The sequence below is a fragment of the Cervus canadensis genome, chromosome 5, assembly GCF_019320065.1.
Source record: "Cervus canadensis isolate Bull #8, Minnesota chromosome 5, ASM1932006v1, whole genome shotgun sequence".
In the NCBI taxonomy this organism is placed as follows: domain Eukaryota; kingdom Metazoa; phylum Chordata; class Mammalia; order Artiodactyla; family Cervidae; genus Cervus; species Cervus canadensis.
The window spans coordinates 2,607,572-2,748,411 of record NC_057390.1 but is presented as its reverse complement, the minus strand read 5'-3'; the positions used below and the strand labels follow the sequence as shown (position 1 = coordinate 2,748,411).

General features: G+C 50.3%; 4 protein-coding genes and 1 non-coding gene across 17 annotated transcripts in view; 1 reads left to right on the top strand and 4 right to left on the bottom strand.

Moving 5' to 3' along the window:
- Nucleotides 1-4,563, bottom strand: part of CNNM3 (cyclin and CBS domain divalent metal cation transport mediator 3) — a 43,083-nt gene extending 38,520 nt beyond the window's left edge. For all 5 annotated transcript variants that reach the window (XM_043467816.1, XM_043467814.1, XM_043467815.1 and 2 more), the window contains exon 1: nt 1,700-4,563. In XM_043467816.1, coding sequence (XP_043323751.1) covers nt 1,700-3,062 — 1,363 coding nt within the window. In that variant the 5' untranslated portion in view covers nt 3,063-4,563. The remainder of the gene's footprint in view (nt 1-1,699) is intronic.
- Nucleotides 4,564-6,203: 1,640 nt separating this feature from the next.
- Nucleotides 6,204-42,584, bottom strand: CNNM4 (cyclin and CBS domain divalent metal cation transport mediator 4). Of its 2 annotated transcripts, XM_043467820.1 has the most exons (7): nt 41,063-42,577; nt 16,194-16,337; nt 15,820-15,954; nt 14,664-14,833; nt 14,373-14,469; nt 9,259-9,440; nt 6,204-8,754 (listed from the first exon to the last, which is right to left on the bottom strand). In XM_043467820.1, the coding sequence occupies exons 1-7, from the start codon at nt 42,462-42,464 to the stop codon at nt 8,557-8,559; spliced, it is 2,328 nt and encodes a 775-aa protein (XP_043323755.1). In that variant the 5' UTR covers nt 42,465-42,577; the 3' UTR covers nt 6,204-8,556. The 2 variants fall into 2 exon arrangements, with proteins under 2 accessions (XP_043323755.1, XP_043323756.1); XM_043467821.1 differs by lacking the exons at nt 6,204-8,754; nt 9,259-9,440 and adding an exon at nt 9,452-12,853 and having other exon boundaries at nt 41,063-42,584.
- Nucleotides 42,585-61,748: 19,164 nt separating this feature from the next.
- Nucleotides 61,749-80,924, top strand: LMAN2L (lectin, mannose binding 2 like). Of its 8 annotated transcripts, none has more exons than XM_043467806.1 (9): nt 61,773-61,981; nt 63,173-63,291; nt 66,176-66,293; nt 67,104-67,186; nt 74,156-74,188; nt 75,566-75,727; nt 75,827-75,941; nt 79,055-79,174; nt 79,494-80,924. In XM_043467806.1, the coding sequence occupies exons 1-9, from the start codon at nt 61,795-61,797 to the stop codon at nt 79,634-79,636; spliced, it is 1,080 nt and encodes a 359-aa protein (XP_043323741.1). In that variant the 5' UTR covers nt 61,773-61,794; the 3' UTR covers nt 79,637-80,924. The 8 variants fall into 8 exon arrangements, with proteins under 8 accessions (XP_043323742.1, XP_043323741.1, XP_043323744.1 ...); XM_043467809.1 differs by having other exon boundaries at nt 61,781-61,981; nt 79,610-80,924; XM_043467808.1 differs by having other exon boundaries at nt 61,781-61,981; nt 79,055-79,220; nt 79,610-80,924.
- Nucleotides 80,925-82,056: 1,132 nt separating this feature from the next.
- On the bottom strand, nt 82,057-136,183 carry FER1L5 (fer-1 like family member 5). The gene is made up of 53 exons (XM_043467694.1): nt 136,099-136,183; nt 135,001-135,053; nt 134,328-134,419; nt 133,559-133,667; nt 131,137-131,191; nt 130,611-130,720; nt 129,202-129,330; nt 127,351-127,413; nt 126,562-126,612; nt 123,739-123,769; nt 123,081-123,196; nt 122,726-122,849; nt 122,284-122,336; nt 120,771-120,839; nt 116,275-116,318; nt 116,099-116,181; nt 115,926-116,020; nt 114,589-114,717; nt 111,450-111,627; nt 104,382-104,506; nt 103,181-103,281; nt 102,205-102,382; nt 101,971-102,126; nt 100,825-100,956; nt 99,355-99,518; nt 98,937-99,051; nt 96,538-96,640; nt 95,633-95,796; nt 95,340-95,513; nt 94,962-95,106; nt 94,758-94,835; nt 93,515-93,696; nt 92,748-92,924; nt 92,339-92,428; nt 90,950-91,096; nt 90,707-90,869; nt 90,552-90,577; nt 89,628-89,678; nt 89,410-89,514; nt 88,982-89,101; nt 88,276-88,437; nt 87,980-88,071; nt 87,206-87,376; nt 86,855-87,003; nt 86,272-86,411; nt 84,791-84,879; nt 84,470-84,559; nt 84,168-84,309; nt 83,628-83,727; nt 83,357-83,550; nt 82,848-82,957; nt 82,393-82,540; nt 82,057-82,284 (listed from the first exon to the last, which is right to left on the bottom strand). Exons 1-53 carry the CDS (start codon nt 136,181-136,183, stop codon nt 82,057-82,059), a joined length of 6,180 nt encoding a protein of 2,059 aa, XP_043323629.1.
- Nucleotides 87,660-87,732, bottom strand: TRNAG-CCC. Its single transcript has one exon. It is a non-coding gene; the product is annotated as a tRNA-Gly (tRNA).
- Nucleotides 136,184-140,840: the final 4,657 nt, after the last annotated feature.

The following is a 140,840-nucleotide window of genomic DNA, read 5'->3' as shown; positions in this document are numbered from 1 at the left end:
CCTAGCAGCCCATGTCTCAGGCCACTGCACACACAAATTCCAGTGTTCACAACAAACTCATCTGCCTGCCCCAGCCCCCAAGTCCTCTCTTCCTGCGTGTGCTCGGCCTCAGGGAAAGGCAAGGCCACCACCAAGCCAAAACCCACATTCATCCTCAGCTCCTTCTCCTGCCCCACAGCCCCTCAGCAAACCACAAAATCCTAAGCCCACCTTCCAATGCTCTCTTGGGTCTTCCTTTCTATGCTTGCTGAGCACCCTTGTTCAGGCTACCATCACCTCTCACTGGGCCCTCCCAACCACGGGGACCCCCCTACTCTGGTCTCCACACCAGTCAGTGATCTGTGGAAACCACTTAAAGAGGCTGCCACGCTCTGCCTGTAGCCACCGCCCTGGTGGTCAAGCCTGGCCTCAAGCGGAAAGATGGCAGCGGCAGGATGGTACCGTCCCCTGCTGACTCCAAGGCAGCCTGGCAGCCACACAGCCACGAGAACCACCACTGCCTCAGAAAATACCGTAATACTTGGAGATGGGCACTTGCTCCCAGGAGGCTCCTCTCCCCAGAGCAGGGCTGCAGGGCTACATTCTGAGGAAACTAGTAGAAGCACCCAGAGATTCTCCAGTGGAGCAGCCAGAGCTGCCCATCAAAGTCTCCCACCCAATCCTGAGAAACAGTAGTAACAGTAACTGCCTAATTCTTCAAAACCCAAGCCTCTTGCAAGGATTAAAGGAGACGGTGCGTGAGGGTGGCCACTAGTGGCTGACATACAGCAGTGCTAATGGTCATTAAGGCAGAGCTTTGCCTCCCTGCCCTGACAGTCCAGGGGCTCACAGGGAACCTCCTATGGGATCCTGGGACCTGCAGACTTCACAGCTGTCAGGAAGTCATTATGAGGGGCCTTGCTCACTTCTCGGCCTCAATTATGCAGTTTTTGTGGTCAAGCTCATTCTAAGTCCAAAAGTGTCCCCACAGAAGTTCAAGCATGATCAAGCCAAATTACCGAGAGGGAGACTGCAGGGGAACCCAAACCTTCACAATGGGAGGGTCTCAGTTTTCACCTGAACCGGGGTGAAAGGAGAGGACAAAATGTGGAGTTAAGAAAACTTGAGCCCTTACTTGGGTTTTAGTTTTTTGTTGTGTTTTTTTTTAAGGAAAGGGAGACTAACTGGTCTCCATGATCAAGTAGCTTCCGGTGAAATCAAAGTGGAAGCTTCTTTCACACTGCAGGAAGTATTGATCAATCATTCCCTTTTCACTGACCTTAACAATGATGCCCTGGAAACATCACAGGTTCAGCTAATTTGGTATTATACATGTGCAAACAACAGCGTCCAGGTATCTAGACCCTGTACTCTATGTTCTTTCAGTCTGGACCTGCCACAAAGCCCAAACCCACAAAAATGACCCGGTAAAGAGCTGGAAAGTTAGAGTTAAGTACACATACCTCCCCAAACTGGGTGCCTGCCCAGAAAAGATTTTTATTGTCTATAGTTCTGTCATTTTCGGAACGAAAGACTTTAAATGATATTTTTCAAGATCATTCGGAGCTACAAAACCATCATCTTCATTAAAAGGGTGCTCAGAGGCCTCCCTGTCGTCCACCGCGTTGGGACCTTTCCCCAAGGCTTCCCTAAACCCCACTCCTTCTCTGGGGGGAGAACGCTGACATTCGCGTCCCCTCCGCGATTCCCCAGCACTTACCTCGCTTGAACTCCTCCAGGACGGCGTCCAGCTTGGTGTCGTTGAAGACGAAGTGGAGTGGGTGATTGTAGAAGCGGGTGATGGTGCTGAGCGGCGTGCAGTCTTCGGGGTCCACGAAAGCCAAGTCCTTGAGATAGAGCATGTCCACGATGTTGGAGCGCTCGTCCTCGTACACGGGGATGCGCGTGTGGCCGCTCTGCATGATGCTGGCCAGGACGCCGAAGTCCAGCACGGTGCTGGCATCCAGCATGAAGCAGTCCTCGAGGGGCGTGAGCACGTCCTCCACTGTCCGGCAGGGCAACACGCCCTTGCTGAGATCGCTGTAGGGGTCGCCGCCGCCGCGCGCCAGCTCCAGCACGCGCTCGCGCAGCCTCCCTGGCCGCGTCGCCAGCTCCAGCAGCTGGCCCACCGGCAGCGCCACGGGCAGGGTGAGCAGCACCGCCAGGCGGCTGAGGATCAGCGCGCGCGGCGCCAGTGCCAACGTCCAGCGCCCGCTCACGGCAGCCGGCACCACCTCGCCCACCAGGAACACGAGCCCCGCGCTGCCTAGCACGGCGGGGACTGCGCGCTGGCCAGCCGCGCGGTACAGCAGAACCGCCAGCGCCGCCTGCGCCAGGCTGGCCAGCAGCAGCAGCGCGCCCAGGGCGCAGCCCGCCCAGCGCCGTGCAGGCTCCAGGCGCCGCGCCGCCGCACGCTCCGCCTCCGAGCCGCTCTCGCGCAGCACCTGCACCTCGGCGGGCGCCAGCGCCAGTGCGCTCAGCTGCAGGCCCCGCGCCAGAGCCGCCAGCGCCAACAGCCCCGCCGCCCCCAGGCCCAGAGCCCAGGGCGGCGCCTCCTCCTCGGCTGCCGAGCCGCCCGGCTCCACACGCACGGCCAGCAGCGCCGAGTGCGGGCGTGCGGCCTCGGCGCGCAGGCGCAGCAGTGCGCGCCACTCGCCCGTGAGGGCTGCCGCCTCTTCGGCCGCCGAACCGCCAGGCTCCCCGCGCACCGCCAGCCGCACAGAGTGCGGGTGCGCGTCCTCGGCGCGCAGGCGCAGCAACGCACGCCACTCGCCCGTGGGGGCCGCCGCTTCGTCGGGCGCCGCGGCCGGCCCGCCCTCGGGGCAACCCGCCCCCTCAGGAGCCACCCAGGACCAGGAGCTGTTGGAGAAGCCCGAGCCGAAGAGGCGCAAGCGGAAGGTGGCCTCCGGCGCTGCCCGCACCTCCCCTTCGTGCGCCCACCCCGCGCCCGCCGCTCCGTCCTCCTCTAGACAGACGCCCAGCACTCGCGGGTCCGGCGCCGCCTCGCCGGCGGCGTTGCCCAGGCAGAGCGCGGCGAGCAACCAGCCTAGCCGACCCGCCGCCGCCGCCGCCGCCGCCGCCATCGCCTGCTGCCCCCTCTCGGCCTCCCGCGCAGCCTACCTCTCCGCCTCCGCCGGGCCAATCGTCGCCAGCCCTGGAGTCTCCTCAGCCAATAGGCGGCGGGCGGGGGCGGGCCCCAGGGTCGGACTAGGCTGCGCCGGGGAGTAAACAAGCGGCGGCGAGATCCCGGGGCGGGCCGGGGGCGTGGGACTCTCGGCCCTGTGGGCCTGGGCCGCGGCAACCGGAGGACGCTGGGCGGCGAGCTGGCCCGCTGTCCGCGGGCGTCTGGTTCCCTCCGGCCGTCCCCAGCGCCGGGAGGCCAGGCCCGTACTCTGGGAAGTCCCTGGCTCGGGACTCGGGCCGCCGAGAGGAGTGGCGCTCCTGAAACAGCAGCTAGAGTATTCAACGAAGGGAGATGGTCCGTTTTCTCAGAAACCAACGACCCAAACCTCGAAGAGGGCTAAAAGAACCGGCGACTGGGCGTCGGAAGCTAAAGCTTATTTTAAGTATTCCTTGATCGCGCGCCACTCTGCTGTGGGTCTGGGACGTAAACACACAGTCCCTCCTTAGCTGAACTTGCACCCTGCCAGAGAGAACGAAGAACGTAAACACACGAAATCACTGCCTCATTGGAGCCTTGCAGTTACTTCGTTATTAAGACACTTTACCAGAGAAAAGTGAACACTACTCGTGCACGGATGATGGATTCCAAAGCGACCAGCCTAATATCCTGTAGCCATCCCAGTCACACTAGGAGTTGGCATCTCTGTCAGGAATTACTGTATCTGGGTCACTTCAATTCTAGCAGAGGATCCTTGGGAAAATAATTCCTAACGACGAACAGGAACTATTGAAGAGGATCCTCCCCGGATTGTTGTTTTAGAAGACTGTATGGTCCTTGACAGTATGGAATGTTCCTCAACCTGTTATATGTGAACTTTACCTGGTTGGAAGGAAATGGACAAGCTAACAAGACTTCTCTATAAGTGTGCCAACAAAATGGTTTTTTTGTATTTTCTACATTTTAATGTATTTTCAACCTTCCTAACATAAGTAGACTGATAAGACGATCCATATGTGTTATTCAAAATGGGCTTTGCATGGACTGTATAGAAACACATATATTGTCATGAAAATACTATTAAAAAGCTTAGGCACTGTGGTCACAATTAAGTGAAATATACTTGTGTGGAAGGTAATGTGCAAAAATGAGTAAACCTGTGGTGAGTGACCAACATAAGTATTGTGTGAAAAATTCCAGAATAAGCTGCCAACAGAAGCAATTATGACCTTTGACCCTTTCCACCGGACTGGCATGCCTCTTTTGAAAAAATAATAATAGACTCAGTCCCTTTGGTTCACACTTGTCTCCAAGTCCAAATAAAAATGCTGACAGAGATAGAATGGACAACATAATTGAAATGAGCTACATGCCTGAAAAGTTAACCGGCAAAGAACAGTTCCAGAGACAAGGTGGGAAAAACACCCAGTACCTCTACACAGGGCTCTGACCTGTGACTTTTCCTCTGGGCTCAGGCTCCCTTGGAAAACAACCTTGTAACTTATTTTGGCAGGGAAACCTTTAGATAGAACAATCAGATCACACTTGGAAAACACGAATGATGATTTAAACCATGAGACCCAAGGATCCAGCGCAGGGCAAACAAAGTTGCCCATGAATGACCTTCTATGAGCAACATAGGTCCCACACCACTTTCCCAGCTTCTCTCTTCCTTGGCTCTGCACCATTCCTTGGTCCATTATTGCAGCATCGGTGGAGACACTTGTCACCAGACTTCCAGGTCCCTCATGGGCGATTTTCCTTTCTGGCCATTCAGCTCAAGACATTTCCATGTTTTATCGAAATATTTATTCTTGAGTTTTAAACCCATAACTATTGTGTGTGACCCCTGACTGACTCCTGCTTCTCTCTCACGTCTGTATACATCACTTCCTCCAGCCAGCTTTCGTCAACCATCTTTACTAGGTTCAGTCAAGGTTATAGGAGCAGCACGCTCCCCTCCAATAAAATCTGGTACTTACCTTCTGGTAAGGCCCATTCATTCGTTCATTCAACAAGTATTTCCTGCATCTGGTGCCTGCAGTGCACCAGATACTGCTCTAGCATTGGGACTGCTGTTGAAATAACAAATACCCTGACCTACTGGAGCTTAAGCTCTAGTGTAAGGACAACAAAAAATAAACAAATCCTTATTTTAATACCTGACAGTTAAGTTCGACAGAGAAAAAAACAAGGCAAGATGAGGAGACAGACAGAGGGATGGGGGCCAAGCTCTTTTGGGTGGTCTGATGGGGGAAGACTTCTTCAAGGAGGTAGCATTTGAACAGAGGCTTAGATGAAGTGAGGGGTGAGCCTCACAAAGACCTGGGAGAATAATCCAGGTGGAGAAGACAGCCTGAGGGGTTGGTGGCATGCAGCAGAGGCTGAAATGTGTGTAGGACAGATGGATGAATGAAATTTATTCTTGCCCACCTATACACAAGACTCTGCATTTGTTATTCCTTTTATCTGAAATGTCCTCTTTCTGCCTATCCAATGCCTAACATTCCCCCCAGTTCCCCTCTTAAGCCAGGCTTCCTTGAGCCCCTGGCCTCGGCGCACTCGATTGTACCCACCGGCTGAGGCACCTGGGGGCACTGTGGGAGTCTGCCCGACTGAAGCCTCCGGAGTGGATATGCAGTGAGGTCCCTTCCAGGTGGGCTCTCCAGGGGTGGGCACTCCAACTTGGAGACCACAACCAGCCCCCAAGTCTGGACCGAGAGGCAACTGCTGTTCTTAAGACAATGCAATCATAGTTTCAGATCAAGCACCTTTCTCCTTCAGCCCCTAGAGGACAGAGGAGGGGCAATTTGCCCATTCCAGCTGTCCCTGACCCTCTGGTTTCCATTTTACTGGATTCCTAACGGTGGCAGTTGAGCACACTTGCTGTATCGGTCTAGCAGCAGCTGGCACTCTCTAGCTCCTGTGACAACAGCCTTGATTATGTTTTTGTAAGTTACATGTCCGTTTCTTTTTTTTTTTTTTTTTTAGCGCTAAACAGTCCCAGGATGCTTGTCTCTTGCCCTGTCATAGCCAAGCACAGCCACTTCAAGCTCTGTGACAGGACCTGAGCTCAGACAGGCCAACTGCAGGCTCGCCAAGATTTATCCATATTTCATTTTTTTATTACCAATCAAAAATAAATTCCATATATCGTTTAGCAAATATTATCATTGTTTTGTGACAAAAGACACAAGAGTCATAACAACAAAACTCCCCGAGAGTCAAAACTCATAACAATGCCAAAATAAATCACAAAAATATACAAATTAAAATCTTATGCAAAATAAATACGAGTTACTTGCTACGGTGGCTGTGACTCGCCTACCCACATGGAGGCCTGCTGTTTGCGGAGGTCCCCCTTCCATGGGAAGACACGCAGGGCTGGGCCAGGTCCAGGGTACGGCTCAGCCCAGGAACCAGAGGCTGGAATAGGAAATGAGAAATTGCACTGGGAAGAGGAAGTCATCGGACCAGTAATATTGGAAATAACCATGACCCTCTGCAAAAAGTGATTATAAATGGGGACAGGGAGAGGTGGGGAGGAGGGACCATCTCTTGAGAGCATCTGTGTGTGCAGAGAGGTAGCCGTGGAAGTGTGTGTACCTGCTCCATGGACTTCACACACAAACACTAGGTTCGGGCAGTGGGTGGGCTCAGGCAGCACTCAGACCCCAGGAAAACCGTACTGCAAGCCCCCATGTGGATGCGGAGAGCAAGCTGCTCCTGGAGAAAACTAAGGGGTTTCCCTGGACAGGGCACGAAGGTCTGGTGTCTTCCTTGTGGCCGAGAACCCACAGGTGTCACCACCTTCTCCCCAGACTTGTGGGAATCACTTCTGTCACTGGTGAGGCCTGTTACACTGACCAGGGCCCAGCGTGCTTGGTGCAAGGCGTTTCCCGGTCACTGCCAGCAGAGCACTTCGGGTACCAGGTCTCACGGGTTGAGGAAAGACGTGAATAAACATGCGGGAAGGCCTGCGAGGCTCCCTCCTCTGTTCCAGGCCCCCCAGCAACCGTTCCACCCAACCAAAGGGTCAAAGCGGACCTCGGTCCCACAGCCTCCCCGACAGTGGGAAGCCTGCTGCTCAGGGAGAAGGTGCAGGACGGCAGATGGGGCTGGGGCACCCAGGGTCCAGCACCACGGGCTTCAGCAAAGACCAGGATGACAGCTCACATTAGGATCACACACGTGGGTAGGACGGGGCTGCTGGCTGGGTGCCTTCTAGGTGGAAACCTCCTTTCCCGGGTTCTGTAAGTGCGTGAACAAGGTCAGGTGAGCCTTGGCCACAGAGGAAAGGGCATGAAGAACCGACTTGTGTTGGCTTCCTACACGTCCTCCTGATCTCAATCCCCAAGAGACACTGGGGTTTGGGATTAGAAGCAGGGAATCTGGAGAGAAGGGCTTTGTGGGTCAGTAATGAGACTTGACTTTGGCTATGGGGTGGGAGGGGGATGAACTGACTGCTAACAATGTAGATGCTCATGACCAAGTTCCCTCCTGGCCCCGAAAAGAGCATCACAGGTAAACCCCATAACACAGACACTCTCCCCACCGGGGGAAAACCTTTGGTGAAACTGAGGGCAGGGCCTGGGGAGCAGTCTGGTTAGCAGTCTTAATGGTGTGAGACCCCGCCTAATACTTCGGAGTCAGTCCCACGACAAGGGGAGAGCTGTCCAAAGGGGTGGACGTGAGGCAGACCGTGGGGACAGGGCTGAGAGGCCTCGGCCCAGCCCAACTCACCAGGAGACCCCATCAGCAGAGTTCTAGGAGGTTCCTGGGTCCAGCGATTGACAGGAGGAGGCGTGCTCCTCTCCACAGTTGGGACTGTCACCTCCCTGACCAGGGTTCCCAGAAAAATCCCTTGGCCTCGGTGACGACAGGTGAGCCTCAGTGTGCGTCCAGGCAGTTGTTCTCAGCGCTATTTGGTTCTTTGCTTCCTGGGAAGAACTGTCTTCTCTCCCAAGAAGAAATCTTCCTCCAGGAGGCTGCAGTGGTGCCATCTCTGGAGGACGTGGAAGAGGAGTAGGGAGAGTTGGCTCCCTGAGTCAGGGATGCAGCCAGAAGGTCACGACTGGGAGCACATTATGGCTATTGCTTCCCGGGGTGAGAAACCCTACCCCTTTTAAAGTTTCTGTGGAAAAAAAAATTGCTTTTAAAGTTCCTTAACCCTGTCTTCCCTTCCCCCTGACATTTAAAAAGAGGTGCAACGAGCTGAGTTTAGGCGCGCTCCTGGTCGCCGGTATACTGCCCCGCGGTCCGGGGCCGCGCAGCTGCCACCTCCGAGCTGTTCAGAGGACCCTGTCAGAGACCAGGTCCCCCTCAGGCAGGGGGCCCTCTGGCTGCTCAGTCAGACAGGGTAACTGTGCCCCTTCCGGCCTAACAGGCCCCCTGTCCTCTTGTGGGCCCACTGGGGAGGCCCCCGCGGGGCTGGCGGGGGACCCCGGGCCCTCCTGTCAGATGGCGCTCTCGTGAGACGTCCGGTGCAGCAAGGAGTTGCGCTCATTCAGCAGGTTCGTGGTCTCGTCCGCCGGCGGCGGCTCGGCCTTGTCAGCTGAGTTCTCGGTGCAGAGGGTGCACCCGTCCAGGGGGAACTGGGGGCAGTTCTCCATGCGTGAGGCCAGCAGCCCGTTCTGGTACTGTTGCCGGGTGATCTGCAGGGGGGTGGGCAGGGGTGGGGTGGTCACTGAGAGCAGGGTTGGGGGGCCAGGGAAACGTGGCCGGGATGGAAGCTGAGTCCAGGAAAGAAGGCATGACCCAGGGCAGAGGGTCTCAGAAGCACCCCCACCAAAGAGTGAGAAGCCAGAGTAGGAAGGACACACATCCCAGGTCCGGGCCCGCCGTGCTGGACCTGCGTGTGCCGTGTGCTCAGCTTCAGTCATGTCCGACTCTTTGCAACCCCATGGACTGTAGCCCACCAGCCTCCTCTGTCCTTGGGATTCTCCAGGCAAGAATGCTGGAGTGGGTTGCCATGCCCTCCTCCAGAGGATCTTCCCAACTCAGGGATCTTGTGTTTCCTGCATTGGCAGGTGGGTTCTTTACCACTAGCAACACCTGGGAAGCCTATCCATGCTGGGTGCGGTGGATCAAAGAAGCTGCCGATGGACTGGAGGCAGAGGATGGGGCTGCCCCAGGCAGAGGGCTGTGGGAGTGCTCACCTTAATGTATTGGAGGTCCATGAGTGCCCGCACGCTGAAGTCAGAGATGTACTGGCCCAGGATCGAGCTGCCAAACTGGTTGCTGCTGCCTGCCAAGGGCACGGTGCTTGCCGTTTCTGAGCGGTCTGGGTAGCTGAGGGAGGCCGAGCGGCTGAGGGCCGTGGGGTGGGATGGGGAGCGGTCTGTGGTGGGGAGAGAGACCGTGAGGTCAGGGGCCGGCCTGGTGCCCCTCACAGCCTCCTGTCCAACCTTGTCCCTCAGACGCCTGGGCAGTGGTGCCCTCACTGGAAACGGGAAGGAGTTCTTGGGTGCAAACAAAGCCCTTACTCAAGGTCTGACTTCATCAGAGCAAACGAGTTAGTGTGTTTAGAAGTGTTGTGCAGTAAGTATTCAAAAGTCTACCCGAACAGAGAACAAAACAGAAAACAAAAACCTGAGACACAGAAAGTTTATGTCTACAAAAGCTCTCATTTCCCCCGACAAGTAATGAGGCAGGGGCAACACAGAGATGGCCCGAGTGTGGTAGACAGCATCTCAATGCCCGCTTCTGTCAAGGGATGTAAACTGCACACTTTTAAACTATATGAAGAGGAAAACCTACAGTTTGTACTCTCTCACCATACATACAGACACCCCCAACGTGACACCCTGCTCGTATCTCAAAATGCTTCTAAGAGCTCAAAACCGTGTTCCATGAGACTTGTGTGTGGAACAGTCCTGCCTGTGTCTGCTGAGCCCAGCCAGTCTGGCAGGGGGATGGAGGCAGCAGACTCTTCTCACAGGAACCTGGAGGCCCCAGAGCTCCAGCTTCCCACGCTGAGGTGCCTGGAGACTGATTCCAGTCTCCATCCCATGAGGCAGAGCCCTGGGGTAGCTATGGCAGTGCCTCTTCCCATCACTAGGGGCAGAACAGGCTTCATTCAGCTGATAGTAACCAGGAAAAGGGAATGACTCAACCTCCAATGAGGAAGGAACCAGCTCCTTATTTTGCAAAAGCAAGGGCACACACATGATTGTACCTCATTAGCTCGTATTTTGGGGGAACATTAGGAGAACAATGAAATGCACCAAGAAGTTAATTGTGAAGGCATGCTGGCTTGTTTTAAACAAACAGATAGTGGCCTAAGCTGATTTGCTTAGTTAACTACTAACTTACTAATGACTCAGTTAACTATTCTAACAAACAGCCCAGTGAAAAAAGCAACCACTGAGTCTAGGTGACTGACTGAACCAACTGAGACTGAATTCAGTAATACTCCCCATCTGAATTTCATTCATAAAACTAGGAACACACAGTCTGGATATTCCAAGATGGGTAGCATACAACAGCAATCCCCAACCTTTCTAACACCAGGGTCCAGTTCCATGCAAAACAATTCTTCCATGGACCAGGGTGAGGGGGGATGGTTTTGGGACAATTCGAGGACACTACATTTACTGTGCACTTTATTTCTATTATTATTACATCAGCTCCACCTCGGATTATCAGGCATTAGATTCCGGAGGTTGGGGACCCCTGGTATACAACCACTAGAGGACCATGTGCATCTATCACTCATTCAAACTTAAGTAACACCTTGAAGGTCAATATTTCTTACTGTTTAACATTAATTATTTTGATGACATAATGCTTTTAATTAATGCTTATTAACACTCCAGAGATAGGAAGTGAATTTAAACCAACATACATTAGTCACATGGTCTGTTAAAACAGAGGTCCTAGGAATTTAAAAAATACGAAGTTTTGTTTCTGAATAATGAAATTATGATACTTAATTTTCTTAGGATTTTTCCTAATTTTCTAAATAAGCTATGTTACTATTAAAACAAACCCAAAAAAGTAACAAAAAAAACCCAGGCGATTTTGACTTGGTAATTCCATCTCTGGAAATAATATTCTAAGGACATAATCTTAAACACAGAAGAAGTTTTTCCATAAAGAGGTCTACATCACGCCATTATTTAGAATACAGACCCCCATGAACATGCATAAGGGGGAAGTAACAAACGAAGGCACTTCTGCATGGTGAGACCCTGCATAGCTCTAACTAGAAAGCTTATGGAAAAGTGTCTCTGGTCCCATATCAGGTAAAGACATGAGGATTCAAGCCATACGTGTGTCAACCCCGCCATCTATGAGACAGGAGCAAGTGCGGGAGAGGAGAGTGAGGCTGAGGGGCTGGCCAGTGAAGACCGACGCCGTCCACTCCGTTCTCACCAGGCAGCCTCCCGCTCAAAGGCCACTCATCACAGCCAAAAGTTGGCTCTGTCTGAATGGGACCAGTGACTGCTAAGTCACCTTTTTACTTTTTTAAGAGAATCAGTTTTTTTTTAAAGTGTGCTTTCGTATATTTAAGAAGGAAAATAGCCCAACTGTATGAACATCAATGGGAAACAGGTGCCTGAAATGATAGGTTTCTAGGACGGCCAGGGCCGCGGGCGCTACTTTAAGCTATGCAGGGAAACTGGAGCTCAGAGACACTCGCTGTGCTCCTCTCCCCCGGGCGCAGCAGCCCAGGCCACGGGTCTGACATCAGGACCTCTGCTGCCCCAGTGTACACGGGATACGGGAATCCCATGAACTGAAAGATGCTGGGGCCAACATGGTTCCCAGCGACCCTGGTTCAGCGCTCAGGAGTGTGACCTGAGGAAGGCCAGAAACAGCACAGGGCCTTTGGCCTTTTCCCAAATGCTTCCTGGTTTCACTATAATAGAGAAAGTACAAGTAGTAATTGAGCTCTAGCTAAACATTTTATATCAATTCTCTTGCCTACTGCGGCCAACAATTCTTAAGAAGTGGGTACATGTCTTGTTCCCATTTCACAGGAGGAAATCAAGACTCAGAGAAGGTCAGTCAGCTCCCAGACCCATTCAGCTGGTCTTGGCGGAGACGCCACTCAACCAGGGCAGTCTGACTGTGGCCGCACTTCTGACTCCAAGAGGCTGCCTCCCCCTGGCCAGTGGACACCATTTCAGCCACAGAATAAAAAAAGCAAAGCTTGTGAGGAAAGGTGGGAAGGGAAGCTTCTTTTAGAGAAAGTTGCATGTGTGTGTGCTCAGTCACTTCGGTCGTGCCCGACTCTTTGCAACCCTGTGGACTGCAGTCCCCCAGGCGCCTTGGTCCTTGGGACTCTCCAGGCAAGAATACTGAGAGGCGACAAGTCGTCCTGCTGGAGTCTGTGTGGCCCTGAGCAGCAGGGCTCACCTGGCCTGGCCGGGAACGGCCCTTCACTCCCAGCCTGTCACGTGCGGGTGTATGTGTGTGTGCACGAGTCTTCTCAAAGACTGAAGGACCCTCAGGGAAACCCTTCCAGGACCTGGGCAAAGGGACACAGTAACACAGAAGCCCAGGTCAAGCAGAACCAACACCTGTCAGGCTGGCCCACACATGTGACCGGGCGGGGCGGGGGGGGGGGCACAGGTGCCGGGAGGAGGGGCGGAGGTGGCCCCAGTGCCTGCTGGGAGAGGTTAATGCAGCGGCAGGATGCAGGCAACAGGTGGCAGTGCGCATCGTCTAGCCGTGCCTCGTTACCTGAGAGCCAGGAGAGCAGGGAGTTCCGCTTGCCAGGCGGACACCCAACCAGGGTGGAAGGTACTGGAGCAAAAGAGGAGAAGGTCAGTGGTGGGAGGGTGGACACTGAGCCACAGGAACAGCAGGGAGAAGCAGACCTGCTGGGGGCCAGGCTGCCTTGAGCAGAGACGGGGTGCCATGGGAAAGGGGACCCGGCTCTGACGGGGAGGGTGCCCAGAGCCCACAAATGAGCCCTGACCAGAGAAGGGCGGAGCTGGCGGCGTGGGGCCAGAGCTTTCACAGTGAACACAGAGCCCCCAGAAATCACCTCCCCTCCCTTCCAGCCACTGACGTGGGAAGCAGGGGCCTCCAGGTCAAGACAGGGCCCAGGCCCCCAACCTGGCTCTGAGGCATCACTGCAGAGAAACAGCACTTAGAGCAATGTCCTGTGATGGTGTGCCCTGCTTTAGAAGGCTTCCCGAAGCTGGATGGTAAGAGGTCCTCCGAGGAGGGGCAGAGACGTCCTCCCCAGGCCTGGGGCACCTGGGCAGGGGCCGCCTGTTCCCAAACCCGGCTCTGGAGCCTTGTTTCCCATCCCCCTCCCTGCAGGTGCCTGCTCGTGCTGCTAGATGAGCTGAACTGTCAATACGCATGTGTGCCGGGCCGCCCACAGGGAGGTCTTCTTTGTCAAAGGATAGCAGCAGGCACAGCGTGGAGGCGCCCCCTCCCCCTACCATGCGCCTGTGCTCAGCACCAAAGCAGACTTGCCCCCTCCAGCCTGCAGAACCTGTGGCTGCTCTCAAGGCTTGGCAGCGTCACACCACTAGCGAGATGCCGAGCTGGGTGACACTGGGCCTTGTCTGCAGGGCGCCCACTCCAGCCACAAGGCCCCTCTGGTAACAGGAGCCTGAGCCACCTAACAGTGGAGAAGCAGAGGGCCCTGGAGTGGCAAGAGAGGCCTTCTCAGAGGCTGCCCAGTCCTTTCTCTGTCCCCGAGCTCCTTTATTCCATTAGAACTGACTCTTAACCAAAAGGCGGAGGCTCAGCCCCTTTACTGCATGGCCAACAGGCCCTGGCCTGGCCCCCGACCATGGGCGCCTCGGATTCCTTACCCCATCGACTCCCCTGGCCCGGTCTTCTCTAGTGAGGCCACACAGCTTCCTCCACCTGCCTCTCTCTCAACTGTTCTCCGCCGTCATGGCCACGGTGGCCTGCTTGCCCAGCTTGCCCACTCTGCTGCTATAGGTCCCCCTGCTCACGGGCCACTAATGGCCTCCTGCTTCGTATCATGAGCAAACGCCATTGACTTCCTGGGCCTCCCTGACACACACCCACCAGCTCCCTTGTCTTCTCCAGGCTGGTCTCACCATCTCAGAACACACTCTCAGCTCCCCTCCAGGCTCTGCTCAGAATCCCCTTCCCGTCTCCTCCCTCCACCCTCGGACCCCTGTCCCCACGGGCGAGTCATTTCTCCAGCCTACCTCCTCAAAGTCCAGGCCCTCACTGGCCACCCCTCCCCGAAGGCCCCAGGTTCTGGTGAGGGGGCAGCCCGCCCATGTCCCGACCCCCTCCAGACGTGCTGGGGGGCGGTCCAACGACTCACCAGAAGGGGCCGAGGACAGGGCCATGGTCCCATAGTAGGAGAAGGCACCCGTCTCAAACTTCATGTTCTCCTTCCCAGCCTCCACCTCCACCTTCCCCTGAAAGGACACAGGTCATGGTCAGAGAGAGAGAGAACACCACCAGGGAGAAGAGCTGGAGGAGTGAGGCGTGAGTGGGGCTTCGGGCCCTGTGGAGGCGCTGAGACCCCGAGACCGCGAGGAGGCCAAGGGGGGCCTCCGGAGGAGGATGGGCAATGGGGGGTGGGCAGAGGGCACGGAGGGGGCAGGCCCACCTGCAGGATGAGGACGAAGTAGTCGGCTGGCTTGTTGCGCGTGTACAGGTAATGACGGACGTAGTGCTTGTTGTGCTCGTCAAACTTGAGCTCCTGGATGACGTCTGGGTACTTGAGCAGCCGCAGCAGGATCTTCTCTGATATCAGAGAAGGGCTGAACTGGGGGACCTCTGAGGGAGGAGAGAGGAGGGTTTCGCAGGAGGCCAGGCGGCACCTGGGGTCGGTCACACCTGTGATGGACAGCTCCTCATCGCCTGGCCCTGCCTCCCCGGGGTGGGCAGGGGGTGCGCCCTTGGCTCTGGCCTCAGTAGACATGAAGCTGTCTGCCTGCTGGAACCATGGCTCCTGCACTAATAGAACATGACCTCGGGCACATTCCTTCACCTGAGTCTCAGTTTCCTCATCTGTAAAATGGGGATTTAAAACTTCATGGGGTCACTGCTTGCTGAAATGGGATAACAGACGTAAGACACTGAGACACGTGCTTGCCATGTGGGAAGTGCCTGGTACACATGACTAGTGCTGTTGTCAGATTCCACAGCATCCATATCCTGGCAGAAATGTCACAGGATCACAGCTTCAGCAAGTGAGGGCGGGAAGGAAGTCAAGAGTGAGGGGAGAGGATGGGGCAGGCAGGCATTTTCCTATTTAATCACCCAGGTCTCCAAGGGAGCTATGAATCAGGGGTGAGAAGAGAGAAAAATGATTGACTGGGAGGTCAGGTCCCGTGGGACCCGGCAGATGCAGGCGGAGGGAGGTGGAGAGATGAGAACAGAGCAGGATCCAGGGGCTTGGAGAGGATGAGTGCGCAGGGCTGCAGGTACACCCACCGGGAGGCGGCATGTGGAAGGGTCTTCTTCTCCCTCCTCAATGGGGAACCTGGTGCCCACCTCCCATCCTCCCAGCATCAAACCTCCATAACAAACCCAGACGCTTCCTGGAAGTTTGCAGCAGCAACTCATTAACAGGGAAAATAAACTGCAGGGATGGTCAGGAGTGGGGGCGAATGAAGGGACAACGCCTCGCCCCCTTCCAGAGGCAGCCAAGCTTGCCCTGGGCCCTTCATCTGCCAGAGCCCTCTGGGGAGGAGAAGCCAGAACGGCTCCCTCCACGGCTACATTCTGCCCCTACCCGAAGGGCCCCCTCTTGCTCTTACCCGTGGACAAGAAGCGATGAGCAGCCAGAAGTAGCTGAGGTGAAATTTTCACCTTGAGTTCATTGTCAGCATCTTTGAAGGCTGAGAAGTCGCGCTTGTTCTTCTCAGAGACCCGTTTCCGGCTTCGGTTGTCAGCTGCAAGAGAGAATCTGGAACTGAGGCCAGCGTCCTGCAAGGACTCAGGAACAGACTAGAGTCCACCCGCCGGCTCCCAGCTTAGCGGGCCCTCCTTCCACCAGAAGCAGCAGCAGCAGCAGCATCTGGACTGAGACACAAAGGCCGGGAGGAAGGACGGCCCTGGCCTCACACTCAGCCTTCCCGTCCCAGGACAGCAGATGTCCGTCCGAGCGAGGCAGGTGGGGCGGGGAACTCACTGTACATATCAGACTCGTCCAGGATCTCGGACTTAATGATCTCCTCGATGACGTCCTCCAGGGTGACCAGGCCCAGCACTTCGTAGAAGGGGTCACCTTCGCCCTCGTTGTTCACCTTCTGCACGATGGCCAGGTGGGACTTCCCTGAGGAGAAAATGTAATAAGTTGGAGGAGCAGAGAGACCAGTCCTGAGACTCCTTGAACAAAATATTAACACATTTGGGGTCACGAGTCCTGAAGTTGTTGCTGAAAATGGATATTGCTTGTACAGAAAGGAAAACCAAAAGTATCTTTTAATTTAGGACCATGTGTTTAAATAGAATGAAGATGGCAAGTCCCAGCTTGGTGTGGTGTATCAGGGGCTCCTGGGAGGGGGAGAGCCCCACCCTGACAACCTGCAGACACAGACAGCCTCCGTCAGAGCCCCGAGTGTGCCGGGTGGACACGGGGCTCCCAGGGGGGCCTCAAGGGCCAGCCACGTTCCTTCAGCAAGTGCCCCTTGGCATAACTCCCCTGCGTGTACCCAGGAGCCATGATCCTGCCCAAGGCAAGGCTCTCAGTTCCCAAAGCCATTAACAAATTAGCCCAGGCTATAATTAGGCCAGGCAGGCACTATAATTAGAGGAGGGCCACCCTTGAACCCAAAACAAGAGAAAGTTAGGAGGTAGAGGGTGGGGAGGAAGGACCCTCCACAAAGCTGAGTGGAGTGGCAGCGCTTCCCAGGCCTTCTGGGGTCCCACGCTTCTCACAGGTCCCGAACCCCAGCAAGTGACAATGACAGGGCCCAGCCCCCACTCTGGGTTGAAAGGGACTGTGTGCCCCCCACACAGGGACATGGGTCTGGAGGGGCCTAAGGGGAAAAGAGCCGGAGGGCCGTGAAGGTCAAGTCAGGTCTCCTGCTCAGCTTCCCTTCCATGACCCAATCCTAGCCGTGACTCTGCACCGTGTCCCTGGAGGAGGTTCTCCAGGTCTCCAGGGTCCCAGGGAAGCCCAGCCCCAGGACGCATCTTCACAACTCCCACGGGCCTTGGAGAAGGAACAGAGAAATGCCACTTCCCATGACCAGCATTTTAAAAAATAAAGTGAAGAATCACAGAGTACACTACATGTGATGGGGGAAGTACTGCCCCTTTATGAAACCTTTCCACAATGTGCCAGTCACCGTGGTACATGGATTTCCAGTTGTGGTCAAACAAGGACTTCCCAGGTGGCACTAGGAGTAAGGAACCCACCTGCCAATGCAGGAGACATAAGAGATGCAGGTTCGATCCCTGGGTTGGGAAGATCCCCTGTAATAGGGAATGGCAACCCACTCCAGTACTCTTGCCTACGATATCCCATGGACAGAGGAGCCTGGCGGGCTACAGGTCATAGGGTCACAAAGGGTCAGACACGACTGAAGTGACTTAGCACGCACGCACATGGTCAAATAACTCTCAGCACCTTGCCAGGCAGAACCATGGCTAGACTAGATTAAAATTTCCCGAGGGTCTTGAGAGATGAGCCAGCAAGAGCTTGGCCAAGGTCCTCTGTAGGCAGCAGCCAGTCAGGGACTCGACCCTAGGGTCCAGCCCCCAGCCTCTTCACCTGCTGGGTGTAGCCCATACAGAAGTGCCCTCTGGAGTCAGAAACAATGTCCCCAGGGGCCTGGGGCAGCCAGTCAAACTATGTCATGGGGCGGCGCGGGGAACCAGGATTAAAGCAAGGTAGCTCTTGCCACTTTCGGACCTACATGCCCTAATTAAGCCTGGCAGTACCCAGTGCTGGGGAGACACACAGGTCCTCACAGGCACTCTGTTTGTTGGGCAGGTCTCTCGCTCATTTCAGCAGGCCAGACTGGCAGTGTGTCTCAAAATTCAGGGTTCCCAACCTTGGATCTGGAAATTTCAGGGGTAGGAACTTTTTCTATGGGTGTAATTTTCAAAATGCAGAGAAAGCAAAAGGGTTCATCAGAACATCCAACAATCTCAAACCTCAAGGGCAATGGATGGGGAGGGAGGTGGGAGCGAGGGTCAGAATGGGGAACACATGTACATCCGTGGCTGATTTATGTGAATGTATGGCAAAAACCACCACAATACTGTAAAGTAATTAGCATCCAATTAAAATAAAAAATAAAGAAATAATTTTTCTTAAAAAGGCCATGGATCAGGGGCCACTGCCGCTCTGGGAAGAATGCAGCAGAGCGGGGTGGACCAGGCGTGGGAGGAAGCCCTGCAGAGACTGTAAGGGGACGGGACGCATGGTGCCATCCGCAGACCTGCGGGGTGGCAGTGCTAAACCGCCGTCTCACTGTCGGGAGGCGGTAACGATGGTCACCTCTGGGGCTATCTGGAGTTTGAGGGAGGGCCTCAGTACCCTTCTATGTTGTTCTACTTGCTGGGCATGTTTTACGTCTACAGCTTTTTTTTTTTTAATTGAGAAAAAAAAACGAAGGGGAGAAACAAGTTAAAGGGAACAAAGGGAAAGTGGTGAGAGAGGGTAGACAAGGACCCTCCGTGCCGAACCCCTACCGCAGACTGAGCCCCGGGGACCAGGTGGGTGTCTGGATATGGCTCAGTTAGGGGGTCCCTGCTCACAGCCTAGAAGTTGGAGCCCCTGGAGAGAAAGGACAGTTCCAGTAATCTGAGGAAAAGTCCTCCCCCACTGCTGCGACTGACGGTGACTGCAGCCATGAAATTAAAAGACGCTTGCTCCCTGGAAGAAAAGCTATGACAAACCTAGACAGCATATTAAAAACCAGACACCTCACTTTGCCGACAAAGGTCCATACAGTCAAAGCTATGGTTTTTCCAGTAGTCATGTACGGATGTGAGAATTGGACCATAAAGAAGGCTGAGCGCTGAAGAATTGATGCTTTTGAACTGTGTTCTTGGAGAAGACTCTTGAGAGTCCCTTGGACTGCAAGGAGATCAAACCAGTCTATCCTAAAGGAGATCAGTCCTGAATATTCATCGGAAGGACTGATGCTGAAGCTCCAATACTTTGGCCACCTGATGGGAAAAGCTGACTCATTGGATAAGACTCTGATGCTGGGAAAGATTGAGGGCAAAAGGAATACGGGGCGACAAAGAATGAGATGTTGGATGGCATCACTGACTCAATGGACATGAGTTTGAGCAAACTCTGGGAGACAGTGAAGGACAGGGTGCTACAGTCCCTGGGGTTGTAGAGTCAGACACGACTTAATGACTGGACAACGACTGAACCCTCTAATTAACCCACAGGCTCAGAACAAGTCCTGCCGCACAAATGGTCACGGGTCACCCTGGGCCTCACCGGGAAAAGCAAGCAGCTTCTCTGAAGGACCAAAATGCCCCTCCGTGGATGAAACGAGCAGGTTCCTCAGTTCCCGCTCAGCCCTCTCGCCTCCTCTCTGGGGCGCCTGGGTTTGGGGGCTCCACTGGTGGGTGAGGGTGCCCTCTAAGGGCAGCACTTTCCAGTCAGGTAGGTACCCTGTAGGTGAGCGGACCTGGGGCACCGTCCTCGGCCAGCCCTGCCCTGCAGGCTAAGAGCCTGGAGCCCTGGCGCCAACTGCGGCTGGCCAGTTGGGGCCCCGACACAGAGGTCACCCTCTGCTGACCCGAGTATGGACCCTGGGCTGTGTTTGCCTTTTTCCTAACTTATCTGTCTTCAGAAAGGCCATTCTTTGGTCTTAGCAGAAACTTCTCCCCGCCTGGCCAGAGAACCTCTCTTGCCCAGGTCACCAATGACCTCCAATGGTGGGGTCTCATTCTCAGGAGACCTGCCCAGGCTACAGTTTCTGAGCAACTCTCTCTCTCCTCCTGGAAGTCCTCCCTCCCCTCCGCTTCCAGGCACAGCTCTCCTGGTGTTCCTCTGACCCCAGGGCTGCTTCTCCTTCCTGAGAAGAGTCCCAGGGCTCAGTCCTTGCACCTGGCCCTTGCCTCACGACTTTAAATACAAACTATACATCAAGGTATCTCCAATAACTGTTTGCAGCCCTCTCCTGTGCCCTCTAGACTCACATCCAGCTGCTGGCTCACAGCTAGCTCCACATGGATGTCTAATATTGGGGTTTTCCTGTAAGATGTTACAGAAAAAAACCTGAATCAACTTTTTGGCCAACCCATTATCTTGACCTTGACTCGGTCAACCCCCTGCCCCAGACCTGTGAAGTGGATGGGGGCCTGGGGGAATAAAGTGCCTCCACTACTTCTCTACCCTCTACATCCAGCCAGTACAGCAGACCCCATCAGCTCTGCCTGCAACGGACACCCAGAATCCAGCCACTTCCGGGAGCCTCCGCTGCTACTGGCAGAGGCTGCCGTTGTTGTTTAGTCGCCGAGTTAAGTCTGACTCTCTTGCAACCCCATGGACTGTAGCCCGCCAGGCTCCTCTGTCCATGGGATTCTCCAGGCAAGAATACTGGAGCGGGTCGCCATGCCCTCCTCCAGGGGATCTTGGAGGATCTTCCCGACCAGGGATGGAACCAAGGTCTCCCGCATGGCAGGCGAATTCTTTACCGTCTGAGTATGCTGAGCCACAGGCATCTCCTCTCACCCAAAGAGCGAGATCCTAAGTCTTCATCCTGGACCTGAGTCTACTCTCCACACAGCAGCAAGGGGGAGCCCCGCTGCACCCGAAACCCTCCAGTGGCTCTCCCACTCCACAGAGACGCCGTGCTCCTCACGGGGCCTGGGCCCCAAAGGCCTTCGTGCTGCCCTCCTCTCCAGCGCAGGCGACTCTCAGCCCCCTGGCTCTTCCTCCAACACCTGAGGCCGCTCCCCAGGCCTGACCTGCTCCTCCCCCAACAGCCGCCAGCTCAGCCCTGCTTCAGGCCTGCGTTCAACGTTCAAACATCCCCTTTCGGTGAGGCCTACCCAGAGGGCCTCACTGAAGACTGCAACCCTTCCTCCAGCCCCGCAACCCGGGTCTTTATCACCGACAATAAACAACAGAAAGTGCTTGTTCATTGCGATTATCGTCTTATGGCCCATCTTCTCCCACTAGATTGAGAGCTCCATCAGAGCAAGGCTTTCGTCTGTGTTCCCAAAACTTAGAACAGCAAGCGGCACATATCGGTGTTCGGTAACACCTGTGGAATGGATGCCACAGTTCACGTGGTTGTGCCTTAGGAACCAACAGTGGAGGGGGAGAGGGACAGAGACTGGGCAAAGAATTATTCTGAATTTCAGTCTTCAAGAAGCTTTTGGGATTTCCCAGGTGGCCCAGCATGCTAGGACTCTGTGCTCCCAATGGAGGGGGCCAAGATTCGATCCCTGGTCAGGGAACTAGATCCCATATGCTGTAACTGAGACCCAGTGCAACCAAATAAAATAAATAAAATATATATTTTTTAAAAAAAGAAGCTTCTGTAATTCAGAAATTACTGTTAGCTGATTTACCATTTAGAATAAGAGGATCAAATTAGGACTCAGACTTGTGACTCTCATTGTATGATATTTATTAAATCTAATGTAGAATTCTATTTTAATGAGTCACCTCATTTGATTATGAGTGTCCATTCAACTGGATAACTGGGTTTTGGGGGACGGTAGGAATGAGAAATGAAACATAATGTGTTTACTCCAAAAACTGATAATCCCACATTTTCCAAAGCAGTCCTAATTTAAAAAAACGGCTGAGAAAATGTAGCAAAAAGATTATATTTGGCTGAGTCATATGAAATTACTGATGTTTGAGTATTTCCAACCAATTTCAATTCAAGCAGTTTAACCAGTCTAGGGGGATTCAGCATGACTTCTGTTTTCTTTTTTATACTTTCCTAAATAGAAATTCTAACATTTCCATTTCCATAGTCAATAGTACAATCAGAAAGAAACTCTTACGAACGTCCTCACGTTGCTTCTTGGGGCTTAGGGCTTCCCGCGCCTTCTACACTCAAGCGCTGCAAGGACCGGGAGAGTCCTGTGGGGCCGGAGGCACCTTGAAGCTGCTGTCCCCAGCTCACCTCTGGGCTCTATCTGGCTGCAAGCTTGCCCGCTCCGCCCTGGGCAGCCTTGGCCCAGGTCAGAAACCTGCACGTGAGACCTCGAGAAACCCTGGCAGGATTGGCAGGTACAGACTGCCAAGTGGCCCAAGCAAGCCTGGACCTCTTTCACTGCCCTCTCCCATGGGGAAGAGGAGGTGAGCAGAGGGAGGACGCAGAACCTGCCTGAGTTCCTCAACAACCCTCCCCCACCTCTCCACCCTTCCACCTGCCCAGGCTCAGCCCGGGGTGCCCTGTGAGCACTCACTGCCCCCGAAGCGCCCCAGGTCTTCCTTTCAGTACTCGCAGGGCTTGTCGCATCAGCCGCCTGGCATCCAGCCAGGTTAGGATGCAGCGCGGCACAGTAACACCCTCCTCTCCAAGCATCCTCCCATCGTCTCTCACCCAATGCCGGCACACAGCAGACACTCCAAAGTCTTTGCTAGAAACACACAGGGAGGTCTCCAGGGGCACCGGAAAGCCCATTCCTCAACCCGCCACAATGCCCATTTTAGCAAGCGCCTGTGTCCCCTTCTCCCCCATAAAAAACCTTTATAGTCTCTCAAAGACCATAAGAAAAACACATTCCTAGGTGCTGGATTTCAAAGTACACAAGGGCTCCAAGAGGCCCTGCTCACCTGCTCTAGCCACCTTTGCTCACGGAAAGATCCAGGGGCCCCAGGTCAGACACGGGCATCCCACAACCCAAAATGGTGTCCTCGGCATCTCTTTCTGGCCTCCCGGCAGGTCTCATCTCCTGCCAACCCAGGTTCCAGGGCTGGCCCTGAATTCTCAGCAACCCCCACCAGGAGAGGAGCTGGCCAGGCTGCCAGAGGACAGAGCCCTGGGCCACAGGTTGGCACTCACAGACAGTAGGCACCCCGATTTCCTGGGAATCCCCCTCCTCTGCCTCCCTCCATCAGGCCAGGGCAGGATTAAGCTGACTATTAATAGTGCTGACCTCAGCCAGCAGGAGGAGCCTGGCCCAGCCCAGCAGGAAGGCAGGACTGGGCAGAAGAGGAACCAGAGAGGCAAAGCACAGCCCTCCCAACCCCCAGTGGCATCAGTTCCAAGGGGGTGGGAGAGTTACACACAAAAGGAATATCGCAGAATATCTACAGCAGGGAAGGCCTGACTGGGGAGGGCCGGGAGGGAGCTGTTTAATCAATGAGCAATTTAAAAGAACAGAGGGACTTTCCTGGTGGCTCAGTGGATAAGAATCCACCTGCTAATGCAGGAGACACGGGTTCAATCCTGGCTCCTGGAAGATCCACATGCCATAGTGCAACTAAGCCCCTGTGTCACAAGTATTGAAACCCACATGCTTTAGGCCCCCCACAATGCAACTACCGAGTTCAAGGGCTGCAATTACTAAGGCTCTTGTGCCTGGAACCTGTGCTCGGCAACATGAGAAGTCACAGCAAAGAGAAGCCCCAGCACCGCAATTAGAGAGTATTCCCCAACTTGCTGCAACTAGAGAAAGCCCACACACAGCAACAAAGTCCCAGGGCAACCAAAAATAAAATTAAATAAATAAAATTTTTAAAATATTTTTTAAGTGAAAAATTTTTATAGTTAATCTAAAAAAAACACTGAGGAGGTCCTTAATTCTAATATAAATTAAAACATGAGGCTATGGTGACTAAAAGAGAGCAGTACTGGAAAGAACAATGAAATTTTTCCATCATGATCTGACAGTATGCATCAAGATGTAAAATGTGTAAGACCTTGGATTAGTCAGTTTTCTTTCACTTCTAAGAAAGACCTTAACACAAAAGAAGTGCCCAGGCCATGAGCAAGGTATGCCCAGGAGGGTCTACCCAGTGTGGTTTATGAAACAATTCGACAGCCATTATAAAGGCTATGTAGATACAGATTTATTTTAAAGGACGGCGGTTCACCATTTGTGTAAAGCAGACAGCTCCAAACCAGGGCAGTAAGAGTGACAGTGGTTTCTTTTGCTTTGGCTTAATGCATTTTAAGGGCTTCCCTGGTGGCTCAGATGGTGAAGAATCTGCCTGCAATGCAGGGCACCCTGGTTTGATCCCTGGGTCTGGAGGATTCCCTGGAGAAAGGAATGGCAACCCACTCAAGTTAGTATTCTTGCCAGGAGAAATCCACGGACAGAGGCTATAGTTCATGGGTTTGAATTTTAAATGGACTTTAAAGTCAACCTGTATTACTTTTTAATGTTTCCATTTATAATCAGAAAAGAAAAGAAGGCTATCTCGTTTTGAAGGGGAGAAGCAATCTAGTTCACCGCTGACTCACTGGAAGAAAACCCAACAGAAACATTTACTGTGGCAGGATGAGAGTGACTCTGACTTTTAATTCTTAATCATTTTCCACTTTTCTGAAAGTTTCTATGATAAAATCCACTACTTCTATTTTTATTTTAACTGAAAACATAAGACACACCTTTCTGCACCTGGCATGTTGCACTCGGCAATGTCGCTGCAGCACAGGGCTCCTCAACTGCCCCGTGGAGAAATCCGCTGGTAGGGGCCAGGATGGAGCTTTGCTGATGGACACATGATCATTTCCAGGTTTCTTCCTACTGCAGACAACCCCGCAAGGACAATCCCTCATTTGACACATGTGAGATAACATTTATAGATGTGGAGTCACTAAGTCAAAGGGCAAGTTCAATAGAAACCTCCAAACTGCCTTCTCCAGGATGTGTCCGCGTTTACACTCTCACCTATAGAAATTGTATTTGGCGGTTCTTGACTCATTCCTCCATGTCTAGATATACAGCAGGTACTCGATAAGTAAGCTATTCAATAAATATCACCAATGAAAATACTGCCTTTTGGTGGGCTATGTTTTTAAAAGAAAAGACATGAAAATGAATGGCAAGAAAAAGGGTTAAACAGAGTAAAGCAGAAAAAAAAAAGTCATATGGGGACAGTCTCATAGAAAAGAGAAATGGAAATGGAGGCACGGGTGGGTGCTCACTTGCACAGGACTGCACAGGCAAAAGGGGTTCCATAGACTGACCAGGAAACCAACCAGCCCAGCCACCCTGAGCAAGACAACAACGCAGGGACTTCCCTGGTGGCCCAGCAGTTAAGCATCCACCTTCCAATGCAGGGGACTGGGGTTCGATCCCTGATCCAGGAACTAAGACCCCACAACCTGCAGGGCCACTAAGCCCGAGCACAACTAGAGAGTCTGTGCACCACAACAGAAGACCCCACATGATGCAGAGAAGATTCCACATGCCACAGCTAACACCCGACGCAGCCAGATAAAGATTAAAAAAAGACAGCAACGCTGACATGGCTTGTCAGGACAGGATCTCCCAAGGGGGTACCTATCCCTGACACTGTTTCCACTGATTTTCAATCCAAGATATATAAGCAACTTTAGCTTTTGTTACTACACAGACTGACCATGGGTGGACCCAGACTAGGTTTGCAAGCCAGCAGGTCACCAGCCATCACGGTTGACCAAGGGGCTCTGGGGACCCTGCACACACAAACATACTCATTCACTCACTCACTCACTCATATTCTAGCAAATCGAGAGCAAGTGCAGACAGGGATTTACACATGATGTGAAAAACATAACCGGAGCACAGCTCACAAGATAGAGAGCTGCTTAACAAGGAGATCCCGGAGTGAAGACAGAGGCCCCTACAAAGGCCCCCTTGCCACCCACCACCCCAACCAGCACTGGGGGGAAATCGGTAAAGATGGAGTCAGGGCTGAGTGACTGGCCAAAATAATTCAAAACAAAGAAAACTATGTGAAACGTAGACATACAGCCACTGTCAGTATTGAGGGACAGCACAAGGGTATTTTGTGCCTTGAGAAAATATATAAAGTATGTGCTAGAGATGATAGGAAGTGATAACTATTAGCAAAAGGTTTTAAAAGAATGGTTATTCTATTTTTACTTCTTTAACAATTTTTTCCTTTGTTTTATAATATTTGTATTAGTAAAACATACATGTATACAGTGTTTGAATGGAGATAGAAATTATAAAAATTTAGAGGAAGACTTCTCTGGCAGTCCAGTGGTTAAGACTCTGAGCTTCTTAGGCAAGTGGCAACGGTTTGATCCCTGGTCAGGGAACTAAGATCCCACATGCTGTGTGGCATGGCCAAAACAATTAAAAAAAAATTTTTTTTTCCTAATAAGGTCCATAATCCAAGAAGTTTAAAGAGCTGTTTACAGCCTCCCTGTAAAGAGCCACACTTTCACTGTCCCTTCACTTAGTAGACACTTGGGTGCCCCTCCCAGGGTCCACATCCCCCCCACCCCCACCCCGGCACCGAGCAGTCAGGGCGAGTGAGTCTGCGGGAGGGGGCAGAGAACTGTCCCCCTCTCCTCTCCCCCAGCCCTGAGGAGCATCTATGATGGACCCCACCCTTCACAGGAGGGAAGCCCTGCTCAGAGAGGTCCCTGCCCAGGATCTCACTGTGAGTGAGTGAGCGAGCTGGGATTCAGAAATGGGACTTCCCCAAAGAGCCTTCTTTAACCCAAGTGCCCTAGGGGTGAAGCTGTTGACAAGGAGATGCTGGGGGACCCTAAGCCTGGTCTCTCACGCTGGGGACAGGTCTTCATGCCTTTGATTTTTCAGTTAACCAGTAGTCTCTAATTTCTAACCTTTTATGATGGAAAATAAAAGCATATACAAAAGTAGAGGAAATAATATAATTACATCCTTCACATACCTCAAACAATTAACGACTCCTCTGGCCAATCTTGTTTCCTCTCTCCTCCCACCCACTCCACTGGTTTATTATGAAGGAAATCCCAGATCTTATCTGTAAACATCTGCTACTTTTACCCAAGCACTTCAGTGGTGGTGATTTAGTCGCTCAGCCGTGTTCAACTCATACGCAACCCCATGGACTGCATCCCTCCAGACTCCTCTGCCCATCGGATTCTCCAGGAAAGAATACTGGAGTGGGTTGCCATTTCCTTCTCCAGGGGATCTTCCCGACCCAGGGATCAAACCCAGGTCTCCTGCATTGCAGATTCTTTACCAACTGAGCCACCATGGAAGGAAGCCCAAAGCACTTCACTCAGCATCTCTAAAAGTTAAGGACCCTTAAAAAAAGCAAAACCACAACAGTATCATCACACCCAAACATGTAATTCCTTAAGATCCTCAACAGTCAGTGCTCTAACTTCCCCAATTTTCTTGTAATTTTTTCTCACATTTAACTAATTTTTACATGATTTTTTTTTTATAGCAGTAACAACAGTAGAAGAAGAAAATTAATGTAACTTTTAATCTTACCTTTCATCAGAGGTAACTACTGGTAACTGCATATATTCTTTGGCCTTCTAAAATTAATATACATAGATAAAATAGTACCATATATCAGGGGCCAAAAAGTTCATTCGTGTTTTTCCATGTATTCAAAAACTTGAACTTTCTGGCCAACCCAATATATTTTCCCCACACACCGGATCATCGGGTAAATACTTTTGTACCCTGCTCTTTAAATATTTCATATTCTCTGTATTTGCCCATGTCATAGAAATATCTGTAGAAACTGAATGGCCTCATAATATTTCATTGTACACATATACACATGTACACATATACATACACATATGTACACATATACATTGTACATATACATGTACAGCCCGGCTGACACGCTGTGATGGAAGGAAGGAGCCACCGGCCTCTTGACTCCAGACACTTTCAGCAAACTGACTGTCTCTCCGCCCAGTCCTCTGGTCTCAGGAGCCCCTCTGGCCTTTCCCCCTAGCACCCCAGCTCCTGGCTGCCTGGCCTCCCACCCCAGAGCCCCCAGCCCAGGAGGCGCCCCTTCCCCATCACCCCTCCCGTGATGGCTCACAGACTCACAGTGTCCTTACTGCCTTGAGAGGCATCCACTCTTTGGACCTGTTTGTGCAACCAGCTAATAATCTACAGGCAAATCAATCTAAAAACTGGACCACCGTCCAGGAATAGAGATGCAGACGTAGAGAACAGTCTTGTGGACACAGTGCGGGGAGGAGAGAGTGAGACGAACTGAGAGAGAAGCACTTAAATACGTATATTACCGTGTGAAGAACAGATAGCTAGTGGGAAGTTGATGTACGGCACCGGGCACTCAGCTCAGCGCTCTGTGATGACCGAGAGGGTGGGATTCGGGGGCTACACAGGGCGAGGATATATGTATACGTATGGATGATTCACCTTGTTGTGAGGCAGAAACCAACACAACATTGTAAAGCAATTATCCTCCAATTAAAAATAAATTTTAAAAAATTAAATGGGACATTCATGGCCCACGTGTCTCGTGTTAGCCATGAAGATATAACAGGAAATCCTCTTAAATGCTGACATCAAGATACCTTAAGTCTAGGGCTGGCTTTCTCTTGAACTAAACTAGTAATCCTACCCCTTTCACAAAAAAAAGGGGGGGTTCCCTCGGTGAACCCCAGTTGGTTCCTGGTAGTCACACATGTTCCCAAATAACTTGTAAACTATTAAAGTAATTCTAGACCTTGATATAAAAACCTGAAGGAGAAAAAAACTAAAAAATGGAAAAAAAAAAAACCCTGCAGCAACATTTGCTGTAAGAGGCTTGCTGTCAGAAGGAGAAGCAGGTGAGGGGGAAGGAGAAGGTGAGAATGTTACTTGCTATGTTCAAATTTGCTTGCCTAAATTGGGATATTTTGAAAGAAGGGAAAAGACGCAATAATTAAGCAATTATTTTTCCTATCACAACAAACAAAAACCTAGCAGGGACACCTGTAACAATATCTTTCTCAATTGTTTTTTATTTTTTTAATGGCAGAACAAATAATTATAGACCTATCTCACTCATGAATGTAGACACCAAAATTCTAAAAAAGGTACTGGCAAATCCAGTGAGGTGCAAAAAGAATACATCGTGACTGTTACGTTTATTCCAGTTATGCAACAAATGTTTAAGGATTAACACTCAAAAATCAATCAGTATAATTCAGAAAAAAGGAGATTTATCATTCCATCTTCTCAATAGATAGTTAAACAAGGATGCCCACTGTCACCAGGTCAACATGATCCCAAAGGTCCTAACCAGTGAAATAAGGCAAGAACAAGATATAAAATGCTTGAAGTTTATCAGTAATGTTGCCATTATTCATAGGCAACATAATCATATGTGTAGAAAAGCCAAAAGAATCTAAAATAAACTATTAGAATAGTCAATTTGGTAAAGTCAATAAATTCAGAGTCACTATACAAAAATTAACTACATTTCACTATACTTGTGTAATGTAATAAAGAATACATCTGAGACTTCCCTGGTGGTCCAGGGGTTAAGAACTTCCACTTCTACCAAAGAAGGCATGGGTTCAGTCCCTGATCAGGGAACTAAGATCCCACATGCTGCACAGTGCAGCCATATATATATATATATGTATATTTTTTAAAATTTTTAATGAAAAGAATATACCTGGTCTCTGATCCTGCTTCCTGTCAAAGAGCTTGGAAAACACTTGGACTTGCTGAGTGACAGAAGTGTCTCTGTGCTGTTAATAAGATGACTCTAGGTGGGACCCAGACTGGAGATGGTCACCAGTTAAATACAAGAAGCTACACAAGGCCCTGCCTCCAGGGAAGGCCGATGACTGCACCAATCATGCTAAGGAAGTTCTGATGATAAAAACTCCAGATCTCAAAACTCAGGGGAGCGTCCCGGTTGGTGAAGCCACTGACGGACTGGGAGCGTGACACACCCCTGCTCGGGGGGAGAAGGCCTGGACCACTCTGCCCCTCAGACAGACCCCATCCTAGGTACAGCCCTTAAAATAAAGCTGCAATCCTGAGTGGAACACTTTTCTGAGTTCTGTGAGCCATTCTAGCAAATTCTCAAACCTGAGAGGAGTCATGAGAACCCCTGAATTTATAGCCAGTTGGCCAGACGTACACAGGTGTAGGGAACCCCACTTGAGGCTGGCATCTGAGGTGAAGGCACTGTGTGGAGGACTGCGCCCTCACACGTGAGGGGACGGAGTCTACTAACTCGTGGCTAGCACCTGAACTGACATGCAGAACACCCTGGTTGAGAAAATCTGCAACAAACATTTGGAAAAAGAATTTTTTTAAATCACTGAATATCTAGCAACAAATCTAAGAAAAGCGTGAGACTTATACACAGAAAATGACTATTATCATTGAAAGAAATTAAGAGAGTACAAACTAGGAACTTGCCTGGTGTTACAGTGGCTAAGACTCTGAGCTCCCAATGCAAGGCGTCTAAATTCAATCTCTGGTCAGGGAACTTGAGCCCACATGCTACAACTAAGATCCGGTGCGGCAAATAAATAAATTTTTAAGTATAGATTTGAAAAAGCAGAGAGAGAGAGCATGTACTAATACAGGGGTAACCATGTTTGGAGACTGGAAGATTCTTTACTATAAAGATGTCAATTCTTCAAGTTATGTATTAAAAAAAGAAAGATAGCGCTAAAATAAGCGCTAAGAGTCTGACTCTTGTGACCCCACAGACTGCAGTCCGCCAGGCTCCTCTGTCCATGGGATTCTCCAGGCAAGAATACTGGAGTGGGTTGCCATTTCCACCTCCAGGAGAATCTTCCCAACCCAGGGATTGAACCCAGGTCTCCTGCATAGCAGGCAGATGCTTTACCGACTGAACTATGCAGGAAGTCAATGCAATTCCATACAATTCCCAGGCAAGAGGTTAAATCTTGAAGAACAACAAAGAACAAAGTGTTTAACATTAACAGATTCCAAAGTTCACTATAAAACTACTGCAATTGTGGCAATGCAGTACTGGAACAAGAAAACAATAAACAGACCAATGGAAGAGGATCCAGAGACAGACCCCCACAGATACCATGTTTAGTGGAGAAACAAGAGGCTTTTCAATGAGTTCTACTGGAGTAGTTGGACATACATAGGAATTAAAAAAAAAAAATCTTAACCTGTGACACATAAAAAACAAATTCCAGAAGGATTAGAGATCTCTAAGGTAAACAACACCGCTTCCAGAATACAACACAGGATTCCTCCTGGTTTTCATACAGGCAAAGAATCTTAATGCATTCATGTGTGCATGCTCAATCGTGTCTGACTCTTTGTGACCTCATGGATTGTAGCCTGCCAGGCTCCTCTGTCCAAGGGATTTCCCAGGCAAGAATACTGGAGTGGGTTGCCATTTCCACTCCAGGGGATCTTCCCGACCCAGGAATTGAACCTCTGAGTCTCCTGCTTTGGCAGGTGGATTCTTCACGGCTGCATAACCTGGGAAGCCCCAAAGAATCTTAAACAGGGAATCAAAAGCATTAGTCACCAAAATGGATGATAAGCAGCTGAAAATGTGATCAACATTAGTCACTAGGGAACTCTATATTAAAATCATGAAGAAAAGAAAATTACAGTGATATACCACCGCCCACCTACCTGACTGGTTAAATAACTTTTTTTTTTTTTTAATGTAGAACAGACAGTATATTTTTTAGCCTGGGGTTATTGGGATATCCCAATCTTCTGGCCTCATTTTCAGAATCTACAATCTCACTAAGTAACACAGAACAGCAGTTGAGGGCTTGGCCCTGGGGAGGGGAGCAGTCTGGGGCAGCCACTTAGCTGTCACGTGGCTGAGAAAGAAAGATTTTTGTCCTCTCTGAGCCTCGGCTCCCAGTCTACAGCGCTTGGAGGGTTAACCCAAGATTCATGAAGGTACTTCCTTCTTCATGATCCCTGCTCCACCCTCTTCCAGACCTTGGGTCCCCTTCTTGTTCCTACTTTTCTATCACAGCCTCTTGCTTCCCTAACCGGGGTACCAAGGAGGATAGGCAACTGGCAGGTCCTGAGATGAACGAACCCACATGGGGTGCAGCCACGTTGTTTCCCTGGCCATCTCCCAAGGGCAGTGACCCCCACTCTCTCCTCCTGCAGTGAAGGTGCTGGCAATCACGATAGTGGCAGGAATTTGCAGGGAAAAAAAAATATAAGTAAATGAGGCGCATTTCCCCAGTTTTAAATTACTCTTCCGGACTTTTCTTTGCCTTAAGCTCTGGCTTCTGTTACCCCTAACATAACCGCTAGGGTCCAGATAAGATGCCATCTGAATTAAAAAGAGCCTGTAATTATATAACAGGCTCTTTTTGACCTCAATGTCTTCATAATTCCAAGAAAGGCACCACGCCCAGACGGTGGGGCAGCTGCCAGCCAAGTTGGTACGTGAGAACCACCATGGCCCAAATGAGGGGCATCTTTTGGACAGCAATAACAGTAATGTTTAAGATAGCTGACCCGGCAGGATGACACGGTGCCAGGCCCTGAGCTAAGCCCCGTGCGTGCCTCACCTCATTCCATCCTCCCCACAAGCCTCTGGCTAGATGCTGTCATTAATGTGGGTGACCAAGTCACCAGCCACCACAGAGCCCAAAAGCCTGTCACTGTTTTGAGCCTTTAACAAAATAAACTCCACTACATAAGCTTTTGCTCCTTTTTAAACTCACTCTTGGGAAAGTTTGATGAGAGACGGATGTACATTAAAAGCAGGACTCCAGGTGACTTTGCGTATATATGTACAGGCCTATGTGTGAGAGAGAGAGAGAGAGAGAAGAGCGCCTGCCTGGAGGGGAGGATAAATGTGCATGCCTGTCTGCCTGTGTAAAAGCAGTCTGTGTGTGTGTGTGCAAGTGAGCCTGCCTGTGTGGGGGGGTGTGTGACAACTGGGTAGGGGGATGTGCACATGTATGTGTATGTGTGTGGGTATGGGGTTGAGTGTGTCAGTGTGTGGGTGACGGTATGGGGTTGTGTGTGTGAGTGTGCGGGTGTGGCTGTGGGAGGGGGGTTGTGAGTGGGTGGATGCGGATGTGTGCCATGTTGTGTGTGAGTGTGTGGGTATGGATGTGTCTGGGTGTGGAGTGGGTAGGCGGGCGTTGTGTGTGTGTGTGTGTGTGTGGGTATGGGGTTGTGTGTGTGAGTGTGTGGGTATGGATATCGGAGGGGGGTTGTGAGTGGGTGGATGCAGATGTGTGGCATGTTGTGTGTGAGTGGGTGGGTGTGGGTGTGTCTGGGTGTGGAGAGGGTGGGTGTGGGTATGGGGTTGTGTGTGTGAGTGTTCGGGTATGGGTGTGTCTGGGTGTGGAGTGGGTATGGGGTTGTGCGTGTGAGTGTGCGGGTGTGGCTGTGGGAGGGTTGTTGAGTATGTGGGTATGGACGTGTGGGGGAGTGTGTGTGTGTTGTGGGGGTATGGATGTGTCTGGGTGTGTGAGTGAGCCTGCCCGGGGTGGTGACAATGTGGAGGGGGGGACCTTCCAACCAAGGCTCCTGGCTGCCTGCTGACCAGAGACCAGGCGTTCCAGAGAGCCCGGGAAACCAGTCTTTCGAGCACCCTGCCCAGGTCACAGTAAATGGGCCCTGCAGCAGGGGAGGGCCTCTGGCTGTAAGCTCTGGAGAATGCTCCAGCAATCACAGCTTTAACCCCCAACACAACAGGCTGGAGGCTGCACACCCCAGCCCTCTGGGCTCCCGTCAGCCACAGGGCACAGCCCAGCCCTCAGCCTTTGGAAATCCTCCTAGAGGCTCCTCCTAAGAAACCCAGGGATAGAAAGGGATTTAATTTCTTATCAAAGGAGAAATCTGAAGAAGGGATCTAAACTCTGGTCCAAAGAGCAGAGCAGAAAACTATACACAGTGATTTCAATGTGGAAACACATAAGGACAGCTAATGGGAGAGGGTAGTGTTAGTCACTCAGTTGTGTCCGTCTCTTTGCAACCCCATGGACTGTAGACCGCCAGGCTCTTCTGTCCATGGGGTTCCCTAGGCAAGAATACTGGAGTGGGTTGCCATTCCCCTCTTCAGGGGATCTTCCCTCCCCAGGGATCAAACCCAGGTCTCCTGCATTACAGACATATTCTTTACCACTGTGCCACATGGGGAGCCCAATGGAGAGAGCATGACAGCAAAAATGAAAATGATTTTGACCCTGTTGTTTTGTCATAAGACTTTTTAAACTTAGAAGAAAAAAACATTTAAGGGACTTCCCTGGTGGTCCAGCGGCTAAGACTTCACCTTCCAGTGCAGGGGGTGCAGGTTCAACCCCTTGTGGGGGAGCAAAGATCCCGCACGCCTCGAGGCCAAAAAACCAAAACATAAAACAGAAGTGATATTGTTACAAATAAAGACTTTAAGAATGGCCCACATCCAAAAAAAAAAGTCAACAATCATTAAAAAAAATTTCTCATTTCTTAAAAATTTATCACAATAGATCAAAATATCAAAAGTGGTTCCTTCTATCTACAGGATCACAGGCTTATAGATATTCTGTTATGATTTCTGTGTGTTTTCAAAGGTTCTGATAATGATATACAGGTCTTTTTACTTAACATCAGTGAAAAGAAAATCACATAATCAATGGAACAGGAATAGACTATGTAGTCTAGAAGCTACGTAATCTAGAATCTAGAAATGAGCCAGGAGTCTGTGCTGTAGCCACAAAGCTTTGCACAACTGGACGTCCGTCCCGAATCCTCAAGTGTGATGAGAGGACAAGTCGTCCCTCCCCACAGGGAGGGGCTGCAGTAACCAGGGGCTCTGCCAGAATCAGTCACCAAGTCAGCGACAGAAGGGCCGGTCCATCCTTCCGTCCCGGCACACTCCCCTGTTACAGAGTGTTTGATAAACAGGCTTGCAGTCCCCGCCATCACCATCGAGGAGACGAGGCAAACGTCACCAGGCACCATTCCTTTCCCTCAAGGATGTCCCTGCTGTCCAGGTACCCGGCTCGTCAGCCTGACAGCGCTACCGTGGGGGATATGGGCACACGACGCTGGAACCTCCCTGCCCCTCTGGGAAGGCCGGAGAGCCAGCCACAACACACAGAAGCAGCTTTCTCCCAGGATGACACCCAGAGCTGAGAAGCTCATTTCTCACCCCGTGATCTCATCCAAGTGCTCCCAGCACGTGAAAAGAGCCGTGTCTACTCTGCTTTGAAAAGCCAGCTGAAACGTCAGACTTCTACTGACAAGCCTCACTTCCTGAGAGTCTCCTGCCTCTTATCCACTTCTGCGGACACAGGTCTGCGGCTTGGAGTTTGATGTCTGTGCACTGTCCGAGACCCCCTGTGCTGACCAGAGTGGTCCAGGAAAACTCTGGAGCTGGTCTTTTGAATTAGAAATACAAGACTTTTGACAAGTAAGGCTCTAAGCAGCTCTTACTAGGGCCTGGCTGTAAGGCAGCACCTTCCAGGTGTAGGAAGAGGTCTGTAAACAGAAGATGGCTCAAAGTGCTCTCAGCTCCAGCACCTCTGTGGAGGCTGTCCATGGGCTGCACGATGCCAGCGAGGGGCAGAGGTGCCCACAAGCCTCACAGTGAAGAGAAGCAAGTGGCAGCCTGGCCAACGTCCTTTCAGCTGCCTGCTGGCATCTCCCTCACTTGCCCAGATACACTGGCCCCCGGAGAGGCTTCTGGAGGTCAAATCACCAGCTCGGATGGAGACTGCTTCTAGGTGGCGCCATCCGAGTCTAGGTGCGGGACTGCCTGATCTCCACTCTGGAAGCTGCCCCATCCCACAGCTGGGCTCGCTTCAGCCAGGCGCCTCCATGCCTCACGCACGCTGCTCCATCTCAGCTGACTCCCAAACCGTTCAGCCTCATTCCAGCCTCACTCCCAAGCCCACGTGGCACCTGAGCTGCACACCCACGCGGGTGGACTGTGCCCTCCTGCTGCTCAGGGTGGTCTAGGACCAGCGAGCACGGCATCGCCTGAGAGCCCGTCAGAAGGGCGGCCTCCCGGGCCGCACCCCAGCCCCACTGAGTTCTGTTCGTGCCCCATCTGCACACGAACAGGAAGCCCAGGCGGGCATGGCACTCACTGACCCACCGGAGTCCTGGAGTCCCAGAAAGGGTCACCCCGCTATTCTTTACTGCCGCCCCTCCCCGACCCTCACCACCCCAGCTCTGCTCCCTCCTCCGCCCGCTCCCCTTAAATGACAACAGCTTCAACCTGAATCCCAGGCAAAAACCTCACATGTTCACAAACACTTCCCAGTCAGACTTCAATGTTTCTGAAATAATCACTGGGTCCTGTCCTAACTTCAGAAGTTTCTGGAAGCCTAGGCCTTCCTGGGAGCCCCACAGTGCCTGCTTAAGTTTTGTTCACACGTCTGTCTCCCTAGTAGACCACGACTTCTGTGAACAGGGCTGTGTTAGTTCTCTGCTTCCCAACAGCCAGCACACCGTCTGACACACAGGATTCCAAAAATTAGATGTTTGTTGAGCAAATGAAAGAACAAGCAGGCGCAGGGAAACAAGATACTTTCAAGGTGTGCCAGATGGTAGGAACCAAAAGCAAAAATTATGCGGTGTTCTTTCCGGCCTTTATAAAGTTGTTTCAGGAATAAAATTAAGCCACTGGGGAAAATGTGATGTGGCATAGGAAATACCGGAGGAGTTTTTAATGAAATCATTTCTAGGTTTTTCCCTCCAATATATACCCCACTATCTATAAGGAGCAGTTTAGGTCTAAGGTTACCTCAGGGGTCAGTGACCAAGCCTTAGAGTTTAAACCCAGCTCTTTCCTGGGGACTAGGTGGTTATAAAGTGGGTGGGAAAAGATAAGATGACTAAAGAAGAGCTGAATGTCTGGGAGGGGGAGGAATGAACCGGAGGGAGGGGCAGAGCAGAAGCTGGAGGGTAGGTTTCAATGAGGGGCGGGGCTTCCAAACCCTCTAGTGAAGAGTTCCTTCATTACTGTGCTTCCAGGGTCTTCAGAGGCATCTGTGGTGAAGGAAAGACATGGCCAGCCAGGAGTAGCCCAGGGAGGCTTTGTTTTCAGATTTCCAGCTGTGGCCAAACTCAACCACAACACCCGGTACTGCCAACATTCTAGGTGAGGTTCAAGTGGAAGGAGGACCAGGGTTCAAACAGCAGGAGCCTCCCAGTGGCCTGACAGCTCCCACCAGCTAGCGGGTCTTACCGGGGCCCACAGCACCGGGCATCATGTCTCACACATTGTGCAGGGCTCAGCAGGCGCCTGGCAACAGCTGCCTTCTGTTGGGAGGCAGAAACAGCTGGGAAGCAGTCAGGCGGGCACGCTCAACCACTCAGTCGTGTTCAGCTCTTCACGACCCCATGGGCTATAGGCTCCTCTGTCCCAGTAAAAACACTGCAGCAGGAATACTGCCTTTTCCTCCTTCAGAGGATCTTCCCTACCCAGAAATCGGACCTGTGTCTCCTATGTCTCCTGAACTGGCAGGTGTATTCTTTACTGCTGAGCCACCTGGGAAGCCCGGCAAGCTGTCACCTCCCTGCTTCAGTCTCCAGGCAAAGCTCAGAGCCACAGGCTTGCAATGACTTTCTGCGTCTGTCTCTTAAGTGTGCAGAGCATATTCATGATTCTCGCTGGTGAGTGAAGTCATGTCAGCTCCTGATGCTCAAAGACCGCTTATTCACTGAGAAACTGAGGCACAGGGAAGGGGAACCAGGACCCCAAACTCTGCTTCTGAGGCCGTGACCCAAACCTCCAACACATGTGTCTCTGCAGGAGCTCCTCCTGGCTTTCCTGGCACAGCTGGAAACAGTCAAGTCCCTGGATAACAGCACCGCACACAGATTTGTCTTTATCCCTTATCAGCTCCTCAAAATTCTAACACTTCTGGAATGGGGATAATTTTCAAATCTGGCAGGTCATTCGTTCCTTCAGGGACTTTTCAATCAGTCTTACTACGTACCAAGAACCACTTTAGGGCTTCCCTGGTGGCTCAGCGATAAAGACTGCCTATAATGCAGGGCACATGGGTTCAATCCCTGGGTTGGGAAGATCCCCTGGAGGAGGAAATAGCAAACCACTCCAATATTCTTGCCTAGGAAATCCCGTGGACAGAGGAGCCTGGTGGGCTACAGTCCGTGGAGTCGCAAGAGTTCAACGTGACTGAGAGACTAAACAACAAGAACCATTCTAGGGGCAGGGATATATGGATGAACAAAACTTAGACCGTGCCCTTTGGAACAGTGGGAGGAGACAGACAATAAAAATGTAAACTCATAAATCACTTAGAAAGTGATAGAAGAAAAAGAAAAATGAGCACAGGGTGGGTCAGGTTAGATCAGGAAGGTCAGGGAGGGACCAGGAGTTACAGTTTTAAATAAGGGGGACAGGAAGGCCTCACGGAGAAGATGAAGCAGACACAAGGGAGGGGAGAGTGAGCCACAAAGTCTGGGGGAGAACATTCCAGCCTGCGGGAGCAGCCACCGCAAAGGCTCTGGGCTGGGAGTGTCCTCAAGGCCAGCAAGGCCGGCCTGGCTAGTGACAGAGCCACTCACTTGTTGCTCACTCATTGTTTAACAAACGTTTACTGTTCGTTTCTTCGCCAGGCAAATGAGTGGAGAAAATGCTAACAAGGCATGATGCCAACCCTCAAGGAACTCACAATGCTGGTGAGAAATGACCTTAAAAGAGGATCACACCCACAGCAGAAAGACTCTGGAGAGATTCAGGACCCTCATCCAACCTGTAGGTGATGAAGGGTCCCCCAGAACACAGAAAAGCCCCTTGGCTCAACTAGGTAGGCACCCTGGCTTAAATATCTGTGCTGCTGACAATGCTGGCTGTGTTAACCCAGCTTATGGGTTTTTCTTAGCTAAAAAAAAAAGAAGCCTGGGACCTCCCTGGCAGTTCAGTGGCTAAGACTTCACGCTCCCAATGCAGGGACCTGGGTTCGATCCCTGGTCAGGGAACTAGATCCCACATGCTGCAATTAAAGATTTCACAGGCCGAAACTAGAAAGATCCCATGTGCCACAACTGATACCCAGAGCAACCAAATACATAAATATTTTTAAAATGAAATAAAAAAGAAGGCTTCTATATACAGGATTTGTAAAGAAAAGGCAGTAAGTTGCAGGTGTACACTGAGCATTTGCCATGTCCAAGAGGGCCCTGGACTGAAAAGGAAGATGCCAGAGGGGAAGATGTGGGAGAGATCACACTCTGGATGTGGGAGAGAGCACAGCCACGAGTTAAAACTAGGAACCAAGAAGTGATGGTGTAATGCCCAGGGCCTCACAATGCAGGGAGCAAACTGTGCCTGTGCGCCCACGGAATTACCAGCAGCCCCTCCAGGCGTCAGCCTCAGGCTACAGGCTTGATAAGGAGGAGGGTCCAGGGGACTCAAGTGTGTATCTGCAGAGCCCCACTCAGCACAGCTCTGCCCTCAGAGATGCTAGCTCTGTTTTCCCAGCTTCAGGAAGTGGTGGTACTTTTTTTTTTTTAAAAGATGAGCCCAAAGATGGCCCTGCTGATCAGGGGCTGGGAAGCCTGACCATACCAATCCATACGGGTTGGATCCAGATCCGGGCTGGACGATGCAAACGTGCTTGTCGGGTGTGTCACCAGCAAGTCCCAAAGACCATAGAGGTGGTTAAGGAGAAAGCCGCCCTGGTGAGTCTTAACCCTGCTCCTGACCAAGCAACATAGGAAAAGTCCTCCAGGCCTAGAGGCTGCAGGGTGGGGGTGGGGCTCAAATCCCCCCTGCTCTTCTGTTTGGACTTGATACCTGGGGGCAACAGATTCCTGGGTCTGCCCACACTGAAGCTCCCCCGGGGCTGTGCAATTACCACCAGCCCCTTCACTTCTGGTCCTTACAGGCTGTCTCCCACTCAGGCTTATATAACTGGAGTTCTCCTCAGCTCTGATGCTGAGATTCAGTCTGTCAAACTGAAAAAGGGAAGGTACCCAGTCCCCACCCCGGCTCTAACCCCAGCATCCCTGCCAGGCCAGCTCCTCCTTATCCTACTCTGTCACCCACTGATCCAGCCAGTTGAGGCTTTCCAGAAATGAGCAACAACGGGCTGAGGTCTTGCCTCAGCCAGCAGGAGTCCCACCTGTGGGGAGTGAAGCAGAGTTCTGGGGTTTAGGTGACCCCCCCATTCCTTTATAAAGAGCTCCCCTTCTAGTCTCCTCACTGCCTTTGGCCGAGGAGGGTTTTGCTCCCTAACTTGGCTTGTTTACTGTCACTCGGAGCGGGAGAGGCAGGAGGAAAGTTTTGCTAGAAGTAAAGAAAGGGGTGTGTGCTCTGAGCACCGAGGCTGCTGAGTAAACCCTCCAAGTATCTAACTACCAACAGCACGTGTGAGGAAAAAACCAGGCCGACTGAAGATACCCAGCAGACCTCAGGAGGGAAGCTTATGTGCGGCGCCTGGGAAAGATAGAATAACCAAAACTTAATCTGCTCGCTTCTACTGAACAGTCAAAAGCATTACTTCGCATTGCTCTTGGCAGAGAGCCAGTGACTGCCCTCCCAACTTGGCTTCCGTGGGCCAGGCGCTCCAGTGACACCATTCTCGCTTGGCTCCAAAACCTTCCAGAGCTCCGAGCGCCCAGCAGACTGACTGCCCTGACTTTCAGGCTCTTCCCAAGGCCCTGGATGACTCAGTCTCTCCCCTACTGACCACTCATCAGCAGAGCCTGTACCCACAGGAATGGAACCACCTGCTGAACCAGAAGCACATCCCCTGCTCCCCAACTCAGCTTCTCTGCTCAAGGAATTCCCTCTGCCTCAAGTACCAAGTCTCCCCAGCTTTTAAGGATCTCCCCAAATGTTCCCTCCACTGTGAAGGTTTTCTGGGTCCCCCAGCCCTTTGCCCACCCGACCCCAGTAGGACATGCTGGCTCCAGGACCATGCCCTAATCTCCAAGCCCCAGTGCTGGCCTCCCTGAGGGATGGCCTCACTCCATCCCGATCCCACGCGGGCAAGACTGTCTTGCCCTGCTTGGATCCACCTGGGGCACAAGCACAGTTCCTGGCACATGCCTAAGAACTGTTTCTGCTGGCCTGAGTGCCCATCTCTGCAGAGGCATAGGACGTGCTGGGCAAATGGACAGGGTCACATGAATGGAGCGCTAAGATCAGTAGACACAGAACAGGTCCGGATACGCGAGGCACCGCACAGAGGGATGCGGGAGCCGCTCCGGGCGCCTTACCCTTCTTGAACTCCTCCAGCATGGCATCCAGCTTGGTGTCATGGAAGACGAAGTGCACCGGGTGGTTGTAGAAGCGGGTGATGGTCTTGAGCGGGGTGCAGTCATCGGGATCCACGAAGGCCAAGTCCTTGACGTAGAGGATATCGACGATGTTGGACTGCTCGTCTTCAAACACGGGGATGCGGGTGTAGCCGCTCTCCATAATCTCCGACATGGTGTTAAAGTCCAGGATGGCATCGCTGCGGATCATGAAGCAGTCCTGCAGCTGGGTCATGATATCCTCCACCGTCTTGGTCCGAAGTTCCAGGGCCCCCTGGATCATGTTCAGCTCCTCTTTCACGAGGTCATTGTAGGGCTCGGTCACCTTCAACATCTCCATCAGCTTCTCCCGATTGTAAACGGTGCGGATCTCCTGACCCAGGAAGAAATCCAGGAGTTTGCTGATGGGGTAACTGAGGGGGAAGGTGATCAGCATAAAGAATTTGGTGAGGATGATCGTGTTGGCACCCACGGCCAGCCCGTGTCGGGAGCACAGGGCCTGAGGCACGATCTCCCCGAAGATGACAATGCCGATGGTGGAGGAGGCCACGGCCACCAGGCCGGACCCGATGAGGTTGTCTAGAAGGATGGTGAGGGAGGTGTTGACCAGCACGTTTCCCAGCAGCAGGGAGCAGAGCAAGTAGTTGCCCTTGCGACGGATGGGCTCGATCTTGCGGGCATAGCGCCGCTCCTTCTGAGTGCCACAGTTCTGCACGATGCGCAGCTCCATAGGGTCCAGGGCCATCAGCCCCAGATTGAGGCCAGAAAATATGCCCGACAGCCCCAGCAGCACCATAATGATGAGGACGTGCAGCCAGAGGGGCAGGAGCCTCCCAGCCTCCTCCACCATGAGGAGCAGCGAATCCTTGTCCGTCCACCTCTGCCAGGGCCTGTCCACGCCCGCCCGGGTGCACAGCGCATACAGTTTCGTGTTCTCACTCCTCCGGAGGAACTTAGTGAGCACCACCAGCATCCCCGACGTGTCCCCGCGGCTCACGTTGACCAGCTTCTGGACGACCAGGTCCTTGGTGAGCTCGGGGCACTCGGTGGAGTTGTGGAAGGTCTCGGCGTTGTCCACCTCAGTGAAGGAGATCAGGTTGCTGGAGAAGGAGTTCAGCCCCTGGCCGTACAGCCTCAGGTTCACCGTGCTGCCCTCGGACACGGAGATGATGCCATCCGTGTTTATCTCACACGATTTGCTGCAGCTCGTCAGCCTCATGCCCAGAATCGCGCTCCGCTGGGGGCCGCCCTGGCCGCGGACCCCCGGCGCCCACAGCAGCACCAGCAGCACCAGCGCCGCCAGGAGGAGGCGCCCTCGGGCCGGCCCACCACCCGGGCGCCCGCCCCCGCCCACCGGCGCCATGTTGCTCCGGCTCGGCCGCCGCCGCTCCCCGCGCCGCGCCGCGCAACCCTGCTCGCGCCGACGCTCCTGCCGCTCCGCCGCCGCCGAGCCAACTGTCCCGGCCGCGGGCCTGACGTCAGGTCAGCGCCCTATCTGCCCCGCCCCGCGACCCACGCCTCTTATTTGCATGGGAGGCTCCGCCCCCTGGCGCGCGGCTCGGGCGCCCTCCCTTAAGGAAGTCCGGCGTTTAAGGTGGCGTGGGTCGAGAGCGCCGGAGCAGCGGGCGGCTGTCCGCCCCACCCTCCTCCTCGCAAGCTTTTCCGCCGTCTTGGCGGGTCCTGCTCTCCTCCGCGTCGACCTGCTCTGCCTATCGCACTGTTCCCCCTCCTCAGCCTATCCTGGCCTCGCTTGCTGGGCTCCTTCCCCTTCCCCAAAAAAGCTGCAACGGAGGCGGTGACTCTTCTCTGTAAGAAGCTCCGAAGCAGCACCACGTGGTGCTCGGGCCAGAAAATTGCTTTTCCTGCTTTGAAAAAAGAAAAGGAGAACCCGAGAGCAGAGGCCTGAGGGAGGTCTTCACGTCCACAGGCATTGTTCTGACCGCTGCACTCCTGGGGCTTTTGCCCACCTTGTCCAGAGGCCAGAAGTTGATCCCCAGGACCAGGCCAGAGATCTCTGGGGCCAGTGGAGGGGAAATCTGGGGAACCAGATACAGGGAATGCAGATAGAAGGGGCATGGTCTGCCATTTTCCTTTAGTACACAAATACTGAGCGCTCCTGTGCCGGGCACTTGTTCCAGACTCAAACAATATAGTAGTGAATGAGCCAAAGATCCTGCCCCCTGGAGTTGGCAGTCTTGGATAAGAAACAGGCAATCAACAATCAACACATACAGGGACTTCCGTGTTGGTCCAGTGCTTAAGATTTACCTGGTAGAGAAGCCCCTGTGCCGCAATGAAGACAATTCAGCCAAAAAAATTTTTAAAACATAATATTTTTAACCCTCCCAAACAACCCTAAGATATTTTCATATTACAGTTGAAGAAATTGTGTCTAGGCACAAATCAGGGCCCATCTAGACTGTTATCTTAAGAGCAGTTTCAAGGAATTTGGGGTGGTGGGTTTGGACATGTACACATGGGGTATAAAAGATTTTCACAAATGCTGGTTGGGGTCCTTGGCTAAGAGGAGACTGCCTTGGGCCCACCGGTGTAATGAACTGCACTCCACTATCTGCATTGCCCTTCTGAGTGAGTTTGATTCTCAGAACGCGTGGCTACAACAGTGTGACTATGGTAAGACAAGTTGGAAAGTCTCTCAGCGCCAGCTGCTTCATCTGTAAAATGGGGGTAAAAATGATAACACAGGGACTCCTCTGGTGGTCCAATTGGTTAAGAGTCCACCTTCCAATGCAGGGAATGTGGGTTTGATCCCTGGTCCAGGGACTAAGAGCTCACATGCCACAGGGCACCTAAGCCAGCAGAGCAACTAGAGAACCCTGGCGCACTGCAAGGAAGAGTGCACATGCCCCAGCTAAGACCTGACGCAGCCAAATAAATAAATAAAAAGAAAAAAACGCTAACAGAGCACCGCTTCAATGAGCCTGTGGGAACAGCTGCCCTAGGCATGGAACAGGAAGGGACAACTCTGTGACTGCTCTTTGACTGTGTAGCTGTTATTATTACTATTGTTGTTGTTGATGTTACTGTCTGCCCTTCCGGGACCAAACGCCTAACCCTAGATTGTGGTGACTGACCAGCCGGGACAGCTGCGTGTAGAAACGAGCTGAGAGGCACGGCGCCAGACCTAACCCTGAAATGACTGCTTCCTGGCCAGCCCTCCTCAGTGTCAGTCAGCAACTATGAATTGAGTGCCAGGCACTCAGGGTGTGGGGGGAAGGCCAACCGCAGCTGCCGGTCCTGTTAGAGGGGGAAGGAGGAAGACAGACAAACATCCTTATAATAATCGCAGAGGTGTGCTGACGAGAGGATCAAGTACCAGGTTGACCCCTGGGTCTTGAAGCAAGGATTTTGCCAGCCCTGGAGACACAGAAATCCGTTTCACTGTCTCTCTGCACAAACACTGGTGTTTATTTTTATAATGGGGTACTGTTTGCCAGTAAAAGCAACAATCAATACCAGCCGGAAAGAGACTAAACAGAAAGGAACAATCATATAGTGTTTAGAAAGGTGGCAGAAGGCTGATTCAAATAAGCCCTGTTAGCAGGGGTAGTGAGTGTGGCATCCCAGGCCAGCCTAAAGCAATCCCTTGCAGGGAGATCCCTCACTTCATATTTCACAGGGAGCGCCCAGCTTGCCAGTTTTTCAGAAAACAGGACTCTCAGGTGGGCACTGGCCAACCCAGAACACAAGCATAATCATTGACCCACTGTTTCCACCTACCTCCTTCAACCAGCATGTGCTATTGCCTGGGAACAAGTGCAGTCTCAAGGAATCTTCTGCCCTCATATCTTTCCAGCCAGTTTTAGGACCAGCGCCCTCCCCCAGAGTCCTTAGAGACTCCCATTCTATTATCGACCAATTGGCTGTTTTTATTTTGCCCTTTTCAGATGTCTGTACTCAGAAGCGTTCTATGCATGCACTGAGCCCAATGACAGAAACCAGCAAAGAGAAGGAAAAACAAACAGAAGCTTTCAAGATACTTAGGTTAAAAATGCAAGGGGTGGGTCTTCCCTGGTGGCTCAGTGGTAAACAATCCACCTGTCAATGCGGGAGTTGCTGGTTCGATCCCTGGGTCAGGAAGAGCCCCTGGAGAAGGCAATGGCAACCCACTCCAGTATTCTTGCCTGAGAAATCCCACAGACAGAGGAGCCTAGCAGGCTACAGTCCAGGGGTCGCAAAAGAGTTAGACATGACTTAGCGACTAAACCACCACAGTTCATTTAATTACACCCATCCATGCTCTTATTCACACCAGTGACTAAGTGAATACAGCCAATCCAATGAAGTCAAGAAATGAAATTCCCCTTTCTGTGCTACCCCAGCAGGGGTCCATACAGCCTTGCTCTGGGTTCCCAGTGTAACTTAAAGGGAAACTTCTGCAATGTCCAGAATCCTTGATGTCCTGCAAACGAAGAAGAGGAGGAATCTGTTATTAAATAGTTTATACAGTCTTAAAAAGAGAGAAAGAAAGAAAGACAGAATAAAGAAATTCCTCTTTACCCTCCCAAGGCCTTCAATCTGCATGGAAGGCAAGACTCGTTGTTGTTGTTCAGTCGCTAAGTTGTGTCCCACTCTGCAACCCCATGGACTGCAGCACACCAGGCTTCCCTGTCCTTCACCATCTCCCAGAGTTTGCTCAAATTCATGTCCATTAAGTTGATGATGCCATCCAACCATCTCATCCTCTGTCACCCTCTTCTCCTGCCTTCAATCTTTCCCAGCATCAGCGTCTTTTCCAATAAATCAGTTCTTCGAATCAGGTGGCCAAAGTATTGGATCTTCAGCTTTAGCATCTGTCCTTCTAATGAATATTCAAGGTTGATTTCTTTTAGAATTGATTGGTTTCATCTCCTTGTTCTCTGAGGGACTCCCAGAAAAAGTCAAACATATTATAACCCAGAAAATGTCAGAAGAGGTATTTGAGGCCCAGACTGGAGTTCATGTTCATTCTCTGCCTGGCTTTGGTCCCTGGTTAGGGCATTTAACCTTTCTTCATCTGCAGAGTTCCCGCAGCACATGAGGACCATGTGGAGATGGAGGTGTTTTAATTTACAGGAGGCCTGGGCCATCATATCTTGCTCCTGTGAACCAGGCTGTGAGAATAGCAGAAAGGGACCTGCAAGTGAGAATCCTCCCTCCTTTAGGGGGCAGGCCTGTTCCTCTACCTGGGGCAGAAGCCTTAACTCACCTGAGTTTCCTTCATTTGCAAGTAAGGAGTTTAGAGAGGATCCTTCTCCGAGAGGTCCTGATACCTGACCCCCCCAAGCCTCCCAAAGCACTCCATTCTTTATTAATTTATTACTATTATTATTATTTATTTGACTGCACCGGGTCTTAGTTGTGGCATTCGGGATCTTAATTAATTAATCTTAATAGTGGTATGCAGGATCTAGTTCCCGGACCAGGAATCAAACCTGGGCTCCCTGCATTGGGATCAGGGCGTCTTAGCTGCTGGACTGCCAGGGAAGTCCCCCTAAGCACTCTATTCTTTTTTTTTTTGTCCTATTTATTTTATTTTATTTTTCATTTATTTTTATTAGTTGGAGGCTAATTACTTTAAAATATTGTAGTGGTTTTTGTCATACATTGACATGAATCAGCCATGGATTTACAAGTATTCCCCATCCCGATCCCCCTCCCACCTCCCTCTCCACCCGATTCCTCTGGGTCTTCCCAGTGCACCAGGCCCGAGCACTTGTCTCATGCATCCCACCTGGGCTGGTGATCTGTTTCACCCTAGAGAATATACATGTTTCGATGCTGTTCTCTCGAAACATCCCACCCTCGCCTTCTCCTACAGAGTCCAAAAGTCTGTTCTGTACATCTGTGTTTTGCATATAGGGTTATCATTACCATCTTTCTAAATTCCATATATATGCGTTAGTATGCTGTAATGTTCTTTATCTTTCTGGCTTACTTCACTCTGTATAATGGGCTCCAGTTTCATCCATCTCATTAGAACTGATTCAAATGAATTCTTTTTCATGGCTGAGTAATATTCCATGGTGTATATGTACCATAGCTTCCTTATCCATTCGTCTGCTGATGGGCATCTAGGTTGCTTCCATGTCCTGGCTATTATAAACAGTGCTGCGATGAACATTGGGGTTCTTGACATGGGCCTGAAGCGTTCTTTCCCGGCCCTATGGCAGCCTGTCTACAGCTCCTGTGTGTGTGGTTTTTTAAATATATGTATTTTTTATTAATATATATATTTCATTGAAGTATAGTTAACTTACAATGTTTCAGATACATAACAAGGTGATTCGGTTATATATATATATATACACATATATTATTTTTCAGACTATTTTCCACTAGGTTATTACAAGATATTGACTATAGTTCCCTGTGCTATATAGTAAACTTTTGTTCTTGTTGCATATCTATTTTTTTAATTAGAAATCTAGCATTCTATTCATACTAAGTCAAATAAGTGGAACCAAAATGCCATTAATATTTTAGGCAAAAGTTCATAAGTTTTCTAATGTATATATATTATACATAGTATTTATATGTACTTGCATGCCAGGCGCTTCAGTTGTGTCTGACTGTTTGCAACCCTATGAACTGTAGCCTGCCAGGCTTATCTGTCCATGGAATTCTCCAGGCAAGAATACTTGAATACAAGAATGGGTTGCCATGCCCTCCTCCAGGGGATCTTCCTGACCTAGGGATTGAACCAGAGTCTCTTATGTCTCCAGCATTGGCAGGCAGGTTCTTTACTGCTAGTGCCACCTGGGAAGCCCTTACTATTTATATATATCTATACAAAAGTTTTTCTACTACATTTGATAAAGGTTTGAAAAAGAACATCAAAAAAAAGAAGAAGAAGAGATGGAGAAATTGGAAAACAGACTAAATGAAATAGGAGCACCAGCATGTCTACAGTTCCCGTGGTTGAGTCCACTCCTTTCTGGTCCTGTGCAGGGAGACAACCTAAAAGGTTTATTGCTCTTTCTATACCTGGCATTGTGCTGACACTGAGGATCCTTGATGAACAAGGTCTTGAATTAGTGACCTGGGTTCTCCTGCCCCTACTCCCGAGGCTGGGATCCTCCCAGGCTGGTTTCTTAGGCCTCTTCAACCTCTGGGTCTACACAATGGGGAGCTGCGGGCAGAACAGCTGCCCGTCTGCTGGTGGAACTCAGAGCCTGAGGCCTGCCACAGCCCCCACACTGGACAGAGGCTTCAGGGATGCTGTGGGCCTGGGGTATGAGAGCCTGGATAGCAGCAGAGTGAGACACGGGCCATCCTCAATACATGCTCTGAGGACTTCCCTGGTGGTCCAGTGGTTAAGGATCTGCCTTCTAAGGCAAGGGACTCAGGTTTGATTCCTGGTTGGGGAACTAAGATCTCACATGCCACAGAGCAACTAAGCTCTCACACCACAACTAGAGAGAAGCCTGTACACTACAACAAAGATCCTGCATGTTGCAGCTAAGACCCAAGATGGCCAAAAATAAATTAATTAATATTTTAAAAAATACATGCCATGGCCTGTTCACCACTGTCCGTAAGTCTACAGTAACTGAGCATTGCAGGACAGATCTGTGCCATTTAATTGTTTCGGAAGGGAAGGGGCAGCTGTCCCTCCTCCGAGGGATGGAGCAAGCATGGAGTTTGCGCGATGCTGCTCTTTTCTGGGGCAGGCATGCCTAGGGGCAAGTGGAATCTTAGTTCCCCGACCAGGGATTGAACCCCTGCTCCCCAGCATTGGAAGCACAGAATCCTAACCACTGGACTGCCAGGGTGGTTGACCCTGGATGTTGCCTTGACTCACATCCCAACTCACGTCATCCCAGGGAGTGGGGACATGGAGACCTTGTGTGTGAGAAAGACTCTTCATTGAGCCAGAGAAGTGGATGAAAATGTCGGGTCAGCGGATCCAGGCCCATAAAAGGATGTGCCTCTGACAGGCAGTCAAATGCCAGAGTGGCAAGGGGGAGGAGCATTTGTATTCATTGGGTAGGCTTCCTATTGCCATAGGACAGGTTGTTCTCCTTTGGGACAGGCCCACGGGAGGCAGGATGCCCCACTATGGGGATTCAGGCAGAGCTCTGGAGGCCCAGTGCGGGGGTTGGCTTATCCACAGATCACTTGCACGACCTAGGACTCTGGGGCATCCTTGAGTGCCTAGTGAGAGGAAGTCTGGCCCACGGTGAGAGCTCAGTATGTGATCAGTAACCACGACGACACTGGGAAAGAGGTAGCCAGGATTTTCAGAGGACGTGCAGATGGCCTTAGCTCCCCTGTCTCCCCATCGAACTCCAGCCAGTCTTCTTGTCCTTTCCCTTCCCTTTCCTGCAGAGGGAGAAAATCAGCTGAGGATGAGCGGAAGATCACTGAGGCCTGAACAAGACCACATGGGGTCCCCGTGGGCCTCCGTGGGAAAGGAGGACGGGAGGCTGGTGGAGTGTAAGTGTAGGGAGTGTCATACAAAGGGCTCACGCTGCTGGGAGGGAGAGACGGCTCCCACTCAGGATCCTGATCAGATAGACCTAACACCACGCAAGCTCAGGCTTGGGGAGCCCCTGCTAACCCAGGTCCCCTATGAGAACCTCAGGCAGCAATGGATGTGAGGGTGGCCCTCAGGCCCAGGCCTCTGCCCCCTGTCCCCCTCCCCTGCTTCCCTCCCCCTGAGAAGTACTGGAACACCTTCTGGCCCCAGGACTGGCAACCCCAGCAAGCTTTCCCTTCTACCTCCCAAAACATAAAGATTGCCCCACCCCCTTTTTTTTGATGTGGATCATTTTTTTAAAGTCTTTATTTGATTTGTTACACTATTTCTTCTGTTTTTTGCTTTTTTGGCAGAGAGCCATGTGGGATCTTAGCCCCCAGACCAGGGGTTGAACCCGCGCGCCCCTGCCCCCCACCACACTGGAAGGGGAAGTCTTAACCACTGGACTACCAGTCCCAGGACCCTTTACTATTTTAACAAATTAATGGCTCATCACTAGAGAAAAACTAGGAAAAGCAAGATAACAAACCCTGAGTATTTACGGAGACTTAAGAAAGGTTTTCAGAGTCATTGTCCCTAGTTTCCAACTCTTTTTCTTGGAGGAAATATCATGGGCTTTGAACCTGACCAGCTGGTAAACTGGTGCAAAGTGCTGGCCTCTTATGACTTTGGTTTCTCCACTTTAAAGATGAAGATCATAATAACATTTTACTGATTTCCAATAACTCTTTTGTAGACTGAAGACCTGCTTAAACTGATGATAATAATGATAAAAATGATGACCATGATGTCTATCCAGAATAAGAATTCATATAGCTAAAAGAGGAAAATTAAAAAAAAAAAATGAACAAGAAACTTTTCTTGATGTATTAAAAGGACCAAATAAGTCCACGTTTGAAAGTTTTGCTCTGGGAACTTCCCCTGTGGTCCAGTGGCTGAGACACCGAGCTCCCAACTCAGGGGGACTTGATTTTGATCCCTGATCAAGGAACTAGATCCCGCACTCCGTAACTAAAGATCCTGCATGAAGACCCCACACAGCCAAATAAATAAATGAAAAAAAAAATTTTCTTTAAGCACTGCTCTGTAAACCTTGGTTTCTTTCCCCTTACCCAGGCTAGGACTTTCATATTACTGTACCTTTCATTCATTTCTCTATTTGTGTATTTTTTATATTTTTACTAGGCTTATAAAATAACTGAGTTATACATGTTCATTGAAATAAATTCAAATAGCACAGGGTGTATAAAGTAAAATACGAAAGTGCCCCTTGCCCCCTTCCCACTGCCCAGGGGCTGTCTTTCTGCAAAGTATTCCGCCACTCTCTGCCCTTTCCATTTTCATCTCTCCCCTACTCTGGACTGGAGGTCAATTCCCACTGGCCGAGAACACTTCAAGGGCAAAAACTGTGTCATAGTCATCTCTATATCTAGAATATTCAGCATTCCATATTCGTTTATAGAATGAATTGGATTTTCCTTAAAAAGAGGATGGGAAAAACACCGTTGGGGCCAAGGATGGGAAACGAGAGGAAAGCATTTAGCCAGTAGCTTTATGTATAAAGTTGTAACTGAGAAAACTGTTTCATATTTACCCCTTGATATCATTTCTCCTCTACTCTATTTCTTAAAAAAAGAAAAAATCTGATCTTGACCTAACTAAATTGATGTCTTGACAGATTCACAACTTGAAAAACACTAGTCTCAGGCACTGCTCATGAGCATCCACTGGAATTCCCTTTGGGAGTGCCTATGAGGATGGTGGGAGTTAGAAGACTCTCTTTGTAAATGGCCCTCACACCCACAGTGCATGCCATAATCCACACGTGGCAATAAATCAGCCCAGCAGATCAGTGAGCCAAGTTCCTGATTCCCGAATCTTATTGGCTCCCAGCCTGACCCAGAAAGGAGATGGCCTTTCAGATATTTATTCCCAAGAGCTCAAACAACTGCCAAGTCACCAAACACCTGTGGAGCCTTCCGCAACCAGCTCATCTTGCTGGCCTCAGGGTCTTTAACTTTAACCTGAGGGAACCGGATCAGATAAATAGGTTCTATTCTAATTTAGAGTCTTTGATCTTGGATTCTTCCTGGGTAACCAAGGGAGGAAGGTAAAGGCCAGACCAGCAAGGTTAGAGGTAGTAGTGGTCCTCTGTTCTGGTCTGCTCAGCTTCCTTCCCCTTCTCCTGGAAATGGCACCTCCCCTCTTCTCTGGGGCTTGCTTTCCTGGTAGCTCAGGGGGTAAAGAATATGTCCGCAACGTAGAAGGCCAGACTTCCTGATCCCTGGGTCAGGAAGATCCCCTGGAGAAAGAAGTGACTACCCACTCCAGTGCTCTTGCCTGGAGAATTCCATGGACAGAGAACCCTGGCAAGCTACAGTCCATGGGGTCACAAAGAGTCAGACACAACTGAACAACTAACACTTTCATACTTTTCCTCTGGGAACCTGTCCCACTGGCATTTTCATGGTTTCTAGTGGAGGTGGGCAACTGACCAGGCCTGAACCAAAGTACCCTAGGCCACAACAGCTGACCTAGGGTGGGCAGGACACCAAGAAGGGCCAACTAGGAATCTGGCCTAGGTTTTTATATATAGCGGAAAAATGAAAGTGTTAGCCACTCAATCGTGTCCAACTCTGTGCGGTCTCAAGGATTGTAGCCTCCAGGCTCCTCTATCCATGGAGTTCTCCAGGTAAGAATACTGGAGTGGGTTGTCATGCCCTCCTCCAGGGGATCTTCCCCAACCAGGGATTGAAACCCAGGTCTCCTGAATTGGCAGGTGGATTCTTTACAGTTAAGCCACCAGTAAAGCCTAGGAGGAAACTGCTATTGCAATTCAAATGTGAAGGGACAGGTAGCTATTAACAAAAAAAGCTCCTATCTAGTGAGTACTATGTGCCAGGCACTGCCCTTTGAACTCCTTTTCTCATTTAAATATTTATAGCAATTTCATGAATAGGGTTATTATTATTATTCTCTTTTTACAGATAGAAAAATCAGGTCCCAAAGAGGTAAAATAACTTGCCCAAGGTCATACAACTAGGCAAGGTCAACAGAGCCATGTCCTGAAACTAAAACATGTCTACTGCTGATGCTTTCCCAGCTGTCATTTTCACTAAGTGTTGAAACCAAAGGGCATCATAAGTCTTCAAGACAGAAAACAGAAATCTTTATTATAAAACACACATACATGTGTGCTAAGATGCTTAGTCGTATCTGACTCTTTGCAACCCTATGGGCTGTAGCCTGCCAGGCTCCTCTGTCCATGGGATTCTCCAGGGAAGAATACTGGAGTGGGTTGCCATGTCTTCCCCCAGGGCATCTTCCCCACCTAGGGATTGAAGCTGCATCTTTTATATCTGCTGCATTGGCAGGTGGGTTCTTTACCACTAGCACCACCTGGGAAGCCCAGACATGCATGTGTATGGTTGTTTAAAAAAATTCTAAATAGAATACAATTTAAAGAAATAGAACCATATTTTTATAACTGGGCTTCTTGTACATTAATCTTCAGATTTTGTCCATTAGTGTTTAGTCTCACCTTGACTACTTGGCTTCCTCCCAGAGCCAACAAACTTCTACGTGACTTTGGAAATGGCCATCATCAGACTGAATTAGAACTTCGAACCAGGTTGATTTCCAAAGGCAAAGGGTGGCTTCCCTAGACCCTATGGCTCCCAGTCACCCTGAAGAGCCTGCCATTGCTGTGATGGGCTCTGAATTCTCTGCACAGAGTGAGAATGTCCAGCCTCATCCACCTCCCCCCCATGGCTTCTCTCGTGGCTGCAGCTCAGCTGTACCTAAGCACTCATCCAGCTCCTGGAGAGGTCAGGGCTCCTCCATCCATCCATCTTCCACAGGAAGGAGAATGAGGAAAATTACACCCAACAAAGACTTTACTTGGCTGTTTGACCTTCAAAGTTATGTGTGTTAGTTGCTCAGTTGTGTCCGACTCTTTGAGGCCCCATGGACTGTATGTAGCCCACCAGGCTCCTCTCCGTGGGATTCTTCAGAAAGGAAAAGAGGAGTGGGTTGCCATTCCCTTTTCCAAGGGATCTCCCCAACCCAGGGATCAAACACTGGTCTCCTGCATTGCAGGCAGATTCTTTACCATCTGCGCTACCAGGGAAGTCCTATAAAACTATAACTTATTGTATTTCTAATTAGAAACCCCAGTGATAAAATTTGCACATTACACAACTCCCACTCTGCACCCCAGATCTCTGAGCAATATCCTCAAATAAGCCAGTGGTTTCCACTTCATTTAGAAAGCAACCCTGACAGAGGTACTTCCTTCCAAAAGGACCAGGACACAGTCCAGAACACTGTGGACAAGCCATAACAAAGCTTTCCAAACAATAGTAATTTCTGTACTTAAGGCACTCTTTAGAATCAGCAAGGTGCTTGTGCATCTTTTATGCATTCTTTAGTTTAATGCAGTCAGCAATCCAGCGTGGTAAATTTCATCACACCCAATTTACAGATAATGAATTTGAGGCTCAGAGAGATTATATAATTTGCCCAAGGTCATACAGTGGAGCTGGGTTTCAAAAGGGCAGAGGTTTTCATTCCAACTCAAATATGCCAGGGTTCTCCTCCCTCCCCCACCCCCAGCCTGCAATTCTTGATGACACTTATGTCCCAACTCTGACAAACAGGCATCTGGATGCCTAAAGGCCGTCCCTAATCTGTAGGCGTTCCACCACTTCATCAAGTCATTGCAGATCTGAGTTCTGGTCCTTAGGACACTGACTTTTATTAATTCACTGATGAGTTAATAGATTGGGGAGGGTAGGCCACACTAATTAAACACATAACTAAGTGGTCAACCCAAACATGAATTTCTTTTTTTAAATTAATGTATTCTTGACTGTGCTGGATCTTCACTGCTGCTTGCGGATTGTCTTTAGTTGCGGCAAGTGGGGGCTTCTCTTTGATTTTGTACACAGGCTTCTCATTCTGGTGGCTATTCTCACTGGGAAGCATAGGCTCTAGGCATGCGGGCTTCAGTAGTCAGTTGCAGTTCCCAGGCTCTAGAGCGCAGGCTCAGTCATTGTGGGGCATGGGCTTAGCTGCCCCTAGGCACATGGGATCTTCCTGGATGAGGGATCAAACTCTTATATTCTGCATTAGCAGTCAGATTCTTTACCACTGAGCCACCAGATATGCTCCCAAATATAAATTTCTTAACTAATATACTAGTATTTGCAATATAATAATATACTGACACTAATTTCTTAATATGTGTGTGTATGCTCAATCGTGTCCAACTCTTTGTGACCCCATAGACTATAGTCCATCAATGCTCCCTCTGTCCATGGAATTTTCCAGGTAAGAATACTGGAGCAGGTTGCCATTTCCTTCTCCAGGGGATCTTCCTGACCCAAGGACTCGAACCCATGTCTCTTGTGTCTCCTGCATTGGCAGGCGGATTCTTTCTCACTGTATCACCTGGGAAGCTCAATTTCTTAATATATTGAGAAATTAAACTGCTGCTGCTGCTGCTAAGTTGCTTTAGTCATGTCCCACTCTGTGCGACCCCACAGACGGCAGCCCACCAGGCTCCTCCATCCACGGGACTCTCCAGGCAAGACTACTGGAGTGGGGTGCCACTGTCCTCTCCGAATTAAGCTGCTAAGAGTCTGTAAAACAATTATCCTTCAAATGAAAAATTTTTTTAAAAACTGCTGAAAGGGCTAGAGTGTTCAGTGGGAAATCCTTATGAATATATTAATAAAATAGGCTTGATTTGAATATCCAACACAGGCCATTTGGAAACAGCCTCTCCCTTGGACAGAATTGATACACCCTGACAGATTTTTATCCCTGAGTCTTCTTTTTTCTAGATTGTAGATCCCTTTCTTTTTAGTTATGACAAGATTGTTTTGGATGGGTCATAATGATCTTTGCAGATTATAGCTAATTACAGTTTTCAAAATGAAATTTAGAAAACACCGCACACACACACACACACACACAAAATGTATACCCAGCACATTTCCTGATCATCTCCAAAGGAAATTTTATAAAGCTTTTTATTATGGTAACTGTCAAACATCTATAAAGCTAGAGGGAATTCATAACTCAGTTTCAATATTTATCAATATCCTGCTGCCTTTTCTCTTTTTTTCAATCTATCCTACCCTGGCCTGAACACACACCATATTCCCCCAAGGTATTTTAAAGTAATTCTCCAAGCTGAGCTTCAACATTACGTGAACCAAGAAGTTCCATATGGTCAAACTGGATTTAGAAAAGGAACCAGAGATCAAATTGCCAGCATCCATTGGATCATCGAAAAAGCAACAAAATTCCAGAAAACATCTACTTCTGCTTCATTGACTACACTAAAGCTTTTGACTGTGTGGATCACAACAAACTGTGGGAAATTCTTAAAGAGATGGGAATACCAAACCACCTTACCTGCCTCCTGAGAAACCTGTATGCAGGTCAGGAAGCAACAGTCAGAGCTGGACGTGGAACAACGTACTCATAGTAGTAGTGGGTTAGTTGCTCAGTCGTGTCCGACTCATTGCAATCCCACAGACTGTAGCCTGCCAGGCTCCTCTATCTGTGGGATTCTCCAGGCAAGAATACTGGAATGGACTGCCTTTCCCTTCTCCAGAGGATCTTCCTGACCCAGGGATCGAACCCAGGTCTCCCGCATTACAGGCAGATTCTTTACCACTTGAGCTACAGGGAAGACCCTATGAACAACAGACTGGTTCCAAATTGGGAAAGGGGTACATCAAGGCTGTATATTATCACACTGCTTATTTAACTCATATGCAGAGTACATCATTCGAAATGCCAGCCTGGATGAAGCACAAGCTGGAATCAAGACTGCTGGGAGAAATATCAATAACCTCAGATGTGTAGATGACACCACCCTTATGGCAGAAAGCAAAGAAAAACTAAAGAGCCTCTTGATGAAAGTGGAAGAAGAGAGTGAAAAAACTGCCTTAAAACTCAACATTCAGAAAACTAAGATTATGGCATCCGGTCCCATCACTTTATGGCAGGCAAATAGATGGGGAAACAATGGAAACAGTGAGAGACTTTATTTTGGGGGGCTCCAAAATCACTGCAGGTGGTGACTGCAGCCATGAAATTAAAGGACGATTGCTCCTTGGAAGAAAAGCTATGACCAACCTAGAAAGCATATTAAAAAGCAGAGATATTACTTTGACAACAAAGGCATGTATAGTCAAAGCTATGGTTTTTCCAGTAGTTTTGTATGGATGTGAGAGTTGGACCATAAAGAAAGAATTGATGCTTTTGAACTTCGGTGTTGGAGAAGACTCTTGAGAGTCCCATGGATTGCAAGGAGATCAAAGCAGTCAATCCTAAAGGAAATCAGTCCTGAATATTCATTGGCAGGACTGATGCTAAAGCTGAAGCTTCAATACTTTGGCCACCTGATGCAAAGAGCCAACTCATTGGAAAAGACCCTGATGCTGGGAAAGATTGAAGGCAGGAGGAGAAGGGGACGACAGAGGATGAGATGGTTGGATGGCATCACTGGATCAATGGACATGAGTTTGAGCAAACTCTGGGAGATGGTGAAGGACAGGGAAGCCTGGCGTGCTGCAGTCTGGGGTTGCAAATAGTCAGACAGAACTGAGCGACTGAACAATGACTGATTTTTATCTCTAAATTCAGGTGCTGTAAGCTGCTTGAAATTTATTCTGTTAACTGAGAACAAATGTCATCATCTGAAAGTGGAGCAGTGGCTGCCTTGCCTACCGCACCAAGTCCTTGTGATGTTGAAAAGAGAGACTGGAGAGGGCTGTGGGTCTGGAAATTGGCTCAGGGCAGATTCTCTGAGGGGTGATTTTTGAAACCAAATCCCTAGGCCCTTCCCCAGACTTATGAATCAGGTGTCTGGGAGCGAGTCTCAGGCAACTGTACATGGCAAAAGCACTCCAGGCTATTTAAAATTGTGACTTGTTGGGAAGTCAGAATTTATGCATTGCCACTGGTTAATGTTCGAGCTACTGTCCACTTCTGTCCTCCAGAGTCTGCTGGGAATGCGGGGGGGGGGGGGGGGGTGGAGCCAGGTCAGATGTAACTATGGGGCTGAAGATGAGCCCAACCACAAGGCTCAACCTGGATTTCTGAGGATCAAGGAATGGTCTACCTGGAAGAATAGAAGGCCTGATGTTAAACCTTGCTCGGTGTCCTAGACTTGGGTGAGATTTAAATGGAATGTCAAGGTTTAGAACTGAAGGGTGGTACTAACACAATATTGTGAATCAACCATGCTTCACTGAAAAAAAAAAAAAAGAATTGAAGGATGGGAGAGAGAAGAAAGGATGGGGCCAAGCTTCTACCTGGAGTCTCTTGCCTGGAGTAGGGGAGCATGAGGCTTCCAGGTGCTCCTGAGTGGAGGTGCCTGTCTGATTTTGAAGACAGGAAGCTAGGAATTATCCAGAACTCCAGAATGCACAGTTCACTTTGTACATGAATGCGCCCTCCTTGGAGATGTGCAACCCCAGATCGTGATTCCGTGGAGAAAAGAGGAATGTCAGGCAGCTGAAAGGGTGGTGTTAGTGGTAAAGAACCTGCCTGCCAATGCAGGAGACCCAAGAGATGTGGGTTTGATCCCTGAGTTGGGAAGATCCCCTGGAGAAGGAAGTGGCAAACTTCTCCAGTATTCTTGCCTGGGAAATCTCATGGATAGAGGAGCCTGGCAGGCTGCAGTCCATGGGGTCATGAAGAATTGGACACGACTGAAGTGACTTAGCACAAAAGGGTGGTAGGTCAAGACCTGACCCAGCTTTCATGCGTCTGTGTGTGTAGGACCATGCTGGAGGGGGACAAGGCTCCTTTTTCTCTTCCCCTCCACCTCCCTTCCACACCTGAACATGTCGAACTCCGTCTGAACCCTGTAATTCTGGAAAGCAGCTACAGTCAAAAAATGCTTCCCTGTCTTTGTGTCCCCTCCCCATCCCATTTTTAGTTCTGAAAAGGACTAACCTTAAAGGAGGCTAGTTACAGAATATTCTGTTACAGAATATTCCAAGATAAGACTCACTTCTACACTTCCTCGCTAACTCAGATAAGATTCTCTCCAGCCTTCATCGTGATGGCTCCTTGTTTACCTGCCCCTATAAAACCCCAGGTCTCCCTCTTTTCCTATGATACATTCCTCACTAGTGAGCATTCTCCTTTTTGCAACAGTCTGATTTATGGTCCTGTGCATTTTGTCTTTCACACCCTTCTTTTATTCCCTTTTTATTCATTGTATTGAATTTTAAAACGAGAGATCTCCTGACATAATCTACAGAGAATCCAACTGACAGGCTGTCCAACAATGTGAATGTACTTAATGCCGCTGAACCATATACTTAACGATGGTTAAAATGGAAAGTCTTATTTTTTGTCTATTTTACCACCATAAAAAAAATTCCAGCTGACAGAGAAATACAATGCACATTGTTTTACTAAAAATAATTAGAATCCCTACTATGTGCTGGGTGATGGGTTAAAGAGTCAGGAAGTGGGTGGGGCCTGGGATAGGAAATGAGTAAGATGTGTTCCCTGTGGTCCAGGAGCACCCAGACTTGCTGGGGCAACAAACACATACTCTGCTAATTGAGCTCTGTAATTCAGGATGACACACATGGTAATAAACACATGTAGCCTGACTTGCTGCAGGCTGAGCAGGGCCTTCAAACACTAGGGAGTTTGAATTTTAACTCCTAGTAATTGGAAGCATGAATGATTTTAAAGCCAGGATATGACACAAATAGATTCATTCAATTCCTAAGGTTTTATCACCCAGTCATCTGCTTTGTGTGGAGTGTGTTAAAGATCAATGGCTGTGACAACTTCAATTTTAAAAAGTCGATCCTGCATAAAACAGGCTCATATTCATGTGTGTTTGTGTGCTCGATCACCTCAGTCATGTCTGAATCTTTTCGATCCCATGACTATAGCCTGTCAGGCTTCTCTGTCCATGGGATTATCTTGACAAGAATACTGAAAAGTGAAGTGAAAGTGCAAGTTGCTCAGTCATGTCTGACTCTTTGCGACCCCTTGGACTATACAGTTCATTAAATTCTCCAGGCCAGAATACTGGAGTGGGTAACCATTCCCTTCTGAAGTGGGTTGCAACTCCATACTCCAGAGGCTCTTCCTAATCTAAGGATTGAATCCAAGTCTCCTGCAGCTCCTGCATTGGTATAGGTGGATTCTTTACCACTGAGCCACGTAGGAAGCCCTCATAGTCATGTATCTCCTATTACATATATTTATGCTCAAGAAAGAAAGATTTAACTTTGATTAAGTCTATCAGGAAAACAAGCAAATGCTCTGTAAGAAATGTTATTGGAACACTGAAAGCTCAGAGTGCCTGAGGGAGTCAGGGAAGGCTTTCAGAGGAAGTGGATTGGGGAAAAGAAGAGGGAACAGGGAAACTGGAGCACGTAGATGAAGGAAGGGGACTGTGGGTCAGATGGCAGAGGGCTTTGTGTGCTAAGTTGAGGGGTCCGAATCTGTTCCTCTCAGGTGATGGTGAACCCTCATTTGTGTGTGTGCTCAGTCGGGTCCAGGTCTTTTTCATTCCATGAACTGTAGCCTGCCAGGCTCCTCTTGTCCATGGAATTTTTCAGGGAAAAGAATGCTGGAGTGAGTTGCAATTTTCCTCCTCTGGGGGAATTTATCAACCCTGGGATTGAACTTGCATCTCTTGCATCTCCTGCATTGGCAGGCAGATTCTTTATCGCTAGCGCCACCTGGGAATCATCATGGGCTCTGTTAATAATGTTGATACTTGGACTGCAGGGAGATCAAACCAGTCAGCCCTAAAGGAAATCCAACCTGAATATTCATTGGAAGGACTGATGCTGAAGCTGAAGCTTCAGCACTTTGGCCACCTGATGTAAAGAGCCCACTCACTAAAAAAGACCCTGATGCTGGGAAAGATTGAAGACAAAAGGAGAAGAAGGTGACAGAGGATGAGATGGTGAGATAGCATTGCCAACTCAATAGACATGAGTTTGAGCAAACTCTGGGAGGCAGTGAAGGAGAGGGAAGCCTGGCGTGCTGCAGTCCATGGGGTTGCAACGAGTGGGACAAGACTTAGGGACTAAATAGAAGCAGTGCTTACAACATGCCAGAAACTACTCTAACAGCTTTATAAATACGAACTGGCTTAACCCTGACACTCAGGAAAGAGCATGGCTACACGGCACTTGGATGGCCACATTGATGATGGTGGCCAGAACAACAGTTGGGGCACTTGCTGCTGTTGTCCAGCAGAAAGACAAAGGGAGGGATGAAAAGGCTGTGGTGGCTCTGAGAAATAATTAAGACTAAAACCATCAGTTATTTATTGGTTGGGTAATGGAATTGGTGAGGAAGAGAATGGAAGCTTGGATGAATCTCAGTTTTTTAGCTTCAGGGCTGGAGATATGATTACACTAACAGGTAAAGGACTGATTATTCTGTTTCCTTTCTCAGAGGACCTGCTGAAGTCCCCCAGAGCCCCCTACTCTCTCACAGATTATTTAGAAGTGAGTTTACTTTCCAAACATTTGGGGATTTCTCAGAAATCTTTCTGTTACAGACTTCTAGTATAATACCATCACGATAGGAGAATATTCTTTGTGTGCTTTCAATTCTTTTAAATTTGCAGAGGTTTCGAGTTTTTTGGCTCAGATTATCTTGGTAAATGTTTCTTTTTCACAGAAGAGAATATATCTTCTGCCATTGTTGGCTGGTTTTATGAATGTCATCAGGTCAAGTTGTTTGATGAGTACTCTTCAAGCCTCTTATAAATTTGATAATTTTCCAGCTACTTGAGTCGTTAATTTCTCTATTTCTCCTTTCAGTTTTATAGCCTCTTGATTGGTAGCTCTGTACAGTCAGGAGTGAGTGAGTGAGTGAGTGGCAGTGAGGCTAGAAGGTTTGCGTGGGGACTAGAAGAAGCATTTCATCTCTTTAAATTTACTCCAGAACGCAGACACAAAATGAAGATCACCATGTATGCCAGAAGGCCTAGTGGCGCTCAGGATAAATGCAAAAACGTAAGCGAGTCCAGGCGGGTTGGCAAGGCAACTGGTACTCAAGCCAGCCAATCGGTGAAAGTCTCACCTGCGGGGGCGGGGATTATATGAGAGCCAATAGGACGTGAAGCAGATGGTCCCACGGACCAATGGCTTGGACGACGGGGCGGGCCTTTAGTGAAGGGACGGCGGTGGGAAAGATGGCGGTGGCCCTGGCACCCTCTGGGTGGTGGCGGCGGTGGCGGCGGCGTTTGTCGGCACGGGAAGTTTCCAGGATGTTGCTCCTTCTCCTTTTGCTGGGGTCTGGGCAGGGGCCACGGCAAGTCGGGGCGGGTCAAACGTTCGAGTACTTGAAACGGGAGCACTCGCTGTCGAAGCCCTACCAGGGTGAGGCGCCGGGGGCGAGGTGGTCGTGCACCGGGAGGGCTTCGGGACCTGAGCTTGTCCGTAGAGGCGGGGGCGGCGAAGGGCTTCGTGACCCCGAGGAAGCTGGCGGCGGCGGGTGGGAGCCCCTGGGGACTCTCGCTGTGTTCGGGAGCCACGGATCCAGAGGACAGGGGTCAGCTTTCTCTCTCCCCACCCCTCGGAATTAGTCCTGGAAGTTTCCAGCAGGTCGAAGCAGGGTTCTCGGATGCCACTAGCGCCCGGCGTGGATGAAGGGGAGTTAGAGATGAACAGGTGGAATGTGGGCAGGGCAGAGAACTGCGAACGGTGGACCGTGATTGAGGGCCACTAGCAGTGAGCTGGGCTCCTGATGGAGCTGTGGATGTGCTAGAAATAAAGCATGAGGCAGAACTGGGGTAGAACTTGGCCGCACTGAGAAGATAAAATTCTGTTGTCAATTAAGACACCTGTTCTTCTCCAGTCCAGAAGCCCTATCGATGAAAGAGGCTGGTTAGCTTTGCTGTGTTTAGTGTACATAGGCCACTAGGCACAACTTATCAACCAGCAAATTTACATGGTTAGCTACAAAGAGGACCAAATCAGTGCGGATGGCTTAATTAACACGAGTGTGTTTCCCTACTGGAGGGTATGGCGACAGCATACAAACAAAAACACGAAGCATAAAGGAGGTATACTCTGCTGCTAAGGGTGATCGCTTATTCACTTAGAGGATGTCTCCAGTGCCTTCTCCTTGCAAATACTGTGGGTAACAAGAGTTCTCACTTGCAAGGGGTTGATAGTCTGCGGTAAGGGGGAAAGTAGCTTCTTGTTCAAAGAAATAATGTGATTAAGCCCTAGAGCCCCAGAGGGTCAAGCTCTTTTTGGTATAACTGGGGAAATTTTTTCTTTCACGGTGCTAAAATTTACTCACATATAAAATGGGGAAGAATGAATCTGAACTATGGTTACTGTGGCGTGGATGAAGTGACAGCTCTGATGTGCTCTAGGGTCTTCACCTGAGAAAGGCTTTGTGAAAAGAAGAAAGGTGGTAAAGAGTTAAGATTTACTGAGTGACAGGAGGTGGGACTCATATGAAGGGGGAAGAAAGATGACTCCAGCTTTCAGAGGGTCCATGGCGGTTTTCCAAATGGGTTGGGGTTGAAGAGAATGAACTGATCTACTTCTTCCCCGTAGGTGTGGGCACAAGCAGTTCCTCCCTGTGGAATCTGATGGGCAATGCCATGGTGATGACCCAGTATATCCGCCTTACCCCGGATATGCAAAGTAAACAGGGTGCCCTGTGGAACCGGGTGGTAAGAATCTTTCTCCCTCCTGTGTTGGTGACCCAGAAACTACTAAAAAAAGTTCAGTGGCATACTGACTATTCTCAGTCCCACCCCCCTCCCCATATTCTGTCTTCTGTGAATATGAAGTATTTTCATTTCAGAGATTATAATGATGTTCTTATTGAAATCAGATATTTAGGGAGATGATCTCTCTTCCCCTATTTATAGCAAATAATTGGTTTTGATTCAGTTTTCTGAAATGTCTTTAGTTCCTGATTGACCTGATAGTGTTAACTTTGGAGGTTAATAAGTCAACTCACATTTAATTACTTTGCTTTATAAAATAAAAGACTACTCTTTTAAAATTATTCTACACTTCATCTCAGTATTCCTGACCCCCTTCCCCACCCCCCTCCCTTGTTATTCCCTTTTGAGTTGAATTTTAAATTTTATTTTCATGTAAAAACCACTTTGAGCCCTTGGTCATTTTATTTGTCCTTCTCTGGACCTTTTCTAGCGACATTGTCTTCCTTGAGGTATGGCGGCAAGAAGTGAATGCAGTATTCCTGGTGTGGCTGCACTGTGATTTTGTACAAGTGTAAGATGATGCTTTCTTTTCGGTTTCCAGGGCTCTTTGCAAATCTTTTATGATCACTTTACTTTGGGGAGTGACCTTGGCATTCTTGAATACTTTCTTTTGGGTTCTCAGAAGCTAAGAACTTACTTTCCCATGGTTTTTATCATTAGTTGTAGATAAGTGGATCTCAGAAAAAGGAACAATTTCTTGTCCCTGTTCATTTTATGTGGCAGAGAATTCTGAAGAAGCAGAAAGACAAGAAGTTTCTATGTGAGCTATTTGTACACTCTGGCCCCTTAACCCAGATTGCAGTGCTGAGCTCATTCTTGGACGGAATGCAGGGCAGTGTGTTCAGATAGAAGTGGAGGGCTGGCAGCTGAAAGACTTGCGTTCTCAATCTAGTGGTCTCACAGACCCTCAGTTATTTATCCTTGCTCAGTTTTCAATTTCTCCAACTGTCAAATGAGCTTCATCTTATCCGTTCTGCTTGCCCACCAGGGTTACTGTTAGAATAAAATAAGGCAATAGACATGAAAATGCTTCGGAAAGTTACGATGGTTACAGAAACGCCGCTGTTGTTTGTTACATGTCTATTACAAGAGTCACTGATACAGGTCTATGGATTATAAATGATTTTGTCCAAGGCTTGATACTTTGATGTTATCTTGCTAGCTGTCTCTGTGTAACGCTTTGATGTAACAATGATTCTAGTCTAGGATCTAGTTATCTTGCTCTTTTTCAGATTCTCTGTTACCTGTGTTTTTTGTTATCTGACTGTCAGAGTGAGCCTTAGCACTGTTTCTAAGTTATTTGAATAGGATGGATTTGTTTGAGCAGTGGTGCTCCAATTTGGCTGTCCTTTGGAGTTGGTGGCTGGGTCCCACCCCCAGAGATTCTAATTTAATTAGAATGGGGTACAGCTTGGACACTTGGATTTTTAAAAGCTCCCTAGGTGAATCTGACATGCAGCAAAGTTTGAGCCCTACTGTTAGACATCACCCTGAGCAGGACTGTATAGCATCGTGCCGCACGAGGCCAAGGGTAAGAGCGGCGGATGCCTCTTGGCTCATTGTCTTCCCAGAGGCATAATACTTACCCACTGGCTATGGGGGCAGCTTCCTGCCACTGAATTTCACTCTTGCCCTGAGATCTAAATGAAATAGCGCAAAGATGAGAACCCAAGATGACAACTGGGGGCTTGGCTTATCAGAGGAGGGAAAGCTACTGGAGATTTCAGGGTTCTTTGGTGAACTCAGAAGTGTCCACACCCCTTTTATTTTGACTATGTACTAATACTAGCACTTTAAGAGGATTTCCCAGAAATTGAAAACGGAAGCTGAAAATAATTGTTGCTCAAGAGCCAGAGCAATCTACTGGGTTTTTTGGTTTGTTTTTGAACAATCTACGTGGAGGGCCTTTGCCTGAACTGGCCTATCTGCTCTTCCTTCCCCTCGTTTTTCACGGTGAAGCTTAACCAGGAGCCTCTCCAAACCAAATACCTACTCTGATTTCTCTTTCAAAGTGTTCAACTATTTAGAACACTGAATTATCCACTTACTTCTGTCTACTTTTTTTTTCCCCAAGGTTTTGATACACAGTTCAAAAGGAAAACAGGAGTCTGTTTAGTGCCCACCTCCTTCATGATTTTCCACCAAAGGCTGTCTCTGTGGTGGTGGGAGGGGGGGGGTAGTGTCTCCTTTGGTGCATTTCTGTTCCTTGGCTGAGGGCCTGACACTGGTGGGGACATAGCTTATCCCTTCTTGTGGGAACTCTGGGTTGCCCCTCAGCTTGGCATAGAGCCAAGTCTAGCTAATTAGAGTTGTTTATAGCAGATGTTCATTATTCCTGGAGACCTTTGTGTGATGCCTTAGGTTATCTTTTTTTTTTGTAATGAATGAGGCTTTGACCTTTCTTGAGATCCCAGCTTTTTAGAGTCTTTCTCTCAGAGGGGTGATCATAATTGCATATGAGTATTAATTCAGCCACCTCTACCCTGGATGCTGAGATCTTTTGCTGGGTGGGTATAGGATCACAGCAGTCTAACATGAAGTTCTCTCGTCTTTTCCAACCTTGGGATGCTATCCTGTTTCTGTTGGGAGATGGTGACGCTGATTGGGAGGTGTATTCACTTTACATATTAAATACCGCATACAGATAAGTGACTCAATCTGTTTAATTTTACTGCATAAACCTTTAGCGAGTTTTAAGTTTTGGTTTTACCTCTTAGCCTCACGTCCCCCGCGTGTGTGTTTTCCAAGTGTGTAGACCGTGGATGAGGGCCTGAGGCCTGGTGTTTCAGGCTCCTCTTTGATTGCAACGTCTCTTTCACTTTAGCCGTGTTTCCTGAGAGACTGGGAGTTGCAGGTGCACTTCAGAATCCACGGGCAAGGGAAGAAGAACTTGCACGGGGATGGCTTGGCCATCTGGTACACGAAGGATCGGATGCAGCCAGGTACTGGGGCGCTGGGCTGCTCTGTGTGGGGGGGTGACAGGCCTGCTTTTTCACATGCCCTCTTCTGGAGACAGGCATGACTTCACAGTGCCAGCGGTTTTCCCTCTCCCTTGATGTTTGGATACACATTAGCCTGTCTAGTCTTTAGAATGGGGTCTGAGTCCTAAAAGCAGCTGACCTTGACTCATCCTGGGATGGCCTCTTGTTTATTGGTTACTTCCGCTTTCTCTTTGAAACTTCGTGGCCTGATTGGCTGAAGGAAAGCACTGGCCCTCCCAAATACTGACGCTGGGTGTACTGGTTTCTCCTGAGCCTGAGTAGAGACCCATCTCAGAACTCCTGAGTCAGGAGAAAGGAGAAGACTTACCTATTTTTCCTTTTTGTTCGGGAGGCTTTACTGCAAGTACAGGACAAATTGAGCCTGATCTGACCTGATCTCTTTTGCAATTAGAAGCAGAAACTTGGGAATTCAGTTCACTCGGGGGCATAGTCATCAACAAGTGTTTGTGAAGCAGAATTCTTCAGGGGCACCTTAGCAACCAGGTCAAATCAGGGAGCCGCTGGAGCGCTAAGCACGGTGACGCTGGCCTTCTCTCTCTCCCCTTTAGTGACAGACAACTGCGGGTGCTTACTGAATGCTTGTTACAGGCCGAGCCCTTCACGGGGTGTTTCTACAGCTGCTTCCTCATCTTAAAGGGACGCCTGGGGTCCTTTGAATCTCACTTTTTCCTCCATCACAGTGATGTGTTATTCCTTTATCAACTCTTGGCTTTGTTTCACTGTTGTTCATCATCTGTTCTCTCTCTCTAGGGCCTGTGTTTGGAAACATGGACAAATTTGTGGGGCTGGGAGTATTTGTAGACACCTATCCCAATGAGGAGAAGCAGCAAGAGGTAATGGCCAGTGTCATAGCTTAGGTCAGCCACATTGAACTGACATCACAGCCCTTTGCCTTAGGAATGTTGTTCAGGCGGGAACACGGAAGAGGAAGTGAGGGGTTCGGTTCTATTTTCTTTGTCTGTTGCACTTCAATAGTTAATGTCTGTGTCAGTTTTTTTTTCTAGAAGAGAGTTGTTCATGGTGCACAGTCTTGGCAGTGGTCCTCGTGATGGGGGCTTTTCAGGGTTAAACAGTGGTCTCTCTCGTGCGCACATTGGGAGCCACTAGACTTGAGCTTGCATGGCTAGGCCAGCACCGGAGCAAGCTGAATTCTGTGCCTCCACTCCCCTGACATCCTGTGTCACTGCTGAGCTCTCTTCTGCAGCTGCTCCCCCTTGCCAGTATCCTTTTCTTCTTCCTCTTCTCAGACCTGCACACTGGTCTCCTCTAGGAAAGGCTGTAAAGAGAAATGGATGAAATCTCAGCATTTTGTTGAAACCTGGTAGAGATCCAGTTGACTTCCCTGGTAGCTCCGTGGTAAAGAGTCTGCCTGCCAATGCAGGAGACACGGGTTCAGTCCCTGGGTTGGAAAGACCACCCAAAAGAGGAAATGGCAACCCGCTCGAGTATTCTTGCCTGGGAAATCACATGGCCAGAGGAGCCTGGTGGGCTACAGTCCCGCCAGGGGGTCACAAAAGAGTCAGAAACGACTTAGTGACTAAGCAACAACAGCAACAGCAGTCTGGCTGTTAGCAGAAGCGTCCTGCACTTCGTTAGCTGGCCGTAAGGGTTTTCTCGTACTTGCTTATGCTAGCAGCAGGCCTGTGCTCTCTGCCTGGTGACTCTGCCAGCAGATGGTGGGGAAATGATTAGGACATGTTGTTGCTGGGTATCCTATCACTAAATAATGTTTAGCAAGAAAGGCACGATTAGAAATGAAAGCAGAACTTACTTTTCCCCCCAAAAGTTTTTTATGAAAAATTTCAAACGTATAAAAAAAAAATTGAATGAACAGATCATTGTATATCAACACCCAGATTCAGCAGTTTCTCACATTTCCGTTCAGAGTTTGGCTTAAAGGACGTGGATAGTGAGACCTGAGTTATGAGAGGAACCTTTTGTGGTGGGTCAGTTAGAGACTTGCTTCTGGGCTTTTCTTCAGTCTGCCAGACATCAGCCACTGTTGAGGTGCCACGCCCTGGGAATTAGTGAGTGAGATCCACGTGGTCCTCATACTCGGGAGCACTGATGTGTCAGCGTGCTGATGGGGGCTCTGCAGAGGTGCTCTCGGAAGACCTGGCAGAAGCATCTAACCTGGGGGGGACGGTGGTGGTTGGGAGAGACTTCCTCCAGGAAGTGATATTGACTTTGAAATCTGCAGAATTAGATTAGATTAGCTGCAGATAGAAAAGCGTATGTTAATGTGTTAAAGTCAGAGAAGGGACAGTGAATGTGAAGGGGAAAAGGTGGGGTCAGAGAGAAATGAGGCTAGAGAGAAAAAGAGGGCCCTCAGCCTCCCCGTGTTCCAAGGCCGCCCTTCACCTTGTGTTCTTTGCTGCTAATGCTCTTCTGTCCCAAGCGCGTTCACGGGCCACTATGACTGAGCAGCCTCTCGGGTGGCTGGTGACCTGTCAGACCAGCGGCAGAGCCATTTAGTGTGGCTGACTCGCCCTCAGCGTGCACATGGTGGGGCGGGCTCTGAAGGGCGGTGTGCCTATCGGGGAGTCTGGAGCTATAAGTATTTTAGGGGGTAAGTGCATGAAAGGATTTTAGTGAGGGGACGTCGTGAGAAGGGTTTGCAGTCCCATTGAGGAAATAGTGGTGGTTAGAAATGCATCTGAAGCATGCGTGGGCTTTAGGGCTTGACTAGACTTTTAAACATGGCTCTCTATTTCTCCCAGAAATAAATTATTCACGCTCTCTTAGCTTCCATTTCACCATCAGGCAGGAGTCATTCTGCTTAAGAGGGCAGATCTGATGGGCCTTGTTTTGTAAGGAGAGTAGATGTTAAACAAAAATATCAGTTTCAGGTGGTTAAAATTGGGACCTCTTTTCTGCCTTAGCTGCAGTTGCTCTTGGAATTATCTGCAGAGCATTTAAAACTACTTCTCTCTAGGCCCCAAGCTCGGAGAATCTGATGGGCAGCTTAACCTTTTCAAACATCTCTAGGTGAATCCCATATATAGCTGGCATAAAAGACCCCTGGAGGCAGAAACAGCTGGTTGGCGAGTGGCGTGAGCAGCTCACTGCTCTTCTCAGATCAGGCCAGCTTGGAAGTCGAGTTTGAGGTGCTTCCCATATTTTTTTAATGTAATGATTGTTTTTCCTCTTTTGAAACTGGAAGAAAATAAGCAATAATATGCCTTGAATTTAATAGCACATTCCCTCCAATCTTTATATTGATGAAAACACTGATCCCTCTTGATCTCTTTATTGTTGGTGGAAAGAATTTTTACATTATTAAAAGAACTCTATAACTTCGTAAGTTCTCTTAATATACTATTTGGATGTGATTTAGTGGGGTTTTTTGTTTGTTTTTTCTCAATCCTTGGTGAGGCAGTGTTTTCTAAGAGACACTCCTTTGGAAATTAGGTCCCAGGAATATTGGCCAGCTCTCAGATGTCATCAGGGATTGAGGCTGAGCTTCATTGGTGAGAATTAGTTTTCAAGAGAAGTAGAAATGTATTTCTGTTACAGTTGAATACAATAGGATTTTACATGCAATTTCAGGAGGTTCATGGGTTCCCCAAAGTAGAACTGTAGACAAGATCTCCTCTTCCACAGAGATGAACGATCCCTCTCATTAACAAGAGCATTCACATACTGGGCTTTCCCGTGGTTCATTGGTAAAGAATCCACCTGAAGTGCAGGGGACGAAGGAGACAAGGGTTCGATCCCTGGGTTGGGAATATCCTCTGGAGGAGGAAATGGCAACCCACTCCAGTATTCTTGCCTGGGAAATCCCATGGACAGAGGAGCCCGGTGGGCTGCAAAGAGTAGGATACAGCTGAGAATTTACGGCACAGCACAGCGTTTGCGTGCCGCTGTGATGGTGTGAGCAGCGAAGGTTGAGACCACCTCTTAGGCACAGAAAGGGCTGACTATTTGTATTCTCAGCACTGAGTGACGTCCCCGGGGACATTTGCAGACATCTCGACAGTGCTCTTGTGGCTCCTTGCTCTCCCTCTCCCCTCCCACCCTCCTTGTCTTCACACCTGGGTTCCAGAGAGCAGGCCTGGTCAGCGTGCTCAAGTGCAGTGTGGTTTAGGTTGCTAAGACCTGCTCTGAGAGGGACTCCTGCATGCTGGTTCTTAGACTTGTGTTGGTTGGTAACAGAGTTTCCCGGGTTTGACAGCAGGAACAGTGAAGTGACTTCTCATAAATGTGAAATGTTTTATTATTTATTTATTATGAAATATTTAGGTTTTTTTCATTTAAAATGTTCTTTTTCAAACTGATGTGTATTTTAGATGGCTGTCTTGTCATTGTAAAATACAATAATATAGTTATTGTATTTTAATTGTATTTTAACATATTTAATAGGCAAAAAAAAAAAAAAACAAGAAAAAGTAAACCTATTAATCCCCAGAATGTGTTATGTGTTTGGAGATTTTTAGTGGTCCATAACAGCCAGTGGTCTGGGAATTACTGCTCTAAAAAAACATGTGTTTGGTTTTGTGTTTACATATGAGCACCTATAAACAATATTTAGATCTGGAAATTCACTTAGTCATTGAATGAATGTTTGTTGACTCCCTTTTGAACACTAGGCACTGTACCAAATGCTCTGCATATCTCATTTCGTCTTCATGGTGAACCCTGGGAGCTGTGTGTTCTCCCCGCTTGCAGTGAGGAAGTAGACTCTCCGAGATGACGCAGGCGTGCGTGGCATGCCTGCAGTGAGAACCCAGGTCTCCCTGATTACGGAGGGCTGTGTGTGCCCCTTTTTCTCCCTAGTGAGTCGCAGCGTGTGTGCTTTGCACCTGTGGAGTTTTAGCGTAGGACCCACAAGCTCTCGAGTCTCTTCATTCAAGGTATGCTGAAGGTACAATAGTACCATGTAGTACAAAAAGTTAAAAACACTTCCGCACTCTTCAGACAACCACCATTTGGACAGCAGGCAGGAGCTCCTAATTTTTGGTGACTCTTAAAAGAGGAATGAAACTGCCACCTTTGCCACAGTCAGGGTGATTCTTCTGCCTTTGGTTCTGGCTGTATATAGGCTGCTTTCCAAGGAAAGAAAATTAGCTTCTGTGTGAAATTAGTGGGTACACAGGAAACCCTTCAAGAACTCCTGACTAGGCATAGAAGTTAAAGTGGCATTTAAAGACTTACGGTTAATGTGAGGTGTCAAGTTGAAGGCCAAGCCATGAGTTGCTGAAGTGGACAGATTCCAACTTTGAAGCTGTAGACCTGTCTAGTGCTATATTTCTTAAATTCTCCTGCCACATCCCAATCATCCATAGTGCCTTTTTTTTTTTTTTTAATTAATTAACCACATCAGGTCTTAGTAGCGGCACACAGGCTCTCTAGTTGTTACCCCGAGGTTTGTGGGATCTTAGTTCCCCAACCAGGGATCAAACCTGTGTCCCCTGCTTTGGGAGGCAGCTTCTCAACCGCTGGACCACCAGGGAAGTCCTGCCTTTTAAAAAAATACGTAGTCCCATGCCCCATTCTAAACCTGCTGAATGAGGCTCTCTGACTGTAGTTCCCTCATGTATGTGCAGTTGAAAAGCTCCCCCAGGTCATGGCAAGGCCCAGCTGACCTCTGGTGGGTGCTGAAAAAGAAGGTGCCTCACCAGCCTTGGCAAGAGCAAGGCCCCCGTAGGTTAAGGGTCACTGTTCTCAGCACTCTCTCGAAAGTTTCAACTTAAACTTCTGATCCCAGGTACTGGGGTTGAAACATCAAGCAAGCCTTGGGATCACCAGAGCTCCCGAGTGCATTTTCAGTCCCTTCTTTTCCCTCATTATTCACTGAAGGTATGGAAGCCCATTTCTGTCAACTGCTGACAACACATTCATAATTCCCTTTTCCTAAATGATAGTTGTAGAAGAGTAGTTTTTCAGCCATTCAGTCACCCACTGATTGGTTTCATACCTTCTGTGGTCCTGTACATAGGCCCCCAGTGGTATAAGAGAGCAGCTGGGGAGCTGGTCTGAGGCTCCCCCAAGACCCTCACTGTGGCCTGTAAGGCCCAGCATGGTCTGGCTCCCGCCTCAGCTCCCACCAGCCTGTTGCAGACACCCCTAGTTCTGAAGATGCTAACCTCATGCTTCTTCAGCCCTCAGATTTCTTGGTGAATTCCCTCTAACTGCTTGATCTCCTCTGTTCAGATGTTGTCTCCTCAGGTCTATGTCTTCTCTGTATTGTTTTACCTATATTATTTTCACCATAGCATTTATCACTGTCTCAGACAGTGATGGATTTATTTTCTTGGGCTCCAAAATAACTGCGGAAGATGACTGCAGCCATGAAATTAAAAGATGGTTACTTCTTGGAAGAAAAGCTATGACCAACCTAGACAGCATTTTATAAAGCAGAGACATCACTTTGCCAACAAAGGTCCATATAGTCAAAGCTATGGTTTTCTGGTAGTTATGTTTGGATGTGAGAGTTGGACCATAAAGAAAGTTGAGCACCAAAGAATAGATGCTTTTCGAACTGTGGTGTTGGAGAAGACTCTTGAGAGTCCCTTGGACAACAAGGAGATCAAACCTGTCAGTCCTAAAGGAAATCAACCCTGAATATTCATTGGAAGGACTGAAGCTGAAGCTCCAATCCTTTGGCCACATGATGTGAAGAGCCAACTCACTGGAAAAGACCCTGATGCTGGGAAAGATTGAGAGCAAGAGGAGAAGGGGGTGACAGAGGATGAGATGGTTGGATGGCGTCATCAACTCAATGGACATGGGTTTGAGTGAACTCTGGGAGATAGAGAAGGTTAGGGAAGCCTGGTGTGCTGCAGTCCATGGGGTCACAAAGAGTCGGAGCTGACTGAGCAATTGAACAAGAACAAAATTGGTTGTATGTCTCCTCCCCTCTAATGTCAGCTCCATGAGAGCAGACATCTGCCTGTCTTATTTCCCACTGAGCGTCCAGCGCCTGGGACAGTGCCTGACTCATACTAGGTGCATACCCAGTGTTAAGAGAAAGGAATGCTTTGGGTTCTACCCATTGGCCCGCAGCAGGGCAGGGCTGAACTGAGCTTGTGCAGGCCTCCCTTACTACTGGTGCCGAGAACTATAGCAGTTTTTTTTGGAGCAAAGCTAAACACCATTGAACCTTGTGACTTTTCTAAATCTGTCCTGCTGCAATGTTCCCACGGAGCTTTTTCTTGCCCGCATGTTGTAGGTTAGAATAACAGTAACTGTTTGGAGGTATATGTCCATAAGGCTCAATTAGAGGGTAAATGATCCCTTTGGATTAGAGTTAATTTGATAGTCTCTCAAGTGGTGGGATTTTTGTCTTCTGGGCAAGAGCTATAGCCTGAGATCCTGGGCAGTAAAGGACATCTTGAATTTGGAAGACCCGAGCCCTATTTATCACCCTCGTCTCTCTCCTTGCCACAGAAGTACTGTTGTCTGGGCGCAGACACACTCATGGCCTGACCTTTGGACTGTCAGAGACATAAGTGAGGCCTGCTTAGAGAATGTGATGCTGGGTGTTTTTATAAAGTTCTGAAAGTTTTAGGACCCTGTGTGGGTTAGAGAGTTCTTCCTAGTGGACCACCTTGAGAATCTGATGATAGCAGCAGACCCTAGCCGTAGAAAATGTACAAGTAGTTTTTTGCCTATAATTTTGAGGGGCCTGAGGACTTGTGGAATGCCCTCCATGGACCCTAAAATTCTATTTGGGGGTTGAGATTGGTTTGCTCTTCCACTACAGCTGGGTCATAGCTCTTCCACGGATGTTTCTCTCTGACTTGGTCTCCTGTCTTCTGTGCCCTCTCTTGTTTTTATAATAACCTGCTGGACCCTCTCAGGCCCAGAAGAGGCGGTATTCTCCAGGAGTCCAGGTACTCAATTCTTGACTCACTGTGGCCGTCCCCGATTTCCTTGTGTGCCCATGCAGCATTTGCGACTGTTCACGATCTGTGTGGCCATTGTCTCCAGAGTCACCAGTTCCGCCTGCATTTTCATCTTGCATGTTGATTGTCTAGAACAATGAGGAACTCCCCAGAGAAGTGGCATGTCTGATGTTTCCTGTCCTTTCATCACCGTGTCTGTCTCTTCACTGCCTCGGTTCCAGGCTTATTCTGAAGTGGTTGGCTTGTCGTTTCTAAGGAAGAGTTTGCTCCGCAAGGGCTATTGGAGAGAGAGGGTCTCCGAAGTAGGTGGGAAAATGGATGGGCTACGGGGAGACTTTCAGTAGGAGAACCTTGCCCACTGAGTATTACTGGGAGAAGTTGTGTGCAGTGAAGGGCCGGAAGGTCTTTTGACTGAGGAGTCACCTGTGGCTGGAGAACATCACCAGGCCACCTGGTTCTGGCACTGTCCTTTCTGAGTCCTGATCCATTTCACATCATGTGCTTATAGAATGTTAGAATTTGAAAGGTGCTATCCTAAATGGAAAGAGTTCCCTGAGGGAACAGGCATTTTCAGAATACCTGGGTACACCAAATACTGGGTTGGCCAAAAAGTTCATTTGAGTTTGTCCATCAGCTGTCATGGAAAACTAAAACTAACTTGCCCTTGTGGGGGAAGAGGTGGTGCTAAGGTGGACACATACAAAGAAGCATAATAAATGATTTTTCAAGAAGTTTACTTGGCAGTCGGTGATATGTATTTGTGTGTGTATGTATATACACACACATACATACACATGGGGCTTCCCCAGTGGGCTCAGTGGTAAAGAATTTGCCTGCGATGCAGGAGTCACAGGAGACTCGGGTTCTATCCCTGGGTCGGGAAGATCCCCTGGAAAAGGGCATATTAACCCACTCCAGTATTCATGCCCGGAGAATTCCATGGACAGGAGCCTCTGGGCTACAGTCCAGAGGATTAGAAAGAGTCAGACATGACTGTAACAACTTAGCACATGTGCACATACAAGAAAGAAGAAAACCAGTCTTGGGCAGAATGTAAGTGCCAAGTGCTAACCTCTGGGAGGATTCCAGTCAGACCCCAGAGTGTCAGAGGAGCCATTTCGGACCCACCCCAGATGGGAGGAGGATGCCTGGAGGCAGGTACTGAGGTCAGTCACCTCTGGGCCTTGTCCCTTGAGTGACCCTCTCAGCGTGGGCCCTCGGAGGCTGCTAGGGACAAGGCAGAGTGGTTGTCCGGTCTGTCGTGAAGAGCTCAGCTTTGTGTGCAGAAGTCCCGTCGCTGTTTGCACAGGCGTTCCTGCCAGAGCTTCCTCACCGCCCTCTGCTTTTCCTCCCCTGCCTTCGCAGCGGGTGTTCCCCTACATCTCAGCCATGGTGAACAACGGCTCGCTCAGCTACGATCACGAGCGGGATGGGCGGCCTACAGAGCTGGGGGGCTGCACGGCCATCGTCCGCAACCTCCATTACGACACCTTCCTTGTGATCCGCTACGTCAAGAGGCACCTGACGGTGAGTCCTTTCCGGGCACGCCGCCCGTCGGCAGCGCAGGCTGTCTCACTCCGCTGCCGGGGCCCGGCCCTGACTTGCCTCCCGCTCTCTGTGTTGCAGATAATGATGGACATCGACGGCAAGCACGAGTGGAGGGACTGCATAGAGGTGCCGGGGGTCCGCCTGCCCCGGGGCTACTACTTTGGCACCTCGTCCATCACGGGCGACCTCTCGGGTACTGCCCTGCGCGCTCCTTACTGGCCCTAACTCAGGTCACGTCTCCCTAGGCAGGCCCGGGCGTGAGAGCCAGCTGGGCAGAGCTCTGGCAAGCAGGTGCCCACGAGTGCTCCCCTTCCTGAATTCTTGTGTGTAGAGCCCAGATTGCCCAGGCCTGGGGTCGTCTCGCACAGTTGTGTCTGGGAGCGATCTGCTGCTGACAGCAAGCAGTGCTCGCCTCTTCATCAAGCCAGTGCTTCCAGTCTGTGTTTTCAGGTCTGTGCTTTCCTTTTTCTCGTGCCTGTTTCCACAGGCAAGTCCCTTCACCTAATGTGCTGGCTTCCCCTTCTCCTCACAAAGCTTTTCCTTGACTGACCCCCAAACTCTTTTGTGCTCAGATTTCTGTTTGTTTTTTTTTTTTTTTTTAATAAAACCTACATTTTATTTATTTATTTATAGTTTGGCTGCACTGGGGCTTCTCTCGATGTGGCGTGTGGACTACAGAGCTTGCAAGCTGGGTAACTGTGACTCTTGGGCTTAGTTGCCCAAAGACATGTGGGATTTTAGTTCCCCAATCAGGGATCAAACCTGCGTCCCCTGCACTGGGAGCATGGAGTCTTAACTACTGGACCACTAGGGAAGACCGTGTGCTCAGACTTCTGAATGTGCTGTGTGTACAGAGGCTTCTGCTTACAGGCCACCCACCTCTGTAAATCACCAGCATGGTAAATGCTGCGTTCGGACCTGCGTCTGCCATGGCACTGTTCTCATAAAAGCTCCCTCTGTTTCTCTGCTCTGTCTGTTTGCTCTTTATCTTCTCTTGAGCTCATTTGATCAGTTACCCTGAAACTCCTGCCTTACTTGACTTACGTGACCGTAGCAGAACCAGACTTTTCTATCTTCTCTGGATTTTCTACCTACTTGTTTCCAAAGTTTCTCTTTTATGTCCATTCTCCCCCTAAGCCTCAGTCATGACGTCTTTTGAGGTAAAGAAACTTTTGGTTCTTTTGATTAATACAGTGTATTATGAATGAAGCTGGTATGAGATGGAACTTTCTTGTGGCAAAACAGGAAGGCAAATGCCCATCTGAAACGGGCAGCGTCTACTCAGCCTTGGCCCATTGTTGTCAGGAGAAAATGTGGGCTGTCCTGTTGCTTAATATCAATGCTGGCAGAGAAAACATTTTTTCTAACTGAAGGTAAATCCAGTTTTTTGTGTTTTTTTTTTAAACTGGTTTTACCTGCTAAAGATTCTAAGAACCCACAAACAGCTGTAAATGTCACCCTAATGATACAGATGGTAAGAAGTCCAGTCCGCAGTAACAACCTAGTAGCACTGAGCACCCCTACCCTCATATTTGTGGCCTCTTAATACCAATTCCCACCAGCGAGAATAAAAGCTTCCTGGAGATGTGTCTCATGCCAGGTCTAAGGTAGGAAATACAAGCTAAAAACTTCCCAGAAAAGCAGAGAACATATCAAAAACTTTTAGATTCATGTAAAAGGACTCAGGAGTCCACTTGACTAGGCTCCCACTGGGTCGAGTTGGTTTGAGTTGCGCATCAGTAAGAGGTACAACTTCAGTGTATTTTGTTGTTCAGTCATTCAGTCATGTCTGATTCTTTGCAACCCCATGGATCATAGCACACCAAGCTTCCCTGACCTTCACTGTCTCAAAGTTTGCTCAAACTCCTGTCCACTGAGTCAGTGATGCCATCCAACTATCTCATCCTTCAGTTCAGTTCAGTTCAGTCGCTCAGTCATGTCCGACTCTTTGCGACCCGATGGACTGCAGCACTCCAGGCCTCCCTGTCCATCCCCAACTCCCGGAGTCCACCCAAACCCATGTCCATTGAGTCGGTGATGCCATCCAACCATCTCATCCTCTGTCACCCGCTTCTCCTCCTGCCCTCAATCTTTCCCAGCATCAGGGTCTTTTCCAGTGAGTTGGCCCTTCACATCATGTGGCCAAAGGATTGGAGCTTCAGCATCAGTTCTTACAATGAATATCCAAGGTTGATTTCCTTTAGGATTGACTGGTTTAATCTCCTTGTTGTCCAAGGGACTCTCAAGAGTCTTCTCCAGCAACACAGCTCAAAAGCATTAATTCTTTGATGCTCAGCCTTCTTTATGGTCCAGCTCTCACATCTGTACATTATTGCTGGAAAAACCATAGCTTTGACTACATGGACCTTTGTTAGCAAAATGGCTTCTCTGCTTTTTAATAAGCTGTCCAGGTTTGTTACAGCTTTTCTTCCAAAGAGCTAACGTCTTTTAATTTCATGGCTGCAATCACCATCCGCAGTGATTGAAACACAGCAAATATGTTTGAATCTGTGAGTTTATAATCTTACTTTAAAAGGGGAGAGAGAAAAATTGAGCCCCTAACTCCTGCATCCTTGTCTGGTAATTAATATTGAGATTCAGGGTCATGGTCACAAGGGACTGGGAAGAGTTAGCCTTAGCCCAGAAGGGAAGTGTGTTCCAGGCCAGTGCTTGTTCCCGGCTCGTGGCCCATTAAACAGCTGCTCTGTGGCCCTTTCCTCTTTTGCTCACGTGTGTAGTCCGTGTTAAAGGGAAGCTGTGGGGCTGTTCTGTCTCCTTTCACAAGAAGGTTTTACCTGTGACTGGGGCTTAGTTCTTGTATTATTGCTCAACTTTGAAATTATACAGGGGGCTCCCCTTGTGGCTTAGTGGTAAAGAATCCGCCTGCCAATGCAGGAGACGTGGCTTCAATCCTTGATCCGGGAAGGTACCACGCGCTGTGGAGCATCTTAAACCCGTACGCCACAACTGCTGAAGCCTGTGCCCTGGAGCCCGTGCTCCAGGAGAGCAGAAGCCGCTGCAGTGAGAAGCCCATGCAGCAACAAAGACCCAGCGCAGCCAAAAATAAAATAAATAAAATTATGTAGGTAGGGCATGCTTGTTGATGAAAACTCTCTGTATAGGGTAAGGTAGAATATTCCCTGTTACCTGTCCTTATTTCTAGATGAGAAACAAGAGGTTTTGGTGGTGGGTTTTTTTTTTTTTTTTTCCAGGTCACTGTGTGTTAGCTGTGGACTAGAAGCTTAAACCAAGACATTCTTCTCAGGGTGCCTTGAGTCATCCCTTTGTCATTCTCTCTGTCTTTAGACAACCACGATGTCATTTCCCTGAAGCTGTTTGAGCTGACGGTGGAGAGGACCCCGGAAGAGGAGAAGCTGCATCGCGACGTGTTCCTGCCCTCAGTGGACAACATGAAGCTGCCTGAGAGTGAGCACAGGGGTCCCGGGAAAGGGCCCCACGGCCGGCCAGGGGGGTGAGGGCCGCTGGGGGGCCAGGGGGCCGTGCAGCCCAGCGGTGGTGGCTGACTCCTCTCTGTTCTTCTCCGGGGCACCTGAGCACTGGCCCTGCCCTCTCACTGGTCTCCACGTTACTGACGAGCAGTTCAGGGCTGCTTGGGATTTAAATGTGGCCTATGGAGAGGGCATACTGGAGCTCCGGCTCCCAGAAACGGGAACCGCCCGTCAGCCAGTCCTGCCCTCCCCGAGTGGCCCCCTCCTCCTGACCTGCTTCTCTCTTGCTTCCTCAGTGACAGCCCCGCTGCCTCCCCTCAGCGGCCTGGCCCTCTTTCTCATCGTCTTTTTCTCTCTGGTGTTTTCCGTCTTTGCCATTGTCATCGGGATCATCCTCTACAACAAATGGCAGGACCAGAGTCGGAAGCGTTTCTACTGAGTGCCCCCCGCAACCTTGACCTGTGTGGCTGTCCCTGGGAGGCGCGGGAGGAGCGCTACTGACCTACCCTCCCAGCCGGGCGGGCCTTCTGTCACCAGCACCTGGTCATGGGTGCGGGTCTGTCACTGGAGCTTTGCGGGCAGGGACGCTGGCTCCCCCATCACCTGTGAGGACGGCCAGCTCTGGCTCGGGAAGCCCCCCCGCTGGGTGACACGGCTGTGAAGTGCCTTTCGCCACTTGGGAGTGAAGAGGGCTGGCGAGAACCTGGGCCGCCATGATACCAGAACCACCGGCAGGAGTTTCCTAGCCCAGGCTGCCTTGCTGTTGGGCTCACAGGGCCCTTGGGCTTCACTTGTAAGTCTTCAAAGACTAGAAAGTGGTCACTCCTCACACCTTCTGGCCAGCCAGCCACTGGTTTTTGCTTTTTGTCCAAGCCCCTGTCCACCTGAGGCACTTCCCTTGGAAATCTGGATGGAAATCTCTTCCCTGCCTCTCCCTCCTTCCATCATCCTCTGCAGATGCAAGCTGAGCTGGAAAAGACACCTGGCTGCCTCTCCATTAGGGCCTGGGACTGCAGGACACACTCGAGGGTCACTGACCCTTGCTAGGGGGCCATGGGGAGGGGGCATTCTGCTGGGGCTTGCCACTCTAGCCTTTGTTCTTGAGGGTGGATCTTGGTTCTGTTGGTGGGTTCGTAGCACTCCCAATTAGGCCCCTTTAGGCCCCCAGTCAGGTGTGTGAAGTCAAGAGAAGCATGGGAGACGTCACGGGTGCTGTGGGACTGTGAAACCGCTCCACGTTTTGACACTGAAAGCAACATCTACCATGTGACCTGAGGACGTGGAGGTGTTTCTGGATGCTCCAAGCCTGCTTCGCTGCATGTTTTATATTCATCTTAACTTTTGGAATCCTACTTAGAGTGTCAAAATGTAAGGAACCTTTCTTCTATAGCCTCAGTTTGGATGCTCCCCAAAGAGGAACTCTTGCTTCTCTTTCTTAAGTGATAAGAAACAGTGGTTGTAAATCTGGAAGCAGTGGATCCTGGTCACCTGTGCCTGGAAGAGATCATTGTTGTTTGAGCGGCAGAGCCTGAGCATCCTCCTGTCTGGGTCAGCCCTGACGCCACTGCCTTACCTGACAAGGAGTCGGGCGCTGCTCGCCTGTCTGCCCTGTGATTCTGTTGCTGACAGGTGGACTCTCCCTGGAGGGTCTGGACTCAGCTCTCCTAGCCCTGTGCTTTTGTAGCCCGAGGGAAAGTCCTAATGTGGCTGATGAAAACCAAACATGACCTTCCGTGTGGCCTTCCTTTAGGGGTGGGTTCGGAAACCTTCAGCCCATCCACCCTTGCCCTGCCTGGGATGGGAGCACACTCTGCTCCATGCAGAAGGCAAGGGGGGTCCCCTCGGCTGGCAGGGGGGTGGTGGTGGTGGTTTCTGTTGTTTTTGGCTTCCTCACATCCTTTCCACGAGCTATAGGTCTCTCCTGCAGGTGGGGTGACAGTGGGGCCCTTCTGACCTCCTGCCATGGGCCTTCAGACCAATTTCTTTGGAACTAAGGAAGCAGATGGCTGTTTTGTGTTTTTGAGTTCCAGGGGAGATTGGATAGACCTCTGTGGTGGGGGCACAAGGGTGGGCTCATGAACTGGCCCGAACGTGAGTGCAGGAGGGAGATCTCAGCACAGAGGAGACCACACTTGTGACTTCCATGTGATTCTAGCTCAGGAATTTTTCGAGGCTCTGAGGAGGGCAAGAAGATGTGAAAGATGGTATACTACCCCCAGCCCCCCACTCGGGGCCAGCCTCAGAGCAACATGTGTGAGGAAACCGTCTGACTAGCATTGAAGCTTTTGCTTTGGTTCTCGCCTTCTGTCCTAGAAACAGCCAATTCCCTTCTCCAGGGGATCTTCCCAGCCCAGGGATCCCACTCAGTCTCCCACACTGCAGGCAGATTCTTTACCAGCTGAGCCCCCAGGGCAACCTTCCTGTCATGAGTGGGGCCCAATGTTGCTCTGGGCCCTGGAGTCCCAGCTGTGTCCCAGGGCGAGGGGGCCACCTAGCCACGTGATGGAGGAGGGCAGCGGCCTTACCCTCCAGGAGACATCTCTCCTCACGGATGCCCTGGCCTTCTGTTTCCTGCAACCTGAGGCCCACAAAGTGGATGAGCCCTGGGGGCTCAATGAGGTGCCTCCCGCCTTTCTGGGTCTCGTCCCAGAGGCTGGCCTTGCCTGTGGTGGTGTCAGCCGCCCAGATACAAGGTGCCTCTCTGTTACAAATGCTCTTTATTTCAGTGGAAAATTACAGCTCTGCTTGTTGGAAGTGGTTTCTGAACAGAATGGCCAGACTATTCCGAGTCCCCAGAAACAAGGAACTGGTAGGAAGCCGAAGGGTAGGGCTGTCCGTGGGCCAGGCTGTACAGGGGGATTAGTTTTGTGGGGCCAGAAGTTCTGGAAGAATATCCCGCAGGCGCGTCACGTGTCCCTGGAGGTGTTTCAGCTTCAGGGCCGTTGTAGGTTTCAGGTTCTGCTGCGGAGTGGTGAGGTTGGAAGAGTTGGCGCTACTGGTGTTTGGCGCATTGATGATATTGGTGTATATTTGAATGGGGGCATTCAGCCGAAGTTCCGGTTTGATCCAGTTCATGGCCAAATAGTTCTAGAGAGAACAAGCAAAAGTCAGCCTGAAGTAGCTGCCCAAAAACGCTGTCTCAGATCATCCAGGAGGCACGGCACCTTTGCCCCGTCCCCTGGGCTTGTCACTCACCGGAGCCGAGTAGATAAACTTGAACAGCAGAAGCCCTATGAGCAGTATGATGGTGGTGGCTATGATTTTGAAGCGGTAGCGTCTCCAGAACACACGGATGAATCTCCCAATGGGTGACCGGATCCACATGAACAGGGTGTGGGTGCGTCTGTCCGGGAGCAGGGTTGGCAGAGAAGGGAAGAGGGCAGAGGGAACCTTCAGGTCAAGTAACCCAGAGCAAAAGGGCTTTCATTTGAAAAAAAGCAGCTCTGCTTCTGCCCACCCCTCTCTCCCGGCAGCTGCACTCCCCTGATTATAACTGAGCTCTGAGCTGGAGTTGGCTGGTGGGTTAAGTATCCCTCTTTACGTCTCAGCCCCCTCCCCAGCACCACCCCCACACCAATTGCCAGGCCCAGCAGCTCAGCTTTTTGAACCAGGAAGAGTGCCTCAGTGCCTTAACCCTGCGGGACCCTTACAAGGGAGGATGAAGTGTAGGGTATTGGTTGGGCTCTGACTGGCCTCGTCCTGCCGCCTTGATTAAGGCTTCCTTTTCTGTCAGTATCTCCAGGGTCATCTTCACTTTACCCTAGAAACACGATGGGTTGTGGGGGCACTGAGTTCAGATGGCAGGAACAAGAACCTGCCTTTTCCCGGGTTCAGAAGGGAAAAGGGGTTCAGCTCAGGCCCCCAGAAGTCTGTTAGAGCCAGGTTATATGACACAGCGGGCTTCCCAGGTGGCTCAGAGGTAAAGAATCCACCCGCCAAGGCAGGAGACTTGGGTTCAACCCCTGGGTTGGGAAGATCCTCTGAAGAAGGAAATGGCAACCCACTCCAGTACTCTTGCTGGGAAATCCCATGGACAGAGGAGCCTGGTGGGCTACAGTCCATGGGGTCGCAAACAGTCGAACAGGACTTAGTGACCAAACAGTGTGGCTCAGCAGTCAGCCCTGTAACGCAGGCAACAGGCATCCGCCCCGGCTCGTACCGACAAGCGCCATTTGCCGCCATCGAGGACCTGGCAAGGCCACCAGCCGGCCACATTCTTCATCTTAAAGAGAGACGAGCGCTTGTGCTGGAGGCAGTGGGGCCACTTGGGGTCAGCCTCCAGCATTCTGACCGAGCACAGCCTGGAGTGCGGGGCCGGGAGGGGCATGTCTGACAAATCCAGCTCCAGGACCCCTGAACCCAGAGAGAGGTCGTCAGCGACGCAGGCACTTCCCTGCCCTGTGGCTGCAGGCCCCGCGCTGGGGTCTCACCTAGAAAGTCATCCGTGGAGATGATGTTGTTGTCCCAGACCTGGATGATGAGCCGGGCTGGGAACTTCGTCACCGTGGGGTCCAGGCTCCATATGTAGTCCTGGAGGTGGCAGAGCATGTATTACTGGCCTGGCTCTTCTTGAGAGTTCATGGCCACTGAGCCACTCACCACCCAGCCGTGATGGGATGGTCATGGAGGAGGAGGGGCAGGAGGGTTTATACCCAAGGCCACATTCCAAGCATCTCTGTGCAACTCACAGGCTCCGGGGGGAGGGGAGGGAGTGTGTCTGACCCCCCACCCCACCTCGGGCCTGTTGGCTGTGTGCTCGGTCACTCAGTCGCGTCCGACTCTTTGCAACCCCATGGACTGTAGCCCGCCAGGCTCCTCTGTCCACGGGATGCTCCAGGCAAGAATACTGGAGTGGGTTGCCATTTCCTCCTCTAGTGGATCTTCCTGACCCCAAGGATGGAACCTGTGTCTCCTGCATCAGCAGGTGGATTCTTTACCATTGTGCCACCTGGGAAGCCTGGGCATGTTACCTTCTCGCTCAAGACACACACATGCTCTGCCACCAGGTAGTCCAAGGTGAAGATGAACCGCCAGTTGAAGATGCCCTCCCCCGTCAGGGAGCGGTAGTGGACGTCCGTCTTCTGCATGTCCTTCTCCAGCCCGAACAGCCACCTGGGACCAGAGTCTCCTCACCTGGGGTTCTCGGTTCACTGTCCCCACTCCCTGAGCTGGCGCCCCGGGGGGAGGGCTGCCCAGTACACCCCGAGGTCAGGAGCATCCGCAGGAATGACAGAACTAGGCACATTGGAGGGCACTCTGCTCCTTCCCTCACCCTTTGACATAGATGTCGTTTATCCTGTCGTTACTGTTCTCCTTTGGGTCCACGAGGGTGGTTTTCCAGATAATGCAGCGGAGCTCATACCTGCAGCCACCGTTGTCTGAAGCTTTGTGGAGGAATAGCTCCCCAACCGCAGCCTCAGCAAGGTAACAGGCCGGGGGGTGGGTGGTAGCTGTGCTCCGTGCCCACCCAAGTCAGGCTGGGCTTGGGGGGCCGCCTGAGGAGGCGGCGCCCTAGATCCCCCGCAGAGGGCAAGTGTCACGGTGACTCAGCGTTGGAGCCTGTTGGTGCCCCGCCCTGCCTGGTGTCACTCACCTGTTAGGCTTCCTGGGCCCAATGTTGACTGGGGGGCCGGGAGGCCCAAGCTTCTTAGGGAAGATGTCCACCCACATTTGCACCTTTCCCTAGAGTGGACAAAGATGAGCTGGCTGGGCTTGGCCAACCCCCCTCCGCCCCAACGCTACTCCCCGCTCTCGGCATGCTGGCCTGGGGGGAGGTCCCCGTCCCAGGTTCAGGCCTGCTGAGGCTGTTTCCAGCACTAAGCATTGGGGGATCTAGGAGGTCGATGGACTTCAGACAGGAAGTCAGTGCGCCATGCACCAGCTTCCACTTGTTTCTTTTCTTGGCGGGAAGAACACGCTGGTGCTGTGCGACGGCTGTGAAGCTGGGGGCTGTGATGCCAGGGTAGCACATGTCACTGGGGTCTAGAGGGGGATGCCATTTAACAGGCCCTGCCTGACAGCCTCTGCACACAGGTACGAGTGGGATGGGGGCTGTGTTGACTAACCACCTAGTGGCCCTGAATAAGGGTAAGCTAGGTGATCTCCAGGTCATTCATGTTGTGGAACCACATCCGAAGGATGTTAAGCTTTCCACCAAGTGCAGAGGTCTAGGCAAGAAGGGGTAGAAGCGGTGAGGGAAGGGGAGAGAAGAAAGCAAGAGAGTAGAGTCACCAACACTTTGGCCACCTGATGTGAAGCGCCAACTCATTGGAAAAGACCCTAATGCTGGGAAAGATTGAGGGCAGGAGGAGAAGGAGGCAACAGAGGATGAGATGATTATACAGCATCCCTGACTCAATGGACGTGAGTTTGAGCAAACTCCGGAAGATGGTGAAAGACAGGGAAGCTTGGCGTGCTGCAGTCCACGGGGTCAGAGAATCAGACACGGCTTGGCAACTGGACAAGAGCAACAAGAGCTACCAACAGTGAGAGTCCTTCAGACCACGCGACCTGGTTTTATTCTGAAACTGGCCTCATTGACTGAGAAGACAAGTTCAGTGAGGGTGGTTTTAAAAAGTGCTCAGAACTTTGTTATGTAGAACGTGCTGTCAGGTTGAGAGATGGGGAGAATGAGATGAGCCATTCCGGTGGCTGGAGGATGGGGGATCACTGGGGTGCCTGTGGGGATTTTTATTCCTTTTGTTTGGAGTTCCTTGCTGTGCAGAAAACACAGCCTGCATTTCACAGCCAAGTCAGGGTTATGATGTCTGCACTCTGACCCCTGCTCCATCCTTCCCACCTTCCATCCAGGGGAAACTCGGGCAGTGCTGACCCTGGCGGGTGGGGCCCCCAAACACTTCCACAGCAGACACGGGGCCTCAGCTTTTCATCAGCAGCTTTTTCAGCTCTGACTCTCTCCACTCTTCGTGACATCGCTGCAGTTTCTTAGTAACACACTCAGAACATGTTTGCCATCTTTGCACTCACACCTGTGGATGCCTGGCCTTTCCTGCCCCTCTCATCCTAGGTGGTGGGGCTTCCCCGCCTCCCGCTCCAGCCCCTCAAGGCTCATACCTGGTCGATGCCCGGCTGGCTGTCGCTGTACAGAGTGCGGGTCTCCACATGCTCGGGTACCAGCCCCTGGGTGTTCAGGAGGTACAGAGCCAGGCGCTCTTTCTTAGATCCCAAGAAGCTCGCTCTAGGGGGCTTGAGTTCTATATGGGGAGAGGGGATGGGTAGGAGGTATCAGGAAGTCACGGCCTTCCCATCCCCCACATGGGCCCCGCCTTCTCCACCCTCAGCCTGGGAGGCGGACTTGGTGATCCTTTACAGGAGGGTAGCAGACAGGGTGGCGCTAGTGGTAAAGAACCCTCCTGCCAATGCAGGTAGACTTAAGAGATGTGGGTTCAATCCCTGGGTTGGGAAGATCCCCTGGAGCAGGAAATGGCAACCGACTCCATGCCTGGAGAATCCCACGGACAGAGCAGCCTGGCAGGCTGCAGTCCATAGGTCACACAGAGTCGGACACGACTGAAACAACTTAGCTTTGTGCAGGGACAGGGTGGGAGTAATGCACTCTGGCAACTCCTCCATCCTGAGCCCCACCGGAGGCAGAGGCCTGGCCCTGCGCTTGCTGGCAGGTGTGTACGCTTCTCACCAAAGCTTTGCAGTTCGAATTTTTTCCCGTTGTAATAAACAGAGTCACCCTCAGGGCTGAAGAGAGGTGGTGGTAGTCCCTTTCGCTTGGCGTGGTGCTCCAAGAGCAAGCTTGGGGGCATCTGATCCCGCCACCTGAAGGGCCCTGACCTGTGGGGAGACCCGAGTCCTGGAGAAGCCCCTGCTGCCCGCTGCAAGCTGACCGGTGCTGGGAGTAGGCATGCAGATGGGTTTGGGCCCCAGCTCCCCAGCCTGGGATGCAAGTGTCTTCAAGGGGAGCTGTGGGCTCCCTCCTCCACCCTCACCTGCTCCCTTGCCCACCGCCACCCCCCACCCCAGCTCAGGTCCTCACTGGCAATAGGATTTGGAGAGCCCACAACGAGCTCCAAAGCCAGACAGGAGTCGGTCTTCAAGGTCAATGACTGTGGTTCCAATCATATCATCAGGTGAGAATAGGTCAAAGTCATATAGCTGGATCTCTAGGTCTTTCTCCAGGGGGATGGTGCAGCTCAGTTCAAACATCCTAGGGAGAGGGTGTTGGAGACACAGAGACTGACCGTGTTATCCACCTGCCTCCGTCTCCAGCACCCTGGCCCCACGCGCCTGTGCCCAACTCTGTTTGGTTCCGGTGAATATAGAGAGCAGAGCCTGGCATGACTGTCATCTGCCAAAAACCAGCCCTCAGTCCTGGTGGGAGCGACTTATTTTTTTTTTTTAATTTATGTGGCTGCTCTGGGTCTTAGTTGTGGCACGCAGGATCTTTAGTTGTGGCGTGAGAACTCTTAGTTTCGGCATGTGGGATCTAGTTCCCTGAGCAGGGATCAAACCTAGGCCCACTGCATTGGGAGTGCAGAGTCTTAGCCACTGGACCACCAGGGAAATCCTGGGAGTAATTTTTGATAGGCCTGGGGTGCAGGACTCTGAGCTCCCTTCCAGGGCAACATGTCTGAGAGGGAGGGGAGGGCTGGGCTGCCCATTGGTGCTGGTGCTTTGTCCATCAATTGAACACGGTGCTAGGAACGCAGAAGCTAGAAAGGAACGTGAGCATTCTCTGCCTCTGGGACTGCTCCCGACCCGCGGGGGATGAGAGCAGGGGTGTGGGACCGGGCGCACTGGGGCGGCTCACACGCCAAAGATGGGGTCCAGAGTGTTGGGCTGGTACTTGTCCCGGTTGCCAAGCATCGTCTGTCCCAGTTTCAGGATCACGTAAGGGTCACACTGGGGTTCAGGCAGAAGTGAGGGGAGGACAGGAAACAGGAATCAGCCCGGGTTGGCTAGGGAGGGCAGGAGTGAGTCAGAGAGGAGCCCCTTGTACAGACGGGGCCTTTGGGAAGTCTGCAGTCTGGGCATCAGCCCAGGGGGCTCCGGGATGCTGGGGTGCAGAGTGAGGTGTCGGGGTGGGGGGGCGGGGAGGCTGGTTACCAGGCCGTTGATGTCTTGGGGCTGCAGGTGGGAGGCTCGCACAATGTACACCCGCACCACGCACTGCTGAGGGAAGTCCTCTTTCTTAGGCCAAAGCGGGAACTGGCGAGGGGGCTTGGGAGCTTCCGGGTTCTCAGGAAAGGGGTAGACGCGGAACTGGCCCTGTGCGTGTGTCAGGGAGGGAAGGTCTTGGCCGCCAGCCTGGCAGCAGCGGCCTGGCTGTGTAACTCCCTCCAGGAGGGGCCCCGGGTCCCCAGTCAGAAGAGTGGGTTGTGTTGAGGATGGCAGGACCTGAAACCCACAAGGACCAGTGGGGGCAAGTGCTGCAGAGATGCTCAGCCAGGACCACGATGTTCAGGAGGGGTGATCAGGAAGGGCATTCAGAGGGGTGTTAATGCAGGAACTGAGCTCCCGGTTTCCGCTGAAGGGAGCTCTCTTTCCACCCCCATCCACCCCTCCAGGTCCGCACTTCTTTTCAAAAGCTCTTGAGCCTGAGTGGGGATTGAAAAGCCTAGCCCTTCCTGCGTCAGGGGAGGCGACCCTGAGTCCCCGCAGAGGTCAGTCTCTGCGCCCCACTCCCGAGACTGTCAAGCCCTCCATGCCCATCCTCACAATGAACATGCAGAACCAGGGCTCCTAGCAGAGTCTTCCCCGGGCAGAAGGGGCCCAGGGTGGCGGGTGCAGCCGCGCAGGGCGGGACGCACACCTTGAGCTCCCCGACCACAGGGCTGCCCAGCCTGGGCCGCTCCTGGTAGAGTTTGAAGGTCCGGCAGAAGTCCTGCAGGCCTTGGAAGGCTGGCACAGCCTCCAGCTCGCAGTCATACACCTGTGGGAGGGCGCGGAGGGCCCCGCTGCGGGGTGGGGCAGCCGGCCAGGCCCGGCCGAGGGCACCATCCCTAGGGTGGGGCGGGCGGAGGGACCCCTGGGCTGCTGCCCGTGGAGCGGTGGTTCCTGAAGGCCAGGGGTCGTGTGGTCCAGTGTTGTGGAGACGGTGCGGGAACACCCCCTGCTGCCCCTCTCCCTGCCCCTCCACCAGCTTGGCTGTTCCCTGAGGGCCCCATGCCCGCATGCTGGCCTCCCCCCCACAGCCTCTCGGCACCCCTCAGCGGTCCTCGCTCTCAGGGACCTGCGGACCTTCAGGGTGTGGTAGTCTTTGTACTTGTACTTCAGGGTCCGGGGAGCGTCTCCGGTGGCCCAGAACAGCTTGCTCCACCAGTCTACCTCCTGGTCATTCGCGTCCTGGCAGGAAGAGGGGGCGTTTCCCTGGGGAAGGGGCGCGGGGGCTTCCTCTGCCCCACCCCTCCCTGGGCTGCCCAGGGTTGTGCCTTTCCCCGAGGCTGAGCCTCTGTCACCTCAGCTTTGCTGGACTTGAACCAGAACTTTTCACAGAGGTAACCTAGGAGCTGAAAAATGACTGCACATGAGCAAGGTGAGGCCCAACTGCCCAGCCCACCCATAGCCTCCCACTTCCCAGAGGAAAACAGACTCAAGGTCACGGCCTCCTTCCCTGGCTCCCTTCCCATTCACAGAGGCCTCTTAATTCAGGGGTCCTCAGAAATAGGATGGGGGCCAAGAAGGAGGGGAAGGTTTGTTCTAGGTTCTCTTGCCCGCAGCCCAGATTGAACTCCGGAAGGCTCAGAAGTTCAGAGCCTTAAGCCCCACCCCAGGCTTCTAGATCCGAATCTGCATTTGTTCAGGATGTCCCAAGGATTCCTGTGCATTCAAAGCCCACAGGCACTGCTCCAGGGCAGCAGTTCTGAAGTTCAGAAACACTGGAATCACTTGGGGTGGGGTGAGGTATGAAAGCGTTGGTCACTCAGTCGTGTCCGACTCCTTGTGACCCCATGGACTGTAGCCCGCCAGGCTCCTCTGTCCATGGAATTCTCCAGGCAAGAATCTGGAGTGGGTAACCATTCCAGGGAATCTTCTCCAGGGGATCTTCCCCACCCAGGGATCAAACCCAGATCTCCTACATGGCAGGATTTTTTACCATCTGAACCACCAGGGAAGCCCTTGAAAAAAAAAAAGAGAGAGAGAGATTGATGCCACCTGGGTCCTACCCCCAGCAATTGGTCAGTGGTCTGGCCATCCGGGCTTTTTAAAATTCTTGAGCAACTCTAATGTGCAGCCCAGGTTGAGAATCGCTGCTCTTGAGTTTTCCTGAACAATTAGGCCTCACCCTGGAGGCACAGACATCAGAACTGTGTTTAATCCACCCTCCTCAGGCACAAGGGCCATTTCCTGAAATGGCACAGGGCCTCCGGCCCTTCACTCACCTCCTGGTACTTTTTCACCGACAGCGCTGTGTGGAGAAAGCACAGTCGTGAGTCTCAGGAGAGAGGACGAGGGGGAGGAGGGGGAGGAGGGGCACCCCCGCGCAGGGTCAGCCCGTGGGTGAGGCCTGGGGAAGGGCAGGGAGAGAGGGTCGTACTTGGGGGCCGCGGGGGCACGTAGTCCTCAGCCCAGGGGTCACAGAAGTAGGGCTGCAGAGAGTGAACATTGGCCTGACCCACCACGGTCTCCTGGCCGAAGTCCTGACTGTCCACCACCTTCAGCACCAGCGGCAGTGCAAAGGTCTCCTCCGTAGGCATGTACTGCAGTGCCGGGACAGGCCAGGGCGTGAGGCTTCCCGCGCGATGGGCATCGTCCCAGCCCTCACCCACGGTGTCCTTACCAGTGTGAGGAGGAGGGCTGACTGGGCAAAGTTGGGATTGGTCTGAAAGTCCCTGATGGGCTCGGTCTGCAGGGACTCCTCCCAGCATTCCACCAGGAGCCGGGGCGAGCGCACCTGCTTCATGTTGCGAAGGCCCCAGACCAGCATCTGGCGGGATGGAGAGCGGGTGGGGGCAGGAACAGGCACTGCCTCTGTACCGGGGTCCCGGCCTGGCTGGGGGGCCTGCAGGGCCAGGACACGAGGCTCGCCCAGGCCCCCTCTCCTGTGGGGAGGAGCGCTTGTGCTCCAGGCCTGGGCACCGTCCTCTCTCCTCCATGACGGAGTGCCGCTCTTCCCCCCTTGCTGCCCGTCTGGCCTCTAATCATTTCTCTGGGAGGAGTTCCTGACGCTGGCTGCCTCCCAGGCCTACAGCAGCTGGTGTGGCCCCGGGCTCCCAGGCATGGCGGTGCCCTCTAGCTCGTGGCTGATTTGGGTCCCACAGAACCCCATGGCCGGTTAGCACGATAGTGCCCTGAGATCTCGCTATCTGTGGCCCCACACTGGGCACCCCGCGCGCGGCCACCCCCTCCTCAGAGAGCTGCCTCGGGGCAGAGTGGGAACCAGCCACCTGGCCTGATCCGGGCTGTGGTGCTGGGAAGACCTGACCATCGTGCACTCTTGGCCAGGTCTGTGGCAGGCACCGAGGTTCTAACATGGGGCCCTCCATGCTACTCTCAGAAGAGGTGAGAAGTGGCCTGGCATTTGGAGTCTGGCAGGGCCGGGCCTAAACTCTGTAGCTGCCATGGAGCCCCTGTGTTGCTGCGCATGGGTGTGTTATTTATCAGAGCCTGAATTTCCTTCTCTGGAAGGTGGTAGTCCCTAATTTTTGCTCAGGGGCCACGTGAGGCTCACACACAGTAGGTAGTGAATGCTAAAGCCGTTTGTCTACGACCTGCTGGGTGCCAAGCCACTCAGTCATGTCCGACTCTTTGCGACCCCCTGGACTGTAGCCCACCAGGCTCCTCTGTCCATGAGATTCTCCAGGCAAGAATACTGGCGTGGGTTGCCATTTCCTTCTCTAGAGGATCTTCCCAACCCAGGGATCGAATCCGTGTCTCTTACGTCTCCTGTATTAGCAGGCAGGTTCTTTACCACTAGTGCCACCTCATGATATTTTGCTGCTGCAGAGATTTACATTAAAATACTGCAAAATATTCTATCAGAGCTTTTGCCCTTCACGTCTGTCCTGTCTCTCTGTGTCTCTCACAGGGTATCTTCTTGGGGTCCAAGCTTTGGACCAGGTAGGCAGAAGGCACAAGAGGGTCAGCAGAGAGTGCTCCATGATGCTCAACTGCTCTGGGGACAGCTTGTGCCCCACCCACCCGCCTGCCCCGCTCCACACTTTGTCACCTCGATAGCCATTTTCCTGAGCGTGGGCTGGATGCTCTTGGGCAGGATGTAGATGCCATTCTTCCAGGGCACACTTAACATGGGCAGCTGCTGTCTGAGGCTCTGAAGGGATGAGGCAGGGGAGCAGGGAGATGAGTCCCCATTGCTCTGGTCCTACTGTCCCCCCTCCCCCACTCAAGCAGGACCCTGAGAGCGCTCAGCTGAGGCAGCCCTGGAGCCCTTTGGGCAGAAGCTAGTGGCGGAGTCATGGAGAGGCCGGGCAGGTCGGCACCTCCCACCCAGCAGTGTCTGAGCCAGGGCCCCCCAGGGCTTTCTTGAGGGACTGGGCTTGGGGGCTGCCAGTTGTGGAACCCATGGCAGAGGAGCAGGGCAGGGTGGGGGCACTGGGCACCCCACCTCCCAGCTGGACCCCCTCTCCTAGCACCTCAGTCTCAAGGATCAGCTCACAGGACGCCAAGATTTCACCCTCTTCGTCCTCCAGCCCTCTTACAAGGGGGTGCCACCTCATGGGGGGCAGGATCCGGTCTTGGGCGTCCAGCCAGACCACCGGCTGCCACATGGTCCGTCCCCACAGCGTCTCACTGCCCTGGAGGGAAGGGGTAGTTCACAGAACATGGGGGCCAGGTTGGCAGCATCCCGGCTCCTCCCGGGACTCTGACGCCACCAGGATCAGGGCTGACATTTATGTTCTCAGGCTGTGCTCTGCAAATCGGCCTCACTGAGCACTTTCTGAATATTCTCCTCCACAATAATGACTCCTCACAAGAATTCCCTGGTGGTCCAGTGGTGAGGACTCCTCACTTCCACTGCAGGGGGCATGAATTCAATCCCTGGCCAGAGAACTAAGATTCCTTCATGCCGCGTGCATGCATGAGTGCTTAGTCGCTCAGTCATGTCTGACTCTTTTTCAACCCCATGGACTGCAGCCTGCCAGGCTCCTCTGTCCATGGGATTCCCCAGGCCAGAAGACTGGAGTGGCTTGCCATGCCCTCCTCCAGGGGATCTTCCTCACCCAGGGATCGAACCAACATCTCTTATGTCTTCTGCACTGGCCGGTGGGTTCTTTACCACTAGCAACACCTGGGAAGCCCCGGGCATGCCGCACAACGAAGCAGATAAAATAAGATGAATAAAATACAGTCTCCTCAGAGCTCTGCCCAGCCCAGCCTGCCTCACCTGGGGGTCCCGCTGCCACAGTTCCAACACCACACATGGCGGGCCCTCTCTGGTGTCCTGAGGGTTCTCGTACAAAAGGAGGTGCTGAAAGATGAGTGTCTGGGCCCATGTGGGGGCTGCAGAGCTCTTCAGGGTTTGGGTGCACTGGCTGTGGTTCAAGAAGACCAGCCTGATGAAGGGCCCTGGGGGTGGAAGTTGAGGAGGTGGTGCCTTGGAGCTACTGAGTGAAGCCCTCCTCTCTTCTGGCTGCTGGCACCACGGGACCCAGCACCCAGGGAGGCTCAGTCCCGCCAGCCGCAGCCATTCCAGAAGGCCACCTCAGCGTTAGGCGCAGAGCCCGTGGGCTGATAGCCAGAGGCCACCTTAAACTGTCATGGCTGGGGTCCAGGCATCACAGACTCAGAGTGCCCAGGGGCTTCTCTGGAGGGGTTCTGGGGACCAGGCTACATGTACGTGGCTGCTCTTCCTCATTATCAGCAAGTGGCCTTGGCATCAAGGGACATCACAAGTCCCTTTGGAAGAGGGTGGTGGTGGTTTAGCTGCTCAGAGGTGTCTGACTCGCTGCGATCCCATGGACTATGTAGCCCGCCAGGCTCCTCTGTCCATGGGATTCTCTAGGCAGGAATACTGGAGTGGGTAGCCATTTCCTCCTCCAGGAGATCTTCCCCACCCAGGGATCAAACCTGCGTCTCTTGAATCTCCTGCACTGCAGGTGAATTTTTTTTTACTGCTGAGCCACCAGGGAAGCCCTCTCGATGCTCCCAATGGACACAGCTCCCGGCGGACACCCACTGCCCCGGCTAGACCCCGTCTAGCACTCTGGCTCCTGACAGACAGGGCCACTGCCAGCCCAGGGCACCTGAAATCTCCATGTGGGGCTGGAAATTGCCAAACCTCACCCCCACCTGTCGTTTGCCCCCTGCAGGGGACAAGCGGTGCCCAAGCCTGTCGCCCTGTCTCTCGTCTGCGTGTCTCCTCCTCCCCGTCCCTCCTCAAGGCCCAGCTGAGTGGCCTCCTCTGGCTGAAGCCTCCCCTTCCTGATCTCACGGTGTTGGGACACACTGCGAGACTGCTCCCATTCTGTGTTCCCTGCTCCTGCGTCTTCTCCCCAAACCAGGGTCACGAGCTGCAGGGGGCAGGGATCTGCAGCTCTGTCACCGCCTTCCTCGCCATCCTTTACACTGCTGGGTGGTCAAGTGGGGGGTCCCTGAGAGGCTGGTGGAGAAGGGGTGCCCTTGCCTACCCTGGAATGTCTGGACATGGCTGGACATCAGGTTCCGGGCCTGGTAGATGTAGCAGAAGAGCTGGTAGTAGTGGGGCTCTGGGAAAGAGAGGAGCCATGTCTGCCACCTGCCTTCAGGCCCCCCACCCCAGGCCCCCTGCTCCCCACCCTCAGGCACTGGGGGCCTCTGGGGTCACCCAAGCAGACTGTCCGCTGCACGCTCACTGTTGAAGACGCAGTAGATGAAGGGCAGGTTGGGCGTCGGGGTGACGGCTGGGGGCGCCCTCCGGACACGCCTGAGGCTGTCCAGCCTCCGTGTGGACGACACCATGTCCACCTCTCTCTTCGCCTGCTCTTTCATATCTGTGCTCTGTGCCCAGGACAGACTCCCTGAGGCTCTTGGGTGCCTTTCTTGTCACCTCCAGCGCAGGCCCAGGTCACCCTTCTCCCCAGCCAAAGCCCAAGCATGTCCCCTCCACCACCCCACAGCGGTCACTGCGTCGGACCACACAGGGCACCTCCGGCTGCCTGCCCCACCAGGCGTGCCCTGGCTCCGGAGGCGGGGTTGCAGGAGGGGAGACCCCTAGCCCACCGGGGCTTTACCAAGGATCCCTCCAGGAGGAATATGGGTGCAATGCCCTTGACCTTGTTGGGGGCCAGCCTGCGGTGCCAGCAGCGGCGGCGGAAGCGGCTCTGGGGCTGAGGGTTCAGGTGGAACTTGGAGCCGAAGACGCCGTACTCCCAGCCTGCCTCCTCCTCAGCCAGGCCGGGGTGGTGCTGTGGGGGGAGCGCAGGTGCCCTCTCACCCACCGTGGCTGTGGCTGAGGGTGGGCGCCCTCTGCGGGCCCCCCTCCCGCCCTGCGGTCCCCCCGGTCGCTGCCCGGGCGGCCCCTCACCAGCTGCAGGAAGGAGAGGGTCTCCTGCTCGCGGCTCAGCTGCCCGTGGTCCCGGTAGCGCACCCGTGCCCAGCGCCGGCGCCGGCGTGAGTAGTAGGTCTTCTCCACCGAGTTCCAGACCTGGGGCAGCCCCGAGGGCGGGATGCCCACGCCGTACTCCCAGCCTGTGGGGCCAGGACACGGCCCGTGGGTGCCCAGGGGCTCAGGGGCCTGGATGGGCCTGAGACAGGCCTCAGGAAGGGCAGGCCAAGGGGGCAGTGCAGTCCCTCATGTCTAGGTCTGTCTGGTCACAGGGAAAGGTGTGGTCACACAGCATCACCCAGTGGGCCGAGCCCAGCAGCCCATCTGACAGATGAGGAAGGTGATCTCACAGATGTCCCGGGACCCGCACACATCACCCAGCTCATAAGTAGCAGAGCCTGCACCTGGAGCCCCGGTCTTCCGACTCCTAGCCCATTCATTGCCCCTTCCCTGGGGCCACTAGGCTGAACCAAGCTCTGGACTTGACCTGCATGTGCCCAGGAGACGTTCAGCATGTGGGCTTCCCAGATGGAGGCAGTGGTAAAGAACCCGTCTGCCAAGGCAGGTTAGACAGAAGACACTCAATCCCTGTGCTGGGAAGATCCCCTGGGGGCATGGCAACCCACTCCAGGATTCTTGCCTGGAGAATCCCCACGGACAGAGGAGCCTGGCTGTCCATGGGGTTGCAGAGTCGGACACGACTGAAGTGCCTTAGCACGCATGCACACACCTGTCTTAAAGCTGGGGCCCATGTCTGTGGCAAGTAGGGAGGCCCCACTCTCTGAAGGCTGGGGACCCCAGGGACATAGGCCCACTCTACCCGAGAGCTTGGCGGTTTTCAGCTCCAGACCCTTCCGCCCTCAGCCAGTGTCCAGAGGACTGACCCTCATTGTCCACTGCGTGGTTCAGCTCCACGGCCCAGGTTTGCTTCACGTGCCAGCCCTGGGGGCACTTCACAATCTCCCGGGCCTCCACGGGCTCTCCATTCTGTGGGTGGACAGACAGGGCGGGCCTACTGCGGCTGTCGTGGCCTCCCACCTCAGGAGCAGACAGTGCTTGTTACGGCTAGCGCCACCCGAGTGTTCACTTAATACGCTTTTATGGGTTTGCCTTTCTGAACCATACATGCATTTTTAAAAGGAAACTTTATATAAGCACTGTCAGTTTTATATAAACTTTATATAACCACTCACCATAAATAGGAAATAACCGTACGTATGACTATGAAAGTAAAGTAGTGTGACTGAATCTCAGGTGGATGCTGCTGCCTGCCCACACCTAAGCCAGCTCTGCCCTTGTGCAGAGGAGACCAGCCTGTGAGACGTGAGTTAACCTCGCTGTCCAGTCAGGAGTACGTCAAGGCTGTATATTGTCACCGTGCTTATTTAACTTATATGCAGAGTACATCATGAGAAATACCAGGGTGGATGAAGCACAAGCTGGAATCAAGATTGCCCGGAGAAGAAATAACCCCAGAAATGCAGTTGTCACCACCCTTATGGCAGAAAGCAGAGAACTAAAGAGCCTCTTGATGAAAGTGAAAGAAGAGAGTGAAAAAGTTGGCTTAAAGCTCAACATTCAGAAAACTAAGATCATGGCATCTGGTCCCATCACTTCATGGCAAATAGATGGGAAAACAATGGGAACAGTGACAGACTTTATTTTGGGGGGCTCCAGATGACTGCAGCCATGAAATTAAAAGACACTTGCTCCCTGGAAGAAAAGTTATGACCAACCTAGACAGCAGACTAAAAAGCAGAGACATTACTTTGCCAACAAAGGTTCATCTAGTCAAGGCTATGGTTTTTCCAGTGGTCATGTATGAATGTGAGACTTGGACTATAAGGCTGAGCGCCAAAGAATTGATGCTTTTGAACTGTGGTGTTGGAGAAGACTCTTGAGAGTCCCTTGGAATACAAGGAAATCCAACCAGTCAATACTAAAGGAAATCAGTCCTGACTATTCATTGGAAGGACTGACGCTGAAGCTGAAACTCCAATACTTTGGCCACCTAATGCAAAGAACTGAATCCTTGGAAAAGACCTTGATGCTGGGAAAGATTGAAGGCAGGAGGAGAAGGGGATGACAGAGAATGAGATGGTTGGATGGCATCACTGACTCAGTGGACATGAGTTTGAGCAAGCTCCAGGAGTTGGTGATGGACAGGGAAGGCTGGCCTGCTGTAGTCCATGAGGTCGCAAAGAGTCTGACACGACTGAGTAACTGAATTGAACTGATCCAGTAAGCAGCCACCAGCCTGCACATGCGTGTGCTCAGTTTGCAGTTGTGTCGGATTCTTTGTGACCCTATAGACCGTAACCCACCAGGCTCCTCTGTCCGTGGGATTCTCCAGGCAAGAACACTGGAGTGTTTCCTCCTCCAAGGGATCTTCCCAACCCAGGGATTGAACTTGTGTCTCCTGCATTGACAGGTGGATTCTTTACCACCCAGCCACCTGAGAAGCCCGCCAGCCTCCTGGGGCTCCTATTTAAGTTCAGTAAAATGAAACAAAATTTGGGAATTCCCTCATGGTCCAATGGTTAAAACTCTGAGCTGCTGCTGCTGGAGGCCCAGGTTTGATCCTCAGTCACAGAACTAAGATCCCACAAGCTGTGCAGTGTGGCCAAATAGAAAAGAAACAAAATTTAAAGTTCAGTTCCTCACTTCCACAAGGGCCACATTTCAGGTACTCAACAGCCACACGACAGTGGAGATACAGAACATTTCTATCATCACGGAAAGTTCTCTTGGGCTCACAGACTTAGAAAATGAACTTACGGTTGCTGGGGGAGAAGGAATAGTTAGGGAGTTTGGCATGGACATGTACACACTGCTGTACTGAAAATGGATGATCAACAAGGACCTACTGGATAGCACAGGGAAATCTGCTTAACGTTATGTGCCAGCCTGGATGGAGGGGGGCTTGGGGGAGAACAGATACATGTATGTGTGTGGCTGAGTTACTTTGCGGTCCACCGGAAACTATCACAACATTGTTAATTGGCTTTACTGCAATAAAAAATAAAAAGTTAAAAAGAAAAAACGTTCTCTCGGACAGTGTTGGTTTAGACCAGCCCCAAACAGTCTCCTATTCTGGGTAAAAGCACTGCCTTTGCACGGGGGGCGGAGACACTCTGCCGTTTTTCCAGTCCCACTTAGGGTACCTCTTCCTGCCACCTCGGGATACAAACCCCATCAGTGCTCACCCAGGTCCTACTGATCCAGCACTCCCAGCTTCCAGGCCCCCCGGGAGCATGGATTGTCCCCCACGCCCCCGACTCACCACATCTGTGTTGGGGATGGCGGCCGGCACCCAGGCCCCAGTGGCATCCCGGCGCTGGTTCTCATACACCTCTTCCAGCACCTGGCTCTTGTTGATGTCCGTGTCCAGGAGCAGCCTGGGGGCGGTGAGACCCCAAGTTCCCAGCACATCTCCCTGAGCTTACCGACCCCTGGGGTCCTCTTTGCTGGCCAAGCACTCCCATACCTGGCAGCAGCACCTGCTCTGGGCAAGGCTGGGCAGCGGGGCATAGCATGCAGGGTAGGGGGGTGGGCAGGGCCCCCCGGGACCAGGCTTCAGTGGCTGTATGCCTGCCTCCCTGAGTTGCTGCCTACTGGCCCTCCTGGGTAAAATGAAGTGCCAGCTCCAAGGCTGCCTGTCCAGGGGCACCCAGGCTCCAGGCCCCACGCCCCAGCCTCACCTCCTCTGAGGCTCCACTGTCCATGGACCTTCCCAGTGCCATCCATGGGGCTCTTTGAAATCTTCCTTGGGAAGGGCCTTGTGCCCCATGACATCCGAGAAGTTGGGGCAGTGTTGCAGGAACTGTTGTCCCCACTGGTCCTTAAACTTGGCCTGGTTCTCGTACTGGGAGAGGGGAAAACATCAGTGTCCACAGCCCCCTCCGCACACCCGGCACCCGCCCAAAGCCTCCTACCCTGGGCTGTACGTGCCTCCTAGAAACATGGAGCCAGGCAAGAAAGGGCGTGGGACCTGCCTGGGGGCAGGAGCTGTGTCGTCACTTGTGATGGGACAGCACCTCCCTGGGTGTCCGTCAACACAGGCGGATGCCATGAATCAAGTGCTCATGTGGCCAGGCCCCTTTCAGCCACACTCTCCCATTTCACAGGTGATGAGGCTGAGGCTCAGAGGTCACCTCTACCCCAGGTGGCTCAGCCATGGAGGAGTGGGGTGGGGTGGATGCCTGCGTTAGAGCCTGCTGGTTGCCTGCGACGTGACCTGTCCTCCCCACATCACTGGGGAACCCAGTCCTGCTCCACCACTGCCACTGGGTCTGGAACTTTCTTCCACATTCCCCCGAGGGACCCTCAGCCCCTGCCCCCTGCACTCATCCTAAGCCCCCTCTGTCTCGGCACCTCCAAGTCCTGCCTGCCGTCTCTCCATCCACAGCATGCAACTTAGGAACCATGAAAACAGGTTTTAACTCAGTTAAAAAGTCTGAAGTGTTAGTTAGTTGCTCAGTCGTGTCTGACTCTGTGAGCCATGGACTGTAGCCTGCCAACCTCCTCTGTCCATAGAACTCTCCAGGCAAGAATACTGGAGTGGGTAGCCTTCTGCAGGGGATCTTCCTGACCCAGGGACTGAAGCCAGGTCTCCTACATTGCAGGCAGATTCTTTACCACTGAGCCACCTGGGAAGTCTGAGACTCAAAACTTATTTCCCCTCTATTCTCAGGAACTTCTCCTGAGCCATGTCCTCCCCCTTCTCTGATTATAGAGCAACCTCTGGCCGGCTGCTCACCCACCCCCTGGGTTTACAGTTCTGAGGGAAGATACCCCATTTCCAATTCCTCTGTTTCAGAGCTCCCCCTCCCCGGCTGGGGTGGGTAGGGGCCCCGGGCTGTCACGTTAATGATGGACAAGGACCCTGCAAACAGTCAGAGCCTTACTCACCTTATGTGCCCTGAACTAACTGGGGGAAATTCCCTGTAAACCTCCATCCCAGTGAAAGTCACTGGCCCCAGGGGACCACTCAGTTGCCCTCCTGTTACCAAGGCCATGGCTTGTCAACAATGGACTCCTTTAGTCTTTGTCACTTCCCTCTAGCTCCTTTTACGGTTCTCAGATTCTGCCAGCGATCTTTTCTCCACCTTTGGAGTTGGGCTGGTGCCAAGTCAGCCACCCGCCAGCACCCCCGCCTCGCCCCCACTCACCGTCTCTGCATACACGACCACTTCGCCCTGGCGGAGCAGCTCCAGGTCCCTGCTATCAGTCACGTTGCCGAGCCACATGCAGACCCGGAGCTGGGCGGGGAGGGTGTCCTTCTCTCCTTCTCCCTCTGGGTACTGAGCCAGAGGCAGGTCAGCACCCACAGGGGTTCGGGCCCCCCAGGGGCAGGGGCATGGGTTAGGGAGGGGCACACACACCTGCCCCTTCACCCTCAGCCCCGGGAGCAGGGGCTTCACACTGAGCTGGGTGACGGGCATCACAGAGGCTGGTGTGGGGTGAGGGATGCAGGAGTGCGGAGGGGCAGGGCCACTGGGGAGCCTGGGAATGCCTTAGGGAGGAGTGGAGCCGATGGTGACATTCACAATGACACTTGCCATGTGATGTGCCAGGCACTGTGCTAAGTACCACACATGTCACGTATGTTCTAATGCCCACACACCACTACAGAGTGGGTACCTTCATCACCAGGCCCATTTCACAGAGGAGCAGGCTGAGGCCAGACACGGTGGGCCCCAACGCACACAGCCAGTGAGCCACAGGACCAGGATTCATGTCTCAGTGTTCTTGTAAGATAAGAAGGACTCAGATGGGCACCATTGGGATGGAGCCTTCCACGACAGCGGGAAGGGCAATGGGGAGCCAGGAAGTCTCTGAGAGGGAGGCAGGGTCTCCCACCTGCCTCCCCAGGGCGGCACGGGGAAGGCTGGAAGCTAGGACTGTCTTCAGGGCAGGAGACTTGTGTTCAGTCAGCCTTATTTATGGATTGCATTTGTTAGGAAGGGCTGGAGCCCAAACCTTAAAGGTATTAAATATGTAGATAGCAGCCAACGATGGACCAGGGGAGAGGGGACAGGGACAGGACTAGGTGAGGTGTGAGGACAATGGAGGGGACAAACTTGAGGAACATTTATGATGGGCATGAATTTGGCAACGGCTACATGCCGATGGATCCAGGCTCCTGCCTCCCTCTGTCTAAACCCCATTTCTCCTGGTAAAGGGCCCAGCAGAGAGGAAATGGGCATGCTCTCCAGAGGCTCATGGGGGCTCTCTGGTGTGGGGGTGGGGGGTTCAGGGCTTCTCCCTTGGGGTGTCCTGGGCCCTCTCCTCCCGAGGACCCCCGACCTCCCCACCTGCAGGAATAGGGTCTGTGTCTTCCCACAGAACCTGCCGGAGTGCCGGGCCCCGTCTGGGGAGAACAGGACGCTGTGGGCGGGCACCTGAGCATAGGCCACACGCTGCTCCCGGGACATCAGCCAGATCATCACGTCAGGGAGGTTCATCTGGGGCTGCGGGCGCAAGAGCGTCAGTCCCGCCTGAGTGGCCGGTACCAAGGCCTGCTCCCGACCGGGGTATCCAGCGCCCACCTCAGGGAGCACGGTGTTGAGGCGGTACAGCCAGCCCTCTGCGGTGGCCACCATGTCCCTGGGGGGCGCCTGCTTGGCCTTCTGGGCCAGTTCCTGCAGAAGGAGGCGGCGGAGCTTCCACCTGTTCTTGTCCAGGTCGGTGGCTTTGGGCTGACTGGTCATGCAGGGCAGCGGCCGCCTGTGGCCAGGAGCGGGGGAGCGGGGGCTGGTCTCTCTCCCATCTCACCTGCTCACCACCCCGCCCAGCCTCAGTGTCCTCCCTAGACCGGAGAGCTTGCCCTACTGTTTGGGCCAGCTGACCAGTCCTCTGAGACCAAGTTGGCCGGAACAGCTGGTCGACCTGGTGGACCGGCCTGCAGACGCAGAGTGCAGGCCTGGCGAGTGGGACGGAGCCCTGCCTGCCCTCCCCAGGAAGCACACTCACTGGGGGTCTAGCCCTGGGTTCTCATACCTCCTGCTCCGGTCCTCCCAGCCCCTGCAGCGTGCCAGGCCCGTGCTCAGGACCTCCTCGTGGACAGGGGTGTGAGCTGTGAGACGGGGGCCAACGAAACCCGGGGAGGAGGGGATCTAAGTGGGCTGTAGGCCTGAGAGAGGCCTTACAAGGGCTCTTCCAGAACAGGCAGAAGCCTGACGAGGGCCTTGTGGCGAGGGGTGATGGAGGAGAAGTTGTGGGCTGGGACGTGCAGGGTTTGTCTGGACAGTGGAGAGAAGCTTGGTTTAATAGGAGCATCAGGCGTGGATGTAGAGGGGACAGTGATGGGAGGAGATGTCAGGACCGTTTTGGAGGTCCCTGAGTGGCAGAGAAGCAGTTCTGTTATTTGGAGAGAGATCTGAGCTTATGTTTCCTGTGGAGGCGGGGGTGCGGGAGGGAGGCGGTGGGGTAGTTGTTCTGTAGGGTCTGGCCTGCGCCCCAGGCTTTGTGTGGACTTGATCTAGCTCAGCCCTAGCCCTGGGGGTAGGTGCTCCCCGCCCCTACTTGCAGTCCTCCACCAGCTCCCTCAGCAGTTTCTCCCACTGCGGAAGCAGAGCCGGGTCCCTCGGATTCCTCATGGACTTCAGGGTGTCCAGGTTGGCCTTCTGCCCAGCAGGAGAGAAGCAGTGTGTGAGTGTGGGGCTCCCCTGGGACAGGCTGATTGGCCTAGGATGCTTTCAGCCAGGACTTGGGGACCTTTGAGTTGGTGATGGACAGGGAAGCCTGGCGTGCTGCAGTCCGTGGGGTCACAGAGAGTCGGACACGACTGAGCAACTGAACTGAACGGAGGGGTAACATGGAGATGTCCAAATCCAAAGCTGTCACATAGCACTGAAGGCTAGGATTCCCTCTCGACTACCCTACAGAAAAAATGGGTGGCCGGAAGAAGCCAGGATGTAGCAGGACTGTGAAGGGGTCACAGGGTCTTGACCTCGGACTTCCCTTCTGTTGGTGCGAGAAAGTCACATCTAAGGCAGGGGAACCAGGGGGGCTCTGCTGCCTAAAACTGCTCAGTGGCTCCCCCCTCAACACACACCTAAGATCTTTTGTGGTCTGACCCTTCCCAGCTCCGCTGGTCTTATTTCCTCATCACCTCCACACCCCAACCACCCACAAACTTCCTATCACTATAGCTTTGCGCAGCGTTCCCTTCTCTGCATCCCCACCACTCACCCCAGCAAGACTCTGCTCAAATGTCATCTCCTTTCCCAACAGCTCCTCTGACTCTCCTCTCTTCATCTCACCCCTCCCTCCTGAGTCTCTCTGCCCCTGTGGCTCTTAGCACCCAAATCTCCCCTGCAGCCCTGCTGCTCTGCGTCCTAACTATTGCACGTCTGACTTCCCTGCTGGTGAAGACTGTGTCTATGTATCTTTGTGTCTCTGGTGCTTGTGTCTGGCACCTCAGCTGGTGTGGGATGCATGAGAGAGCTGAGTGACCTGATTCCTAAGGCTGCGACTCATTTTCCCAAGTTTCCCATCAACGACCTGGGTCCTGGGACTTCCCTGGTGGTCCAGTGGCTAACACTCTATGCTCCCAAGGCAGGTGGCCTGGGTTCCATCCCTGATCAGGGAACTAGATCCCACATGCTGCAACTAAGAGTTCGCATGCCACAACTAAAGACCCGGTGTAGACAAATTAAAAAAACCAAAAATAGACCTGGGTCCGCCCCTTGGCCCCCCTCACTCCCCTGCCCACACGACTCACCAGGCGATCTCGTGTGAACTGGAGGAGGTTGAGGCAGTTCATACGGAAGCCAACGTCTTCCCAAAAGGAGGTCACGGCCACAACAGGTTTGGTGTTGTACCAGGGCACGTAATAGTAGATGTTCCCTGAAACACAGAGCCACGTGTGTGGGGCGGGGGTGTCTGAGGGACACCCTGCACTGTGTCCCCTCTCAGAGGACCTTCCCTGGGCCATGCCATTCCTCTAGGGGGTGATCTGCTAAAGCATCCCAACTGTACCTCTCCCGCTGGAGGGTAGGCTTTGGGCCAGTTCAGGATGGATATGCTTTGATGAGCACAGCTGGCCTAACGGGGCCCTCACGGTGCTCCATGTCACTTGGGCTCACAAGGTCCCCAGTTCACAGGTGGGAAAACCCACGCTAGAATGGGAAGTGGTTTCCCTGCGATGGCTCAGCCAGGTGGTATGATGCGGGCATTCAGTTCCAGAGCCTGTGCCCCTAACTCAGGCGAGATGCCAAGGCCCAGGTCTGCCTTGAGGTTGGGCCTTCCTTCTGGGTGTCAGGAGGCAGAGGAGGAGTGGGCCCTGGGTTCAGAGACCCAGAGTTTGGTTAGGGTGGGCAGACACCTGACATAAAGGGCCTGCTCATGCAGAGGAGTGGGGTGGAGGGGCAGGCATGGTCAAAAGCCACTGATGGGCCTGGCAGACTGGGTCCCCTGGCCATGATTCTTATTGAAACAAGGGCAGGGAAAGCTAGATGAAACACATGGTATTCTTTTTCTGAAACATTTTGCTGAGTTGAAATAAAATCCACAGGAAACCGAAAATAAAGTCAAAGCAGAAAGTCTATGAGGCAAGTGGAAGCAAAGTGGACAATTGTCCTCTGAGTTTCTGGAAAATCTTGAAGAACTGGCTCTTCTCTGTGACAACTGCCAGGGCCCAGAGGTCAGGAGAGACAGCCGAGCACTGTCTGAGGTGGGCGGTCTAAGAGGACACCCCTGTGAAATAGGTTGAATTGCGCCCCTATAAAGCTATGTTGGGGATTTCCCTGTGGTCCAGTGGTTAAGAATCTGCCTTGCAATGCAGGGGACTTGGGTTTGATCCCTGGTGGGGGAACTAAAATCGCACATGACTCAGGGCAACTAGAGACTCCATGCATCACAACAAAAGATCCCGCATGTCTCAACAAAGACCCGGCACAGCCAAATAAATAACTAAATAACTTTTTAAATCCAGAAATTAAAAGAAAAAGAAAGAAAAGTTAAAAATAAAAAGTTAAAAGCCAGACAAAACTGTCAATTAGGAGAAGGACAGCAGCCCTTGGTGTGGGTGAGGGGTGGCAGGTTCAAGGGGCCCCTGGGATGTTGGGATTTTGTTTCATGGTCTGAATGTTGTTATGTGGCTATGTTTGCTTTGCAATAATTCATTGAGCTGAATACTTTGGTTTGTGTACTTTTCCATAGATGTGTTATATTTGAATCAAAAGCCTACTCAAGAATTATTTAAAAAAAAGACCACTGGGATCAAAATATATAAAATACATATAAATATATAAAATATATATATAAAATACAGTGTGTCAAATGGTGGAAAATGCTATGGAGAAGGATGATGTGGGGGAGAGAGAGAGAGCTGCCAGAAGTTTTTTAATAGCATAGTTACCTACGGCTTTTCCTAAAAGATCTGGAAGAAATTATGCAGAATGCAGCCCAGAGAGATGAAAAATACAGAAGGAAGATTTAAAAACGTGTGGAACAGCATGAGAAGTTCCACAGAGGATAGAGTAAATTTGAGAAGGAGCTAGAAGAGAGACGGGTAAGAGGTCGTTTTCAAAGAGAAAGTATCTTATAATTTTCCTGAATTGTTGGAAGGACACCAGTTTCAAACCCTCGCACTGAGTGAATCACAGGAATGATAAATAAACAGAGACCCAGGACTGGGGCTCTCAGATGTGAGTGAGCCGACACAAGATGGCAATTTTCTTCTGCTGCTCTTGGATAGCATACAAAAGCAACAAGGAGAAGGGAAATAACTCCATTTTCAGCAAAACAAGGAGACAGATATAATCTGCAGGCTCAAAATACACATAAGGGCTGCCAGAATCAGCTGTGAGTGCCTGAGGAGCTGTGAGGGTTGAAGGGTGGCGGAAGTCACCTGGGGGTGGGGGGTGAATGGCAAGACAGACAGCGGGAGCCACGGCTGGATGGGAGCAGAGTGCAGCTAAAGAACACCCCCGGAACGAACTCAGGACTCAGACGAGGATATGTGAGCTGGCAAGACTCAGAAAAGGAATAGAAGAGAAAACAAAAACATTACAGGAAGGAAGATGGCATGAAAGGAAGCCCAGCAGGGATGAGACGCCACAGACACTCCAGCAAGAGGCAAAGAAATCAGAAGGGCAACTGGGGGACCTCCCTGGTGCCCCGGTGGCTAATACTCTGTGCTCCCAATGTAGTGGGCCCAGGGTTCGAGCCCTGGTCAGGGAACTGGATCCCACATGCCACAGTTAAAGATTCAGCATACCTCAATGAAGACTGAAAATCCCATATGCGGCCACTAAAACTCAGTGCAGCCAAGTAAATAAAAGTAGACATAAAAAAAAAGAAAGGAGAATGACCAAAATAAGATAGAAATAAAGAGCCAAAGAGGATCAGGGAGGAAATGACAGATACAGAAGAAAAGTAAGGAGAATTGTTAAGCCCATAAATGAAGCCCCAATAGTAGAAAACCTGAACAATGGAACAGAATATTTAAAAACACAATTAAGAAAACCCACCTGGAAAAAGGATAATCCTTTTTAACAAATGATGATTGAAAAACTGAATACTCATATGAAAATTATTGATAATTCAAAAGGAACCATGGGGACCTTCCCCGGCAGTCCAGTGGTGAAGACTCTGCAATTCCACTGCAGGAGTCAGGGTTCCATCCCTGGTCAGGGAACTAAGATCCCATATGCTGTGCCATGGCCAAAATAAGAACAATTACAGCTCAATGTAAGAATTAAAACTGTAAAAATTGTAGAAGAAAAAGTAGAAAATCTTTATGACTTTGAGTTGGGCAGAGTTCTTAAATATGACACCATGAAAGAAAAAAAAAAAAAACTGAACTTCAGTCAGTTGAAAATGTTTGCACTTCAAAAGATACCATTTAAAAAATGAAAAGACAAGCCACAGACTATTTGCAAATCCTATATCTGATAAAGTATTTGTATCCAGAACATATAAAGAACTCTTACAACTCAATAATAAGACAAACAACCCAACTGAAAAAATGGGCAAAGATTTGAATTAAACATATAAACAAAGAAGACACATGAATGGCTAAGAGCATATGAAAAGACGCTCAGTATCATTTGATGTTAAAGAAATTCAAGTTAAAGCCACAGTAAGATACCTGGCCACAATAATAAATAAATAAACCACAGAGAGGAAGAAAATATCAGCAGAACCTATCTGACAAAGGAACTGTATCATTGTAAAAGAACTCCTGCAATGTGATAATATAAAAAGACAAACGATGAAAGATAGGCAAAAACCTGAACAGTCCCTTCACTAAAGAAAGATATGTGAGCATGAAAACACACTCAGTATCATTAGTGATTAGAGAAATGGAAATTAAAATTAAAATGAAGGGGAATTCCCTGATGGTCTGGTGCTTAGGACTCGATGCTTTCACTGCAGGGGCCAAGGCCCACCCCTGGTCAGAACACTAAGATCCCACAAGCCACTTAGAGTGGCCAAAAAAATAAAAATTACAATTAGGTACAATTTCACACCCATCAAAATGATTCAAATGGTAAAGGCTGACAATACCAAAAGTTGACAAGGACTTTGAACAAGGAAACACATTGCTATGAGCACGTAAAATGCTATAACCACTTCGGGAAAATGTTAGGTGTTTTAAAACCAATTCCACTGCTAGTTATTTACCCAAGAGAAGTGCAAGCTCATTTCTACCAAAAGACTTGTACCAGAATGTTCACAGCAGCTTTACTCATAATACTCCAAAACTTGAATCAATCCAAATGTCCATAAACAGGGGAATGGATAAACTGTCATAGTCATATTACACAATGCTATCAGATATAAAAAGGAGCCAAATATGAAATATGCAACCACACAGATGAATATTTAAAACACTTATTGCTCTTTTTTAGTCCCTGAGTAGTGTTCAACTCTCTTGTGACCCCATGGACTGTAGCCTGCTAGGCTCTCTGTCCATGGGATTTCTCAGGCAAGAATACTGGAGTGGGTAGCCATTTCCTTTTCCAGGAGATCTTCCCAGACTAGGGATCAAACCTGCATCTCCTGCATCGGCAGGCGGATTCTTTTCCACTGAGCCACCACCTAAAATACTAGGCTGAGCTAAAGAAGCTATCGGAAAAAAAAAGGGTACCATGTGTATGATCTCATTTACATGAAGTTGTAAAACAAGCAAAACAAATCTATAGTGATAGAAAGCAAAGCAATGATTGCCCCCAGCGGCTGGGGGGGATTAACTGAAAAAAGACATGGTGGCAGTTCTGTGGGATGATGGAAATTTCTGTCCATGATGTGTATGTGGATGTATTGGGCTGGTCAAAAAGTTTGAGTTTTTCCATAGGATGTTACAGAAAAACCCAAATGAACTTGAATGAGCCAAAATTCATCCAACTCACCTAAAGTCTGTGCATTTTATATTTCATAATACCTCAATAAAAAAAAATAAACCACCATTAAGAGAATGAAAAGCTTCAAACTTAGAGAAGATATTTAGAACATACTCACATCTGACAAAAGATTATTCCCAGAAAAAATAACGTACAAATCAATAAGAAAAAATAGAGCCAAATTAGGATAATAGTTGGGCTTCCCTTGTGGCTCAGCTGGTAAAGAATCAGCCTGCAATGCGGGACACCTGGGTTCAATCCCTGGGTTGGGAAGATCCCCTGGAGAAGGGAAAGACTACCCACTCCAGTATTCTGGCCTGGAGAATTCCATGGATTATACAGTCCATGGGGTCACAAAGAGTTGGACAACTGCAGATAATACATAAATGATCTTGACAGACTTTTTACAGATGAGGAAAGACAAATGTTTGTAGACATATGAAAAGGTGCTCAACCTCCATTTATAATCAGGAAATTGTAAATCAAGATCTTGTAATATACCCACCAGACTGGCAGGAATGAAAAGACTAGGCAAGGTCAAGTACTGGTGAGAACGCAGAGTAATAAGAACTCTCATGCCACGCTGATGAGAGTGTAATTGGATATAATTACTTTTGCTTTGAATTTCTCTTCCACTCCTGGGTATATAATTTAGAGGAAGTCTTACACTTGTGACCAACAGATATGTACAAGAATGTTCACAACAACATTATTATTTTAGAAAAAAGATAAAACCTCAATGTCTACATATACCACAAAACTCGTGGCATAATCATACGATGGAATATACACAGATATGAAAATGAACTTCAGTTATACATACCAATATAAACATTTACTATTGAGAAAAAATGCAAAACAGATGAATACACACTGAAAGTTTCCATTTATATAAAAATGCAAAAATAGTATGCTCTTTAAGGTAGCATGCATAGGTGGTAAAAATAACGAAGGAAAGCAAGAATGTGATTATCATGAGACTCAGGGCTGTGGTTATTTCTTGGGTAAGTGGATCTGGGAAGAGCATACAGAGAACTTCTAAGATGCTGAGATAATTTTCTTCCTTTCTAAGAGAATTTTGGCCTTTTAATCTGGGTGATGACTTCATGGTACATATTTTATTATTTGTTTTAAACTACACATATGCATTTAATATACTTTTGTATATATTTCATACTTTAAAACCATGTAGAGGATTATGCTAAATGAACGCAGCAGTTATCAGGGACCATACATTGATTCTATGTATATGAAATGTCCAGAATAGGAAGCGGCAGAGAAGGGGCTTCCCTTGTGGCTCAGATGGTAAAGAATCTGCCTGCAATGTGGGAGACCCAGGTCTGATCTCTGGGTCGGGAAGATCCACTGGAGAAGGGAACTGCTACCCACTCCAGTATCTTTGCCTGGAGAATTCCATGGACAGAGGCTACAGTACATGGGGTCGCAAAGAGTTGGACACACATAAGACAGGAAGTAGATTAGTGTTTGCCTAAGGTTGGGGAAGTAGAGGAGAAATAGCAAATGACTGCTAGTGGGTACAGGGTTTCTTTTTTGGACTGACGAAAATGTTGTAAAACTAATCACAGTGATCAGAGCACAATGCTGTGAATATACTAAAAACTATTGATTTGTATAATTTGCGTGGATTAATTGTATAGTGTGTGAATTGTATTTCCCCCAAAATAACTGTTCTTAAAAAAACAGGCAGACAAGTGGGATGCACAGAAAAGCTCTCGAGTGATGAGAGGGTGAAGCTGACAAAGATGAGATAGTGTTTCTCTAGAGCTATGGTCCTCAAACTTTAGCATGCCACCCCTTACCTGGACAACTTGTTGAAACACAGATTGCTGTTCTGTTTTCAGATTCTGTAGATCCAGGGTGAGGCCAAGAATGTGCATTTCTATCAGTTCCCAGGTGATGCTGCTGGCCCTTTGGGAACCTTATAGTGCCCAATAAAAATGTCCAGTGAGCATATATTAGATGAAAAGATGGATGGGTGGATGGGTGGTTGGTGGGTGTTTGGGACAGTGGATGGTTGGTAGTTTAATGGATGAATGCATGGGTAAGTGGATTCATGGATAGATAGAAGGTGGGCAGCTCTTTTGGGGGAAATACAATCTACACACCATACAACTAATACACGCATGGCTGGATGAGGATGGTTCAGAGTAGTAGGAGAGAAGATGGGATTGAGAAGTTGTGGTGTGGAAAGCATGGTAGAGAAGTCAAAACCTAGTTGCAGCTCTTGTCATGAATTCACCACCTACTAGTTGTGCAATGTTTGACAGGTGACTTTACCTCCCCAAAGCTCACTTTCCTCATACCTAATGTGGGTTAACAACGTCTATGAATGTCCCTTGGGCTAAACACCTTAAAAGGGCCAACCCAGAGCCCGACATGCAGTGGTTTCTCTCTACCCTTCAGCTGGATCTGACTCTTACCATCGTATATTGCTGGGCTGTACTGTGTGGTTGAGACGACAGGCTTGTAACTCAGGTCCATCTTGTTTCCATAGTGACCAATGCTGACTTCAAATTGAATCAGGTCCTTAAAGTCAGGCATCATGGTACAGGAAAGGAAGATGACGCACAGCCCATACTTCTGTCGGTTCTGGTGCTTCTAAAACAATAACCCCCAACATCCCCAGTACGTGAGTCAAGGGATGAACAAAGCTATAGAGACAGGCAGGGAGGCAAGCATGAGGTGCCCTGTTTCTTTCATTCATTGTGAGCCAGACCATCCCTGAACTCCTGTCCTCTCTCAAAATTCTGCCTTGACTCCCACTCACGTGGTTGATCAAGGGAAGTTCCTCCCATGACCTCCATTACCTGGCCCCTTCACCCAACCAGCCCTGGTCTTCTCTTCCTGAAGTCAGGCAGGAAGGTCTTCTCCTGGTCAGTCTAGGCTCTGAATTGGTCCACTCCACCCCTCTTCTTTTGGTCTAAACGCCTCGCTTGGATGAGACTGAGTGTGGGGAGGACTTTGTGGTAGAGGATGCATACACATGCACATCTGCTCTTGGCTGTTCTCAAGCCCCGTCCCCCCACCCTGAGCCCACCTTCTCAGGTCCTCTGTCACATGAGCCCCTCTCTCATTTCTGTTGCCAACCTCTTCCCTACTTTTGCATTCTCCCATTCTGTTCACTAACTCATATCTCTCCTGCATTAAAAAATAACCCTCCCTCTCTCCTCTGAGCCCCTATTTTTCTAGGACCTGTTCTTGTCTCCTTTAACTTTGCAGCCAAGTTTTTTTTTTTTTTTTTTTTGGTGGTGTTGCATGGCATGTAAGATTTTAGTTCCCCGATCAGGACCAGAAATCGAACCATGTCCCCTGCAGTGGAAGCACGGAGCCCTGACCACTGGACTCCTAGGGAAGTCCCTGCAGCCAACTTTCTATAGACTTGTCTCTATGCACCATTAACAACTTCTCCCTCCCACCTTCAGCTTCTCTCCTGACCCAAGGCTACTGGAGCCTTCCTCATTACCAGCACACACTTTTGGGTCCTCAGCTTTTCTGTCTGCCACGTTCAGACTGTTCTGCTCTCTCCTTTCTGCAACTCCCCTCCAGAGGCTGCCCCAGTGCTCCCCTTTGCCAGCTCCTTCTCCATCTCCCTGCAACGCCCCCCCGCCCCCACCCTTCTCCCTGCAATCTCATAGGCTGTGATTCTCAATGGGATCCAACCTCAGGTCCCTTCTCCTTTCATTCCATCTACTCCCCCAGGGTGATTCCTCCATAATCTTGGGTAGATCCTGGTGTGCTGATGACAAATGTCTATATCTAGCAGGCTTAGGGACTGGTCCTCGTGGGTGTCTCACAAGCACAGGTCAAAGGTGGGATTCATCATGATAAATGGAATATTTTCCACCATATCGGTAAACAAAACACATCACAGTCATCAGTAATTGCAGCCACCCCTGATGGTGAGCTGGTGAGCCCTGAGGGAACTCAGGAAGGAAAGAATATCTGCCATCTAGCAGCTGTCAGGCTGCAGCCACTCCCCATGGTGAACCCTGAGGAAACTCAGGAGGAGGTGCATATGAAAGGAATGAGGCCAGACTCTTGCATCTTCCCATACATAGAAAATACCTAAATTCCTTAACTTGAGATGTCTGATTTTCCTTTAACAATGATCTTTTGATGTTCAGACTACCTGCTCTTTGTTGTAATACTTCTATATGATCTGGCTCCCCTCTTGCCTCCTCAGAGCAGTTCTTTCAGGGTTGAGATGCTGCCTCCAGGGCCTGAAGTCCTAAAAATTCCACTGAATAAAATATAACTCTCAACTGTCAGGTTGTGAATATTTTTGTTTAAGTTCACAATCATCTCCCCAGACCTTCTTTCTTCAGGGAGCCCATGTTGATGTCTGACCCCACCTCCCCACCTCCCCACCTGAGGCAGAAGATGAATGTCAGCCTCACTTCTTTTGTCCTGTTGGTCAGTGACTTTGATCATTGTTTCCAAAGGGTCTCTGGTGACTGCTCTCTCCTCTCCAGCTCTCCTCCCTTGTGACTATGTCCCCATTTCTCCTGAGTAAGTGGATGGCCCAATTTTACTTCCATTTAAAGCTATGGTTTTTCCAGTAGTCATGTACAGATGTGACAGCTGGACCATAAACAAGGTTGAGCTCCAAAGAACTGAGGCTTTTGAAATGTGGTGCTGGAGAAGATTCTTGAGAGTCTCTTGGACTACAAGGAGATCAGATCAGTCAATTCTAAAGGGAATCAACCCTGAATATTCATTGAAAGGACTGATGCTGAAGCTGAAGCTCCAATACTTTGGCCACCTGATGGGGAGAGCCAGCTCACTGGAAAAGACGCTGATGCTGGGAAAGACTGAGGGCAGGAGGAGAACGGGGTGACAGAGGATGAGATGGTTGGGTGGCAACACCGATTCAATGGACATGAGTCTGAGCAAACTCCAGAAGATATTGAAGGACAGGGAAGCCTGGCATGCTACAGTTCATGGGGTCACAAAGAATCAGATACAACTTAGCAACTGAACAACAACAAATCTATTTCTGACGTGTCTTCTCCTGTCCTTTCCTGCCTCAGTGGTCCTCCTTGGCCTTCAGGAAGAAATGCAGACTCCTTATAACATCATTTCTCCTTAATATCTCTTAATTTCTCCTTGCATATTTCTTAAATCCAAACCTTTTCTTTACTGGGTCCCTTGACCTCCTGGGATTTGGCACAGCAGGAAGCCCCCACTGGGGCTTAGTAAAGACTCAGGTGGAGGGACTTCCGTGGTGGTCCAGTGGTTAAAACCTCACCTTCCAATGCAGGGGGTGTGGGTTCAACCCCTGAGCGGGAGCTAAGATTCCACATGCCTTGTGGCCAAAAAATAAAAATGTAAAACAGAAGTAATATTATACAAATTCAATAAACCCTTTAAAAATGGTCCACATCAAAAAATTCTTAAAAAAAAAAGACTCAGCTGGATTGAGGAAACATCCCATACATCCAAAAAGCACATTCCACTCCTGACCAAGGGCTTCTTGCAATGTCAGAGATGGGACCCATAGGAGACTAGAGGCGGGCAGGAGGGGTCTTTATTCCTGGGTTACCTGTCTCTTGTGGTTACCTCTATGCTGATCACATCTAGGGAGAGATCCTTCATCTTAGCTTCTTGATGGGATTTGACATGGGTGATCAACTCCAGGAAGACCCGGCCTCGATAAGCTAAACCATCCTTGACAATGTTGGGAATATTCTAGGGTAATAGGAAGGAAAACAGTAGGAAAAGGAATGAGAGAAAAAAGCAGAAAAAGTCTTTCCTGAAACCTCTGTAGCAAATACAGTGTTGTTCTGTAACTTTCTGCCTTGGGCTGACCACAGTCCCAGGGAGGAATTTCAGAAACTCCAGTCGTGACCATGCCTGGAAACCTCTAGGCCCTGAGCCTTCTTCCACACCTGAGGCCTCCTCTTCCTTTTCATTCATTCTATCTCCAGGCCCACCAAAAATGCCCTGTTCCTGTAAACCCTTTCTGCTTGGAGGGGACTGTGGTAACTGTTCAATTATCCCAGGCTGGCCAATCAGGACAGGCCCTGCCCCCTTGGCAATAGTGATTGGCGCAAGGGGAGCACACATGACCTAGGAAGGCCAATTAGAATGCTTCCTTGGCCTTCCCAATTAGAGGCTACCAAGGCCCTGTTCCCATCAGGGAGGCCAGACTGTGGTAGAAATGAATGAGGCCTAGGAAAGAGCAGCAGAGATGTGGGAGAGGCTCCTAAAGGCATTGAGGTCCTGGTTTCTGAGGCTCTTCCTCACTCAGAGGCCTTCCCAGCCCCATTCTCTTCTTTTACTAATTGACTTTCTGGTGTTTACTGCCATCCTCTCTCTCTTTTTTAAAAATTTTTACTGGAGGGTGGTTACTCTACAATATTGTGTTCGTTTCTGCTATAGGCAAACTATACCTCCCCTCTTTTTTGGATTTCTTCCCCATTTAGGTCACCACAAAGCATTGGGTAGAGTTCCCTGTGCTGTATAGTAGGGTCTCATTAGTTACCTATCTCATACATGGTAGTGTATATACATGAATCTCAAAATCCCAATCCATCCCACCCCACCCCCCGCCCCTTATCACCAGTGTTAATAACCCAGTGCTTTTCCACATTTACCTGTGCTGGTTCTTTTGCTGCCCATGACCTTTCCACCTGCCAAATCTCTTACCTGAGGTCTCATCTCAATGCCCCTTCCTTAGTGAATGCCCAGAGCACTCCATCTGCTCCTTTCTTGGGTCACAGCACGGGCCCTGGGGGGCTTATGTGGTCCTTTGTGTACAGGCTTCAAGTCCTCTACTGGAGTGTCATGGACAGAAACCAGGGCCTGGCCCTCCCCAGGCATCTCCCAGGCCCTGGTGCCTGACACATGGTTGATTTCACCTCCAATATTCCCTACAGCTGACATGAGAAGCTTACAGGGTCTTCTTCCTTCATCCTGAAAGGGGCCTTTTTACCCCCACGGAGAGTCAAGAAGCTGGGGCCAAAGCAGGGTAGGAAGCCAGAGTACATTCCTGCAAGGAGAAAGGGGTGAGAGAGGGCGGATTCGGGTGGGGGAGGTGCAGGAGGCAGGGCACGGGGGGCTCGCTTGCCTTCTATTTCGGCTCCAGTGGACGAGATCTGGTTGAGGGACAGGCTGACCGTCCCAATCTCATCATTGCACCTGTTCCTGGGGCTGGAGAGAAACACAGCCTGCAGGTGGGGTCCCCAGCCCAGTTCTGATGTCCTCCTGCCTGTTGTTTTTTCCAGCCTCCACCCAGTTGCTCACCAGTCCAAGACTCTGAACTTGATGTAGCTGGAGAGGCAGGGAAGCTGCGAAGGGCAAGTGAGAAGGGCAGTGGGTGCCTGCCCAGATGGCCTGGTCTTTGCTGAGACAGAGCAGTTGGGAAGTCCTGAGTCTGGGTCAAGGTTTGGCTCTGTTACCAGTGAGCCCAAAGGGACTGACCACTGAGGCTTATGGACCTTTAGCTGGGGGCTCCCCACTGTATAGGCCCTTTGCAAGGGCCTGGGGAAGGCCTCGGACTGTGTCCCATGATCATTTTATATTCTCATTCTTAAAAATGGTCCCTCATTATATCAGCTCCAGGGTCCGCGAGATGTGAGTCTACCCAACTGTGGAGTCCATGACTGCAGTCCTTACACAGCCCTTCAGTCTGGAGGCAGGTTTACCAAGCCATCTCACGGAGACATTGTGGGCCTCGAAAGACTTCCTCACATTTAGCAGTTAACCTTTATTACTATTTAAATTAAAAAAAATTTTTTTTTGGCCACTCAGGGTGGTTTGTCAGATCTTAGTTCCCCAACCAGGGATTGAACCCAGGCCCGAAGCAGTGAGAGCGCAGAGTCCCAACTGCTGGACCACCACAGGGTCCCCTAGCAGTTAATCTATAAACGGCAGGACATCTGTCTCTTCAGAGAGTAATAATAGCTGCCACTCTGGGGAGGGTGTCCGTTGTCCCTAGACTGCCCTGAAAGTGTGTGTGGATCACCTCAGTGACCCTTACCTCCACCCCCAACAACTCCAGAAGCCAGGGGCTGTAATCATTCCCATTTTCAGGCAGGAACACTGAGGCCCCGAGAGGCCGAGCTCCTGAAGCCCTGGGGTACTGTGCAGACCCCTGCCCACTCCGCCATAACCCAGCAAGGTATGGCTGTCCTTGACTGAGGGGGACTGAGGCCCAGAGAGGGACAGAACCAGGATCGGAACCCAAGTGTCTGAGTCTTATCTCTGCCCTGTCCTCAATTATAAAAACAAAAAGTCCATGTGTAAAGCACAGCTGTTGGGGCTGAGGCCTGAGGGGGCCCCACATCCTCACACATCCCTTGTTCAGCGGGCGTGGCTGGGGGTCCTCTGTTCTCCACTCCCCTTGTCCTTTGTCCCTGGCCGTGGAGGCTGAGGGTCAGGGGAGCAGGGGGAATGAAGGAGTTTCCATGGACTTCCCTGGTGGTCCAGTGGCTATGACTCTATGCTCCCAATGCAGGAGGCCGGGTTCAACCCCTGGTCAGGGTACTAGATCCCGCATGCCACAACTAAGATCCAGTGTGGACAAATAAATAAATATTTAAAAATACATATATAAAGAAAGGGCTTTCCCATCGAGCAGCTTGAGTAAGCCATGAGATCACCCTGCTTAAGGAAGGACACTGGAAGTGGAGAGAGGGGGGCCCTTGGGCACCCAGGTCTTCCAAAGCACCAAACCCTACAAATTGATGGAACCATGTTTTCATCCATCTTTGAGAATTCTCTTCCCCTTTCCCACTTCTTCGTTTTGATTGCCCTCCTGTCTGGGGGCCCCTGAACTGCTAACTGGCACAGACCATTGTCAGCAGTGCCCCCTGCAGCCTGCCTTGCTCGGCCCCTGACCAGCTGGCCTCAGATGCCACTGACTGCAGGTGGTCATCCTGCCACTTCACAGTGAGGTCCAGAAGGCTGGCAACAGGCAATGGGGCTTCTCTGGTGGTCCAGTTGGTAAAGAATCCGCCTGCCATGCAGGAGACTGCCTGCAATGCAGGAGACCCAGGTTCGATCCCTGGGTCAGGAAGATGCCCTGGAGGAGGGGCATGGCAGCCCACTCCAGTATTCTTGCCTGGAGAACCTATGGAGAGAGGAGCCTGGTGGGCTACAGTCCATGGAGCTGCAAAGAGTTGGACATGACTTAGTGACTGAACTGCCAGCAACAGTCAGGCCGCCACCCAAACAGCCCCAGCTCTAGAGAGAGACTGCATCTACAGGAAATGGGTGAGGGTCTGGGGTGTTTGGACATCTTCAAACATGGGAAGGCCTCTTTCAGGGATGGGGGGGCCTGCCCCTCCCCCACTGTTTTCCGAGCCCGGAGGAAGCTGAACATGAGAGAGGACGTCCAAGGCCCTGAGCATCCACAGAGCATCCAAGGATTCCTGTCATGAGCCTCATCCCAGCCAGCACAGGGGGAGAGAGCAAGGGTGCGGGAAGGACTAGGTCCTTCTTTAAGAGTCTACAAAATCACCCAAGAAGGTGGGGATGGAGAGAAATGGTTAAAAATGCTGACTCACGGAGAGGTAGATGGAGATGTTTCTGGGAGAAGCAGGGAGAAGGGTCCATAGAAAGGCAGAGGGGATCTCCTTTGCTAATTTCACATCACACAAATGTAAGGTATGTTGTTGTTGGTGGTGGTGGTGTTGAGTTGCTAAGTGGTGGCCAACTCTTTGCGACCCCATGGACTGCAGCATGCCAGGCTTCCCTCTGCCACCCTCTTCTCCTGCTTTCGATCTTTCCCAGCATCAGGGTCTTTTCCAGTGTAAGGTTTAAGGACAGTGAAACACCCGCTGTGTAGCCAAACAAGTGCCACACAAAGTTCTACACACTCACACGAGAGTGCTCAAGTCCTCTCTCAGATTGCTGACTCTTATTTTACACACAGTTTTTACAAGCCTTGCATGGAGTCAAAAGTCAGTCATAGCTCTCGCAGGACTTGGAAGAAAACTGTCATCCACACCGCTGACAGGTGACTGAGGAGGACTGAAAAGCTGTAGAAATCAGACTAAAAGCCCCACCATGTTGAGACCACTTAATATAGTAACAAACAGTCCCACACTGCACATAGCCCCGGACATAACTATGCTCTTGTAGTGCCTCTAAAGCCATCAACAAAGAGATACAATTATATTCAGGGCACTTTGATTAGAAGATAAGAAAATGCATAGTATAATTTAGAATGGGTTTTTAAAGTGTTTTTTTTTTTTTTTTAATGTAAGTGAAAGGGCATGTTTAAGTTCTCTGGAAAGTTCAGTCTTAGGGCCCATTCATTTCACTTTTTTCCTAACCTGGCCTTAATGATTGGATCATCGAAAAAGCAAGAGAGTTCCAGAAAAACATCTATTTCTGCTTTGTTGTCTATGCCAAAGCCTTTGACTATGTGGATCACAATAAACTGTGGAAAATTCTGAAAGAGATGGGAATACCAGACCACCTGACCTGCCTCTTGAGAAACCTGTATGCAGGTCAGGAAGCAACAGTCACAACTGGACATGGAACAACAGACTGGTTCCAAATAGGAATAGGCATACGTCAAGGCTGTATATTGTCACCCTGCTTATTTAACTTATATGCAGAGTACATCATGAGAAATACCAGGCTGGAGGAAGCAGAAGCTGGAATCAAGATTGCCGGGAGAAATATCAATAACCTCATATATGCAGATGACACCACCCTTATGGCAGAAAGTGAAGAAGAACTAAAGAGACTCTTAATGAAAGTGAAAGAGGAGAGTGAAAAAGTTGGCTTAAAGCTCAACATTCAGAAAACTAAGATCATGGCATCCGGTCCCATCACTTCATGGGAAATAGATGGGGAGACAGTGAAAACAGTGGCTGACTTTTTATTTCTTTGGGCTCCAAAATCACTGCAGATGGTAACTGCAGCCATGAAATTAAAAGACGCTTACTCCTTGGAAGGAAAGTTATGACCAATCTAGACAGCATATTAAAAAGCAGAGACATTATTTTGCCAACAAAGGTTCGTCTAGTCAAGGCTATGGTTTTTCCTGTATGGATGTGAGAGTTGGACCATAAAGAAAGCTGAGAGCCGAATAATTGATGCTTTTGGACTGTGGTGTTGGAGAAGACTCTTGAGAGTCCCTTGGACTGTAAGGAGATCCAACCAGTCCATCCTAAAGATCAGTCCTGGGTGTTCATTGGAAGGACTGATGTTGAAGCTGAAACTCCAGTACTTTGGCCACCTGATGCGAAGAGCTGACTCATTTGAAAAGACCCTGGTGCTGAGAAAGATTGAGGGCATGAGGAGAAGGGGACAACAGAGGATGAGATGGTTGGATGGCATCACCGACTCAATGGACATGGGTTTGGGTGGACTCCAGGAGTTGGTGATGGACAGGGAGGCCTGGCATGCTGCGGTTCATGGGGTAACAAAGAGTCAGACACAACTGAGCAACTGAACTGAACTGAACTTGATCATTAGTTGAAATCATCTGGGTCATATTCGTTTTCCTTTTTTTTTGGCCTCACAGCACAGCTTGCACTTGCAGGATCGTCGTTCCCTGATGAGGAACAGTGAAAGCATGGAGTCCTAACCACTGGACTACCCGGGAATTCCCCCCATTCATTTCAAGTAAGGTTCACTGTAATATGTCCTGGGCTTCCTCATGCTCCCTATAAAGCAGAACTCCCTGCCCCCTCCCACCCCTAACTTCCCTCACATGCCCCTTACAAACACCCCTTCTATTTGTGGAGGGGTGAGGAAGAGAAAGCATGATGAAAAAGCAATACCTGAATCCGGAAGGTCAGGATCTGGTTCCATATCGGGGTCTCGGTTTGGGTCTGCACATGTGTTTTGAGCTGGGAATATCCCAAAGAAATATCAGTCCAGCCTGTCCCTCCTCCCTCCACTGGCCTCACCTCCCAGCCCTTCTCGTCCAGCCTATGGGTGGACCCTGTCTGCAGCACAGAGTTGGTTGTGGGAGTTCCTGGTCCAAGGAGACTTTGACAACGCTCATCAGCTACAACTTCAGTCCTTTGAGTAGCTATCTAGAGCCAGACTCCTTCACATTTTCCCTCAAATCAGCTTTCAATTGATTTAACTTTTAAATAGAGGGTTACTATTTAGTTCAGTTTAGTTCAGTCGCTCAGTCGTGTTCGACTCTCTGTGACCCCATGAATCGCAGCACGCCAGGCCTCCCTGTCCATCACCAACTCCCGGAGTTGACTCAAACTCAAGTCCATCGAGTCGGTGATGCCATCCAGCCATCTCATCCTCTGTCGTTCCCTTCTCCCCCTGCCCCCAATCCCTCCCAGCATCAGGGTCTTTTCCAACATTACATGAGTGCAAACATATTGCTTTTGTTCGAGAAATTCTAAAATCCCAACAAAAAGTCAGCAACAATGATACTGATGGCATACTCCTTTTCAAAGCATCACTTGATTTTATTTTTAAACCTAGCCTTATTCTAAGCAATCATGTTGGTAAAGTCAAGGGAGGTGCTGGTTAAATTAGACTGGTTAAACTTTTTCATACACTCTAAGAAAAATATAGACATATTAACATTTCTGAAAATATGTGTGCCTCTGCCACCCAACAGTATCTCACCTACTTCCAGAGACCAAACCACTCACTGAGAAATAAATACTCGGTGTGGTGCTCTTAGAATATATCCACACACCCTTTGGTATGCTCCCCTTCAAAAGGCGGACACTAACCTCCCTCCCCATTTGTCTGGGCTAGATTTAATGACTTCTTCTAATAGGTAAGATATGGTAGAAATGATGCTCGATGAATCTTGAGACAAATATACTTAATTTCAGCCCAGAATTCCCCAAATTTGAACACAGGGTCCTTTTTTTTTTTTTTTTTTTTTGCCCATGACATCCATCAGCACACTTTGGAAAATGCTACTGTGTGTTCAGAGAGCTTCAGGGAATGTTAACAACTCCCTTGCCCAGAACCTTCCATGTCTAGATGCAGAAACTGAGGTTCAAAGGGCTCAGCGACAGTTCCAATGGTGTGCATTTGCGGACTTGTTCACTGGTCCACCATCTGTGCATTTCGATGTTTGGTTTTCGCTGGGCATCTTCTCCCTTCAAGGCACTGGGCACAGCTCTGGGATACGGGCTGACTAAGCCATGGCCTCCACCTTCACAGAGACCCTCCCTGGTCCCACGGGATCACATCACTCATAAACGGGATATGACTCCTGGGGTCCTGGCCTCAGACCCAGTCTTTTCCTCCAAGCTATTTTTTTCTAGGTGCCAATGTCTCTAAGCTTCAGCCCGTTATCATGCTTACCTTTTCCCCAATTAGTTCCACCTCCAGCACAGGACTCACAGAGTAGTGTTTCTCTAAGAATAAGAAGTTAAAAGATTTCTGCGGCAGCATCATTTTTCAGGAGGAGGAAATGGAGAAGAGACAGGACCTCATAATGAAAACCCTCCCTCATCGTTTGGTTTCGTGCCCCCTGGGCAGACCCCTCCCACCTTCACTCTGCTTCCCTGTGCCCCGGTGTGTCCTGGCACACGACGGGGGTGGGGGCTGGCAGAAGGAACCTTGAATATGGGTATTAGGGACAAGTCAGGGGCTTGTGGCCCATTTTAAAGGCGCCTTCATAAAACCATTCTTGGTGGATTTCAGCCCCCCCTCCCCACCCCAAGTCTTAATGTCAGAATGTAACTGGGGAGCCCTGTGAGGAGCCCAGGTGGCCGGGGCCGCTCCCTGCCCAGCCCCGACTGACTGAGGTGGAGGTCCTCGGCACAGTAGATGAAGAACTGCAGGTAGGCCATGCTGATGGGCACCACCGACGACTTGAAGATCCGAGTGTCCATGTCGTCAGCCCTGTAGGTCAGTCTCTGATCGACCTGGAGGGACCAGAGAGCTGAGAGGGTTAGAATCACAAGGAGGTCACAGGCCACCAGACTCGGCTTCCCCAACCCTGGGCTTGCTTGGGGTGGGGATGGGCAACCTGGAAGTAACACAGCAAACAAAGGAAAGCGTGTGAAGAGCAGTGGCTGCCTGGGGGGCCTGGGGGCTGGTCACCCACAGAAGCAGCCAGGATAAGAAATGTCCCGAGGTGCGGGGGGCAGCCTCACCGGGGCCTGGTCGCCCACACCAAGGGCACAGATGGTGACTTTCAGGTAGCCTCTCACACCACTGTTGCGTTCACTTGGCTGGCAGAGGCCAAGCCATTTCCTCAGGAGTGTGTGACCTGGAGAGGCAGAGGGCCCGTGGGAGACCAGCCTCCAGTTCCCCTCTTCTTCCCTGGAACCAGTCTTTGCTTCTGGAGTGGGGGCACGTGTGTGGAAAAGTGTCTCATATATTCTGGTTTCCATCCAGGGGCAGAGGGAAATGGGACTCACTTCTTTGTGCTTAGTCATTCAGTCGTGTCCAACACTTTGCGACCCTTTGGACTGTAGCCCGCCAGGCTCCTCTGTCCATGGGATTTTCCAGGCAAGAATACTGGAGTGGGAAGCCATTTCCTACTCCAGGGAATCTTCCCAACCCAGGGATCAAACCTGCATCTGCTGCATTGGCAGGTGGACTCTTTACCCGATGAACCATTGGGGAAGTCATAAAGTACAGTATCATTAAGCAGAAGCCATGAAGTACAGTAAAATGTTGCCAAGTACAGAAAATAACTCACAGCCTCTTTCCCCACCCTGTGTTGAATATACAGGAATTTTGAGATGATTTCAGCACCTGACTGGTTTTTCTCAGAAGACACTCACATTTCCAACAATGATTACCTACCTGGACAGTTGTAGATGAACCCGATATCTGTCTGAAAACACCGTAGAGAAAGGATTAGTTAGGGTCTCCAGCCAAGATTTGTAATAACCAACCAACGTGATGATAATTCATGTACTTTGTTGCTGTCCCATTGCTAAGTCGTGTCTGACTGTTTGTGACCCCATGAACTGCAGCATGCTAGGCTTCCTGGACCTTCACTATCTCCCGAAGTTTGCTCAGACTCATGTCCATTGAGGCAGTGAAGCTATCTAATCATCTCATCCTCTGCCACCCTCTTCTCCTCTTGCCCTCAGCCTTTCCCAGCATCAGGGTCTTTTCCAATGAGTCAGCTCTCATGGACTTGTCCCGCCCTAGTTCCTTTCATCTTTACAGCAACCTGGAAGTTGGCCCATTGTAATCTCCACTCTACAGGGGCAGATGTTGAGTTTGAGCCAAGAGCCCAGAGTCTCACAACTAGTAAGGAGGCTTGGATTGAAAGGACCCTTGACACCACCAGCACTGCTGACAAACACAGCCTTGTTCTTCCCTATGCCTGAGTGGAGGAAAGTGTTTATACCATCCTGCGGAAGAGGATGGCTGAGGAGTTGGCCAACAGACTATGGGAGATAGATGTTTTTCCCTGGGAGATAGATATTCTGTTTGTTTGTTTTTGATGTGGACCATTTTTAACACCTTTATTGAATTTGCAACAACACTGCTTCAGTTTTGGTTTTGGTTTTTTGACAGTGAAGCATGTGGAATCCTAGCTCTCCAACTAGGGATCTAACTTGTGTTCCCTGCAGTGGAAGTTCAGAGTCTTAACCACTGGACTTCCAGGGAAGTCACTATGTTCATTATCTTGATTGTGATAATGGTTTCAAATACATGTTTGAAAATGTATCAAATTATACATTTAAAACGTTTATACATCATTGTATGTCAATTGTATCTCAAATAAAGCTGGAAGAAAACAAACCAAAACAAAACTTATTCACCTCTAATGGGCAATAGATCTAGGCAGTGATCATCAATAGCTGTTAACAACAAAGACAGACCAGCAGCTTCTCGGCCTTTTGGCTAAGATCAAGTGAAGAGACCAGCAGTCATTCTGCGCCTGTAAGTGATGTCATCTTGCCAAATAATTGACCTAAGTCTGATCCAGCCTCTAGATAGCAAATACCTGGGTGGAGGATCGTGAGATGAGAGTCCCTGGAGGTACAGTCAGCAAGATCCAGACTGAGGGAAAACTCTGCAGGACAAACTATCCAGTTGCTTCAAGAAATAAATGGCCAGACTTCCTTCGCGGTCCAGTGCTTAAGAATCCACCTTACAATACAGGGAACTAAGATCCCATGTGCTGTGGGGCAACCAAGCCCATGAGCCACAACTACTGAGCCCTCATTTCAGGACGAGAGTCTGCAAGCTACTCTGAAAGTGCTTGCACGACACAGTGAGCATCCTGAGTGCCAAAACTGAGACCTAAGGCAGTTGAATAAATAAATATTAAAAAAAGAAAAAGGGATGCAAAGAAAACTAGGGTGCAAGACAAACTGAATAAAATACACCTAAAAATATATTTTAATCAACTGCAATATGTGCACTAGGTTTGGATCCTGATTTAAATAAACTTTAGAAGGAATTCATGAGACAATTAGGGATATTTGAACACTGACCAGATATTTAGTGCTAGCCAGGAATTAGAAAGGTGTTTAGATGTTGTCATTGTATTTAATTATGCTTAATAAAGTCTGTATGTTTTTGAAATAGGTAATGAAATGTTTTAAAGTAAAATTATATGTCTGAGATTTGATTCACAATATTTAGGTTGGTACAAAGCAATTGCAGTTTCGGGCCATTACTTTTAAATCAGTCATGTCAGACTTTTTGCAACCCCATGGACTGTAGCCCAGCAGGCTCTGCTGTTCATGGGATTCTCCAGGCAAGAGTACTGGAGTGGGTTGCCATTTTCTACTCCAGGGGATCTGCCCAACTCAGGCACCCCCAACCATTCCAGAATCTCTTAACTCCTGGGCCTGTGCTGCTTCTTTGAGACTCAGTTGGGGGAGGGGCAGGTTATGAACACTCACATGCTTATTACAAGTTGTGAGAAAGAAACCTTCCTTTGACTGGTCCTAAATTTGCCTTTCCCAAGGGTAGGGCCCTTTCCCAAGAGTTGCCAGATTTAGGAAATAAAAATACAGATGCCAGTTTAAATTAGGATTACAGATAAATAACGACTTTTTTTTAGTAAACGTAGGTCCCCAGCAATATTTCATGAGAAGCCATGAAATATTGGGGACATACTTACATTTAAAAAGTACCTGTTGTTTAAGATGAAAAATTTCCAGGGCCTTCTGGATTTAACCTGGCAACCCTACCTTTTGGTTAGCCCTTCATGATTGTGTGAATGTTCCTCATTTCTCAACCTGGGTCTTTCCCAAAGCAAATCTTTTCACTCTGTCTTCAGGGGCAGTCTTTCTCCAGGTTTTCCAACAATTGGTTGACCTTTTGGATCCTCTGTTTCCATTTTCTGGAGACAGAGATGTGAGCTGTGTCCATAAATATTCTAAGTGTGAGGGAGTCAAGGTGGCACCCAGCACTCTCATAAATGTTACGTACTTTAATCCTCACAAAGATCCTGTGGGTTGAGTATGTTATTATCCCCATTTTACAGATGAGGAAGTAGAGGCTCCGAATAACTTGTCTAAATCACCCAGTTGGTAGGTGGATTCACAACTGGATCTTCCTGCATGAAAATCTCAGTCCTTTTCCCCAGCCTGGGGCAAGTAGCCCTGGGTGGGTCTCTGTAACTATTTCACCAAACCTCCTCCATCCAGTGCTCACTTGGAATCTCCCAATCTCTGCATTGAATCTCATCACTGAGGAGTTCATCACCTGCAGGGAATTCCCAGAAAGATTTGTTATTCACAACCCTGATTTCCCCAACCCCATGAGAGGAATGGCAGGGTACATCTGGGCTCTCTAGGACTGACTCAGTGCTTCCTAATGACTGACACTTCCAAATAGTGTTTCTCATTTAATTCTCAGAGGACCCCTGAGAAGTTCAGATTTTTATTTCCACTTTCAGGATGAGGAAATTGATCAGAGAGGTCAATTCACTTGGTCTCCACAAGGTAAACTTGCTCTCAGCTTTCTCCTCTGCATCCTATCTTGGCTGTTTCCTTAGAACTCTTCAAGGGAGAAGCCTTGGTCTCACTAGCCCTGAGCTGGGCACATAGGAGGCATTTGATAAATACAAGTTTCCCATTGTTACTGGGCTCCCTGTGGTCAAAGAATGGAATGTCTCATTTGGAGGGGACATTTGAGGGGTCCTTTGGTGACATGAAAATCCTGGTACATGGGAAAGGGTTGCTTTGTTCACCTTGGAGCTAAGCTCAGGGCCTATCAGTTGGCATTTCATAACATTCATTGAATGAATGAATAGATGGATGGATGGATGGATCGGGCGGGCGTCTGGCTGCTAGGGTGAAAAAGGTGGCAGAGATGCTGCCTTGGGGTCAGAAAGACCATCTGATGTGACTCTAGCTCTACAGATGGGGCTGGAGGGGAGTGAAGCACTTTTCAGAATTGAGGTGGGAAAGAAAAGTGAACCCGTCTTGCCTGGCTCCTCACCTGGATTAAGATGATCTCATCGAAGAACTTCATAGGAGCCTCATAAAAATTCTGAAAGAAGATCTGAAGTAGAGAGAATGGGAGGGGGCTGGGGGTGGGAGTGGGAAATGTGTCTCCATCACATCCCCCAGGGACTGAGCAAGCCTGAACTAAGAGGCTTCTGCCTGTCATTTGCCCATTTCGGTGACCTTCAGCTCCTTACCACCCACGTGCTCCGCTTGCAGAAGCAGAGGCCTGCCCAGGTCCTAAAGGATTTTTTATCCAGAAAAGGGTGGTGTAGGGGAATCCCTGGAGGACCTGGGAGCAGCTCAGAGCCCATCACACTGTCCTGGGATGGAGATGGAAGTGTCCGCCTCTTTCCAGATCGCCCTGTCTGTCCACCACACCCCCACTTCCTGCTGCAGCCAGAACCTCTCCCCCACCGCCAGAGTGGACCTGGCCCTGTCACCCTCCTGCTTGAGTCCCTCCATGGCTCTCAGGTCCCATCCATGATGAGGCCGCAGCACATTTTGTAGGCTTACCTACGGCCACCCCCCATCCGAGCTCCACCCATGTCTACAGTTTTGCCAACCAGCCCTACTGTTTTTTCCTTCCAGGTCTCTGAGAACACAGTTCCTTTTTCCTGAATTATTTTTCTCTATCTTGTCCCTCTTTCCTTGGTAGACTCTTCCTTCAAGGTTTCAGGAGACTTTTCTGAGTCCTCCCCACCCTCTGTTCCCTGCCCCCAATGTGCTTCTCTCTTTCCTTTGGTGATCTAGTCACAGATTAATTCAGTGCCTATTTATGGAGTTCTTATTGCGTCAGTCATGATGCCAGGATGGGAGGCCCCAGCGCCGGCAAAGTAAGCATTCTTGTTCAGTCACTCAGTCGTGTCCGACTCTTTGCGGCCCCATGGACAGCAGCACTCCAGGCTTCCCTGTCCATCACCAACTCCCGGAGCCTGCTCAAACTCGTTCATGGAGTTGGTGATGCCATCCAACCATCGCATCCTCTGTTGTCCCCTTCTCCTCCTGCTTTCAATCTTTCCCAGCATTGCAGTCTTTTCTAATGAGTCAGCTCTTCGCATCAGGTGGCCAAAGTATTGGAGCTTCAGCTTCAGCATCAGTCCTTCCAATGAATATTCAGGACTGATCTCCTTTAGCATTGACTGGTTTGATCCTCTTGCAGTCCAAGGGATTCTCGAGAATCTTTTCCAGAACCATAGTTTGAAAGCATCAATTCTTCAGCACTCAGCTTTCTTTATGGTCCAACTCTCATATCCATACCTGACTACTAGAAAAACCATAGCTCTCAGCTATGCAAACCTTTGTCAGCAAAGTGATGCCTCTGCTTTTTAATACAGAGACATTGAAGTTGTCTAGGTTTGTCACAGCTCTTCTTCCAAGGAGCAACTGTCTTTTAATTTCATGGCTGTAGTAACCGTCAGCAGTGATTTTGGAGCCCAAGAAAAGAAAGTCTGTCGCTGCTTCCACCTTTTCCCCTTCTATTTGCCATGAAGTGATGGGGCCAGATTGCTATCACTTCTACATGGGGCCTGCACTTTCTGGCTGCATCAGTGGCCCTCCCAGATCTTTATCCCCCAGGCCCTTGTCCCCCCAGATTCCTGTCTCCCCAGATGTCTGTTCCCCCACATCCCTGTGCACTGCAGTCTTGCCCTATTGTCATCATTTATGTGCTCACGTGCTATTCTCTCCGTGGTGGACCATCTGTGCCCAGTTTTGTGGAACAAACAAATGAAAGCGGCAGAGGCGGGGAGCAAGCTTACCGTCCACCAGCAGGAAAGGCCTAGCCCTCGGCCGGCCCCTTTGACCCAAGGGCCCCATTCAGCTCTGAAGGGCATGGGCTGCCCACCTCATTGAAGAAAGGGTTGTTCCCCATCTTGATCCGTGAGTGGTGCTGGTGGCCTGCAATGACCACCTTCACCACTGGTTTGATGTCGTTGCCCATCAGCTGCCGGGCTTCAAACACTTGTACTCGGACCTGCAGGGAGAGACCAGGGGAAACTGACGTTGGGGGTCCAGGCTCCTATTTGTCAAGGGGGACTCTCCTCTGAAAGAACAACGCTCTGGTAAGCAGCGTCTACTGCCGATGGAAAGTGGCCCCACAGCCCTGGGAAGGCTCTGGCTCCCTGTTTCCTCCTGTGGGAACTGTCACCTCCACTTCGCCCTATCATTTTGGGTGCACACAGGGTTTACTGAGTGGGAGGGACTTGTTACAGAATAGGGTCCAACATTTCTCAGTTGTTGTTTCGTTTTGTGTGTTTTAAATATTTATTTGACTGTACCAAGTCTCAGTTATGGCATGTAGGCTCTTTAGTTACAGCATGTGGGATCTAGTTCCCCGACCAGGGATTGAACCTGGGAGTCTTAGCCACTGGACCACCAGGGAAGTCCCACAGTATATTGTGTTTTATACTTGCGATCTTTTTACAGAATTGAACACTTTATTTAATTTTATTTAATTATTTATTTTTTACCAGAGATAAAGAAGTTTATTTCATAGTGATAAAAGGACCAGTTAATGAAGAGGATGTATAAAGATCATAAACATTTTTGTTTATACCCTTGTCAGGGTATAACAGATCTTCAGAATATATGAAGCAAAAACTGACAGAAGTATAAAGAGAAATAAACAAAAACTTTTCTCTCCATTGATATAGCAGGTGGGCAGAAAATCATCATGGTATAGTACATTTGAATAGCACTATCAATCAACTTGGCTTCCCCAGTGGCTCAGCAGTAAACAACCCACCAGCCAAGGCAGGAGACTGGGTTCAATCCCTGGGTTGGGAAGATCCCCTGGAGAAGGAAATGGCAACCCACTCCAGTATTCTTGCCTGGGGAATTCCATGGACAGAGGAGGCTGGTGGGCCACAGTCCATGGGGTTGCAAAAGAACTGGACATGACTTAGAGACTAAACAACAATAACAACAATCAATCAACTTGACCCGATGGACATTTATAGACTATTTGATCCAACAGGGGCAGAGTACAAATTATTCTTAAGTGTGCACAGAATATTTACCAAGAAAGACCATATTCTGGAACATAAAACATGTTTCAATAAATTAAAAAATAATCATTCAGGTTATGGTTTTTTTTTCACCATAGTAGTATTAATTTATTTTTTTCAGTGTTTATTGGAGTATAGTTGCTTTACAATGTTGTGTTGGTAGGAACTGAACATTTTAAACTTCTGTGCAGTTCAATCTATGATCTGTGTTTCTTCTTCTCTCCTGAGACTCAGTAAAGGTTCTCACCTGGAAGTGCTGAGGCTTTGGGGACAGAGCCTTGTGCACTGTGGCACTGGGAAACATCAGCTTCTGCTTAGCCACCTCTTGAGCTGTTATGGCCAGGAGGTCTTCATCACCTGGGGAAACAGCCCAGGGTGGGCTCTCACGGGGGGAGAGCAGGACACCTGGGGGCATGTCCCCCATTTCATCGTTCTGTCCTCAGTGTCCCCAGCGCTGGCTAAAATCACAGCCAGGAGGCCCTGGTAAGGACACATGACCCCCAGACCCCTCCATGGTCCCCCCACCCTCGGTAACCCTGGGCCTCACTCTTTATGCATGGGTGGGGCACGCTCTTGGAAATGGCCATTCTTGCCTCCCTCTGCAGCCCGCTGGAGGCTGAGTCTTATGTCTACGGTGACAAGTAGACATATTGGGCAGGCGTCTGGAGATCTCACAATCCTATAGGCCTCAAGGGTTGGGTCTCCAAGATTCCCAAGAGCCCATCCAGCTATGGCTGGAGAAGGGCAGGGCTCAGCCCCGTGGAAGCACATACCGACCTTCTCCATATCCTTGTAGGTCGTAAGGGCTGCCTGTAAGGTGATGGTGCACTGCAAGGCAAAGGCAGGGAGCTGTAAGATCCTGCAATCCCTGGCAAGACCACAGCGCTGGAGCCTGGTCCATCGTGGCAGGAGTCACACCCAGCCATCCTGGGTGGGGTGATGCTGACCACGGCACTGGGCCACAGCAGGGGGGATGGTGCAGTCTGGGGTGGAGGGAGATTATGAGCTGATGGGGAGAGAGCCATGGGTCACTGCGGACGGGGGTTGAAGAACAGAGGAGGCGCGTGACACTGGTAGTGACAGAATAGAATGCCGCAGGGTGGGGACGAGAGAAGTGACTTGGGACCAGTCCAGAACCACTGATGCTAAACTAGCCCAGCGTCTCATGACGTCGTGTGGGAACTCCAGCAAACACCCAACTGACCTCCTGCCTCCAAGTGCCCTCACTGCTCATCCATCGTCAGAATTGACCCGTAAACTCCCTAAGTGCCCTAAACTATCAGAGTAAAGTCACAGCTTACCGCGTAGACCCCACGAGGCCCTTCACTTCTGGCCCCTGGCCACCACCCAGTCTCGGCTCTCCCACAGCCAAGCCCCCCCGCACCACCCCCAGTGCCGGCAGCGCAGGCAGCCCAGCCTCCTGAACATGCCGCGCTGCCTTCTTGTCCCCCAGCCTCCGCGCAAGCCCCTTATGGCCCTGCCAGGGGCTGTCTTTCTTCCCTCTCCGCTGGGCAAACCCATGTGCTGCTGTGCTCAGTCGCCCCGTCGTGTCCGACTCTGCGACCCCATGGACTACAGCCCAGCAGGCTCCTCTGTCCGTGGGGATCTTCCAGGCAAGAACATTGGAGTGAGTTGCCATGCCCTCTTCCAGGGGATCTCCCCAACCCAGGGATTGAACTTGTGTCTCCTGCATTTCAGGTGGATTCATCTGAGCCACCACGCCTCTCCTTAAAAACCATCTACAGGGCTTCCCTGGTGGCTCAGTGGTTAAGAATCCTCCTGCCAATGCAGGAGACACAGGTTTGACCCCTGGTCCAGGAAGATCCCACATGCCAAAAAGCAACTAAGCCCATGCCCAACAACTATTGAGCCTGTGCTCCAGAGTTCGGGAGCTGCAATTACTGAAATGCGAGTGCCCTAGAGCTGGTGCTCTGCAACTGCAGAAGCCATTGCAATGAGAAGCCTTCACACTGCAACTAGAGAGAAGCCCTTGCTTGCCACAAGTGGAGAAAAAGCCTGCGCAGTAACCAAGACCCAGCACAGCCCAAAATAAATAAATAAAACCACAGTAAAAATTTATTTTAATCTATAAAAGTGGAACTCTGACCTACACTCTGTTGCAATCAGCTCAGGAAATGAACCTGATACTCACAGTAACCAGCCCAGAAAGTCAGTTTGTTGTGAGTCAGACCTATAGAAAGTCAGACCCCCAGCTCTAGCATCAAATAACCAGGACTTGATTAATAACTGATGAATCACTTAATTTTGTTCCCACTTTTAGCTCAGGGCCAACGGGAGAAAGCCAAATATATACCCCTAAGCAGTCACATAGGGCACTCAGCTTCTAGCTGGTCCACTCACAGCTTCCCCCACATCAACAGCCTCCCGTCAGGACATACCAGAAGTCTTCCCTTTTTCTACCATAGAGTTTTCTCACTCCTCTGCCTGCCTTTGCATCTCTGTCAAATCCAAGTGCTGGTGGCTGACTTCCTTGTTATATCTGTTGTGGTTGTTTAGTCTCTAAGTCATGTCCAACTCTTCTGTGACCCCATGGACTGTAATCCACCAGGCTCCTCTGTCCATGGGATTTCCCAGGCAAGAACACTGGAGTGGATTACCATTTCTTTCTCTAGGGGATCTTCCTGACCTAGGGATCGAACCTGTGTCTCCTCCATTGTGGGCAGATTCTTTACCACTGAGCAACCAGGGAAGCCCCTTGTTATACGTTAATAGCGAGCTCTGAATAAATCGCCTTTGCTTATTCTCATCTGGTTGGTCTTCATCGCCTCCTCTGTAAAGCCTTTCATTTTCTCTCAAGTGAAATCATTCATTCCCTCCTGACCTCAGTGAAGTAGCTTTACAGACCCCAGTACACATGTGCTGGAGGGCTTGTCATGTGAGTGACAACAGATGTGGTCCTCATTCAAGTTTGTATCCCAGGCCTAGCACCGTTGCTGACACCAGGGGACAACTGACTGAATATTGATCTCAATGGGTGGATGAAGGGTAGAGGGATGAGTAGGTAGATGGAGAGTGTCGTGGAACCTGGGGAGATGATGACAAGTGTGATGGGTCCCCCAGGGTAGAAAATGTTCTCTGGGTTAGGGGGGACACTGAGACTCTGCTGCCGGGCATGGCCCAGCTTCATCAGCTGCCCCCCACTCCTTCAGCCACCCTCCCTGGGGCCCAACTCACGTCTGTGGGCATCATGGAATGGTTGAGCAGGGTCAGGTCATTCACAAAAAGGATCTTTCTTGGTTTTTTCACCAAGGGCTTGAGCAGTACTGTGGCCATGCCAATGAACCTAGGGAGACAGGGAGCAGGTGTGAGATTCTGAGCCACTGTCCCAGGCATAGCTTTATCCAGGGATGTCTTTTCCCTCTTTGAGGCTGTGCCGTCCAGACAGAAGGAAGGATGCAGTGATGGGGAGCATCCACTAGAGGGCGCAGGACTCTCAACTCTCTGGGAATTGGCTTGGGGGCTTCCTTGCCAGTGGACATCCTAGTTACTGGCTCTGCCATGCTGCGCTGAGCCCCTTTCCAGAAACTCTGCTCCCACCCTCCTCTGGAACAGGACCTGAGCCAAGGAACAGCTGATTGGACCAGGAGGTGGGCATCTGACCAAAGCTGGGCCAATCAAATTCTCTGTCCTAGGAATTTTGACCTGGGATGCCGTAGCTCAGACTCAGTAGGGCACTAGAATGGGGCTGTGATGAGAAACCAGTGTTGGGCAGAAAGAAACAGGTTTGAGATCCTGTGTCTTCAAAAGAGACAGAATGCTCCTGAGTCCCTAGTTTCCTAATTCTGTTTGATCTATCTATAATCCTAGCCTTGATACTTTTTTTTTTAGCTGTCTAGAGTGGGTTCTAGTCCTTGCATCTGAGTTATGGCTTAGAGGCTGGAGACACAGTAGATTTAGTCAGAGAATCAGGCTCCTCCTGCCCCTCTCTCTGGGGGAGCCTCACCTTTCCTTCTTCACTGAGCCCATGTCTCGAAGGGTGATTTGCAGGAAAGAGTCCTTCTGCAGCGGGTGGTTCCAGAGGTGCCAGATGAGCGTCTGGGGGAGCCACAGAGAGGTCAATATCCTCCCTCTGCCCCACCCCCTTCCCATCCTTCTAGGAAATGAGAAAAGATGCAGGTGAAGGTCTGACACTGTGTTTCTCTCAAACTGAGGACTCTCCCTCAAGTCCAGTTTCCTAAGAGGAGGCATTTGTTACCTTCACCCAGGAGCTGGGCATCCTACCTGAGCTCCTAGAGCTTAGCTGCAGTACTGGGGGCTTGTTAGTGGTTAAGCGGCTTGGGAATCAGGTGGTGGGACAAGGATGGATGAGATGAGGGGGGATCCTGCAGAGGGAGCCCTGTCTCTGGGAACATCAGGATGGCTGGTTGGACAAGATGAGTCCATCCCAGGGTGAGGAAGGAAGGCCAAGAGCTCTGAGCAGCTGTGGTTGCTATGGCCCTGAGACCCCACACAGACTTCTCAGCATAGAGTCTGCTCACAGGGCAAGATGCTCCAGCCATGGGAAGGCTGATGAGGCCCCTGTCCTCTCTCTAGACTTCTGAGCACAGTCAGTCTGGACCCAGACTGACTGCTGGGCTTGTCATCATCTCATCTGGGCTTTCCCTGATGTGTTTTACCTCATTCCACACGGGGTGATTGCCTTCCACCTCACGAGTTGTCCTCTTGACATCTGAAAAGACACCAAGGGGCCAGCATATGTGATAGGACATGTTTCAAAGTCTAGGTTCAAGTGAGCAGAGGTCAGACTCTTTAAGAAAACATCCAGTCTACATTGGCAGATGTGATGTGGCACTGATTCTAACTTTGGAGTTTTCTAAATTTCTCTCCTTTCGTTAAGAGTGACATCATCCCCATGTGACAGATAATGTTATGTGTTCATTTCATTTTCCTCCTGGGTACACAGTTCCCAGTCATCTCACACCAGGGTGGGGCCGGGTAACTCGTCCTGGCCAATGGAGCGTGGGGGCGATACTTAACTGCTGCCTGGATTGGCTCCCAAAGCTTCCCATGAGAGTCTCCATTCCCATCCCCACTCCTGTGTCCACTCTCACCGTCTGCTGGCAGAGCGATGCCTGGTGACTCTGCAGCCACCAGCAACAAGCAGCTGGTCCCCAATCTGCTATTTGGAGGAGTCATTCAGGATTGCTGCCTGATCTGTACCATTGACGTTAGACTTGGTTGTAAGCAAGGGGTGAACTTCTGCTGTGTTAAGGCACCGGGATTTAAGGGTTCCATTATTACCGTTGAGTAACAATCAACGGTAAAGTCAGTGTACCCTGAGACATCCTAAAACATCTCTAATGGGATAAAAGGTCTTTATCCACTACAATTTGTCTTCTCTAGAAACAACCTTAACAAAGAACAGTCCATAGCCCTGCAAAGAACCTCTAAATTGGTAAATCTGAGACTCTTCCCAAGGATCGAATATGTGTGTGAGGGCACGGTAACCCACTCCAGTATTCTTGCCTGGAGAATACCATGGACAGAGGAGCTTGGTGGCCTACAGTTCATGGGGTTGCAAAAAGCCATTCACCGGAAAAAAGGAAGGTGGAGGAGTCATAATGAGAACTCATAGCAATAAGGATGATAAATTTGAAAGATCCAGATGATGTCTACCTCATCTTCTGGTCACACAGCATCTTTTACACAGTAGGGCACCAATGGATCTAGTTTGCACTGGACACATGTTGCCTCTTGGGGGTCCTGGCTCTTACCTCTGAAGTACACGGACACGCAGGGTCTGGGTGGGGGGCTTAGGGGTGGGCTAATCTTGGCCGACTGCACGATAAGCCGCAGCATCTTCCCCACCTACTTCTCAATGTCCTTCTCAGGCGAAATTTCCTGTTTGGAGCACCTTGGTCCAGGGCTGCTCCTAGGGCTTATAGGGTGAGTAAGGTCTGTTGCTTAGCAACAGAGGTGATGTCACAAAGGTCGGTGGCTCTTGATTCTGGAGAGGAATGCAGAGAATGGAAAGAGGAATAAGTCATAGGGCATGATGAAGCCAGTGGCTTGAGGTGACCAGGGCTGTAGAAACAAAAGTTTGACTAAATTTCATTTCTCCTTCCCATTTTCTTTTCTCTCTCATTCTTACTGTCCTTCTAATTTCAAGATCAGGAAAAAGGGGAATATAAGCAAGATATCTGGACTGAATCATTGCCAAAGTCACACTGTTTCCATAAGAAAATAGAGAAGGGAAGTGAGTTGACAAAAGGAATAGGGAACTCAAAGATGATTTCAGTAGTGTTTCAGAAGTCCTTCCTAATGTGAAAGCAAACATTGAGGCCTCCCTTTTTCTAAAGAGGACATGAGCTTAGATAATGAGTCTCTCTTTAACCAAACTAGCTTACTCATTAACAAATTCCTATGCCAGCCAGCTGGGTTTGTAAGGTTAAAGAAAACTCTAAAGAAAAATCTCACTGACAATATAATCTTGTTGTGGTGTCTTGATTGCTCTCAAGGTCTCTCAGAGAAAGGAGCAGGTCATTGCTCTTGTTGTCCCTAAGCTTTTTCTACTTTAGGGTTGATCATTATATAACCTACATCTAACTACATCCAATAGTTAGTGTGAAAAAAATTTTTTTGTCAATTTATTTACTTGGCTGTGCCGGGTCTTAGTTGTGGCATGCGAACTTACTAAGACTTTTTTTGTTGTTTTTTGATGTGGACCATTTTTAAAGTCTTCATTGAATTTGTTTTATGTTTTGGTTTTTTGGCCACAGGTTATGTGGGATCTTAGTTTCCTGATCGGGGATGGAACCTGCACCCCTTGTATTGGGAGTGGGGAGTCTTAGCCACTGGATCCCCAGGGAAGTCCCATTAGCATAAAAACTAATGAATGTTTTTAAAATGTGTATTAGTTGATGAAACAATTTACCACTAAGCTTACTACACATTCTGAAACATGCATAGCATTCAAAGAACAACAACAATTTAAAAAAACCAAATTGGATGTGTGATTATGGTGCTAGGATTGCTTTTAGTCTTCCTTACAGTTTTTCTTGAAATCCAACAATGACACAATGCTTGTTGCTTTGTGAAAGATTTTCCAAACTAATCATGACACAAAAGGCAAACCCAGTAAAGGAAGAGGTTGATAGATTGGATCACATAACATTTAAGATTCTTGTATAGAAAAATATACCTTAAAAGGCAAATATCAAGGTAGGGAACATGCAACAGTTCTTATAATTCAATAAGAAAAAGATGAATACTCCAGAGAGAAATGGGCAAATTTCAGATTAGAGGATTGCCCAAACAGATGTTTAAAAAAAGATGCAAAAACAAATTCAACCTATTTACTAATCAAAGAAATGCAATGAGATACTGTTTGTCATTTTGCCAAATTGGACTCAGAAGCCCCCAAAACAAGAAAAATATGTAAAAAAAAATTCAAGCTCATTAATAAGCAAAGAAATACAATAAGATACCATTTATCACCTCCCCGATCGGCAAAGAATGAAAAAAAAAATGATTAACTTGGTGTGCTGAGGAAGGAAGAAGGGGCAGAGAAAACATACCAGTTCATACACTGTGCTGATCAGACATAAAGAGAAAAAAACAGCAGAATGCTGAAGCAAAATAAGTGCCAGGGCAAGAGAATTAAGGGTGGTGAAAGATGAACCAAAGGCTGCTCTTTTTCCGTCATCCTAATAATATTAACCTCTACGTCTCTAAATAGTATATTTAAATAACATCTCTTGAATTTTTCACTTTAAGAGATTATCTACCAAGTCAGTTCTTTTACATCATCTTTCACTCCTTTCCCATCTCCCAGCTTCTCTCTCCCAAACTTTCCAACTCACCACTTTTAGACAGTATCTACCCTGGAGGAGGGCATGGCAACCCACTCCAGTATTCTTGCCTGGAGAATTCCATAACCAGAGGAGCCTAGAGGGCTAACATACAGTCCATGGGGTCACAAAGAGTCAGACACAACTGACTTGCCATGCAGGCACCGTTGTTTATCTGCAGATTTAACTTTTATGCAGAGTGCATCATGAGAAATGCTGGACTGGATGAAGAAGCACAAGCTGGAATCAAGATTGCCAGGAGAAATATCAATAACCTCAGATATGCAGATGACACCACCCTTATGGCAGAAAGCAAAGAACTGAAGAGCTTGATGAAAGTGAAAGAGGAGAGTGAAAATGTTGGCTTAAAACTCAACATTCAGAAAACTAAGATCATGGCATCTGGTCCCAACACTTCATGGCAAATAGATGGGGAAACAATGGAAACAGTGACAGACTTTATATTTTTGGGCTCCAAAATCACTGCAGATCACAGTGACTGCAGCCATGAAATTAAAAGACGCTTGCTCCCTGGAAGAAAAGTTATGACCAACCTAGACAGCATATTAAAAAGCAGAGACACTACTTTGCCAACAAAGGTCTGTCTAGTCAAAGCTATGGTTTTTCCAGTAATCATGTATGGATGTGAAAGTTGGACTATAAAGAAAACTGAGCACTGAAGAATTGATGCTTTTGAACTGTGGTGTTGGAGAAGACTCTTGAGAGTCACTTGGACAGCAAGGAGGTCCAACCAATCTATCCTAAAGGAAATCAGTCCTGAATATTCATTGGAAGGACTGATGCTGAAGCTGATAATCCAATACTTTGGCCACCTGATGTGAAGAACTGACTCATTTGAAAAGACCCCGATGCTGGGAAAGATTGAAGGCAGAGGAGAAGGGGACGACAGAGGATGAGATGGCTGGATGGCATCACGGACTCAACGGACATGAGCTTGAGTAAACTCCGGGAGTTGGTGATGGACAGGGAGGCCTGGCATGCTGCAGCCCATGGGGTCGCAAAGAGTCAGACACAACTGAGCGACTGAACTGAACTGAACTGAACTGAACTGTTGCTTATCACAAATGATGACAGGTTTAGCACACCTGCCTTTTCTGCAAGCTGTGTTCATTCACATCTCATTTGGGGGCTAAATCTATACTGTATTTGGTATTTTCTTTTTATGATAATACATTTTTTTTTCAGTGGGCTTCCCAGGTGGTGCAGAGGTAAAGAATCTGCCTGCCAATGCAGGAGACTCAAGAGATGCGGGTTCAATCCCTGAGTGGGGAAGCTCCCCTGGAGGAGGGCATGGCGACTCACTCCAGTATTCTTGCTAGAGTATTCCATGGACAGAAGAACCTGGTGGGCTACAGTCCACGGGGTTGCAAAGAGATGGACACCACTGAAGCAACTAAGTACAACCACAAAGTCTAATCTCTGCCTTGAGGGCAGCACTGCCTCGCTTTAACTTCTTAAGGGTAGGGCCATCTTGACACATCTTTGCAGGGACCAGCAAGCAGCACTCCACAAATTATTTATTTTTAATAGTTTGTTTTTTTTAGAGCAGTTTTAGGCTCACAGCAACTTTTAATTTTTACATGTATTTTTATTGTGGCTGTTTCTCTAGTAAATTCCTTTTTTTAATTTTTTAAGTCTCGTTGCTTTACAGTATTGTGTTAGGTTCAGGCAGGCAGCATAAGGAGTAAATTCCTAAGGAACACAACCTGGTAGGTAAGGGATGAGCTTTGCGGAGTGGAAAATAGGTTGCCCTGCCTCCCGGCCCTGGCCAGGCAATCTACAAAGCAACAGTGGGGGGCAGCGAGAATAGGGGCTGCAGGAGCCAGCCTCCTTCCTCACCCTCATTTTTCCTGCTGAAGATGCAAGAACCCATACTCTGAACTCTGTGCTGTCTGCAGGCGAGGCCTGCATGCGTTCTCAGTTCAGTTCAGTAGCTCAGTCACATCCGATTCTTTGCGACCCCAGGGACTGCAGCACGCCAGGCCTCCCTGTCCATCACCAACTCCTGGAGCTTACTGAAACGCATGTCCATTGAGTTGGTGATGCCATCCAACCATCTCATCCTCTGTCAGCCCCTTCTCCTCCTGATTCGCTAGTTGGATCTCCTTGCAGTCTAAGGGACTCTCAAGAGTCTTCTCCAACACCACAGTCCAAAAGCATCAATTCTTCAGTGCTCCGCCTCCTTTATAGTCCAACTCTCACATCCATACATGTTTACTGCAAAAACATAACTTTGATTAGATGGACCTTTGTTGGCAAAGTAATGTCTCTGCTTTTTAATATGCTGTCTAGGTTGGACACAACTTTTCTTCCAAGGAGCATGCATCTTTTAATTTCATGGCTGCAGTCACCACCTGCAGTGATTTTGGAACCCAAGAAAAGAAAGTCTGTCACTGTTTCCATTGTTTCCCCATCTATTTGCCACGACGTGATGGGACCAGACGCCATGATCTTAGTTTTCTGAATGTTGAGTTTTAAGCCAACATTTTCACTCTCCTCTTTCACTTTCATCAAGAGGTTCTTTAGTTCTTCTTCGCTTTCTGCTGCATATCTGAGGTTATTGATATTTCTCCCGGAAGTCTTGATTTCAGCTTGTGCTTCATCCAGCCCGGCATTTTGCATGATGTACTCTGCATATAAGTTAA

Bases quoted from the DNA above. Each gene is read 5' to 3' on its own strand.
- CNNM4 (XM_043467820.1), bottom strand. From the start codon at position 42,464: ATGGCGCCGGTGGGCGGGGGCGGGCGCCCGGGTGGTGGGCCGGCCCGA. The intron at 14,834-15,819 runs GTAAGAGCAAGA...CTCCTCCCTCAG, and splicing joins TCATCGCTTCTTGTCCACGG to AGGTCCCCCAGTTCAGCCCT. The intron at 9,441-14,372 runs GTGAGTCGTTGG...TCCCCACCACAG, and splicing joins CCTGTCCTCGGCCCCTTCTG to ACCGCTCCCCATCCCACCCC.
- LMAN2L (XM_043467806.1), top strand. From the start codon at position 61,795: ATGGCGGTGGCCCTGGCACCCTCTGGGTGGTGGCGGCGGTGGCGGCGG. The intron at 63,292-66,175 runs GTAAGAATCTTT...CTTTCACTTTAG, and splicing joins GTGCCCTGTGGAACCGGGTG to CCGTGTTTCCTGAGAGACTG. The intron at 75,728-75,826 runs GTGAGTCCTTTC...TCTGTGTTGCAG, and splicing joins ACGTCAAGAGGCACCTGACG to ATAATGATGGACATCGACGG.
- FER1L5 (XM_043467694.1), bottom strand. From the start codon at position 136,183: ATGCTGCGGCTTATCGTGCAGTCGGCCAAGATTAGCCCACCCCTAAGC. The intron at 90,870-90,949 runs GTAAGGACACCG...CCGGCACTGCAG, and splicing joins CAGCCCTCCTCCTCACACTG to TACATGCCTACGGAGGAGAC. The intron at 89,102-89,409 runs GTCCGCAGGTCC...GCCCTCCCACAG, and splicing joins AAGACTACCACACCCTGAAG to GTGTATGACTGCGAGCTGGA.